At 56.3% G+C, this 135,247-nt stretch overlaps 9 protein-coding genes across 19 annotated transcripts; 5 read left to right on the top strand and 4 right to left on the bottom strand.

Annotated features, from left to right (window-relative positions):
- Window positions 1–18,657: 18,657 nt before the first annotated feature.
- On the bottom strand, window positions 18,658–21,343 carry LOC131403559 (CD209 antigen-like protein 2). Its single transcript, XM_058537970.1, has 8 exons — window positions 21,335–21,343; window positions 21,133–21,235; window positions 20,919–21,005; window positions 20,560–20,622; window positions 20,204–20,281; window positions 19,796–19,947; window positions 19,185–19,297; window positions 18,658–18,799 (listed from the first exon to the last, which is right to left on the bottom strand). The coding sequence occupies exons 1-8, from the start codon at window positions 21,341–21,343 to the stop codon at window positions 18,658–18,660; spliced, it is 747 nt and encodes a 248-aa protein (XP_058393953.1).
- A 24,089-nt stretch (window positions 21,344–45,432) lies between these two features.
- Window positions 45,433–76,507, top strand: EVI5L (ecotropic viral integration site 5 like). Of its 4 annotated transcripts, none has more exons than XM_058537951.1 (19): window positions 45,433–45,519; window positions 57,163–57,346; window positions 58,545–58,734; window positions 59,158–59,382; window positions 59,457–59,531; window positions 60,198–60,323; window positions 61,742–61,885; window positions 62,023–62,112; window positions 63,262–63,359; window positions 63,440–63,500; window positions 68,063–68,116; window positions 70,200–70,352; window positions 72,450–72,578; window positions 73,997–74,137; window positions 74,209–74,364; window positions 74,456–74,602; window positions 74,688–74,783; window positions 74,868–74,963; window positions 75,066–76,507. In XM_058537951.1, exons 2-19 carry the CDS (start codon window positions 57,195–57,197, stop codon window positions 75,342–75,344), a joined length of 2,412 nt encoding a protein of 803 aa, XP_058393934.1. In that variant the 5' UTR covers window positions 45,433–45,519; window positions 57,163–57,194; the 3' UTR covers window positions 75,345–76,507. The 4 variants fall into 4 exon arrangements, with proteins under 4 accessions (XP_058393934.1, XP_058393935.1, XP_058393932.1 ...); XM_058537952.1 differs by having other exon boundaries at window positions 45,436–45,519; window positions 57,167–57,346; XM_058537949.1 differs by lacking the exon at window positions 45,433–45,519 and having other exon boundaries at window positions 55,991–57,346; window positions 70,200–70,340.
- Window positions 76,508–78,729: 2,222 nt separating this feature from the next.
- Window positions 78,730–83,925, bottom strand: PRR36 (proline rich 36). Its single transcript, XM_058537948.1, has 6 exons — window positions 83,581–83,925; window positions 82,734–83,008; window positions 82,518–82,617; window positions 82,162–82,274; window positions 79,867–82,068; window positions 78,730–79,699 (listed from the first exon to the last, which is right to left on the bottom strand). Exons 2-6 carry the CDS (start codon window positions 82,999–83,001, stop codon window positions 79,182–79,184), a joined length of 3,201 nt encoding a protein of 1,066 aa, XP_058393931.1. The 5' UTR covers window positions 83,002–83,008; window positions 83,581–83,925; the 3' UTR covers window positions 78,730–79,181.
- A 4,703-nt stretch (window positions 83,926–88,628) lies between these two features.
- On the top strand, window positions 88,629–96,699 carry LRRC8E (leucine rich repeat containing 8 VRAC subunit E). 6 transcript variants are annotated; one of them, XM_058537880.1, is made up of 5 exons: window positions 88,629–88,697; window positions 88,980–89,180; window positions 90,971–91,974; window positions 92,182–92,324; window positions 93,336–96,699. In XM_058537880.1, the coding sequence occupies exons 4-5, from the start codon at window positions 92,187–92,189 to the stop codon at window positions 95,577–95,579; spliced, it is 2,382 nt and encodes a 793-aa protein (XP_058393863.1). In that variant the 5' UTR covers window positions 88,629–88,697; window positions 88,980–89,180; window positions 90,971–91,974; window positions 92,182–92,186; the 3' UTR covers window positions 95,580–96,699. The 6 variants fall into 6 exon arrangements, with proteins under 6 accessions (XP_058393863.1, XP_058393864.1, XP_058393860.1 ...); XM_058537881.1 differs by lacking the exon at window positions 90,971–91,974 and having other exon boundaries at window positions 92,186–92,324; XM_058537877.1 differs by lacking the exon at window positions 90,971–91,974 and having other exon boundaries at window positions 93,336–96,698.
- A 1,083-nt stretch (window positions 96,700–97,782) lies between these two features.
- On the top strand, window positions 97,783–107,546 carry MAP2K7 (mitogen-activated protein kinase kinase 7). 3 transcript variants are annotated; one of them, XM_058537883.1, is made up of 12 exons: window positions 97,783–98,002; window positions 99,774–99,821; window positions 102,825–102,966; window positions 103,119–103,185; window positions 103,296–103,409; window positions 103,490–103,609; window positions 103,787–103,894; window positions 103,982–104,161; window positions 104,266–104,346; window positions 104,464–104,606; window positions 105,176–105,221; window positions 105,316–107,546. In XM_058537883.1, exons 1-12 carry the CDS (start codon window positions 97,879–97,881, stop codon window positions 105,448–105,450), a joined length of 1,308 nt encoding a protein of 435 aa, XP_058393866.1. In that variant the 5' UTR covers window positions 97,783–97,878; the 3' UTR covers window positions 105,451–107,546. The 3 variants fall into 3 exon arrangements, with proteins under 3 accessions (XP_058393866.1, XP_058393867.1, XP_058393868.1); XM_058537884.1 differs by lacking the exon at window positions 99,774–99,821; XM_058537885.1 differs by lacking the exon at window positions 103,787–103,894.
- A 427-nt stretch (window positions 107,547–107,973) lies between these two features.
- On the top strand, window positions 107,974–111,468 carry TGFBR3L (transforming growth factor beta receptor 3 like). The gene is made up of 8 exons (XM_058537889.1): window positions 107,974–108,043; window positions 109,003–109,139; window positions 109,217–109,528; window positions 109,893–109,901; window positions 110,119–110,245; window positions 110,350–110,508; window positions 110,701–110,773; window positions 111,272–111,468. Exons 1-7 carry the CDS (start codon window positions 107,974–107,976, stop codon window positions 110,766–110,768), a joined length of 882 nt encoding a protein of 293 aa, XP_058393872.1. The 3' UTR covers window positions 110,769–110,773; window positions 111,272–111,468.
- A 768-nt stretch (window positions 111,469–112,236) lies between these two features.
- SNAPC2 (small nuclear RNA activating complex polypeptide 2) lies at window positions 112,237–114,967 on the top strand. The gene is made up of 5 exons (XM_058537886.1): window positions 112,237–112,449; window positions 113,174–113,293; window positions 113,418–113,486; window positions 113,770–114,211; window positions 114,301–114,967. The coding sequence occupies exons 1-5, from the start codon at window positions 112,267–112,269 to the stop codon at window positions 114,630–114,632; spliced, it is 1,146 nt and encodes a 381-aa protein (XP_058393869.1). The 5' UTR covers window positions 112,237–112,266; the 3' UTR covers window positions 114,633–114,967.
- Window positions 114,968–116,244: 1,277 nt separating this feature from the next.
- CTXN1 (cortexin 1) lies at window positions 116,245–117,796 on the bottom strand. The gene is made up of 2 exons (XM_058537888.1): window positions 117,637–117,796; window positions 116,245–117,282 (listed from the first exon to the last, which is right to left on the bottom strand). Exon 2 carries the CDS (start codon window positions 117,260–117,262, stop codon window positions 117,014–117,016), a length of 249 nt encoding a protein of 82 aa, XP_058393871.1. The 5' UTR covers window positions 117,263–117,282; window positions 117,637–117,796; the 3' UTR covers window positions 116,245–117,013.
- A 524-nt stretch (window positions 117,797–118,320) lies between these two features.
- Window positions 118,321–132,639, bottom strand: TIMM44 (translocase of inner mitochondrial membrane 44). The gene is made up of 13 exons (XM_058538017.1): window positions 132,566–132,639; window positions 130,747–130,848; window positions 128,331–128,501; window positions 127,199–127,279; window positions 126,300–126,449; window positions 124,967–125,106; window positions 124,606–124,691; window positions 123,794–123,886; window positions 123,575–123,699; window positions 122,010–122,060; window positions 119,805–119,894; window positions 119,205–119,315; window positions 118,321–118,862 (listed from the first exon to the last, which is right to left on the bottom strand). The coding sequence occupies exons 1-13, from the start codon at window positions 132,608–132,610 to the stop codon at window positions 118,743–118,745; spliced, it is 1,365 nt and encodes a 454-aa protein (XP_058394000.1). The 5' UTR covers window positions 132,611–132,639; the 3' UTR covers window positions 118,321–118,742.
- Window positions 132,640–135,247: the final 2,608 nt, after the last annotated feature.

Here is a 135,247-nt window from a genome sequence, read left to right as displayed (position 1 = left end):
TATATATTTAGGGTTTGGTACTATCCACGGTTTCAGGCACCCACTGGGGGTCTTGGAACGTATCCCCCATGGATGAGGGGGGACCACTGTACACACATATTGCACCAATGCCAGCTTCCTAGATTTAACTATAGTTATGCACGATGTGATGAAAATAATAAGAATAATAAGAAGTTTTCACATATTGAGGTATATGGGGAAGCCATTCTGGTTTAAACATGATTTGGCCTAAAACTTGTTCTCCCCAGAGCAGCCTGACTTATGGCCCGCCAAACATGTGTTGTACGTCTGCTTCAAACATTTTCCCAAAGCAAAGAACGCACTCTTTAAAGATAGGGACGTGGTGGGAGTGCAGACTGGTGCAGCCACTATGGAAAACAGTATGGAGAGTCCTCAAATAATTAAGGATAGAACTACCACATGATCCAGCCATTCCACTGCTGGGTGTTTATCCAAAGAGCATGAAAACACGTATGCATAAAGATACATGCACCCCGGTGTTCATCGCAGCGTTATTCACAATAGCGAAGACATGGAAGCAACCTAAGTGCCCATCAAGGGATGAATGGACAAAGAAGATGTGGTATATACGCACTGGAATACTACTCAGCCATAAGAAACGATGAAATCCAGCCATTTGTGACAACATAGATGGACATTGAGGGTATTATGCTAAGCTAAATAACTCAGAGGGAGAAAGTCAAATACCATATGATCTCACTCATAAGTAGAAGTTAAAACAACAACAAACAATCACATAGAGACAGAGATTGGATTGGTGGTTACCAGAGGGGAAGGGGGGAGGGAGGAGGGGAAAAAAGATGATTAGGCACATGTGTGTGGTGATGGATTGTAATTAATATTTGGGTGGTGAACATGATGTAATCTACACAGAAATAGAAGTATAATGGTGTACACCTGAAATTTATACAACGTTATAAACCAATGTGATGGCAATAAAATTTAAAAAATAAAAATAAATAAATAAATAAAAAGCATTTGGCACTTAAAAACAAAGAAAAAAGATAGGGACGAATGCCTCCCCCTCTCTGACGCCGATACTAGTACTTCTTTGAAGACGAGCTTTTCTTATCAGAGAACCAAAGTCAAGTTCACCTGCTGTGTGAGAGCTAAACTGCAGCAAAACATCTGCTTGTGACTTTGGGGGGAAAATTGTATTCCTGTGATGCTTGATGTATGTTCTTTGTTCTGAAACGGTATATAACCATGCTGTAAACCACGCTTCCCCAGAGTGCTTATTCCCTGGTGGAGATTGCACTTCCGGGCTAGTCCTCAGCTTGGCTCAATAAACATCACCTTATCTTTCCAATCTATAGATTGGTTATTGATTATTGGCATCAACAGATGTAACCATTGGGGAAAGCTGGGTAAAGGGTACACAGGACCTCTCTGTGCTCTCTTCACAACTTCCTGTGACCCTATCATTTTCTTTTTTAAAGATTTTATTTATTTATTTATTTTCCCCCCAAAGCCCCAGTGGATAGTTGTATGTCATAGCTGCACATCCTTCTAGTTGCTGTATGTGGGACACGGCCTCAGCATGGCCGGAGAAGCAGTGTGTTCGGGCGTGCCTGGGATCCGAACCCAGGCCGCCAGCAGCAGAGCGCGAGCGCCTAACCGCTAAGCCACGGGGCCGGCCCTGTGACCCTATCATTATTTCAAAACGAAAAAGTAAGAAAAACATTTAACAATCAAAGAAGAGTACTTTTTTGTAATTTAAGGCTATTAAACTCAGTAAAATATTTCATGTATGAACTAAATTTCGCACTTAACCAAAATATTACACAGTGAAATTTTCATTCTTTTTTAAATGTCACTGTTTTAAATTGTAAACAGGAATTAAAAACATCAAGAGGTCACATAGAACGAGAGTAACTCCAATTGTGGGGTTTTTTTCCACGTTTACAATCACTGAGACCTTGTTATATATTTCAACTCTGCCTTTTAAATAGGAGAATCTATAGGATCGCAGGGATTGGAAACCTGAACTGTGCCCTAAGGGAGCCAAATCTGTGATTCCAAATCTATGCAAACTCTCTGTTTGTAGCTCAACCTTGCTAATCATTGGAGAAACGCAAAGCAAAACCATGAAATATCACCTCACATCCATTAGGGTGACTACTATAAAAAAAAAAAAAAAAGAAAGAGGAGAAAATAACAAGTTTTAGCAAGGAATTTACATAGAGAAATTGGAACCCTCATGCATTGCTGGGGGGAATATAAAATGGTGCAGCTGCTGTGGAAAACAATCTGGCTGTTCCTCAAAAAATTAAATTTAGAATTACCCTATGAGTCAGCAAGTGCATTTTTAGGTATACATCCCTAAAATTTGAAAACAGGAACTCAGACATATACTTGTACACCCATGTTCACAGCAGCATTATTCACAATTTCCAAAAGGTAGAAAGGACCCCAAAAGTCCATTGACGGGTGAATAAATAAACAAAATGTGGTCCATCCATACAATGGAATATTATTCAGCCTTCAAAAAGACTAAAGTCCTAACACAGGCTACAACATGGATGAACCGTGAGGACATAAAGCTTAGTGAAATAAGACAGTCACAAAATGAAAAATACTGTGTGATTCCACTCATAGGAGGTCCCTAGAGGAGTCATATCTATAGAGACAGAAAATAGGATGATGGGGGCCAAGGGCTGGGGGAGGGGGATGGGGAGTCAGTGTTTAATGGGGTCAGAGTTTCAGTTTGGGAAGAAGAGAAAGTTCTAGTGATGGATAGTGATGATGGCTACACAACATTGTGAACGTACACTTAAAAATGGTTAACATGATCAATTTTATGTTATATATATTTCGCCACAATAAAAAAAGTTTTTTTTTTTAAAACTGTGTGACAGTGAGTCTGCAGATGTCAGCAGTTGATGGTACATGTGAGAGTTCTGAGAATTAACTTCCATGTAGGAGAAAGTAATAAAAATGTGCTCACTTGGGGGCTGGCCCCGTGGCTTGGCAGTTAAGTGTGCGCACTCCGCTACTGGCCACCGGGGTTCGGATCCCGGGCGCGCACCAACCCACCACTTGTCTGGCCATGCTGAGACCGCGTCCCACATGCAGCAACTAGAAGGATGTGCAACTATGACATGCAACTATCTACTGGGGCTTTGAGGAGAAAAAGGGGAAAAAAAGAGGAGAATTGGCAATAGATATTAGCTCAGGGCTGGTCATCCTCAGCAAATAGAGGAGGATTACCATGGATGTTAGCTCAGGGCTGATCTTCCTCACACACACACAAAAAAATGTGCTCACTTGAAGCTCACATATAATGCTATTCAAACTCAACAGTTGCTGATGGGTCATGGAGAGTGACTGCCAATGGATACAGAGTTTCTTTTGGGGATGATAAGAATGTTCTGGAATTAGATAGTGGTGATGGGAGCTGCCACTGACTCGCTCCCAGCGGACTCCGTCTCCAAACATTCCAGACCCTGGATCAGATCCTGGAGGCAAGAAGAGAACAGGATGAGAGGAAAGAAAGAGTGTTTCTGGACCCCAACTGGGGTCCACCTTGGGGCGTGTGAGTGTGAGGTGAAACATCATCTCTAACACATGGCGCCACTGCCCTTCCTGGCCTCGCTCCCTGCCCAGTCACAGCCTCTTCCCACAGGCTTCTCCCATCTGCTCTTGTTTTGATTCCTGAGTGGGGGTGGAGTTTGGAGCAGAACAGAGTGGGGACATGAAAGAGGCCGTCCCAAGAAAGGAAAGAAGGAAAGGAGACAGCAGATGTGGGTGACCGCAAAGCCAAGGGGGGGCCAAGGGCTGGGCACTCTTGGTGAGCCCAGCCCGACTGTGGGGTCCTGGGGGCTTGGCTGGGGTGGGGGTGGCAGCTGAGGTTCCGAGGTGGGTGGACAGGCAGACTGAGTAGACGCCCAGCTGGCGGGTTCGGTGGGGATAGAAACAACAGCTGAAGGACAGAGCTTTTCCCCAAAGACCATGGATCCCAACAGGCAAGTAGCCCAAAGGGTCAGGCCGGTAGTGTGGGTGAGTCAGGGGTGAGAGAGGTCAAAGATGGGGGCCCAGACTCCTGGGTCCTGGGAGGTGGAGGCTGGGGGCCTGGACTCCTGGGTCCTGGGAGGGGTGGCTGGGGACGTGGACTTCTGGGTCCTGGGGAGAGGGAGGCTGGGGACGTGGAGTCCTGGGTCCTAGGAGGTGGGGTTTGGGGACAGGCTGTCCCTGCGGCAGGCTGAGGCAAGGACTCAGGCATGCTAGAACCATCCATCTTCTCTCCGTCAGGGTGTCTGGGGCAGGGCTGGGCACCCCTGGTGCTGCTGTTCCTCTGTCTCTTGATCTTCGCAGGGCTGCTGGTGGCCACCCTTGTGCAAGGTCAGGGGCAGGCCCCGAGGGTTAGGGGCTCCCAGGCCTGGACCCTTTGGCTGCAGACACAGCCTGGGGTGTCCAGGTCCAGGAGGGGGTGGGGTTAAGGCCAGGACTCAGGTCCCTCTGGGTTTTCCTGGTCGGCTGTTGGGTGGCCTCTTCCACAGCCCCTCCCACCTCCAGTGCAGGGGAGCGGGGAGAGGGGCAGAGGAGCGGGGGGAGTCTGCCCCTGGAATTCTAGCTCTCTGTCCCTCCGGCGGCAGCCCTCTCAAGGGGGGGGAGTCAGTTTCTTCGTACTAAAATGCAAACGTTTTGACTATCGGGAGCCCCGCTGTGGCTCCGGTGTAGGGCTGGCATCCTCTCAGCATTTGATAAGCTCACTGTCTTTCCACTTGCCACAGTCTCCAAGCCCCAGCTGCTCCCAGGAGACCCAGGAACAGCTGCACTGGGACCATGGCCAGATCCTCCAGGAACTGACCCTGCTGAAGGCTGGGTCCCGTGAGTGGCTGGCCACTGGCGTCCTGGGGCCTGAGAGGGACCAAGTGCTGTGTGACTTTGCTCAAGTCGCTGTCCGTCTCTGAGCCTCCTTTGCCTCATCTATGAAATGGAGACAACAGGCACAGTGCATAGGCTCAGACACACATACACAGTAAGTGCCCCACTACAGCAGGCGTGCCTGTCTGTTCTGGTCTTCAAGGACCCCAGCTGCTCCCAGGCTGGGGGGAGGCAGGTGCCAGGACCCTGCAGGGAGGGTCTGAGACAGTGCAAAGCTGTGTGTGACGTGGGGTCACAGGCCAGGCTTGGGTGTGAGGAGCAGACATAGGTGTAGGTGCCCAGACCTGGTTACCAGCCCCGACCTCTCCCCCGCCGGCCTGTGCAGCCCTGCTCCTGGGGATGGAAGCCCATTCTGACCAGCTGCTACTTCTTCTTGGAGATGAAGAAGACCTGACAGGAATCCACAGAGGCTTGTGTAGACTTGAAGGCCCAGCTGGTGTTTGTGGACTTGGAGGAAGAGGAGGTACACACGGCCGGGGGGACCCGGCTCTGCCTGGGGCATGCACCTGGCCAACAGCTGTGCCAGGAGGTTATGGTAAGGAGGGGCCTCTGGGAAGAGGGAGGAAGCGGGATGAACACAAGGCCCCCCACCTGCGCCAGAGTGACCCCCATGTGGATGAGCCTACATATAAGGAAGATGTGAACACACACTTGGAGTTACACGTGCACATCGCCGAAGGGTGGGCGTGCCCTCAGGTCAACGTATTGGAACACCCGTGAAGGGGCATAGACAGCATGCACTGCGTTAGGATGGCTTCTGCTAGAAGCCGCCCTCAGACGAGGATTAGGGGGCGAGAGGTTTACCTGGGAGGTAATGATGCCAGGAGGCAGCAGGAGGGGAGGGGGGACAGGACTGCTGTGACATCACCGGGACCTCCCTCCCGCTGGGGATGGAACTGTGGGAGACTCTGCAGAGCATGACTCAGAGTTGTCTCTCCCAAGGAGAGAGGGATGTGGGGGGACTAATCCACCCATATCTGCCGGTCATTGGCTCAGGGCTGCCCCCAGGAAGGTCAACTTCCCGCCACTCCCGGCCTGGGTGGAGTGAGAACTGAGCACACTCCTGAGGCCAGAGGAACCCCGAGGGGTGGCAGGAGCAGTGGGGAAGGGGAGCCACAGGTGTGTCCAGGAAGGGAGAGTACCCAGGTGGTGCAGGTGGGGCCCCGACCACAGCTACTGCACACAAGGTCCCACAGGAGCCCTCTTAAGCAGAGGTCAACAAACTTTTCCTCAAAAGGATCAGATTGTCAATATTTTCAGGCTCTGTCGCAACTGCTCCCCTCTGCCATTGTATCATGAAAAGCGGCCAGAGACAATATGGCTGTGTGCCAGTAAGACTTTACTTACGGCGCAGACATGTGGATTTCCTGTCGTTTACATGTGTCACAAAAGATAATTCTTCTTTTGGGTCTTTTCAACCGTTTAAAAGTGTAAACCCCGATCTTAGTTCTCGGGCTGTACAGAAACGGGCCTCGGGCGGGGTTTGGTCGTGGGGCCACTGTTTGCCAACTCCTTCTCTAGACCAGCGTTGTCCAGTAGAGTATCCCATGGTGGTGGGAATATCCTCTGTCTGCACCTCTGCTACAGCGGGCACTGGCCAAGTATGGTTATCAAGCACGCGAAATGTGGCCAGCGCAACCGAGGAACTGAAACTCTTTTATTTTATTATAATTCATTTCAATTTAAATAGCCTCATGGCTGTGGGTGAAGATGGTCCAAAGGCACAAACTTCCACTTATAAGATGGATGAGTCCTGGGGATGTAATGTCCAGCATGGTGACTACAGTTAACACTACCGTACTGTGTATTTGACAGTTGCTAAGAGAGTAGATCTTCAAAGTTCTCGTTACAAAGAAAAAAAATTTGTAACTATGTGAGGCGATGGATACTAACTAGACTTATTGTGGTGATCATTTTGCAATATATACATATGTCAAATCATTATGTTGTACCCCTGAAACTAATACAATGTTGTGTGTCAATTATATCTCAATAAAACTGGAAAAAAATTTCATAATAATAAATAGCCACATGCGGTGAGTGCCTCCCATATCGGGCCATACAACTGTAGAGTCTAGAATCTAGACTGGCTATTGTAGATGAACGTTTCTGAACACTCGTAAGCCCACATGTAAGAACACCCATATTCCTCTATGAACACCTGTGTGAACCTGGGTAAACACAGGTAAGCCACACCCTTTTATTGGCAGGGATGGTGGTAAGAACTTCCTGCAAAAGAGACAGGGAGTTCTGGCCAGCATGGCATTGACAGGGATCCTCCCTGACCCCAGCTCCATCTTCACCCTCTCCCAGGCTTTCCTGAAAGCACTGAAGAAAGACAAGAGCTATTGGATTGGACTCAATGGCTTCAGAGGGGAGAACTCCTAGGAGAGGCTGGACCAGATCCCCCTCCAGTCCAGGTGCTCAGAGAAGGATGGAACTCTTACTTGGGACCTGTGGCCCTCAAATCTAAGGGCTCATTAGAATCCCACGGGACATGGGATTTTTTATTTTCTTTTTATTGAGATATGTCACCATTTTAAAGTGTACAATTCAGTAGTGTTCAGTATCTTCACAAGGATGTGCAATGATCCATACTATCTAATTCCAGAACATTTTCATCATGCCAAAAATAACCCATTAGAGTTACCCCTCATTTCCTCCCCCTCCAGCCCCTGGAAACCACCACTCTTTCTGTCTCTGTTGATCTGCCTATTCTAGACGTTTCATATAAACGGAATCATACACTTTGTGGCCTTTTGTGTCTGGCATCTTTTACTTAGCATAATGTTTTCAGGCTTCACCCATGTTGTAGCATGTGTCAGAACTTCATCCTTTTTCATGGCTGAATAATATTCCATCATATGGATGGCCCACATTTTATTCATCCACTCGTCAGTTGATGGACACCTGGGTTGTTTCCACTTTGGGGCTATTATGAATCATGCTACTACGAACACTCATGTCCAGATTTTTGTGTGGGATGTATGTTTTCATTTCTCTTGTGCATATACCTAGGAGTGGAATTGCTGGATCCTATGGTAACTCGATGTGTAAATTTTTGAGGACATGCCAAACTGTTTTCTGAAGTAGCAGCACCATTATACAATCCTACCTGCTTTGCAGGAGGGTTTCAGTGTCTCCACATCCTCACCAACACTTGTTATTATCTCTTTAATTCTAGCCACCCAGGTGGGTGTGAAGTGATATCTCATTGTGGTTTTGATTTTCATTTCCCTTGGGGGCACTTATTAAAAACGCAGATTCCTAACCCACTCCCAAGAGAGTCCAATTCAGCGAGTCTGGGATGAGACCAAGAGAACTAGAAAGGGTCCTTTCTTTTCTGATAACTAGTTTTAACTTCTCATTCAAGTCCCCGTTTCCTCCTGGTGGCAAAACATTTCATCACAACGGAACACACATTCAACCCGTGACGTGGGATGAAGCTAAGACTATGGAAGGACAGATGGACAGGCATGAGGTGCTTTGCAGCATCATTGAGCTGCTAAGGCTCATTGTAAACAGGACTCACGGTTACCCAAGTCAACTAATCATTTGTTCACTTGTTCACACCTGTTTGTGTTGTTCTTCTGTTACTTACAACTAGATACATCCTGACTGACACACCCTCACAGCTGAAAGGGACAAGGCTGGTTGTGAACCCTAAACGTGGAGATAATTCAAAACTCCTGCTTTTAGGAACAGAGTGAGAGGCATGTGTCTTAATCAGCTTGGGCTGCAATAAGAAAAAAAAATGGAGTGGGAGCTTAGACAGCATACATTTATTTCTCACAGTTCTGGGGGCTAGAAGTCCAAGATCAAGGTGCCAGCAGATTCGGTTCCTGGTGAGGGCTCTCTTCCTGACTTGCAGACGGCCACCTTCTCACTGTGCCCTCACGCGGCAGAGAGAGGGAACTCTGGTGTCTCCTCTTCTTCCTATAAGGGCACTAATCACATCATGAGGGCCCTACCCTCATTACTTATCTAAACCTAATTACCTCCCAAAGGCCCCACCTCCAAATACTATCACAATAGGGGTTGAGGCTTCAACATATGAATTTTGGGGGGAGACACAAACACTCATCCATAATAGCATGTTAACGACAGCCATGGGGTGCTTTAGTTGGGAATAAATAACAAAGCCCTTTACACTGGTCTTTCTGCCCATTGGGGTCTAGAAATTTCCGTCTGATGTCGGCAAGAAAAGATGAAAGTGGGATTGCCCTACAGAGATGGAACTTCGCAACTAACAATCCGCAGATGGCGGCCACAGTTGATCATTTGAGAAGAGTCACAGGAGACGTTTTGCTGAAGTTTAGCACATACACAACAGGTCAGCTTGACTTTGGTTCTCTGGAAGAAAAGCTTGTCTTCAAAGAAGTACTAGTATCAGTGTCAGAGACAGGAAGACGTTCATCCTCATCTTTGAAGAGTGCATTCTTTGCTTTGGGAAAATGTTTGAAGCAGATGTACAATGCATGTTTGGTGGGCCATGAGTCAGGCTGCTCTGAGAAGAACAAGTTTGAGGCTGAATCAGATTTAAACCAGAATTGCTTCCCTATATACACCAATATGTGAAGACTTCTTGTTATTCTTATTATTTTCATCAGATTCAACATCCTCATAGGTCCAAATGGGCTGACCAGGACAGAGGGGATTTAGCGAAATACTCACTTCTTTTTAATTGTGGTACAATACACGTAACACAAAATTTACCACTTTAAAGTAAATAATTCAGTGAATTGTGAATTCACATTCACAATGTGGTGTAACCATCACCACTGTCTAGATCCAGATCTTTTTCACCATCCCAAGGGGAAACCCGGGAGCCATTAGCGATCACTCCCCATTCCCCCTCCTGCAGCCCCTGGCAACCACTAATCTGCTTTCTGCCTCTACAGATTTTCCTGTTTTGGAAATTTCATATAAATGGAATCACATGTGGCCTTTTGTGTCTGGCTTCTTTTACTGAGAATCATGTTTTCAAAGTCCACCTATGTTATAGCATGTGTCAGAACTTCATTCCTTTTTATGGGTCAATAATATTCCATTGTATGGATACACCATATTTTGTTTATCCATTCATCAGTTGATGGGCATTTGAGTTGTTTCCTCCTTTTGGCTATTTTGAATAGTGCTGAAATATTAACTTTTACTTAACTTTTCCTGGGTACTCTGTGTGTCTAGTAATACCAGTTGCGTTTACTGATGCCATAATCTCTGTTTGCCCACATCTCACCCTCCACTGTAGACCCCCGCTTGGCTGTGGCCAATTTTCAGGCTGGCAAATAAAGTCGACTCAATTGGGAGGCCCCTGTAAGCCTAGAAAAATACTACCAATGCTACTCATGCCCTTTGGCGTTTTCACATTATCCATCTGTATCAGGACAGCTATGAAAAACCTTCAAGTGTCCCACAATGGTGAGGTCTACCCGTCTCCCAAATATTTCCTCCCCAAACAATGCAGAACAATAACAGGAGAAAGCAAAGTGACACAAAACCATGTTGTTGGCCACACACGAAGACAGAGAATGCCAAAATTTAGAAGAACTATGAGGAAAAGAGGAAAACCACAGAATCGCAGCAAGATCCCTCATTCCTCTGCTCCACCCCTGCTCCAGAGGCAATGGAGAAAGTCTGCAGGGAATGCAAAAAAGGGAAGTGGAAAAGAATCTAAGGTTGATCTAGAACCAGCACCAGAAAAACTAAGTTCATCCTTAGTCTGAAAATACTCCAGTAACGTCAGAGCAGATCAGAGAGGGAACTCTAGGAAGGAGACGAATTCTTCAAAACGCAGAGCTTCTGGGGAGAGTAAAAGCAAAAAGAGAGAAGAGACCTTTGACAATTGGGTGGTGAAGAGAAATATAAGCAAAGGGGGAAATTTCAGGCCCTTCTAGACAAAATCGTTGATCTCTCCACTTATTCCCGCCACAAACCAACCAAAAAATCCACTAAATTAAGTCGGTTTTGCTATATTGACAGAAGAGGGCGCCATTGAGCTACGTATCATAAAACATCCCCCAAAACAAAAATGAACCAAAGGAACATGGGAAATCCAGAGAGAATAATTGCAAAAGTTCAGGAAATGAAAATCCACGCAAATCAACTGAGGAAAAAGTCCCCCAGAAAGAAATCAAGAAATAGAATAAAACTGTAAGTCAAGGCTGCAAACAGAAATATAGTCAGGCAAGCGTTTGAGGATATGAAAAATCACCTAACAGCAAAAATTCAAAAACTACACAACTAAGTACTGACGTGGGCAGAAAAGAAAAACAGTGATAAGTGAAGAGAAGCCACTCAGGAAAGAAGTGGAAGAAAATGACAAAATGGTCTCAGAGATGCAGAATAAATTATAAGGTACCCAAGAGAGAATAGACTCAAATGAAAATGTAATAAAGGGTGTTGGAGAAAAACAGAAAAACAACAAAGAGAATGACGATTACGTTTAAAAAGGAGTAAAAAGGGGTCAGAGAGAAACTGATTGAAATGGAACTTCAGGCACTGAGGGAATAATATGTGTATTGTTGGAGTTTCTGAAGAAGGAGGAAAAAACAACAAAACAGAGCTAATATTTAAAACTATACTCAAAAAATTTTTCCAGAAACAGAAAATCACCTGAATTTAAATATTGAAAGGGCTCACCTGGTACCTAGGAAAAAATAACCGAGAATGGTCAACTCTGAGGTGTATTCTAGTAAAGTGATTCAATTTCAAAGATTAAGATCAAATCCACAAGTCCTTCAGATCAAATAATTTACAAAGCCAAAAGAATTAGGCTAGTATCAGACTTTTCAAAACTAACATTCAAAGCAAGACAACAATGCAGCAGCATTTAGAAAAAGAAAACTCAAGGGTCCAGCCACTGTGGTCTCATGGTTAAGATCCATGTGCTCTGCTTCAGCCGCCCAGGTTCAGTTCCCGGGCACGGACTTACACCATTCACCTGTCAGTGGCCATGCTGTGGCAGTGGCTCATATACAAAGTAGAGGAAGATTGGCAGCAGATGTTAGCTGAGGGCGAATCTTCCTCAGCAGAAAAAAACAAAAAACTCAGTAAACAAAAGTGTGAACCAAGGATTTGATATAGAGCCCAGCTGCCCTTCAAATATGCACAAGAAGCTATGGAACTCCATACTCATCAGTCTTTCTTGAAGAATCTATGAGAGGATGTGCTTCATTCAATAATAGGAGGATGGTTTCTCAGAGAGGCGTGAATTAGAAATTCTGAAACTACTTCCTGTGTTCTAGGACTGAACAACTAGCAAATACATTGTGGATAATAAGAGCCGGGTTTCTCACTGTTGGAGAAAGCAGTTACAAATATGGAAAGGCAAAAGGCTGGAATGACCTCTGGACGTGGAGGTATCAATATGAATTCATGGTTTTTAATATATGTGTACAGATAAGTAGATACAGAAATAAATATAGAAGGGTATGTATGTGTATATATACGGGTTAGAATACATGCAATGATTTTCCCAGCTCTGCCTCCTGAGAAGATGGAAAGCAACGGACACTCCAATATCAAAAGCATACCTAAACCACAATGAGATAACACCTTGCACCCTCTAGGATGGTTATCATCAAAAAAATGAAAATAACCAGTGTTGATGAGGTTGTGGAGAAACTGGAACCTTCGTGCTTTGCCGGTGGGAATGGGAAATGGTGCCGCCACCGTGGAAAACAGTTTGGCAGTTCCTCAAATTTTAGACGTAGAGTTACCGTATAATCTAGCAATTCCACTCCTAAGTACCCACAAGATTTGAAAGCAGGGCTCAAACAGATGTTCGTACATCCACATTCATAGTAGCATGATTCACAATAGCCAGAAGGTGGAAACAACCCAAGTGTCCATCAACAGATGAATGGATAAACAAAATGTGGTCTATACCTACAATGGAATATTATTCAGCTGTGAAAAGGAAGGAAATTCCGATACATGCTAAAACATGAGTGAACCTTGAAAATGCTATGCTAAGTGAAAGAAACCAGACACAAAATGACAGATATTGTATGATTCCACTTATATGAGGTCCCCAGAATAGGCAAATTCACAGATACAGAAAATAGAATGGTAGATGCCAGGGGCTGGAAAGGGGGATGGGGAGTTAATATTTAATGGGGACAGAATTTCTGTTTGGGAAGATGACAAAGTTTTGTGAATGGGTGGTGGTAATGGTTACACAACATTGTGAATGTGCTTAATGCCACTGAATTGTACATTTTTAAATGATAAGACAAAAGAAAACAGTAACTGCCCACAAATCTTGGTTTCTAAGTACCATTCTCTGATGAAAGGAACCAGAGCTCATGGGAGAAATGGTTGATTCCAGAGCTGGGGAAGGGAAAATGGGTCTGGACCATCTTTGGTGGGGCATGTTAGAAGGACACAAGAGTCAACCTGAAGGAATTCTGAATGGCCAAAGCTGGAAAAATTTGGGCAACAAAATAAATAATGATCGTATTGAATTATAACCCCTGGAATAAAATAAACATCTTTGAGTACAGACTGACCTAAATAAATAAGTGAATATATAAATTAACAGAAGAGAAGGGACACTTCTTCCTTACAGAAGAATTCCAATTAATAAAAGTAGAATAATTGAGGGCAATAGAAAATTACCATTTTAAAAAACCACAATAGTAATTGTCACAGGCAGGATCCCATCGATGGATGCCAAAATAAGTGGATGAAAGTTTGACGAGAAATGGAATATTTTCTAAGTCTCAAAGTTCTCCTCACAAGGTATTTATTCATTACCAAGGGGAAAAGATTCACTTTACAGGGACTAACCCGGCAGGCACCACCTTAACCAAGTAATTGTGGTTAGCATCACCGATAAGACATATCGACATGAGGTAACTCTTGAGATGAGGCAATGAGAAGGACATAACATCCCTTCTGTGGTATTTTTGCCAAAAAGGATAACCTCAGTCTAATCATGACAAAAAAACGCCAGATAAACTCAAATTGAGGGACAGTCTACAGAATAATTGACCAGTACTTGTCAAAAATGTTAAGGGTGGGCCGGCCCGGTGGCTTAGCGGTTAAATGCGCGCTCCGCTACTGGAGGCCCGGGTTTGGATCCCTGGCGCACACCGACACACCGCTTCTCCGGCCATGCTAAGGTCGTGTCCCACATACAGCAACTAGAAGGATGTGCAGCTATGACATACAACTATCTACTGGGGCTTTGGGGGAAAAAAAGGAGGAGGATTGGTAATAGATGTCAGCTCAGAGCCGGTCTTCCTCAGCAAAAAGAGGAGGATTAGCATGGATGTTAGCTCAGGGCTGATCTTTCTCACACACACATACACAAAAATGTTAAGGGCATAGGGCCTGCCCCGTGGTGCAAGCCATTAAGTGTGCACGCTGCACTTCCACAACCCAGGGTTCGCAGGTTTGGATCCCGGGAACGCACCAACACACTGAGTGTCACACCATTCTGTGGCAGTGTCGCATACAAAGTAGAGGAAGATAGGCATGGATGTTAGCCCAGGGCCGATCTTCCTCGGCAAAAATAAAAAGAGGAGGGTTGGCATCGGATGTTAGCTCAGGGCTGGTCTTCCTCACCAAAAAAAAAAATGTTAAGGGCACAAATAAAAGGAAAAGATCGAGCTGTCACATGATAAGAAGACATGACAAATAAACGCTATGTGGCATCCTGGACCAGGAAAAAAGGACCAAATAAGGTCTATAGTTTAGTTAATAATAGTGTATCAATGTGAATTTCCTGGTTTTGATCATTATACTGTGGTTAGCAAGATGTTAACTTTGGAGGAAGTTAGATGAAGAGTATACAGGAACACTTGTACTGTTTTTCTGTAAGTCTAAAATTATTTAAAAGCACAAAGTAAAACAAATAAACGCATCCCAGTGCTCCTCAAACTAATAACTCTTATCTTACTCAATGCAAAGTTTCTGTTTATTCTGTGCCTTAGTGGTTCCTCCATCAGCTGGCCCCGAGGTAGGAACTCACGTCTAGTTTATGTGGAAAGTGATCTCAGGAAGCATAAGTAAGGCAGTGAGGAAATGAGAAATGGAAGGAAAGGAAGCCAATGTTAATAAGCAAGTATTTTTGATGGGCAAGTGAATCTGAAGACTTTGCCTCAGAGTCATCCTTCCAGAAGGGCAAGCTGGAGTATGTAACCACTAACTCTCATCAGTCATTGGTAAGGGGTGCTCTGGGGAAGTAGGGGGTCATTATTCTCTGGCATTCCTGGCTCCCTTACACGTGGGCATAGAAGACTCCAATAGTCAGGAAAAGTCTTCAGGCAAAGTGGCTCAGATGCCAGTCATTGGTCGTGTGGGGCTGGTAAGCCAAGAAATGTTGCACGTATCTGTCAGCTTAGGTGGTGTTGCGTTGAGTAACAAACAACCCCCAAATAGCTTAGAACAACAAAAGCTATTTCTTGCTCATATTACAGGTCCATAAATGGTGGGCTTCCAATATTCCCAGTCCTTTGTGAGCCTAAGGTACTGTTCCTTCTAATCATTTTGAGTGGTTCTTTCTTGGCCTCATATAGTTTCTTCACATGCATGTACCAGTCAAAACTCAGTCAAAGGGGCCAGCCTGGTGGCATAGTGGTTAAGTTTGCATGCTCCTCTCCGACAGCCCAGGGTTTGCAGGTTTGGATCCCAGGCGTGGACCTACACATCACTCAACAAGCCATGCTGTGGCAGCGTCCCATATACAAAATAGAGGAAGATGGGCAGAGTTAGCTCAAGGCCAATCTTCCACAGCAAAAAAAAAAAAAGAGGAAGATTGGCAACTGGTGGATGTTAGCTCAAGACCAATCTTCTTCACAAAAAAAAAAAACTCAGCCAAAGATTGAATGGGAACCCTCTGCAGATCCTTACAGCTCCCTCTGTGCAATTGTCTCTCCTCAGAATCCTGCCCTGTGAATTCTAACCTTTCTGGCCTGCCTGAATTCTCAACTCTATCTCCTCAAACCATCGAGATCTCTGAGCCCTGCTTGGATTTCCATTCACTGTGCTGCAACCTGGAAACTCTCCAGGCAGTAAGTTTGGGCAATTGTAGGACTTACTGTCTGTTTCTTCTCTTTCAAGGACCACCAAACTGCACTAATTTCCAGTATCTGAAAAGCATTTTTCATACATTTTGTCCAGTTTTTTACTTGTTTCAAGCAGGGTGGTAAATCCATAAGCCGTTACTCCATTTTGGCTAGAAGTCATCATGGGGATACCTTAATCCCATCTTTGCAAACACAGGCTGATACATCAGAATTATAATAATTACCTGAGGAATTTTTATTAAGAAAAGGCTTTTCAGCATTAACTGAATGTAGTCAACTGAATTCCTGGATCATTTTTGTTTTCGATACAACTCGAGAGTTTCCATTTTTTTCTTTTTCATTTTGTGTGTGTGTATGTGAGGAAGATCAGCCCTGAGCTAACATCCGCTGCCAATCTTCCTCTTTTTGCTGAGGAAGATTGGCCCTGGGCTAACATCCGTGCCCATCTTCCTCTATTTTATATGGGATGCCACTACAGCATGGTTTGATGAGCAGTGCATTGGTCCACACCCGGGATCCCAACCTGCGAACCCTGGGCTGACAAAGTGGAGCGTGAGAACTTAACCACTACGCCGCTGGGCCAGCCCCTCTTTTTCGTTTTTATTTCACTGGATTTTTTCTTTTTCTGGGAAGATTTGCCTTGAGCTAACATCTGTTGTCAATCTTCCTTTCTCTTTTTTTTTTCCTCCTCAAAGCTCCAGTGTATAGTTGTATATTCTAGTTGTAAGTCCTTCTAGTTCTTCTATGTGAGCCACTGCCACAGCATGGCAACTGACAGATGAGTGGTGTGGTTCTGCACCTGGGAACTGAACCCAGGCCGCTAAAGCAGAGTGTGCTGAACTTTAACCACTAGGCCGTCAGGGCTGGCTCTCACTGGAATTATTTTTAATAATAAATCGTCCCAACCTCATAGAATGAGTTGGGAAGAGTTCTCTCTCCTCTATACCCCTGTTCTGTAGATGTTAGCTGAGGTTCTGGAATTCCTTTGCAGGCAAGTTAGTAAGAATCTGCTATGCTGTGCCACAATAATTGCTGACAATCTCAGCAATTCAGCTTGATGTGGTCATGGCCAAAACACACTCTTGCCAAACTGTTGCAGGTTGGCAAAGCTATCTTGTATCCAAGTTATTGCTATGGGTTCCAGGGTTGCCAGGGGGAGAGAAGAGAATGCAGGGAAGTGATCACTCACTCTTAAATGTCCCAGTCTGGAAGTGACATGGTCGATCCAGTCTGGGCCCATCCGTTCCCCAAGCGTGGTTCTGGCCCACCATTCAGAATGAGTCACACGAACCCAACCTGAATTTGCTCCAGTTCCCCTAGAAGCAGACCCGGAGATGAGGATTTCAATGCAAGAAGTTGATTCATGGTGTCATCCTCAGAGAACACACGGGGGAATTGGGAAAGTGACGCAGGGAAGAGAAGGAAGCCATAAGAAAGAGTTGGCATTATTGGGCAGGCGACTATTGTGGGCTACTAGGGCTCGGTCCTGCTACTGACCACTGAAAGACGGTGTGGAATGTGCCTCAGAGCTAAGTCAAGAGCAGAGAGTTAGGGTTTTATCCATCCACTCCAGTGAGATGTATCCCATTCAGCACAATAAGAAACGCACCACCACGTGGTGGGCACAATAATATCCCCTGAAAGACGTCCACATTCTAATCCCCAGGACCTGTGGCTATGTTATGCTATGTGGAAAATCGGAAGTTAAGGTTGCAAACAGAAATAAATTTCCTAATCCGCTGACCTCAAAATAGTGAGATCTTATTGGATTATCTGGGTGGGCCCCAATGTAATCAGAAGCGTCCTTTAAATGTGGACCAGGGAGGTGGAATAGTTGGTGTCAGAGCCACGCTAAGTGAGAAAGACTCCATCAGTCATCGCTGGCTTTGAAGATGGAGGAAGGAAGCCACTAGCCAAGGAATGCAGGCAGCCTCTGGAACCTAGAAAAGGCAAGAAAACGGATTCTCCTCCAGAGCCTCTAGAGAGGAAGCAACCCTGCAGACACCTTGATTTCAGCCCAATGAGACCCTTTATGGGCTTCTGACTTCTAGACCTGTAAGATACTAAATTTGTGTTGTTTTAAGCCAGTAAGTTTGTGGTAATTTGTTACAGCATTGATAGGAAATGAATACACACACCTAGAAATAATGTTTTAAAAAAATTTATAGGAAGGAAATCATAAAACTTTAGTGAAGGACATTTTAAAAGTATCTGAATAAATAATTGGTTCAAGAATGAATGAACACAGATAGATGATAGATAGGTACATACAATATATGTATATATGTCTGTTTCCAATCAAAATTACAAACTGATTCAAAACTGTATCTGGAAAATAAAATACACTGTAGTAGAGAAAAATATATGGAAAGAAGACAATGTTCTGGTTTACATGAAACATATTATAAGACTGTAGTGATTGAAACAGTAGCAAAGAAATGGACCGTAGGTTGGATGGAACACATAATACAATGTGTGACTTTATTAAGGGGATATTACGGAGGCGAGGCTGAGACCATCAACGGAAGAAGAGAGACGGGCTATGGCCTATGGAGGGATGGGCCTTAGAGGACAAGAGGGTCTCAGAATCTCTCTCGGGATCTCCAGGTCCTCAGTTCAGGAGACGGAAAAACACAAGGGGGCGGAGCCAGAGAGCCGCAAGCAGAGCCCATGCCCAGTTGCCTGGTCTCTGGGAGCCGGGACACAGCGGTCCTCAGGTCACTGGGCAGGGACCCGAGGGCTTCTCGCAGATGAAGAAGCTCTCTCTATTGCATCTGTTATCATTCCAGCCATCACTGTAGAAGTCTACGCAGTCCTCCTCTCCGTGGTTGTTGGGTTCCCCTTCTTTCCAGAAGCTGTGAACACCATCGGAGCTATGAGCCCCCTACTCCATCCAGAGTCCAACTCCCAGCCCACCCTTGGAGGAGCAGGCCCCAGGCCTTCTGCAGCAGAATTCCAAGTACCGGCCAGAGGATGGTGAGGAATTCAGAGGTGTGGTTTTCAAAATGTGGGTTCAAACACGACCTCCCTCAGAATCAGCTCTGGCAAAGTAAAATTGCGGATTCCTGGACCTAGACTTATAACCCTGGCCCCCGCCCCCCCAGGGTGGACCCAGGACTCTGCATCTCCACCAGGCTCTTCAGATGATACTTTCCAATCTCAGAGTCTGAGCACCCCTGGTTTGGGACGTGGGTCTTTCCCCTGCCCACCCCCCTGGGGCCATGGACACTGCGAGGTCACCTGAGATTGACGGGGGTGTTGTCCACCCATAGCCAGGATCCCTCATTGTGGTGGTCGCTGAGGCCGATCCAGGCGGGCCTATTATTTCTGGTATCCCAGAACTTCAGAAATTGCTGGAGGTGGGTGGGGGAGGTGCATCAGGAAGAAGATCCCTGAATGCCACCCCATTGTATGTCTGCCCACATTCCCATAGTCCCCTGCCTCCCTTGGAAGTTCTTTCTGCAGTCTAGCCTACAGCCCCTACCCAAGTTGTATGTGTTCGCATGTTCATGTATGCTGTGAATGTGTGTTAATGTGTATACACGTGTGGAAATGTGTTAACTTGTGTTTCGGATTACATATGTGCTGGGGAGAGATTATGTAGGGTCTCAAGGGTACCCTGCGTTCCCCTTCTGTCCATACATGGCTTCTCTCATACATGTTTGTCTCTCATGTGATCTTCCCAAGTCTATTGTGGTTCCTTCTCCAGGAAGCCTTCCTGGACTGCATCTCCCCCCTGCCCCAGCTCCCTGTGTGACTGCCATCCCTCAGAGGGCAGAGGAGGGTGGCAGAAGGCTTTTTGTTGACCAGTCACATGACCCAGCCCGAGGAGGAAATCTGGCTCAGCCCACCTGCTCCTCAGCACTGTTGATGATCACCAGCTGGGCCCTCATGTCCTGACAGGCGGAGATGGAAGCTTTCCAGATGTTCTGGGTCTGGGAGAAGAAGTAGCAGCTTCCTTGGAAGAATTCCCAATTCCAGGGGCAGGGACGGCACAGGCCAGCTGGGGAGGAGCGGTGGGGTTGGGACAGACAGGCTGCTCGGCTCCCAAGCCCCTACACCTGCATCAGATCTTGGGAACCCAGGGCCAGGCCCCCTGTTCAGCTGTCAGCTCAGTCCCCAAGAAACCCATGAGAAAGATCCCAGCTCTGCCCTGCTCTCCTCAGACTGGCCGCCACAGAAGGTGCGTCCCCGCTCCTTCTAGGGGTGGGGTGGAGGGACCCCACAACTCCTTCCCGACCTTGGTGTGGGACCCTTACCCAGGGTGGCATTCATCCTCGTCAGCTGCTCACGTATCTCCTCCAGGTCTGACTGTATCCGCTCTGCAGAAACAGCCACTAGAAGAAGAGGACTTCAATTATCAAGCACCTACTGTGTGCTTGGTGCAGAGAGGGCCCCAGAAGAACATTGTCTATGGATCTCACCGTGACCTTGAGAACTCATTTTACAGACGAGAAAACTGACAGGCACGTAGAGAACGACTTGCCCAACATTACCTCATGCAGGGGTCCGCCACTCCCGCCCTCCCTCCTTCATCCCTGTGGCAGTGGCTCATCCAAGTTCAGGCAGCCTTAGAGCCCTCTCCCACTCTGGATCCCGGCGTCCGGCCCCTCACCTGGGTGGTCATTCTCCTGATGGTCCCACATTCCTCTCTGCAGGGATTGGTGTATCTTGGAGACTACAAAAGAGCAGAGAATTCTCCTTTATGAGTGCCAGCTGTATGCCTGACCCTGTGCCAAGTCTGTTTTCAAGGTCTCTGAGGGCCTAAGCCCCCCATGGAGGAAGGTGAGCTGCATTTTACAGATGAGAAAACAGGCTCAGAGAAGAGTAGTAACCAGCCCATGGTCACACAGGAGGTGACGAAGCCCAAATGCCCAGCACTAGTGGGTTTGGGGACTATGGAAAAGAGCAAAGACCATCCCGGGGGAAAACCCAGAGAGACCCAGGACTCCAAACCCCCAGCCCCTGACTCACCTTGAATCAGAGTGATTATCAGGAGCAGAGAGAGGCCCGAAGAGATGAGAAGCAGCAGCAGAAGCAGAGGGGCCCTGGTCAGACACCCTGCAGAACCGGCAGATGGGCAGAGATGGGGGCTCAGAGACAGACCCTGCCCCACCCTGCCCTGCTGGAGAGGACCTCCCACTGCCCCTTCCCCAGGTACCTGCTCCTCAACCACCCACCGCAGTACCTGGCAAGCTCCTTGAGCTCCGTTGTAGTCTAGGCTCTGTCTCAGCCAATATGTGGTCCTCAAATGACTCCTCTGAATAGGACAGAACACATTCAGCTGAGCCCTGCTCTCAGGACTACAAGCTGGAGGCCAGACCCTCTCGCCCAGGACCCTGGAGCCCTGCCCTCTCCCCCATCACCCCAGAGTGGGGGCCCAGCCTCACCAAGGCCATACGTCTCTGCCATCCTTCTCTCCTCTCTGCTCCTCTCCTCCTCCTCTCTGGACTGTGGTTTTTATAGCCCCACATATTGCCCTCTGCAGCCCCTCCTCAGATCCATTTCTCCCCAATCCAGAAAGAAGAACAAAGAAACAGGATGGGGACGCCACGTCCTGTCAGAAAAGTGGGGGAAGAGGTGGAGTGCCTGATCCATCTAGGAGAGAGGTCATCTAGGGTGGGGACAGAAGCTGTGCGGTCAACTCTGCTGCCAAAAGGCACTATTCCAACCCCTAGCCAGTCCTGGGACCTTTGGTCTCACCTTATCAGAGCCTCAGTTTCCTCAGCTGTGAAATGGGACAAGTACCCTGCCTCAGCCTGTTATTGTGAGGTTTAATACAGTACGCTAGTAATGGGTATGAATTGCCTATTCCAATGATAAATACTCAGTAGTAATAGCATTTAGCATGTGCCCCACAGTTCCCAGTGGTGTGTGCTCTCCCTCACTGCAACAAGTAATAAACTCGGATTTGTTTAACCATAGGTGTGTTCCTGGTGATCTTTGGCTGGGGGGAGTGGGGGACAACACTGACAGTTCTTACAATAGCCCTATGAGAAAGGTACAGTTATTATCCTGCTTTACAGATAAGGAAACTGAGAAACAGAGAGGGCAAGCAACTGGCCTGAGGTCACACAGCTTGTAAGGGGTGGGGCTGGGAATTGACCCCTGAGTCACTGCTTAACCACTACACTAAGCAGTTACTCTTTTCCCCTTTGTAATTACTAAGTATTTTGTAGACAGTCACTTTGAAACTATGTGTATCAGACTTTCAGTCTATTTACATATGGACTCTTGGTTTCCTATCTGATTTGATTGGTTATAATATGTTACCATCTCTTTTTTTTTTTTAAATCTAAACTGAGTCTCTTGTAGACAGCATATAATTGTATTATCATTTCTTATCTATTCTGTCAATCTCTACCTTTTAATTAGAGAGTTTAATCCATTTATAGTTAATGTAATTACTGATAAGATAGGGTTTAAATCTGCTATTTTGCTATTTGTTTTTTATGTCTTATGTCTTTTTTGTTCCTCAGTTCCTCCACTGTGACCTTCTTTTGTGTTAAATAGATATTTTCTAGTGTATCATTTTAATTCTTTTGTTTCTTTTACTATATATTTTCGAATTATTTTCTTAGTGGTTGCCCTGGGAATTACTATTAACATCTTAATTACAATCTAGTTCAGATTATTACCAACTTAATTTTAATAGTATACAAAACTTTGCTCCTATATAGTTCCATTTCCCCCTCCCTTTATGGAGCTATTATCACAAATTACATCTTTATACATGTGTGCCCATCAACTTAGATTTCTAATTATTGCATTATACAGTTGTCTTTTAAATCGGATAGACAAAAAAGGAGTTACAAACAAAAAAATACATTTATGCTGTCCTTTATGTTTATCTAGGTAGTCACCTTTATTCGTGCTCTTTATTTCTTCATGTGGATTTGAATTACTATCTAGTGTTCCTTTATTTCTTCTGGAAAGACTCCCTTCATTTCTTTTATTGTGGTAAAATACACATAACATAAAATTTACCATTTAAACTGTATGATTCAATAGCATTTAGTACATTCACAATGTTGTGACTATTGTGCAACCATCACCACTATCTAGTTCCAGGACATTTTCATCACTTCAAAAGAAAACCCCATATCCATTAAGCAGTTGCTCCCCATTCCCACCTCCCCCCAGGCCCCATAAGCCACTAATCTGTCTTTCTGTCTCTGTGAATTTACCTATTCTGTATATTTCATATAAATGGAATCATACCACACCATTTTGTGTCTGGCTTCTTTCATTTAGCATGATGTTTTCAAGGTTCATTCACGTTGTGGCATATATCAGGACTTTCTTTCTTTCTATGTCTGAATAAAGTAATTTTGCTGGATATAGAATTGTTGATGGACAGGTTTTTTTCTTTCAGCATTTAGAATATGTCTTCCCACTGCCTTCTGGCCTCCATGGTTTCTGATGAGAAATAAGTTGTTAATTTTATTGAGGATCTCTTGTACAGGATGAGACATTTCTCTCTTGCTGCTTTCAAGATTCTCTTTGTCTTTGCCTTTCAATGCTTTGATTATTATGCATCTAAGTGTGGATCTTTTTGAGTTTATCCTACTTGGAATTTGTTGAGCTTCTGGATGTGCAACTTAACACTTTCACCAAATTTTGGAAGTTTTGGTCCATTGTTTCTTCAAATATTCTTTCTGCCCCTTTCCATCCCTCCTTTCCTTCTGACACCCCCCTTATGCCTATGTTTGTATGCTTAATGATGTTCCACAAGTCTCTGAGGCTCTGTGAATCTTTCTTCATTCTTTTTTTTTCTGTTCCTCGGACTGGATCATCTCAGTGGACCCATCTTCAATTTTTGCTGATTCTTTCTTCTGCCTGCTCAAATCTGCTATTGGACTCGCTAGTGAAATTTTCGTTCCAGTTATTGTACTTTTCAACTCCAGAATTTCTATATGGTTCCTTTTTATAATTTCTGTCTCTTTATTGATATTCTCTATTTGGTGAGGTATTGTTTTCATACTTTAGTTCTTTAGATAAGATTTCCTTTATCTTGTTGAACATATTAAAACCAGCTGATTTAAAGTCTTTGTCTAGCAAGTCCAACGTGTGGGCTTTCTCAGACACAGTTTCTATTTTTTGCTTTTTTTCCTGTGCGTGGGTAATACTTCCTTGTTTCTTTGTATGTCTTATAATTTTTTTGTTGAAAACTAGACATTTCAAATAATATAATATGGCAAATATAGAAATCAGATTCTCCCTCCTCCTAAAGGTTTGTTGTTGCTACTGTTTGTTGTAGTTGGGGTTTTTTTGTTTATTGAGTGTTTTCTGAACTAATTCTGTAAAATCTATATTCTCTGTCATGTATGGCCACTAAAATCTCTACTTAGTTAGCTTAGTGGTTACTTAATGATTGGACAGAGATTTCCTTGAATGCCTGAAACTAAAAGTCTCTCCGTCTTTGCCACGAGTCTCCGTGTGTTTCGACGCTACTTTAACGCTCAGCTGGGAAGTTTGCAACTCTGCCTTAGCCTTCATTTTCTGCTTTCATAAAGCCTCCAAGTCAGCCAGAAGTGAGAGCTTAGCACCTTCTCAGATTTTTCCTAGGCATACACACAGCCCTACGCATGCACGTGGCCTTCCAGATTCCCAGGAATATGTCAGGACTTTTCAAAACCCCTAAGGACATCTATTCCCTAACTTTTCCTTTTAAGACTTTTGGTTAGGCTATTTATTTTCCCCAACTGTTATCCATCGCCTCAGGCAGCTGTGATGTTAAAACATTTGACAAGTGCTCCCTGGGGAGAGACTTTTTAAGGGCTCCAGCTCTGTTCCTCTCCCTCCAGTAAGAGGAATGTAAGCTGTTATTTTTCAAGACTACTTCTGAGTTGGAGAGTGGAGGGTGGGACTAGGGTAAGTTAAAATTCCACTGATCTTGCTGTTCTATATTGAAATTCAGCCATTTTTCTTGACTAAATGCTGCCTGAATTACTGTCAGCTTTTGGTTGATTTCCAGGTTTCTAAAAATGTCGATTCTGACAAATTTTGCAGTTTTTAAGTTGCTTCTATGGAAAAGCAAAAGTTTTCTGCAATTTTTGCTGACGTTCCTTTTTTTTTTTTTTTTCTTTCTTTCTTTTTTTAAATGCTTAAACTGTCTTTGATTTGCCCAGTGGAAGCCTTTCATGCCGGCTTCTGTGTTCTTTCGACATGTGCCCATTAGTTTTTGCTGATGAGTTTCCCTTCCTGTTCATTTGCAACTCCAGGAACTTCCTGGGTGAAATCTGAAACTGGTATCCATACACAGAGGGCAAGAAGAGAAGGAAGAAAGAGGCAGACCACTCCAGGTGGCAGAGTTAATAAGCAAGGGAACTTACTTATGAGGCTTGTCTTGGGCAGCTGCAAGATGAGTAGACCTCCGCCCCTGCCTGCCAGAATCTTAAAAGTTCTTATAGAGGCCTTAGCTGGGTTCAGTCACGCACGCCGTCCAGATAGTCTTAACAACACATTGCTCTCTCAAGGCTTCATCCTTGAAAACGGCTCCCACTGTGGGAATGGTGGGCATAACGTACATTCCAAGGATAGGGGAGGGAGTGAGGAGCCTCCAATTGCCCGGGTCCAGCTCATAGGTCAACTGGTGGTCACAGCCTCTCAATGACCTGCTCCAACACTTTTGTTCTGGTCCAACTAGATGTTCCAGGCTTTCCCTGTCCTAGCTCTGGAATCTGTCATTTTTCCTAAGAGCCCTAGTTGCTTTTGTGTGTGTGTGTGTGAGGAAGATTAGCCCTGAGCTAACACCCACTGCCAATCCTCCTCTTTTTGCTGAGGAAGACTGGCCCTGGGCTAACACCCGTGCCCATCTTCCTCTACTTTATATGTGGGACGCTGCCACAGCATGGCTTGATAAGCGGTGTGTAGGTCCGCACCTGGGATCTGAACCCATGAACTCCAGGCCGCCAAAGCAGAGCGAGCAGACTTAACCGCTATGCCACCGGGGCTGGCCCCCCGCCCAGTTGCTTTTAAGTGGAGAATGGCATTCAGAAACCAAGACGTGGGGGGTAAGTGTGTTCATTATTATTGGGGTATCACTGGTCCCAAGACCTCTCAATAGACAAATGGGAACACACATACACACACACATTTATTTGTCTATATATTTTGAAAACCATGAATTCATACCAACACATCCAATTAAATATAACAGGATTCATTATAGTTTTCTCCCTATTCATCTTTGTAATTCTCTTCTCTGATGGTAGGAAACCTGGTTCCCATTATCCTGAATATATTTATTTATTTCATCAATCCCTATCTGTATGACCAATCTCCTTTTTCTACCACCATCCCCTACCCTGGGCAACACCCTCCTCACTGTGCTTGGATACTGACTGCTCTCACCAGCCAGACAGACCCCCGTGTTGTCCTTCTTACCTCATTTGGGATCTGACATCCCATACCAGGCCACCCCTCCACATGGATGCTCTCCTCACCAGGTTTAGACACCAACGCTCTAGTGGCCACCATTTTGAACCCTTACTCTTGTCGTCCGGGAACTGGCTGATTCACTCCGCCCCCTAAACATTTCTCCATCCATGCAAGCCCACCCATCCCAAAGCTGTTGTCTGCCTGGCCCCTAGTGTGTAGCTGCTGCTGCTCTTGGATCACTTGTGAAGGGCTCATTTTATCTCTGAAATCCAGCTCATCAAGGCTTCCCTGCCTCCACCACTCTTAACTAGCCCTATTGAAAAGTATAGGTTTTTCCGGTTGTCACCACGGAAGTGAGGGTCTTTTGGCTTCTTCTACATTCTAACCAGAAGTAGAAATTCTAGCAGCATTTCTTGAGCACTTAGTTTTTGCTAAATTCTTTTTAGACTTGATCTCAGTTAATCCCCGTAACACAGCTGTTATTGTTTCCATTTTGCCTATGAGCAAACAGAGGCTCAAAGATTTTTTCTCCTGCCCACAGTCCATCAGCTTATAAACGCCAGAGCTGCCGTTCGAACCATGAAAGCCCATCAATTTCATTCACCTCTGTGCGCCCAATTCAAACCAGCCCAAAAGAAAGGGAATGGGGTTGATAATGTTTCCTCTCTTAACTGAGAAGTCCGAGAGAGAGAGGAGAGGGCCAGATTCAGGCTTGAAATTTGTGTATCTGTCTATCATCTGTCTCCCCCAGAAGGTAACCTTCTAGACCAAAGGTTGGCAAACATTTTCTGAAAAGGGCCAGATGGCAAATTTTTTTTTGGCCGTGTGGGCCATGCAGTCTCTGCTGCAGCTGCATAACTCTGCCACTATAACGCAAATGCACCACGGACAATATGTCAGTGAATGGGCAGGGCTGTGTTTCACTACCTTATCTATAAAAATAGCCAGGGCCAGCTGTTCAGAGGGAAGACGTCGAGTCTATTTTCTTCACTGCTACATTCCCAATGTCAAGAACAATGCCTGGCACACAGGCACTCCATCAATGTTAAATGAATGACTAAGTGAATTGTTGTTGCTTGTATGTTCTTGGCGGAGAAGTGGCGACATCACCAGAGTTCCTGGTGCTGGTGGAAAGGTTGGACAGAGTGTGGGAGATCTAACCCAAGAACACGTTCAAGGTCTTTTGGAGGAGTTTTTGTTCCTTAAGGAAAGGGGGAAGGAAATGACTTTTATTGGGCAACTCTTTGGAACCAAGAGTCCTGTTCTTTCTCATGACAGCCCTGTGACGTAGGTTTGTGCCACAGATTGAATGTTTGTGTCCCCCCAAAATCCCTAGGTTGAAACCTAATCCCAAATACGATGGTGTTTGGAGGTGGGGCATTTGGGAAGTGATTAGGTCATGAATGGGATTAGTGCCCTTATAAAAGAGGCCCCAGAGAGCTCCCTTGCCCCTTCCACTGTGTGAGGACACAACAAGAAGATGGCCGTCTATGAACCTGGAAGCAGACTCTCACCAGAAGTGGAATCTGCCAGCACCTTCATCTTGGACTTTCCAGCCTCCAGAACTGTGAGAAGTACATGTTGGTTTTTTAAGCCACCTGGTCTATGGTATTCTGTTACAGCACCCCGAATGGGCTAAGACAGCCTGTGTCTCCATTTCACATATGGGGAAAACTGAGGCCCAGAGAGTCGAGGAGACATGATCATGGCCACCCAGCTAGAGGCAGAGCTGGGGTCCAAAGCCAGATCTGCCCGGTTTGGCATGCTCTCCGTGCCCGGCTGGACTTCCTGAGGAAGTGGTGGCTTTCCCATCTCTGGAGACACATCAGCAGAGCTGGAAATTCAACCCCTCAGGAAGGCCAAACAAAATACTCTCTCTTGGGTGGGCTATTCCTACCACGTACATTATTAACCCTTCTGCGTGGTGTTCAATGTCTCGTGATCAGACCCCGGACTAGCCATCCAGTTTTCCCTGCTGGGGCTCTAGAGTCCTGCTGAAAAACTTTCAGTTCCTCCAGGAAGTCACATTCGCTTTCACTTCCTGATCTTTTACGCTGATCCTTCTAGGAGTGAAAACACTCCTTCTTCCACACCCATGTGCTCTCTGCTCCAACACATCTTTCTTCAGAATGTAACCTTTCCCCTAGAAGGTAACCTCCTTCTGGAAGCTCTTGAGGGTACACCTTCTACATCACCAAGCAGTTCCCCAATTCTTGACTGGATGTGCTACAAATTGAACTCAATTCTGACATTATCAACCCGGAGATAGTGTCTGGTCTGCTGAAAAATAGGATTCAACTGAGTAAATTTTAAAGATCTTACTGGCTTTATTCAATGATTCATGAAATCGGGCAGCATCCAATCTAGCAGATAGACAGGAGCTCTGAAGAGCTGTACAAGGCAAGAGATTTAACAGGCAGAAGGGAGCAGGAACAAGGAAGTTATACTAGGCAAACAAGCGGGTTGGTTATTACAAGGTTACCTTCCCTGTAGGGGTTGGCAGGGGTCTACCAGGCAGATCACCTAACTGGTGCTGATCAAGAGACTTCTGATTGGCTGGTTTAAGATTCCACTCCCGAAACTGTAATTAAGTTAAGTCTTGGTTTGGTGACACAGGGCTTAGTATAAGTGACTCCATTTGGAGTCTGTCTGACCCCACAAGTTAAGGGCTCAGTCCCACAAGGCTCTCCCCCTACTTCAGACACCAATTGCAAGTCCAGGCCACCCATACTTCTGACCAACCTGCAATAAATCGGGGGTTCCCACAACCCCCTCCTCAGGTCCAATAATATTAGAATGACTCACAAAATTTAGGGCAACATTTGCTGGTTTATTATAAAGGACACAAATGAGCAGCCAGATGAAGAGGTGCACACGACGAGGTCCAGAAGGGTATCGAATTACAGAAGCTTCGGTCCCCCGTGGAAGTGGGGTGGACCACCCTCTCACATGTGGACGTCTCACCAGCCAGGAAGCTCAGCAAATCTCGTTGTTCAAGAATTTTTACAGAGCTGAATCTCCAGCCCCACGAGTTCCAACCCTCGTCTTTCTGGTGACCAGACCCATCCTGAGGTTATAGAGGGGCCCCACCCTAAGTCATCTCCTTAGCATAAAGTTAAGTGTGATCAAAAGGGGCTCCTTACAAATGACAAAAGGCAGTTTTATTCCTCAGGAGATTAGAAGGGTTTTAGGAGCTCTGTGCCAGGAACTGGGGACAAAGATCCATTTTTTTCTTATTTTATCACAGAAGCCACCCCAGATTCCCCCCACGCTGGGTCAGGTGCCTCCTGTGGGCCCTTCCAACCTCTACTTCACATACCATACAGAAATCTCTGCTTTCAGATCTGTCTCCCCCTCTAGACTGTTAGTTCCACACGGGGAGACTGTGTCCTTGGCTTGAAGTAGGTATTCAGTAAAAATCTAGTGAACAAATGAAGTGGGTGAGCAAATGATCACTCCACTGCCCAGTCCAACTTCTACACCACACATAGACGCACACAGCTGCCAGTCCTACCTTCTCACTCATATTCTCCTCTGTCTCTTCCACTGACAAATCTCATCATCTTTTAATACCACCTCCTCCAGGAAGCCTTCCTTCTCTACCCACTTGGAGCCGCTTCCCAAACTAGTTGGGCTGCACAGACTGTCACACCCTGTAAGCTTTGATCTGACAGCAGGAGGTTTTCCCTAAAGATCTGCCCCAGGTCAGAACCCACTTACCTCCCTGATTCTCAGATGAGCGCCACCTGCTGTGTTAGACGCCTCAGTCTCCTCTTCTTTGAAATGTGGGCCAAGCTGGGCTGGCCTCTCAGAAACTTGCCAGCAAGGGAATTCCAGAACCTCAGCTGACATCCACAGACCAGGAGGTGACCACTGTGGGCTGTGGGCAGAAATCAGCAGCGAATGGGCAGCCTGCTGGGTTTCTTGCCAGGCTGAACAGCATCACCCAATGTTCAAAGCGGCTTCAGCACAGATTTACGGAACAGACACAACATCTTGCTGCCTCCCTGCCTTTGCTTCGGCTGGGCCCTCTGCCTGGTCTTCCTCCATCTCTCCAACACTTTATGTGTTCTTGAGAGTGATGACACAACCCTCCAGGCTTGCTCATTTTCCTCACCTTGAGCCTCAGCCTCTCCTGGGCACTGCTGCCCTCAAGAGCCCCGGGAAGGAGGGCCTGTCCCACCACAGTGTTCTGCCCCGCAGTCAAATCCGCTCCAGGGTCAGCTATGGTGCAGCCCCAAAGTCTCCATTCTTGGTGATGCAAATGAGCTGTGCCTCGTGTCTTGGAATAGGGAAACTTCTAGGAACGCAGACGTGTGTCTCCCATCTTGGGGGAAAAACCTCCTCAGTCCTCTAGGTGTCACCACACTTCTTGGGAAAGGGTTGTCCTCTCTCCTGCCTTCACCTCCTTCCTCTTACTTTCTCTTGGCTGCCCTACCTCCCACCACTCCCCGAAAATGATCAATGCCAGTCTCTACCTTCCTCTTGAGTAAATCAACAGACCCATTTTCGTCTTGGTCCCACCCATACTTTGGGTGGCCACTCCCTCCCTCCTGCTTGAAACACCACTCTGCCCGGTCTTCTCTGATGGTTCTCCTCCTTCCTCCCTGGCTGCTCCTGCGCCATCTCCTTCACAGGCTCCTTTTCTTCTGCCTGACCTTGAAATGTGCCTGTCACTCACGAGTCTTTGCAATCCAAATCCCCTTCTGCTGTTGGGAGGACAAGGAAGGAATGCTGCCAGGGATAGACTGGTTGTCCAGTTTCTCCAGGATTGCAGCTAGTCTGAGGCTGAAACAGGGCAGCAAAGTCAGAGTGAGGCGCCAAGGCTAGAACTGAGTGAGAATCCACCTGAGGTCCAAGATGCCAAATGTGAAAGTCCACCTGGTCATAGAAACCAAATGGCCACTAGCTGGGGTATAAGGAGAGCAGGGTGAGGCTATAAACCGTCTTGGCCTGGTGCTGTTTTAGGTACTAGATCTTTAATTACCTTTCTTTCCAATGTCTCCTATGATGCTTAGTCTGTTCAGGTTTCCAATTCTTTTTGGGTCCCTTTGCATAGCTTGTATCACTCCATGATTTATTTCTGAATTGTTCATTCATTTGTTTGTTCCAGCTCTGGCTCCCCCCACACAGAAGTTATCTATTACTGCATAACCAATTGCCACAAACGGAATGGATTAAAACAGCACACATTATTATCCCAAGTTTTTGTGGGTCATAAATCTAGATGGGACTTAGGGGATCCTTTGCCTAGCCTCTCTCATGAGGCTGCAATCAAGGGGATGGCTGGGACTCGGGTTTCATCTGGTGGCTCAACAGGGGAAGGATTCACTTCCAAGGTCGCTCACAGAGTTTTTGGCTAGATTCAGTTCCTCTTGGGCTGTTGGACTCAGACCCTCAGTTCCTAGCTGGCTGTTGGCCAAAGGATGCCTTCAGGTTTTTTTGCCACGTGAGTTTCTCCATTATGGCAACTTGCTTCATCAAAGTCAGCAAGGGAGAAAGTCTTCGGGAGAGACAGAATTCAGAATCTTTTGTAATCTGATCACAGAAGTGACATTTCTTCAATGATGAGGTATTCTATTGGTTAGAAGCAAATTATTCATTGGTAGAGGATTATACAAGGTCTTAAATACCAGGAAGTGGGGACCATTGGAGACCATTTTAGAAACTGCCTACCATACCCTACCTAGATATAAATTCTATTAGAGCAGGGACACTATTGTTCATGTTAACTGTCATTTCTCCAGTGTTTTGAAGAGTGAATGGCATACAGTAGATGTTCAATTAATATTTGTAAAATGAAAGACTGAATGGAGTAAGCCATATTGTCTAAGAGTGGAATAGCTAGGGATTGCTCCACTTCAACATTTCTTTTATTCTGTCCAGGGGTTCTGTTCATGGGTTGTCAAGGAGACTAGTCAAGGAGCAGTGGGATGGGTAGAGTTGTCATGCAGGTAAAACCAGGGGTGATGGATAGTGGGGTGAACATAGACAGGGAGGTGTCACTGGATTACAGAGGCCATGGGTCTGCTCACTTGCATCACCTCATAGGGCTCCAGGGAGTGATCAGCTGATATTAGGCTTCATGAGTGCTATATATCTGCCAAGATGTATCAATTAGCTATTGCTGCATAACAAACTGCCCCCCAAATTCATGATTCAAAATGAAAGCAATTTATTTAGTTCACAATTGTCTGATTCAGAAATTCAGGTCAGGCTCAGTTGGAAAGTTCTGCTGAGCACAGCTGGGTTCATTCATGCATCTGGGCAGCTGTTGGGTTGGCTAAGTCTGCCTACTCTTGGATGATGTGGCATTTAAAAACTTAACTGGAAATATTTTGACAATGCTCCCATCAAGAGATGAGGTCTATATCCCCTTGAATCTGAGCAAGCTTGGACTGCTTCGACCAATAGAGTACAGTGGAAGCACTATTATATGACCTCCAATGCTAGAATCATAAAAGACCATGCAAGCTTCTGCCTTGTTTGCTGGAAGACTCACTTCCAGAAACTTGAGACACCATGGAAGAAATCCAACCACCCTGAGGCTGCCATGCTGGAGATGTCATGTGGAGGGACCACATGGAGACTCTGAGACTACGGAGAGATCCCCCCATGAGGCTTCAATCATTTGAGTCATCCCAGCCCAGGAACCAGACATGTGAATGAAGACACCCCCAGATAATCCCAACACCCAGCTACTCTAGGTACCCCAGAATAGAAAACTGGAACAGACGGCCTCACTCATAGCTAGAATTTGACTGGCTGGTGGTTGGGGGCACAGGGTGACTGAGTCATGTGCTGCTCATCACCCAGGCTAGCTCGAGCTAAATGGCAGAGTAGGCAGCTCTCATCAACCCCCAACAGAAACATCAAAAAACAAGCAGAAACTGACATAACCAAATTTCTCAAAACTCTGGAAAACAAAGCTTTACAGCAACCAAGCAAACACTGAGTATAAAAAATATTTTTTAACTTAAAAAGGCAACTTCAGAATGGTAGGAAAGCTTTGTTATTTTTACTTGCCCTTGTTCCACCTTCCCCCAGTGTGGTAGTGGTCTCAAAAAGGTAAGCCTACATTTCCACTGTGAGACCTTGGTCACTGGTTCTGGAGGGAGCACAGCAGACTTTATTCAAAAATTATAGTGTATGTCTGCTCTAACTTGTTTGGGAGCCACCTGAAGGACTGACACAAGGCACTCATCTCTGTTTTTCCTTACTTGGAACTCAGGCTGAAAAAGCAGTGGGCACTGCTCAAAAACCCTGCAAGCTGAACTAACAACCTATAGGCATCTTGGGCAAAGATTTATTCAAAATATACAATAGACTGCTTAAGGCTCAGGATCAAAAGCTGGAAGAATGTTTTTGGAAAATCAGGACATTCAGAAGTTCCTACGTATACAGTGGCATTAAGAAAGAGAGGTGCATGCCCAGGGCAAAATATGCTTAAAAAAGACCTGAGAAGACCCTAAGCTTTACCTCAGGCTGATCCCTAGTCTCACTACAAACTGGCTAAGTGCTGAAGGAGGGCTATGGCACAGAGGCAATTTGCAGAGACTGAGAGGGCTGGGACTTGTTTGTTTTGTTTGCTTGTTTGTTTGTTTTAGCTCCTGGTGTTCAAGAATATGTCTTTCAAAACACTACCTGAACACAAGCTAAGAAACAGAGATTTCAGTGACCACGCACATGAAGGAATACAGTCTTTGCCAAAAATAGTTTGGGAAAGTCACTGACCAAATGCACTACTACCACCTTCCACAATCCGAAACAAACAACAACAAGAACAACAACCACAAAAACCAGCAAACCCTGGGGCACAGGAAGAATCTGATATCCAATTACCACATTATAAATATTCATATGTCCAGTTTTCAACAAAAAAAAGTCATAAGGCATACAAAGAAACAGGAAAGTGTGGCCCATTCAAAGGGAAAAACAAATTGACAGAAACCATCACTGAGGAAGTCCAAATATTAGACTCACTAAACAAAGACTTTAAAATACCTATCTTAAATATGCTCAAAGAGCTAAATTAAAATATGAACAAAGATCTAAAGGAAACCACGAAAATGATGTATGAATAAAATGAGAATATCAATAAAGAGATAGAAATTATAGAAAAGGGACCAGACAGAAATTCTTGACTTGAAAAGTACAATAACTGAAATTAAAAATTCACTAGCAATGTTCAACAGCTTATTTGAGCAGGCAGAAGAAAGAATCAGAGAGCTTGAAGATAGAGCAATTGAAATAATCAAATCTGAGATGCTGAAAGAACAAAGAATAAAGAAAAGTAAACAGAGCCTAAGAGACCTTTGAGATACCATCAAGTGGGCCAATATACACATTATAGAAGTCCTAGAAGGAGAAAAGACAGAGACAGAAGTAGAAAGACCACTTGAAAAAATAATGGCTGAAAACACCAAATTTGGTGAAATACATGAATCTACAAATCCAAGAAGCTCAACGAACTCCAAATAAGATAAACTCAAAGAGACACACAATCATACTGTCAAAAGAAGACAAAGTGAAAATCTTGAGAACAACAAGAGAAGTAACTCATCATTTCCAAATGATATTCAATAATATTAAGAGCCGATTTCTTATCAGAAACCGTGGAGACCAGAAGAGAATGCGATAACATATTTAAAGTGCTGAAAGAGAAAAACTGTCAACCAAGAATTTTATATCTGGCAAAACTGTCCTTCAAAGATGAGGAAGCAATTAAGACATTCCCAGATAAACAAATGCTGAGAGAGTTCATGACCACTAGACCTGCTCTGCAAGCAGTCTGAAGACAGTCCTTTAGGTTGATATGAAAGGGCACTAGACAGTAAGTCAAAGTTATATGAAGAAATAAAAACCTATAGTGAAGGTAAATTCATGGGAAAATATAAACTCAGTATTATTGTCTTTTTTGGGTTGTAACTCCACTTTTTATTTCCTACAGGATTTGACAGACAATGCCTTAAAAATTACAAATACATGTTATTGGGCTTACAATATATAAAGAGGTAATTTGTGACAACAACATAAGAGGTAGGAGAGGATGGATCTGTATATGACCAGAGTTTTTCTAAGGTATTGAAGTTAAGTTGGTATAAATTTGAATCAGATTGTTTGAATTCCCAAAGGAAATGAGAAGGGAATCAAAACAGGTCACTGAAAAAAAATCAACTAAACATGAAAGAAAGCAGTAATGGAAGAAATGAGGACCAAAAAGAAGTTTAAGACATATAGAAAACAAATAGCAAATAAGAGTGAGGCCTTCTTTATCAATAATTTCTTTACATTTAAATGCTCCACTCAAAAGGCAGAGATTGGCAGAATGGATTAAAAAAAAAGGTGATCTAACTATGTTCTCTTTACAAAAAGACTCGTTTTAGATCCAAAGACACAAATAGGTTGAAAGTAAAATGATAGAAGGTATTACATGCATATAGTAACCAAAAGAGCTGGAATGCCAATACTAATATCAGACAAAATAGACTTTAAGTCAAAAACTGCTACAAGAGAAAAGAATGACATTATATATTGATAAAAGGGTCACTTCATCAAGAGGATATAACAATTATAAACATATATACACCAAACAACAGAGCACCAAAATATATGAAGCAAACATCAATGGAACTGAAGGGAGAAATAGACAGTTCTACAGTAACAGTTGGAGACTTCAGTTGTACCACTTTCAATAGTGGATAGACCATCTAGACAGAAGATCAATATGGAAATAGAGCATTTGAATAACACTATCAACCAACTATACATAACAGACATATATAGAACATTCCACCCAATTAAAACAGAATACACATTATTCTCAAGTGTACGTGGAACATTCTCCAAGACAGATCATACATTAGGCCACTAAATAAGCCTCAATAAATTTTTTAAAAACTGGAATTGTATAAAGTAATCTTTTCTGACCACAATGGAATAAAGCTAAAAATCAGTAAAAGAAGGAAAACCAGAAAATTTATAAATATATAGAAATTAAACAACACATTCTTAAATAAGCAATGGGTTAAGGAAGAAATCACAAGGAAAATTAGGAAATACTAGAGATGAATGAAAAGGAAAACAAAACACGCTAAAACTTATGGGATGCAGCAAAGGCAACACACAGAGGGACATATGGCTACCTTAAAAAAAGGAGATCTCAGGGTCTGGCCCAGTGGCGCAAGCAGTTAAGTGCGCGCACTCCACTGCAGCAGCCTGGGGTTTGCTGGTTCGGATCCCGGGCGCGCACCGACACACCGCTTGGCAAGCCACACTGTGGTGGCGTCCCATATAAAGTGGAGGAAGATGGGCACGGATGTTAGCCCAGGGCCAGTCTTCCTCAGCAAAAAGAGGAGGATTGGCAGATGTTAGCTCAGGGCTGATCTTCCTCACACACAAAAAAAAGGAGATCTCAAATCAGTGACCTAACTTTACATCTTCAGGATTTAGAAAAAGGAGAGCAGGGCCGGCCCCATGGCTTAGCGGTTAAGTGCATGCGCTCTGCTGCTGGCGGCCCGGGTTCGGATCCCGGGTGCACACTGATGCACCGCTTCTCCGGCCATGCTGAGGCCGCATCCCACATACAGCAACTAGAAGGATGTGCAGCTATGACATACAACTATCTACTGGGGCTTTGTGGGAAATAAATAAATAAATAAATCAAATTATAGAAAAAGGAGAGCAAACTACACCAAAACCTAGCAGAAGTAAGAAAATAATTAAGATTAGAGCCAAGAATCGAAACAGAGAATAGAAAAACAATAAAGAAAATCAATGAAACTGAGAGTTTGTTGTTTGAAAATATCAATGAAGTTGACAAACTTTTAGCCATGTTGACTAAGAAAAAAATAGAAAAGACTCAAATAACTAAAATCAGAAATGAAAGAAGAGACATTACTACTAATTTTACAGAAATAATAAGAATTATAAGAGAGTACTATGAACAATTGTACATCGAGAAATTGGACAATCTAGATGAAATGGACAAATTCCTAGAAACATACAACCTACCAGGACTGAATGATGAATAATAGAAAATCTGAACAGATCTATAACTAGTAAAGAGATCGAATCTACCAACAAAAACCTCCCTTCAAAGAAAAGCCCAACACCAGAGATCTTTACAAGTGAATACTGCCAAACATTTAAAGAAGTAACACCAATCCTTCTCAAACTCTTCCCAAAAATTGAAGAGGAGAGAACACTTCCAAACTCATTTTATGAGGTCAGCATTATCCCAATACCAAACCAGACAAAACACTACAAGAAAAGAAAACTACAGACCAACATCCCTGATGAACACAGATGCAAAAATCCTCAACAGAATACTACAAACAGAATTCAACTGTACGTTGAAAGGATTATGCACCATGACCAAGTGGGATTTATTCCAGGAATTCAAGGATGGTTCGATATACGAAAATCAATCAATGTAATACACCACATTAACAGAATGAAGGAAAAAAAAACACATGCTCGTCTTAATTCATGGAAAAAAAGCCTTTGACAAAATTCAACACCCTTTCATGATAAAAACACTCAACAAACTAGAAGTAGAAGGAAGATACTGCAACATAATAAAGGCTGTATATGAAAAGCCCCTAGGTAACACCATACTTGCAATAGACTGAATGTTTGTGTCCCCCCAAAATTCATACATTGACACCTAATCCCCAATGTGATGGCATTTGGAGGTGGGGACTTGAGAGGTAATTAGGTTATGAGGGCACAGCCCACGTGAATGAGATTAGTGCCCTAGACTCCAAGGGGCTTCCATGTCCTTTCCACTGTGTGAGGACACAGTGATAAGATGGTCAGCTATGAAGCAGGAAGTGGGCCCTCATCAGACACCAAATCTGTTGGAGCCTTAAATCTTGGACTTCCCAGCTCTCAGAACTGTGAGAAATAAATTTCTGTCATTTATAAACCACCCTGTCTATGGTATTTTGTTATAAAAGCCAAAATAGGAGTGGGGGGAGGGCAGAAGGGGTAAATGGGCACATGTGTATGGTAACGGATAAAAACTAGACTGTTGGTGGTGAACACGATGCAATCTATATGGAAACTGAAATATAATAATGTACATCTGAAGTTTACACAATGTTAAAAACCAACATGACTTCAATAAAAAAAAAAGTTCTCACCACACACACAAAAATTGTAACTATGTGAGGTGATGGATGTCTTAAGCAACCTTATTGTGGTAATCATTTAGCAATATATAGGTATATCCAATTATCATGATGTACACCTTAAACTTACACAATGTTGCGTTAAAAGATAAACTGAGGCATATTAAACTTTTAAAAGCTAAAAAAAAAGTCCAAACGGACTAAGACAATACTTAATGGTGAGAGACTGAAAGATTTCCCCCTAAGATCAACCACAAGAAAAGTGCCCACTTTCACCACTGCCATTGGGCATTGCACTGGAAGTTCTAGCCAGACCAATTAGACATGAAAAATAAATAGCATCCAAATTGGAAAGGAAAAAGTAAAACTATCTCTATTCACAGGAGACATGATCCTATATCTTAGAAACCCCTTAAAAATCCACAAGAATGCTACTAGAACTAATAAAATAATTCAGGAAAGTTGCAGGATACAAAATCGACACAATAAAATCAACAGCATTTCAAAATATCTGCAATAAGCAATCTGAAATGTAATTAAGAAAGCAAGTCCATTTATGACGGCATATAAAAGAATAAAATTTAGCCTTGGGAATAAATTTAACCATGGAGGTAAAAAACTTGTGCAAAACTACAAAATATTGCTGAAAGAAATTAAAGAATACCCAATAGGTGGAAATACACCATGTGTTCACTGATGGGAGGACTTAATAGTCTTAAGATGTCAATACTACTCAAAGCTATCAACACATTCAACACAATCCCTATCAAAATTCCAACAGCTTTTTTGTGCATAAATAGAAAAGCTGATCCTCAAATTCATATGGAATTTCAAGAGGCCTCAAAAAGTCAAAACAATCTTGAAAAAGAAAAACAAAGTTGGAGGACTCATACTTTCTGATTTCAAAACTTAATACAAAGTTACAGTAATCAAAACAGCATGGTTCTGGCATAAGGATAGATGTGTCACCAATGGAATAGAATTGAAAGTCCAGAAATAAACCCATACATCTATGGCCAGTAGATTTTTCACAATGATGCCAAGTCCACTCAGTGGGGAAAAATAGTGTCTTCAACAAATGGTGCTGAAACAACTGAATTTCCACATGCAAAAGAATGAGATTGGACCCCTACTTTCCACCATATATATAAATTAACTCAAAGTGGATCAACAACCTGAATATAAGAGCTAAGACCACAAAACTCTCAGAAGAAAACATAGGGATAGGGGTCAGCCCGGTGGCGCAAGTGGTTAAGTGAGCATGCTCCACTGCGGTGGCCCGGGGTTCACCGGTTCGGATCAAGGGCACGCACCGACTCACTGCTTCGCAGGCCATGCTCTCGCGGCATCCCATATAAAGTGGAGGAAGATGGACACAGATGTTAGCCCAGGGCCAGTCTTCCTCAGCAAAAAAAGAAGAGGATTGGCAGATGTTAGCACAGGGCTGATCTCCTCACAAAAAAAAAAAAAGAAAGAAAAAGAAAAGAAAACATAGGACTAAATCTTTATAACACTGGACTTAGCAACAGATTCTTTTTTTTTTTTTTTTTTTTTTTTGGTGAGGAAGGTTGGCCCTGAGCTAACATCTGTTGCCTATCTTCTTCTGTTTTGTATGTGGGACACTGCCACAGCATGGCTTGATGAGCAGTGTGTAGTCTGCACCCGGGATCCGACCCCAGGCCACTGAAGTGGAGTGCATAAACTTAATCACTAAGCCACCAGGCCAGCCCCTAGCAATAGATTCTTAGATATGACATCAAAAGCACAGGCAACCAAAGAAAAAAGAATAAATCGAACTTCATTGAAAGTTAAAGCCTTTCTGCATCAAAGGACATTATCAAGAAAGTGAAAAGACAACCTACTAAATGAGAGAAAATATTTGCAAATCATATATCTCATGTGGGTTTACTATCCATAATATATAAAGAACTCTTGCAATTCAACAACAACCAAAAGACATACAACTCAGTTTAAAAATGAGCAAAATACTTGAATAGACATTTCTCCAAAGATGATATATGAATGACAATAAGCACATGAAAAGATGCTCAACATGATTAGTCATTAAGTAAATGCAAATCAAAACCACAATAAAATAACACTTCACACCTACTAGGATAGCTATAATTTTTTAAAATAAAAGATAACAAGTATTGGCAAGGATGTGGAGAAATTGGAACCCTCGTGCATTGCTGGTGGGAATTTAAAATGATGCAGCCACTATAGAAAACACTTTGTTGGTCCCTCAAAAAGCTAAACATAGAATTACCACATGACCCAGCAATGCCACTCGTAGGTGTCTACCAAAATAATTGAAAGCAGGGACTCAGACAGATACTTGTACATCTGTGTTCATAGCAGCCTTATTCACAATAGCCAAAAGGTGGAAGCAACTTAAGTGTTCATCAACAGATGAATGGATAAACAAAATATAGTTGATACACAAAGGAATATTATTCAGCCATAAAAAGGAGTAAAGTTTTGATACAACATGGATGAACCTGAAAACATTTGCTAAGTAAAATAAGCCAGACATGAAAGTACAGATATTGTGTGGATCCACTTAGATGAGGTACCTAGAATACACAAATTCATAGAGACAGAAAGTTGAATAGAGGTTCCCAGGAGCTGGGAGAGGGGAATGAGGAATCATTGTTTAGTAGGGATAGAAGTTCTATTTGGGGATGATGAAAAAGTTTTGGAAATAGTGATGATTGCACAACATTGTGAATATACTCGATGCCACAGAATTGTACACTTAAAAATAGCAAGTGTTGGGGGCCGGCCCGGTGGCGCAAGCGGTTAAGTGCGCGCGCTCCGCTGCGGCGGCCCGGGGTTCGCTGGTTCGGATCCCGGGCGCGCACCGACGCACTGCTTGGTAAGCCATGCTGTGGCGGCGTCCCATATAAAGTGGAGGAAGATAGGCACAGATGTTAGCCCAGGGCCGTCTTCCTCAGCAAAAAAAAAAAAAGAGGAGAATTGGCGGATGTTAGCTCAGGGCTGATCTCCTCACAAAAAAAAAAAAAAAAAAAAAAAAATAGCAAGTGTTATGTTAAATATATTTTACCAAAATTAAAAATTTCCCCCCCCCAAAAAAAAAAAACAGAAACTGCAATGCCTCATAAAGTCTAGGCTCAGAACTAGCCCAAGATGATTTCTTTTTTTTTTTTTTTATTGAGGTAGCATTGGTTTATAACATGATGTAAATTTCAGGTATACATCATTGTATTTCAATTTCTGTGTAGATTACATCATGTTCACCACCCAAAGACTAATTACAATCCATTACCACACACATGCGTCTAATCATCCCTTTTGCCCTCCTCCCTCTGCCCTTCCCCTGTGGTAACCACCAATCCAATCTCTGTCCCTATGTGTTTGTTTGTTGTTGTTTTTATCTTCTACTTATGAGTGAGATCATATGGTATTCGACCTTCTCCCTCTGACTTATTTCGCTTAGCATAATACCCTCAAGGTCCATCCATGTTGTCACAACTGGCTGGATTTCGTTTCTTATGGCTAGTAGTATTCCATTGTGTATATACCACATCTTCTTTCTTCATTGCTCCCTTGATGGGCACTTAGGTTGCTTCCAAGTCTTGGCTATTGTGAATAACGCTGCAATGAACACAGGGGTGCATGTATCTTTACGCATTGGTGTTTTCACGTTCTTTGGATAAATACCCAGCAGTGGAATAGCTGGATCATATGGTAGTTCTATGCTTAATTTTTTGAGGAATCTCCATACTGTTTTCCATAGTGGCTGCACCAGTTTGCACTCCCACAAGCAGTGTATGCGAGTTCCCTTCTCTCCACATCCTCTCCAACACATGTTGTTTCCTGTGCTGTTAATTATAGCCATTCTGACGGGCATCAGGTGATATCTCATTGTAGTTTTGCTTTGCATTTTCCTGATAGTTAATGATGTTGAACATCTTTTCATGTGCCTGTTGGCCATCTGTGTATCTTCTTTGGAGAAATGTCTCCAACAGGATTTCTGATACATTCTGTTGGTTAGAACAAGTGACAAAGCGAGCTCGAATTCAAGTGATGGGGAGACAGATTCTGCCTCTTCATGGGAGGAGCTACAAATATTGTGGCCTTTTTTGCTTTCTTTGAGACAAAGTATGAGGTCCAAGCTCACATTAATCAATATTCATAACAAACTTTGTGTCCAAAGTTTATCCCAGAAAAAAATTTTGATTGTGCTAAAACTTATCAGCTAAATATTGAGAGAAGTGTCTTTCAATAAATTTAAATGTAAAATTTGACTCCAAAGAAATGATAACCACACACACAAAATAAATCACAGTGGTAGAATCAACAGTTGGTAAAAACTGAACAAAAAGAGCCCAATTGATGAATCAAATGTTTACTGCAAAAATCACATGGAAAAAAAAATGTTCCTGATGAAAATGATTTCAATCAGGTAAAAATGAACATTGAAAAAATTTTAGGAACCGTTTAATTGCACGAAATAGAAAAGCAATCCAGGAATCTAATTGGCTAAATGCAGTTTATGATTCAAAAGTCTTTTCCAACAGAAATGTGTTGGATTTTTTCTTCCACTGCGCTTATAAAAATGGAATCAAAGTGTCCCCAGAATAAAACCATCCTTTGTGTGGAGATGGCAGGGAGAGAAGGAGAGGGTGAAATGTCGTGCGGATCTTACGTGTTTTTGGTTTTATTTCCCAGACACCAGATGCCGCTTATCTCCCAGGCAAGGGCCCAACTAACTGGTTATGACCTCTTTCTGGGGGGCCCTGGACCCCACCCAGGCTTCTGCCTCTGCGGACTCCTCTGTCTCCCACATCCTGGCTACCAGTCCAGATTTTTCTGTTCTTCAGAAGCCGTAGCTCACACCAAACTGTTCTTTCCTGAGGGGATCACTTGTGGGGAGAACCTCTGGAAACCAGAGTGAACCCCGACATTTTGGCCCTTATGTAGACTCCTCAGGCCCCATGCTGAGGGACCACAGGTGGCCAGCTCAAGGATTGTCCCTTGCTGGTTACTTGGCCCTCACTGCGTCCTGGCGTCCCTCTCGCCCTCCTGACTCAGCACCCCGCACCCCATCTCTAACCACGTCCACAGGGGTCCACAGCCCCTCCCAGGCGCACCCAGTAAAAAGGTGACAGTGTCCATGAAATTCACTTCAGCTTCATGCTCTGCAAATCCAAAGTCATCTTGTGACTTTGTCAGGACTATGAAATGCCCTGCACATAAGCTGGCTTTAAAAGGAGAGAGGTAAAGATCTGTTCTTTAAAAAAAAAAAAAAAAATGAGGCGGGGGGATATGAGCATATGAGGGAGAAGGAATGCATTATACTTATTTTTACCACCCGAGTTTTTAGAAACATGTTTCGGGGCTTTTCTTTACAGTTCCAGAATTTTAATTGATGCAATGTAGAGAGTAAGAGAGAGGGAGAGAGGGAAGCCATATAGAGACAGAGAGAGAGTACAGACAGCAGGAGAGGGTGTAGACAGATTCAGAGTGTAGACAGGGGCAGAGAGAGAATAGATAGAGGCAGAAAGAGTGTAGACGGGACAAAATATAGATGGAACAGAGTGTAGACAGAGGCAGAGAGAGATGGACAGGGACAGGGAGTGAAGGGATGTCAGTCATTGCCTCCAAAACCAGACAGAACCCTCTACTATTTAGAAGGTTGAGCTCTCAGACCTTAGAAGGTTCTGACATGCCCCACTCTAAGTCCCAGCCCTCCCGTTCCCATTTCTGTCTCTCCCTTTTTCCACCACCCCCCCGCCCCCGTTCTGAACTTACGACTCCACCCTCTCTTCTGTGACAGGGTCCTTCCTTGCCTCACCCCCTCCAGATCCCTGCATCTTGAGGTGGAAACGTGTCCTTTTTGCTGTCTTGCCCCTGTCAGTCACTGTTCCTACATGCCCCTCCCCAGCCTGAGTGACTCCCACCCCTCTCTTGCCTGTTAAAAGACCCCTGGACCCACCATTCATTTATTTATTCATTCGTTCATCAGACATTTATAAGCAGTTTCCCTGTGCTGGACCCCTGCTCAGCAATGCTGGGGACCCCGGGGAGACCTGAGTTAGGCCCTGCATCACCCCTTACCCCGGCCTAGACTAGGGTAGGGGATGGGCCTGTGTCTTCGGAGTGATTCCCACCCCCAAAAGCCCCGCCCCCAGCACAGAGTCGGGCTCAAAGAAGATGCGGTCCCATCACCTCCCCCTCCGCCTTAGAGATTTCCGTCTACGGCCCTTCTCAGACCCAACTCATTAGCATCTCCCTCATCTGGCCCCGCCCCGTCGTTGGTTTAGGCCACGCCTCTCTCTCAACCCCTCCCCTGTTTCATTCAATCCAGGCCTCAAGCCCCACAGCCCGGAGGCCAACCTCACACCAATATCACAACCCCATTGGCCAGAGAGCGTCACTTCACCGCCCTCCTTCAATGTCATTGGCTGCCTAGGTGTCAATCTTCTTTATAGAGTCCCAACAGTTGCCATGGCCAAGGTGTGAGGGGCCGATAATAATGGACGTCTCAGGACGCCTAGTTATTGGGCAGAAAGCCCGGCTCTGGGCGGGGCTTAGTGCCAAACGCTTGGCTGCCTCTGTCTAGGGTTCCTCAGGGCCTCAGCCTTCCCTCAAGGACTCGCCCCTCTTTCCTCTTATTGGCCCTGCTAGGTGTTGATCAACAGGACTCCTCATTCCGATAGGCAAAACTACCCGTCCTTCACTGCTTCCCTAATTTCAATTCGCTTCTCTCCTCAGAGGAGGCAACCTTTAGGCCGTAGCCAGGGCCCTCCTTACGGAGTGGCCACGGATTGGCTAGACACCCCGTCACTCCTGACCAGTGGGCGGAGCCACGGTGCCTGGGGGTGGCGCATTGGCTGACTGGGCCTCGGGGGTGGGGCAGCGGCTCCTGTCAGCGGGTGAAATGGCAGCGGCGGAGCCGGCAGCGGCCGCGGTCCCGGGGGGCGGCTGAGGGGGCCGGGCCGGGGCTGCGGGGCGAGCGGCGCGGCGGGGATCCGGCGGCGCGGCCCTAGACGGCGAGGCTCGGCACGGCGATGGCGGCGCTCTCGGCGCAGGTAGGGAGGCGGCGCGGGCCGGGCCTCCCGGGCGCCTTCCCAGGCCGGCGGCTCCGCGCTGCGGCCCGCGGGGGCCGGGCGACAGCGGGACTCGCGCCGCCCGGCCCTGGAACCCGCGCTGGGCGCCCCTGGCACCCCTAGCACGGACCCTGGCCGTCAGCTTCGGGCCCCGGTCCCTGTCCACCCCCGATACCGACCCCCCAGGGCCCCTCCCCGTACCCCCCCCCCGGGCACCCCACCCCCCACTCCGCCCCCTCCCCGGAAGGCCCCCCAAACCCGCGACCCCAGTCCACCTCCCTCACTGACCCTCGGAACCCCTCCCCGGACCCTCCAGGGCTCCCCAGGCCCCACCTCGCAGTCCCGCCCCCCACATCGCCCCCCACCCCACGGGCCCAAGTCCCCCCTCACCCCACCCTCTTGTCCCAACCCCTAGGACCCCTCCCATCTGCGGACCCCCTGCCACCCTGTCCCCTCACTTTCCATCCCGTCTCTGGGCCCAGACCTGCCCCCACCCCCGAGGAGACCCGCCTCAGGGCCCTACCCCTCCTTCCTGACCCCACAGGACCCCTCCCCCGGCCCCTGCAAATCAGGATTCCAGCCTGTAGGTCTCATCTCAGCCTGCTGGCCCATCTCCCACCCCCGCAGCCCCATGCCCAAGGGCACCCCTAAAAATCCCTCCTCAGTGTCCTCCCAGCACCCTCCAGGAGCTCTACACACATTCCTGATCCTGACTCGACTTGATCCCCCCTTCCTGAAAATGCACCCTCACGTCCTGCTCAGGACCCCCCCAACAGATGTTCTGAAGCCCCCTCCCCACTCAGAGACACACGTCTTTCTGAGAGCCCCACACACACACACACACGCACACACACATCTAGGAGCCACCAGTTCTCACACAGAGATACCCTTGAGCCCCAACACCTCATACTGATGGACACCCTGGGCGCCCCACACAGACATTCAGGAGCCCCTGACATGCATGCACACACACACATGCACACACACGCACACACACACGCACGTCAGACACTTGGATCCTCAACACACACTGAGAACCTTCGGACCTCCAATACGGACCCAGGCATTCGGGACCCCCCCCCCCATTCACACACAGACACCCACACTGTCACACAGGAGTCCTCAGCACTTCCACACACCTCCCTGGATCCCACCTGCCCGGGTCGTCCTGGAGCCCCCAACAGCTCCCAGCCCAGACAGAATCTTGGAGCCGTGAGCTGCCTGCCCTGCCACACCAGCCTCCTGAGCTGGCGTCCCCAGTGGGGCCCTGGAGGGTGGCGGAGTGACCCAGAATCTCCCAGCGCCCCTGTGGACACCTGCCCCAGGCCTCTTCCCCTTTCTCCAACTCTCTCTGCTTTGCCCTTCTTCGGAGGGAAGGATGCTCCCTCTCTCCCCTACACTGAGGCGTCCCAACAGGAACCACTGCCTGGCCCCTGATTTATGCCACCCCCTGGCGGAGGGGTGGGGGATCAGACTCTCCTGGCCCCAGTCCTGAAGTCTGATTGGACTGGTAGGACCAGCCTCCGATCCCATCACGCCCGCTGGCCTCAGATGGCAGGGCCAGCACTGCTGCCCAGAGGCAGCCCCGACGCCCCGCCTGATTTCTTTCACCCACGACCAGTGTGTTTTGGCAAAATGCAGCGGCTTCCTTCTCTCCTGGCATTTGAGCCCCAGTGGGGCTGGGTTGGGGCCTGCCCGAAGCAGACAGCTCTTTGTTAACGAGTCTTTGCAGAAGGGAACAATGTGCTGAAGAGGCTTGGGTGGAACACGACTGAGTAGTCACCTCGGGTTTTGCGCTCAGCTGGGCCGAGATGGAGCTAGACGACCCGTGTCCCTGCGTCTTTCCGGGATGCCTGGACTCTTCCTGGCCGTCCTGCCGCCCCACAGCCCTCACCCTCGGGCCAACCTGTGGGTTCCCCTGGGCTTCTGTGCTCGACTGCTGGGGGTTTAGAAGGAACTGCAGGTGCCTTGGCCGCGGCACAGGGACGAGGCGAGATGGAGAGGAGAGCAGATCACAGAACTGGCGGGGTGGTGTGGCCAGGACTGCAGGGAGCAAGGAGGATCCAGGGTCCTGCCCGTGCGGAATCTAGATCAGTCCAGCCCCAGCACTGCCTGTCTGGGCTCCTTTGGGTGGCGTCAGCTTGCCTGGAAAACCCCAGAGAAACAAGTAGATATTCACCACTAGATTCTGGACAGCCCTGGGAAAATGATGGCACATCTTGGCTCGAGGCCTCAACTTCTCCATCCGGAAAATGGGCGGATATATCCTTAGAACGGTATTTTGTACTGCAGGAGAGCCAGTGAGTTTAGGATGTGGCCCTGAATGTCCCGTGGGCACCATGTGGAAGGAGACAGTGGGGTCCAGGAGGGGTCCAGGAGGCCAGTCACCCATCTACCGGTGCTAGAAGAATCACTGGCCGCCCTGGTCCCTGGGTTGTAATTAGTCGATGTCTCACTGGATAATGGCCGTCTCTCTGTGGCCGAGCTGCCCCACAGGAAGCCGGCTTGAATCAGAGCTGAGAGATGGTCTGTTGTGGGGTTGGTGGCCACACAGGGACCTCCCGGGGGCACAGAGGGCAGAAGGGGGCCTGCTTGCTGCAATGCCCACACCCCGCGTAGACTGTGATGCTGGGTAAGGAGAGGTTTGTTCTGCCCACTTGCTGAAGGGGGGCGTGGACGAAAACTCCTGAAGGTCACGAGGCACACTGGAAACAAACTCCACGGCCTCCCCAGGGGGGACTGTGTGCCGACACAGTGGGGTCGGAAGGCTCCCCAGGAGAGACTGTGCACCCCTTAGGAAAACACGAGAAGGCTCCTGGGGAGGGCTTGTGAATGACATCAGTACGCTTTTACCCTAGACTGGGGTCCTGGTCGGTGTCTGTGCTTTGCTAGGTGCAGTGGGTAAGAAGCAACATGATCTCAATTTCCTCGTACAGAATATAGATACTGATTGTTCTGGGTGACCGCATACCAGGAACTGAGTCAGGTGCTGGGGTATGAAGGCATGGCAGACGTCTTCCCTGCCCTGCATCTAAAGACCCTCCTGACGTCATGAGACAAGAGCTGAAACCAGTATCGCACACTGATGGTGCCCCGTGCTAGGCCCTGTGCCAAGCACCATTTACATAATATCTCATTTAATCCTCCAAGCAACCTGGAGGATTCCAGCATTGTGCCCTTAGCATCACGTCCTGCCGTGCTGCCGCCTGCTGTGTGGAAGCACGAGACAGCATTATGTAGCGCGTACCTCAGGAGCACAGGAAAGGGCCTGGCGCATCCCTGGGGCGTCAGGGAAGGCGGGGCAGGGATGACGTATGGGCGGAGAGAGGAGCTCACCGGGCAGGCCTGGCGGGGAAGGGCGTTCCAGGCAGCCGAGGTGCTTGAACAAAGGCCCAGGAAGCTGCAGCGAGCCTGGTGCCTTCACGCCTTGTTTGGTGGGCTTCCTTGTAGAGGCCTTCATGGCCCAAATGCGACAACGGGGCGCATGCTGTGGGATGCGCCCTGGTATAGGGGATCCATAGTTGGAGGAACTCGGGAAGGCAGGAAACCCACGCTGCCCAGGGAAGTCCACAGCACGCGTGCTCTAGAAGGAGGCAGTGGAAGGAGGGAGGTTAGTTAGGAGACCTAACCCGCGGGGGCCAGGGAAGAGATTTACCCTTCCCGGGACATTGGGAGGGCCCTGTTGGTATGACTCGCCTGCACCTTTGTTTCATTTCTCAGCACACCAGGATGTGTTTGTGAGCTTGTTCATTGAGGTCTGTCCCCCACACCAGCCCGCAAGTCCCGTGAGGGCAGGGTGCACGTCTGTCTGTCCACGGTTGAGTCCCAGGAGACTTAGGGCCCCTAACAGATGCGCAGTAAATACTTGATTGGGGTTTTAGGAGCTCACAGTCTTCCCTACTCACCCACTTCTGAAAGAGGGCCTGGACCTCTTCCTCTGAGGGAGGTTGATCTGTCTGTCTTGGAGGGCTCCCACAGGCCGGCGGACCCACCTCACCCCTGCCCCCGGCCCCACGAGCCTTTCCAGCTGGCTCTGGCAGCAGAAAAGATAGCGTCTTGGCCTTGAAGGGCCAAGGGCCTTTGCAAATGCCGCTTCTCTTACTCATCCGGCCCTGGAAGACTTATGAGGGCTTTAAGTTCTTTCCTTTATCCTTCCCACGGACACCAAAATATAGAGGGATGAGGGATTTGCCAGGAATGAACCTGTTACGGGGGCGGAAAGTAAGCTGGTGACGATACAGGGTAGTAAGCTTTTTTGTTTTTGATCAGAAGGGATTCCACAGTTTATAGTGGTCCACTCCTCAGATTTTAGCCTGAAGCTATTTGCTGCTGCTGCTGCTATCATTACCAATAATGATGATTATAGTTTTGCTGTGGTTAATCTTTAAAGAGGGTCACCCCATAATGGGTGGTCCTGCTGAGGGGAGGTTTGTTTATTCCTTCCACAAATATTGGGTGCCTGGTGGTGTGCTAAACACTGGGGATCCAAGAGTGGGCTAGGCAGCCCCTGCGCTCATGGAACTTTCCATCCAGCAGGACATAAATATTATGGGACAGCTCCTGTACTAAGCATTTGACAAGTTTAGCTCAGGTATTCCTCCCATCCTCCCAACAAAACCTGTGAGGTGGGTGCTATCATTAGCCCTGTTCTCAGACGAAGAAACTGAGGCAAAGTACATGGTACCCAAGATCACAGAGATGGAAAGTGGTAGAGGAGGGATTTGAAGCCAGGTTACTGGCACAGAAGTCTTCACGGGAGGCCAAGCGATCTGGGATCAGTTATGCACCCACACAGCCCTGGAAGAAGGCACATGGGTGTGGGGACGTCCAGAGTGGCTAGAACAGGGGACAAGAGGAGAGCAGCCAGTGACCTCTGGATCCCAGCTGCCGTCCTGGTTATCCGAGGGTCAGCTCGCCCGTCGGTTGCCCACCGCTCACCAAGGAGAAGGACCCCCAACACCAGCACAGGCCGTCTCCCCGGGAGCTGGAGCCAGGGTGGGCAAGGGGGGCCACGGGGCATCGTTCACGGCTTCAGACTCAGAAATGATGCTGTGTCCCCATAACCATTAGAGGCGGAGGATCAGGCAGGAGGGGCGTTAGGGAGCCAAAATAAAAGGAAATTTGAGGTCTTGATTCCTGCCTCTGAAAATGCCGGGCTCGGAAAGATGGCGCTTACACTCTCGCTCGCTCCCCCCGTTGACAAATAATGACTGCAATTTACTGAGTGCCTACGACATGCTGCGTTTTACGTATGCTATTTCTAAAGTCAACGAATGCAGAGAGAGTGATAGCACAGCGGATCGATTAGGGCAAAGGCTCTAGGGTCAGAAATCCAAGTTCAAATCCTTCTGCCCCCACAGCCTAGTTGAGGGACCCCACAAGTGACCCTCTGCTCGTATGGCACCTCTCGTGTGTTAGAGCCGTCCTTTGCTTTTCTGTCCACACTGGTACAGAATCTTTTTTAAATTTTCAAAATTCAAAATAGACTTTGATTTTTAGAACAGTTTTAGATTGACAGAAAAATCGAGAAGCTAGTACCGAGAATTCCCACAGACCCCACACCCACTTTCCCCGCGTGGTAACATCTTAGGTTAGGATGCTATGTTTGTTATAATTAATGGACCAATATTGATACATTATTATTAACTATATTCTACACTTTATTCATATTTCCTTAGTTTTTCCCTAATAGCCTTTTTCTGTCCCAGGATCCCATCCGGATCCCATGTGACGTTTCATCATCACGTCCCCTTAGGCTCCTCTGGGCTGGGACAGTGTCTTAGGCTTCTCTTGTTTTTGATGACCTTGGCAATTTTGAGGAGGACTGGGCAGGAATTTTCTAAAATGTCACCTCATCTGGATTTGTCACTTGGTTTTCTCACAGTCAGACTGGGGTGACATGTTTGGGGGAGAAAGACACAGAGGTGAAATGCCCTTCTCGTCTCATCATATCAAGGGCACACACTCTCAATGGGACTTATCACTGGATGGTGACCTTGATTCTCTAGCTGAGCAGCACAGAAATTTTTGTCTTCGTTCATCCAGCAGATGTTTATTGAGGACCTACTAAGTGCCACATGCTGCGTTGGGGGCTTGGAGTAGAAAATTAAGAAGACAGGCCCTTGCCCTCAGAACATTCATGACCCAGTAGGGCAGGCTGGCGTGTGTAGAAATAATTGCCATAGAACGTGTCTTGGGCTGGGGTGCAGGGGGTAGATATTTTCAGGGAGAGACGAGAGAGAAGTGAGCCAGGACACTGGAGGTGAGGGGTCGAGAGGAACGACTTTGCAGAAAAAAAGACTCAAACCAGGTCTTGGACAATGCCTTTCCAGTCAGAGGGAACAGCACGTGCAAAGACACAGGCAGGGAGAGGCAGGTGCTCCCAGAGGGCTGAGTGTGGAGGGCCAGGGATGCGGGAGGAGGCGAGGCTGGCAGGGCTGTGCGCACCATGCAAAGACAATTGGGCTGCATCTCGCAGTAGGGAGCCGCTAAAGGGTTTTGGGCAAGCACCAGGAGGGGAGCAGCAGGCCCACTGAGTGGGTGGGTGGAGGGTGGCGCCATGGACCCAGGTAGGCCCGCCTGCAGCAGGAGGAGGGGCCGGCTTTACTCAGCAGAGGGTTGAGTTTGAGAAGCATCTCTGCACCAGGAACCAGGAGGATCTTCCTAAAATGCAAGCCCTGCCTTAGCCCGCAGGCCCTGCGGGGGTCTGGCCCCTCCAGAACTCTCCAGTCTCTTCTGGAGTCACACCCCTCCCCGCTGCTTCTGCACCATGGTTATTCTGCCAGCCCAGCCCAGCCCTTATCATCTTTTTTTTTTTATCTATTTTGTTCTTTTGAGGAAGATTGGCCCTGAGCTAACATCTGTTGCCAATCTTCCTCCTTTTTTCCTTTTTTCTCCCCAAAGCCCCAGTAGATAGTTGTACGTCATAGTTGTACATCCTTCTAGTTGCTTTATGTGGGACGCCGCCTTGGCACAGCTTGACGAGTGGTGAGTAGGTCGGCGCCAGGATCCGAACCGGTGAACCCCAGGCCGCCGAAGCAGAGCGCACGAACTTAACCACTATGCCACTGGGCCAGCGCCCCTTATCGTCTTTTTAACTGAGGCATCATTCACATAACATAAAATTCACCCTTTTAAAGTGAACAGTTCGGGGCCGGCCCCGTGGCTTAGCGGCTAAGTGCGCGCTCCGCTACTGGCGGCCCAGGTTTGGATCCCGAGCGCGCACCGACGCACCACTTCTCTGGCCATGCTGAGGCGGCGTCCCACATACAGCAACTAGAAGGATGTGCAACTATGACATACAACTATCTACTGGGGCTTTGGGGGGGGGGGGGAAGTGAACACTTCAATGGGTTTTAGTATATTCACAAAGTTGTAGAACCATCATCATTGTTTAATTCCAGCACATTTCATTACCCCCAAAAGAAATCCCATAAGCAGTTTTTCCCCATTCCTCCCATCCCTCAGGCCCCAGCCCCTGGCTACCACTAATTGACTTTCTGTCCCTGTAGATTTCCATATTCTGGACATTTCATATACATGGAATCAGATCACTTGTGGTCTTCTGTGTCTGGATTCTTTCACTTTGCTTAATGTCTTCAAGGTTCATCCATGTTGTAGCATGTTATCAGAGCTTCCTTCATTTTTATGGCTGAATAATATTCCACTGTACGGATGGACCACATTGTATTTATCCATTCATCTGTCAAAGGGCATCTGGGTTGTGTCCACTTTTTGGCCCTTGTGAATAACGCTGCTGTGAAGAGTTGTGTACAACTGTTCGCATGGACATATGTCTTCCATTCTCTTGGGTAGGTACCTAGGAGCGGAATTGCTGGGTCATACGATAACTCCATGTCTAAGTTTTTGAGAAACTCCCTGATTGTTTTCCACCCTCCCTTTTATTCCAAGCATTTTTCTCAATCTGTAATAGAAAGTTTGGATGACCATTTCTTGGTCTCTACCCCTGATATGCTCCAGGCGGACAGAGGCTGTGTCTGTCTTTGCCCACCAGCCTTCAGCCGTCAGCATGTTGCCTGGCACCTGGTAAACATCCAGTTGATATCGTTGGGCAGGCAGGTGGGTTCAATTCCTCAAAAATCTCTCGACTCTTACGTTGTATGAGGTTCAGGGTGATTCCTCCCTGGGGGTGGGGGTGTCTGATGGAGATGTTCGGAAGCCAGTTAGCAGTCTTGGCCGGTACTCCAGAGAAAGGAAAAGCTGGGGATGAAGGTGTCGTAATCACCGACATGTATTTGGTCATTTAAGCTCTGAGAGTGCGATCACCAAGGATGTGGGGGGACAAGGGCCCAGGCAGGGCCTGTGGGGGAAGAGGCACCGTGCGGGACATTGAGAAGCCCTGGGCAGAGAGGCAGGAGGAGAGCCAGGAGTCTGGTCTCTTGGAAACTGGATGGGAGAGGCTTCAAGAAGGAGGAAGCATGTCTGTGTCTGTAGGCCCCCGAGAGAGAGACGCCAGGCATCTGGACCTGTCTGCCCCCACACCCCCCGCCCCTAGCTCACTGGCACAGTCTCTTACCAGCCCCCTGGCTTGGCTCACCTTCCTGAGCTGTGGGCCTCCCTGTGGGGACACAGAGGATAGTGGTGCCAGCCGGCCCATTGCCCACCCTGCAGGGGCCAGGACCCCTTTCGTGTGGCTGAGGTGGGGCAGGAGCAAAGGGCATTGAAGTTGGGGACATTGAGAGGCTGGGACCCCAGATCTAGAGGGCCTGTGCGTGGATCTCAGAGGCTGGTGGCCTCTTAGCACTCAAGGGGACCTGCCTTGTCTCTGTGTCTCTGTGCCTGTCCAGCAAGGGCAGGGTGGCTGAGTGCCCTCGTTCCACTCCATGTGCCCATGCCTAGGACAGCGCCTGGCCCTCAGATGGTAAGCGCCAGGGAAGGAATGGTTGAGCCCGTAAGAGTCATGGCGCTTTGGAGAGGGAGACAAGGCCACTCACAGAGCTAGGATGGCAGCAAGCCAGTGTCCGCCCCAAGTCTACTCGGTTCCAAGGGTGGCGAGATCTCGTCAGTGCAGGAAGTGTGTGTGCGTGTGCACATGCCAGAGTGTGCATGGGTGTGAGATTGTGTGTGAGTGTGTGTATGGGTGTAAGATTGTGTGTGTGAATGTGAATGAGTGTGTGTCTGTGTGTGCATCTGTGTGTGTGTGCGCGCGTGCCTGCACGTGTGCATCAGGAGGATGGCTTCCAGGGCCAGGCAGTGTTTGGAGAGTCTGAGGATGAGTCAAGAGAAAGTTCCTAGGGGACCAGAAGGTTCTGCCTCTCAGACTGCAAATTTCAGCCCTGTGTATTGAATCAATTTTCTTTCCTGTATGAAATACACATTAATATGTGATAAATAGCTGAGCAAACTCCACGAGTGGATGGCCTCTGGCTTGTTTTGTTTTAAATCAGAAACCCAGAGCTGAGCCATTCCCTTGGGCTCTTTGAGGCGGGGGTGCCCAACGTGCTCATGGGCTTGGGCCCCCTGGGCTCAGCAAGGAGAGAGTGCTCCCAGGCCACCGTCACGGCCACATGTGGTCCCTTCCTCTGAGGCCCCCACTGCTCCCCAAATCCAGCTGTGCTTATGAGGCCCCATCCTCACATCCACCACCTCCTCCCCATCTCTTAACTCTGAAGTTAGGAAATCCATGCTGCCTTCCCAGCCCCTCCCTGCCCAGAGAGATCCTCCCAGATCAGCACTTCTCGTCCACAGCCCATCTCTGCCCTGGTGGCCGCAGACTTTGCCTCTGCAGGAGGCCTGGGAGTGGCCCCCACTGTCACTCTCTCAGGAATGATTAACTCCTGACTTGGCGGTACACGGTGGCTTGGTCTTGGGAGGCGGGGGTCCCTAGGCAGCTGGGCAATGGGAGAGAAAGGTCTTCCGGTTCTGCTGGGGGCTGCCACCTAGAGTTTGTACCACTCCCCAAAAGCCAGAGGCTTCAGTGCCCAACAGACTAGGGGAGCCCTGTGGGCCAGAGGCAGAGCCAGTGGCCCTGGAGAGTCAGAGTTCTGGGCCCCCATGGAGTGAAAGAGAATGGTGCCCCTCCCCATGACAGGGCAGCACGGGGGAAGGAGGGCTGCAATCAAGGGCCTGGCCACGGTCAAGTCCAGCCGACCTGGGGGCCCTCAGGTATGGGCTGGGGGCTGAGCTGGGGCTGCGAGATGCCCAGTGACCTGAGGGCACCAGACAGGTGTGAAATGGTCTGCTGGCATCCTGTCACTGTCCCCCTGCTGCCTAGGGGACCAGATGCCCCCTCTCCAGAGACCAGGTGAGGGCCCCTCTGTGGGCTGAGCTGTCAGAGCCAGGTCAGGTGGGGCCCAAGGGCACTTGGTGGACTCCTGGTACAGAACGTGCAGGGGAGTGGGGGGCAGGGAGGAACCGCCCAAAGTGGCAGGGGGTGTCAGGATTTTCTTCCTGTCTGTGTGGCCCCAGGGATCCCTATCTTCTTAGACCCCTGGCGCTAGCCTGGGCTGACCAGGAACAGAGCAGGAGGAACACCACCCCCAGCCCTTAGGGGCCTCCCCTCCCCTAGCCATTCCCGACCCCGAGAACCTCCCACCAGGTGAAGCCAACCCCCACATCGGGCATAGCAGGACCCCGGAGCCCAGGCTCCCAGCCAGACCTGGGCCTTGGCCCAACAGAGACAACCATGGCCGACGTTTGTGGAGCCATCACTAAGTGCCGGGCACTGTCCTCATGCGTTAGGGGTGGTAGCATGCTCAGTTCTCACAGCCACCCTCTGAGATAGGTCCTGTAGGATCTTCAGCCTATGGAGGCTCAGAGAAGTCCAGTGACTGGCCCAAGGTCACACAGCTGGTCAAGGTCCATTTGAGTCTGGAGCCTTCACTTTCACGTGGTGCTGAGTTGCCTCTCATGAGACTGGCACGAGGTGAGACGCCAGTGTCCTCAAAGCCCCCTGGAGGGTAGGGCCAGACCATCCCCAGGAAGAACAGAAGAGCTGGGCCCGGCACCTGCTCAGCACACGGCAGGCCAGAATCAGGATCGCTGCGGCTCCCGCCCTGCGTCCACCAGGGCACAGATTCCCAGCACTTGACGCGCCCCTGGCTTCCCAGCCCAAGGAGAGTTGACTCTTCCGGCCATTGGCAGCACCAGACAATTAACAGGAGAGAATAATTGCTTCTGGCTGTGCCAGCAGCCCACTCCGGTTGATGAGACGGGGAAGGTCAGATGCGGAGGCAGGGCTCCTAGGGCAGGCCACAGCCAGGGACAGGGACCGAGGCTGTCAGGAAGGGCCGCCAAAGCAGGGTGCCCCCAAGGTCCCAGCAGGAGCCCCAAGTGACAGGAGCCTCGGCCCCAGGCCCTGCTGAAGACTCAGGAGTGTCGAGTTGAGACTTGGCCTTCATGCCCGGGGACAGCAGGACAGCTTGGCCCTGGCCGTGGTCCTCCTGTCTCTGTCCGAACATCTGGACTACACAGGCAGGGATCCCGGTAGCCAGCATCTGAAGTAGGAGGCGGTGCAGCCATCAGCTGGGCTGGGGTGCGTGGGGACGAGGGGTGCAGCGAGTGGCAGACCGGAGATGGAAGCCCGGTGTGAGGAAATGTCCCCAGGGTGACAGGACGGGGTGGATACCCCACCCAGTGCTGACCACACGTGTCTCCGGCCCCCAGACAGATCTGTGACCCAGCCCCACTCGCAGCTGATGAGCCTGCCCACCATGGCAAGCCCCACTCTGAGTCCTGACTCCTCGTCCCAGGAGGCCCTGTCGGCCCCCACCTGCTCCCCGACCTCGGACTCCGAGAACCTCAGCCCCGATGAGCTGGAGCTGCTGGCCAAACTCGAAGAGCAGAACCGGTGAGCTGGGGCCCAGGAGATGGCGAGGGGCCTCAGGGGTGCAGCTGGGCCCTAAACAGAAGTTCCTGGGTACCCCTCACACTCAGACCTGGCAAAGTCACAGCTCCCACCAGAGGCTGGATGAGGGACGTCTCCCATCATCCTCCCCACCCTGGGTGGACAGACGGTCCCCCACTCAGACGAGGAGACCAAGGTTTCAAGAGGCTGAGTGAATCTGGGGATCTGGCCATCGCCTATCCAGCCTTTGTGGAGGGAAGAAACTAAACCTCTGACCCTAGAGTCAGGCCTTCTCACCTTCCTCCCCAGCCCTCCTCCTGTTTTAAAGTGTAGGTTTATGATTATTCAGGTATGGCGAGGCAAACAGATCAGGAGATGACTACCATTGAAAAGACAGGTTGTTACTCACAGATCCCAAGAGGAAGAGGCACAGCACACCATGCAGGGCCACACGGGGAAGCACCAGGGTGGGTCAGGGGGCAGAGGGAGGGAAACCATGGACAGAAGCCTTTATTCTGGTTTCCCTGGGAAGGAAAGGGCAAGGCAGGGGAAGCAGGCTTGGGTTTGGCTAGTTTGAACAATTCCAGCAGGCTCTGGGGCATAGGGGCTGGCCCTAGTTGTCTGGCACCTGGCCCCGGGGGATGATCGGGGCAGGGGAGAGTGGCCCCGAGTGTGAGAGCCCCTCCCATAAAGGAGGGGGTTGGAGTGTGGGCTCTGGATTCGCTGGTTTGCGAGTCCTTCGCTACTTCTAGGAATCCGCTGGCCTGGAGGGGTGGTCCCTCCAGGGTCAGCGAGGCCCCAGCTGTCGAAGCATCAGAAACACATGGTTAATTTAGCCCCTCCCTAGCTGGGCGCCCCCAGCTGGCAGCTCACCCTCTCTGTGCCTCATCTGTAAAGGGTCGATTTTAACACAGCCTGCCCCGCAGGGTGGCACAACACGAAATGAGCTCATCCACGTGGTTCTCAGGCCAGTGCTGGGCACAGGATGGGACACACAAATGGCAGCCTCTCCAGGGGCCCAGGGACACGGATCATGGCTCACAGAGGCCAAGGTCACTCAGCAAGTGGCACACAGCAAGAACAACTTGGACCTAAGCCCCGGTGGCCTCTGGGACCCCCAGGAGGAGGGGCACTGGAGTCCAGGGACCGGGGCGGGAGGGGCCCACAGCCCGGCCCGCCTCCACCTGCCGTCCCTGCCCAGGCTCCTGGAGGCCGACTCCAAGTCCATGCGCTCCATGAACGGCTCCCGGCGCAACAGCGGCTCCTCGCTGGTGTCCAGCTCCTCGGCCTCCTCCAACCTGAGCCACCTGGAGGAGGACACGTGGATCCTGTGGGGCCGGATCGCCAACGAGTGGGACGAGTGGCGGCGCAGGAAAGAGAAACTGCTCAAGGTGGCGGGGGGGGGGGGGGCGGGGGGGGGGGAGGGGGACAGGCAGGGGCAGACAGTGGACAGATGGCCTGGTCATTTGACCAGTGGGCAGCAGCACCAGGGTCTGCCGGGGGTCCTGGCATGGGCAAAGGGGCAGAAGTGGGGATGTGCAGGCACTTTCGGGCGCCTTGGGAAGCGCAGGATGGGGCTGGCTGGGCAAGTGGCTGTCGCGCTGGCGTTTCATGTACACATGTGTTTCCTGCCCGGCTGTGTTCCACGATGGATTAGGGGCAGCACATTAAGCAGTGTGGACTCTGTCGAGCTCTGGGCCATGGGCGAGACGTGGGCATGCCCCATGTCAGGGGCTGGACTGGGTGGCCGTGGGGGGCTGCACTGGGCCGGGGTCCAGCCCAGCCTCCCGCTCCCCGCCCCACCCCGTCGCCAGGAGCTGATCCGCAAGGGCATCCCGCACCACTTCCGGGCCATCGTGTGGCAGCTCCTGTGCAGTGCCACGGACATGCCAGTCAAGAACCAGTACTCAGAGCTGCTCAAGATGTCCTCGCCGTGCGAGAAGCTGATCCGCAGGGACATTGCCCGCACCTACCCAGAGCACGAGTTCTTCAAGGGCCAAGACAGCCTGGGCCAGGAGGTCCTCTTCAACGTCATGAAGGTGAGGCCCACAAAGAGGCACGTCCCACGTCAGCCCGCGGGCCCCTGGCCTGACACGCGTGCCTTCCCTTGCAGGCGTACTCCCTGGTGGACCGGGAGGTGGGCTACTGCCAGGGCAGCGCCTTCATCGTGGGCCTGCTCCTCATGCAGGTGGGTGGCCTGGGGCCAGCTCGCAGCAGGGGCAGCCCATCCCCAGGAGGTGGACAATAGCAGAGTATTCCTTCCATCCAGTGTCCTCCTAGGGTCAGAGCCTCCCTCTCCATCCACTTGTGACCTCTGACAGTCCCCAGGCTAAGCCCTCAGTGTGGGCACAGAGGGGCTGGCCACCTGTCCTGTCCGCGGTACCATCCAGGGGCTGGAGGTGCAGGCCGTCCTGCTCGGTCGCCTCCCAGGATTGGACGGGGCACACAGGCAAGGGGCTTAGGTCAGCCCGTGTGCTGTTGATGGGGCTGGGGTTCCCTCCCGAGAATCCAGCAGGCTTAGGAGGGGGAGAAAGGAGATGGCTGGGAGGGGCACAGAGGGTGTCTCCACCGTAGGCTCTGGAGGTGGCCAGACCTGGGGTTCGAGTCCCAGCTCCACGGTTTCCTGCCAGGCAGCCTTCAGCGGGTGACTTCAGTCTCACGAGGTTTCCCATCAGTGAAGGATGGGTGACGATATTTACCCGGGGTTTATGGTGAGGGTCCAGCAGCTCGGCGCAGTCCTGTGCGGTCAACACAGACAGAGCAGGAACAGGCAAGGCGCACACACTGGGGCCATAGGAAGAACAGCAAGTGCCCCCTCCCACCCTGCCACCCTCACAGTCCCCCGTCCCCCCAGATGCCCGAGGAGGAGGCCTTCTGCGTGTTTGTGCGGCTCATGCAGGAGTACCGCCTGCGGGAGCTCTTCAAGCCCAGCATGGCCGAGCTGGGGCTCTGCATCTACCAGTTCGAGTACATGCTGCAGGTGAGCGTGGCCGGCGCCCTCCACTCCTGTCTGCCGGCCCACACCCTCGGGCGCTTACCTAGGCCTCCCCACGGGTCTCTGTGACTGAAAATTCCAGGGCTGAGAAATCATGTCCAGACGGCCCGGCTCAGAAAGGGGTCCTGTCCCCATGGGGCCCCGGGGCACGGCCCCAAGGGATGTTTCCAGGGATGGGTCAGAGGCCAGCCACTTATGGTGGGGGATCCTGAGAGCATGGGGATTCCAAAGCTACTACAGGGGAGGGGGGATCGGGCTGGCTCTCAGCAGACACACCCACGGCCCCCTCCCTGTCTGCTGCGGGGTGTGTGTGGCGGAAGGAGGGAAAGTGTTGTCTGCCTGCCTCTGCTATTACCGGAGAGCCGGAGAGCCGCAGACTTCTCTGTTTATAAATAGCAGCCCCCGCAGGGCCCGCTCCTGGCTGGCAGACAGAGCACGCACATGCAGGCGCACACACACACTCACACAAGCTTGCTCCGAAAGCTGGGCGCAGGTGGGACTGGGTGACTGTGCGCAGCAGCGGGCAGGGAGACAGGAGGTGGGAGCCTTGACCCTCCGAGGACCAGCCCTGAGACACACCTGGATGTGAAAACCTCAATCCTGAGGCCTGGAGGACGGGGTGCTGTCGCTGAGGGGGACCTGGGGGTGCCGGCAAGCAAGTGGCCCAGGCTCACAGAGAAGCAGCGACCCCACCCCAGGCTGGAGAGTGGAGACCTCCTACAGCGAAATAGGCAGATGGCACCAGAGAGCCCCCATCTGGGAGGAGGCTGGGGAAGGCAGGGGGCCCAGCCCGAGAGCATCTCTCAGTGAAGGACATCAAGGGGGTCCTAACGCCTTCTCCAGCCTCAGTTTCCCCAGTTTCTGTCACTTTTCGGCAGTCCAAAGTTTAGGCCAATCAGACCAGCATCCACTGAGCACTGCCGGTCACAGTGCATCGTGCGAGGGCTGTGGGTGGACACGCAGCTGGCAAGGTGCAGAATATGGAGTGAGCGGTGATGGGCTCCCACTGAGCCCCACCTCTCACTTTGTGGGTGACCTTGAGGGGTTATATAACCCCCCACCTGAGCCTCAGAAGCTCCCCCTTGGGGTGGTTGTGAGGGTCCCGTGAGAAAGCTGTCCCAGCACCTGCCCAGAGGGCACACCCCACACCCTCCTGCCACTCCTGTCACCCCTGCCTGTGTCCCCACCTCGTGCTACTCAGAGGGTGCTTCAACTTCACCCAAACACAGTGCCGAGGGTGCACAGAGAAAGGGAGCCGAGGTTGCCCAGGGCAGATCAGGGAAGGCTCCCTGGAGGCGGGGGCACCGAGGCCCGGCACTTGCAGGTGGAGGGAGCCTGTGGGCCAAAGCGGACAGCTGTGCCCTGCGCCCTCCTCACGTGCGGGCCTCCTCCCCTGCCCGCAGGAGCAGCTCCCGGACCTGAACGCCCACTTCCGCTCCCAGAGCTTCCACACTTCCATGTACGCCTCATCCTGGTTCCTCACGCTCTTCTTGACCACCTTCCCACTGCCTGTCGCCACGCGCGTCTTCGACATCTTCATGTATGAGGTGAGGACCCCGTGCACCCCTTCCTCTCCCAGACGCCCCACACTGGAAATGAATCCCAACCAGGCCGGGTACGGGCCGGGGCTCGGGGAGGGGTCAGGGGGCTCCCTGGAGACGCACTGCCACCGCCGCCTTTGCAGGGCCTGGAGATCGTGTTCCGGGTGGGCGTGGCCCTGCTGCAGGTGAACCAGACGGAGCTGATGCAGCTGGACATGGAGGCCATGTCCCAGGTGGGCCCAGGCGGAGGGACCGCCCCCCCACCAGGGGCACCTGGGCCGGGGAGCCCTCCCGAGAGATGCGGTGGCCTGGAGTCCCCGAGCACCCTGATCCTTCCCCATCCCCGCTGTCCCCTGAGGCCTCCCTGGAGGACCAGAGCGGGCCCCGGGGAGCCCCCAGCCTCTGCTGGACACAGGCCAGGGCCAGCAGCCTGGCAGCAGCAAGAGAGGGCGGCCGAGCCCTGGGAGGTCCCATCCCCTCTCTCCTGCCTCCAGCTCCGGGCTCCCCTAAGCCTAAAGTGGCTGAACTCCTCTCCCTGCAAACAGTGACACTAGCCAAACCACGAGGCCTTGGGTGTGGTTTCGGCCCCAGCCACCAGGCCAGGCGAGGGCACAGGAGGGAGTGAGGGGTCTGGGGCGGCCTCTCCCCTACCACCCCGCCCCGGCTGCCCCCCCTGCTGGAGGAGAGGCCGGCCTGCTTCTCGCCGCCATGTCCCCATCATGCAGGTCCCTGCCCCCTCCCAGCGTCCTCCAGCTGGTGCTTCAGGGAAGAATGCACAAAGGCCACGGTTGTGTCCACAAACACAGGCGTCCATTGTCCGCAGCTGCCAGAGGGGGCCAGCTGGGCTGGGAGCGGGAGCCAGCCTGGCCCCGAACCGCAGCAAGCTGTGTCCACTGGGGGCTTGCACTTAACCCTTCGTGGAGCCCCGGGGGGGCCCCGGGCGAGCAGGCAGACCCCTGAGGGGTCTTCCATCTGGGTTGCTCCCAGCCACGGATTCCTCCACCTCCTCAGGCTCTTCTCACTGCCCCAGGGCAGCGGCACGCCTCCCCCTTCCTCCACGAAGGTCCCCTGTGCTCGGGCCCCACCCCACCCAGCCTTTGCCCTCAGTAGCTCCCACAGCCTGCTTTTCCCCTGCAAACTGAAGTCCTGGATGCAGGCGGCTCCTTCTCCCTGATTCCTGCTCCTCGCTCTGCTGGCTCATTCCACACACACAGCAGGCCGGGCCCTGCGCTGGGGACATGGCGACGCCCCAGGCAGAGCGGCTCCCGCCCTCCCCCCTGGAGCGCCCAGGCCCTCCTCCAGGGAAGCAGGGCGCAGGGGGGGCTCTGGCGGCCCCCCAGGAGTCAGGGCGCGTGTGTCGGTGACCGCCCGTGTCCCCACAGTACTTCCAGCGGGTGATCCCCCATCAGTTCGACAGCTGCCCAGACAAGCTGATCCTCAAGGCGTACCAGGTCAAGTACAACCCCAAGAAGATGAAGAGGTCAGTGCCGGGCGGCCGGGGTGCTGGCGGAGAGGGGGTCCCTGAGGGTGGGGCGGTGACCGCTGGCCCCCCCTCTGCAGGCTGGAGAAGGAGTACGCAGCCATGAAGAGCAAAGAGATGGAGGAACAGATCGAGATCAAAGTGAGCTCCCCGGGAGGTGGGACGGGGACGGGATGCCCTTGGGAGAGCCCGTCGCCACTCGCAAGGCAGGCGGCCCCAAGGAGGAGGCCCTGCCCGGCACACGCGGCACACTGGCCTGTCCTGAGGCTCTGACGGGTCCTCCCTCCGCCCACCTGCCCCTGTACTCACCGCCCAGCCGGCCCCACCATGGGAACAAGGCGGACAGGTCCCTGCCCTTGGGGGGCTCCCACTGTAGTGGGGAGACAGTGAACCCATTGGGATAGAGTATGGACTCGAGAAAGCTCTCTGGATAAAATGTGCAGGGGAGGGGGCGGAGCTGACCGGGAAGATTGCTGCAGGCTCAGGGAGTCGAGTGCAAAAGGCCTGAGGGGCTGGAGGAATACCAGGAAGGCCGCCCTTGAGAGTGGGAGCCCCGAGGTCAGGGCGAAGGAGGAGAGCTGAGGCAGGCAGGGAGGGGCCAGATCCCAGGGCCTGGAGGCCTGGGCGCAGTGCCCACCCATGGCCCCTGGGTTCCCTGGTGCCTGGCCCGCCGACCCACTAGGTTTGGGGTGTACGATTCTGTCACCGACTCCAATATGTGGGGTTCCTCTCCACACCACTAAGCAATACTCCGACACCAGCTGGGCGTCCTACAGTTCAACTCAATTCTGACTCCGGCTACCTGGAGAGAGCGTCAGATCCCACAGGTTAAGGGCTTGGTCCCACAAGACTAGACCCCACACTTCAGATGCCAGTCCCAAGTCTAGGATGTCACCTGTGCTTCTGACCCACCAGCTATAGTTCAGAGGTTCCCACCGTTCCCCTCCTTGGGTTCGATTATTTTGCTAGAGCGGCTCAGAGCTCAGAGAAACAGTTCACTTACTGGATCATCAGTTTATTATAAAAGGATGTAACTCAGGAGCAGCCAGATGGGAGAGACACAGAGGGCGAGGTCTGGGGAAGGACCTGGAGCGTCCACACTCTCCCCGTGATCGCCACCCTCCCGCACCTCCACGTGCCCACCAACCTGGAAGCTCTCCGAACCCACCCTTTTGGGTTTTTGTGGAGGTTTCATTACACAGGCGTGATTGATGAAATCACTGGCCATTGGCGATTGGTTCGGCCTCCAGCCCTTTCCCCTCCCGGAAGGTCCAGGAATGGGGCTGAAAGTTCCAACCCTCTAATCACAGGGGTGGGTCCCCTGGCCACCAACGTCCCTCCTTAGGTGACCCAGGGGCTTTCTAAAGGTCATTTCATTAATATAACAAAAGACACCTTTATCGCTCTTACAACTGAGGGAATTCCTAGGGTTTTAGGGGCTCCATGCCAGCACTGGGGAGGGGCAGAACAAAAATTTCTTAATATAAACCACAAAATCACAGGGGTTTCCTGAGTAGGCAGAGCTCCTGAACCCAGACTTGCCTCCCTTTCCTTCCCTCTGCTTTCATCCCTCCACACACGGTTTTAGTTATTCAGTCAACAAGCATTTATTGAGCACCTACTGTGTGCCAGAGTCACAGCAGACACTGAGGGCTCCCCAGTCCAGTGGGGGTGGGAAGACAGACATGAACACAAACCCGAACACAGCCTGGCTCTGTCCTCTACAGGGGCAGAGTCCCACAATGGCTGGGACTGGAGTCCTACAGACCAGGGTTCAAATCCCAGCTCTCCCATGACCCAGCTGAGTGATCTGGGAAGGTGAATTCACCTCTCTGAGCCTCAGTGACCTCTTCTGCAAAATGGGGATGACTCTTGTTCTGCTGTTCAAATTATCATTATTATTATTATTACCACCACCATCATCATTATCCCCACCTCCTCTAGAAAGGCAGAGACCCAGATTAGAATCCAGGTCACCGGCCGCCCATACCTGAGGGGGCAAAAGGGCATCACTGTCCTGGCCGCGTTTGTAGGTTTTCCAGAAATAGTTTTGTGTCCTGAATGTTTCAGCATCTCCCTTTCTCAGGAACGGCAGCTTGACTGATGCACCAGTCCAAACGTGTATGTGTGTCTTGCTCATGCACAGACAAGGGCCAGCTCCCATCTGGTGACCACAAGGGCCCAGCAGTAGACAGGGACACAGCAGAACCTCGGACCATACGCCCAGCCTAGAAATTTCCCACAAGAGGAGCCTGAGTGCCCCACAGGCCTTACATGATTCAGGCAGATGCCTTCTCCCTTGGCCCTGCCCTTTGGTCTTTCACCTTTAGCCTATTTTAAAATGTACCTGGGATTTGTTTTAATCAGGTCTGGTAAGGTGACAGACACAGAGACAACGGCCTTTATTATTATTTTTTGTGTGTGTGTGAGGAAGATCAGCCCTGAGCTAACATCTGCCAATCCTCCTCTTTTTGCTGAGGAAGACTGGCCCTGGGCTAACATCTGTGCCCATCTTCCTCTACTTTATATGGGACGCCGCCGCAGCACGGCTCTCCTTTTAAAGGCAGTTGTCGGGAGCCAGCCCGGTGGCACAAGCGGTTAAGTGCGCGCGCTCCACTGCGGCAGCCCGGGGTTCGCCAGTTCGGATCCCAGGCGCGCACTGACACACCGCTTGATAAGCCATGCTGTGGCGGCGTCCCATATAAAGTAGAGGAAGATGGGCACGGATGTTAGCCCAGGGCCACTCTTCCTCAAGAATACAAAAGGGGGGGGGGGATTGGCATCAGATGTTAGCTCAGGGCTAGTCCTCCTCACCAAAAAAAAAAAAAAAAAAGGAGAGTTTATTACTCAGAGTTCCCAAGAGGAGGGGGCACGCCCACCATGCAGGGCCACACGGGGAAGCACCAGGCCCGGTCAGGAGGCAGAGGGAGCGAGAGGAAAGCAGGGCAGGAGACTCATTGTGGTTTACATGGGAAGGAAGTGGCCAGGCAGCGTAGGCAAATGTGAACACGTTTTTTTTGAGTAATTTCAGGGGCTCTGGGCTATAGGGGTGGTCCCTAGTTGTCCTGGGACAACTTAGGCCAGAAGAAGACTGGCATGGTGTGAGAATTTGATACAGGAGGTGGCGAGGGGTGTGGGCTCTAGACTGGCCAGTTTGCACGTGACAGGTGCGCTCACAGGCAGGTTGTCCCCTCTCTCTAGGAATTAGCTAGAACCTCAGGGGCCATCTCTCCAGGATGTCAAAGCATCAAAAATATAGAAAATTAAAAAAAAAAAAAAAAAGCCTGGGGCCAGCCCAGTGGCACAGCGGTTAAGTATGCACGCTCCGCTTCGGTGACCCCAGGTTCACAGGTTCGGATCCCGGGCGCGCACCGATGCACCACTTGTCGAGCCATGCTGTGGCGGCGTCCCATATAAAGTGGAGGAAGATGAGCATGGATGTTAGCCCAGGGCCAACCTTCCTCAGCAAAAAAAAAGAGGAGGATTGGCAGATGTTAGCTCAGGGCCAATCTTCCTCACACACACACACACACACAAAAGCCTGATTAGTGCATAGCCGCTCGTAGTTCTTGTTCACTCTTTCTGTCTCATTTTCCGTCTGGAGTAGGCAAGAGAGGTAAGTTGTGGGTTGGAGACGTCAGCTCCTCCAAGGATGGCTGTGCTTGTGCAACAGTGGGTTCAGGCCAGAAAGCAGACAGAGCAACCCAGGGGTGAGAGGTCAGGACTCTGGTTCTAGATCACGATGAGGAACAGAGGCCTGTGCTGGGAGGCTCCGGCAAGACCCTGCCCGGCTCCGACTCAGTTTCCCCACCCACGACATGACTCAGTGACCATCAATCAAGTCTGCGATTCTCTCTGATCACAGTCGCTTCCTGGGAGTGTTCTGGGTGTTTCCATCACCTCTCTCCCCGGAAGAAACCAGGCAATGTTCTCTGTGATCCACAGGGAGGCAGGACCCTCACTCATCTGCTGATGGGAACTCTTTATGTAGCTACTTCTGAAGGGTACGTAGGTAGGGACTAGATACAAGGCATCTGCTTCCCAGAAGGCTGTGGGGGAACCTGAAACCACAAATATCTAACCAAAATCCATCAGTGCAGGACGGAAGGCGAAAGCCAGAAAGACCATCTCCAGAATCCGGCCAGGGGAAATGACAACTGCTGGGTACAAGCTGGCTGGCGGTGGGTCACAAAAACATAGTCGTTGAGTCGAAGGAACCCCCTGTGTCCCACAAGACCCCCCACACACACCCAAACTCTGAGGGGAGTTTGTCCCCTGAGAATGTAACCCCGGGGCTCGGGGCAAAGCAGTGAGGGGCAGGGACCATCTGAGAGCAGCTTCCCCCAAAGGCAGAGGCCTTTGCCCTGTGGTAGGTGTCACACTGGCCCCTGAAAGGCCCAAGTGTGGGGCAGAAACAGAGTCCCACGGAGGGGATGGGTTGACCGTCTGCCCGCCCCACACACACACAGTGCCTGTCTATGAAAGCTCGCACATCATTATCACTGAACCAAGGTTTGTTTAAAAAAAAAAACTAATGGGCCATTCTGAATGGGAATTGGCCCTGATTTCTGGAATTACTGACCCAGAATGGAAAACGCTAGCTCTGTCCTGCCTGGAGGTGGCCCGGCCCCTAAGGGGACAGATCTCTGTGTATACAGGAGTTAGGGGCAGGCTCTGACACGCTCTCCCCTCTCCCCCGACAGAGGCTTCGAACCGAGAACCGGCTCCTGAAACAGCGGATTGAGACCCTGGAGAAGGTGAGGGGCGTGGCCACCAGCCCATCCACCAAACCCTCCAGGCCCCAGCAGGACCCAGCAGCCAGAGGGCCAGCCAGCCCCCTGCCCTGGCCCTGCCCTGGATCAGCGGGCTCAGAGGAGCGTGGCGTAAATTCCACGGGCCCCCATGAGCCCCACTGAGATTTGAGCTGCCGTATAAATGGGGGCCTTGGGGAAACTTGGCTTGGGGCTGGGTGTTGAGTTACAACCTAATGAACCACAAACGCCACAATCCATTTGTGTGCCCTTCCGGGCTGCCTGGGTGGGGGGAAGGAGGCAGAATGGCCTCTGTGACTGAGATGCCCCAGAATCAGGCCACAAGGCACTCCACCCTGTAATTTGGAAGCCTCACCCTCAAAAGACAGGAGACAGAGTAGAGGAGGAGGGGGTGGCCTTGTCCGGGCGCCTCAGTGGGCTGCCACAGCCTTGACCCTGGCCCCCCACCTGTTTTTAAAGATGGCTTAAAGGTGGGGGCCCCACCTCCTGCTCCTCCCTCCTTCTCACTTGCCCCTCCACTGCACAGGGAGCAGATCGTCCACAGGATTTTATTGTCCTTGCCCCAAAACCTTAATTCTTGTTCCGCCTCCAAGTCAAAACACACCCTCCCGCCCAGCGCTGCCACCCCCGTCCCTCGCCTTCCCGGGATGGCTCCTCCTCCCTCACTCGGGAGGCCCCAGCCTGGCCGGCCCTGGAGGGTCCACCGCCCCAGAGGGTGCAGCCGTGGGCACCCCGCCTCCCCACTCGCACACAGACCCCTCTCCGGGACGGAGCTGGCTCTGGCTTTGGTCTTCCTCCGGGTCCTCTCCTGCTGGTTCTCTGGTTCTCCGGTCTCACTCCTGTCTCCCCTGCTTCTAGAGATAGTCCACTGCGTTAGTGACAAGTGGTTCTTGTCTGTCTCTCCCCCTCTCCTGTCCCCGCGCCTTCCGCTCTGCCTCCTCCCCCTGTCGCTCGGACCTCTCGGCCGGGTAGGAGAGCGCTGCTCTGGCTGATAGGTTAATCCAGGTACTGTAGCTTTTCGTCTCCCTCTCCCACCTCCTTCCTGTCCCGCACACGACAGCCAGGAGCCACCTCTTCCCTGACCGCGGCCATCCCGGGGGCGAGGGGGGCAGGCCGGGTGCCGTGCATGGGGGCGGCTGGGGACCGCTTCTCAGGGGAGAGAGGGGGGTGCGCATGTGGGTGCATCTGTGAGTGTGTCTGTGAATGTGTGTACACACACGTACAGAAAGCTTCCTCCCTCCAGGGGACACAGGTGGGGACCCAGGAGGGCTCAGGAACCCTGAGGGTGTATCAGCATTAGGCCCTGGTGTGTGCACTGCGCAGAGCCTCCCCAGCACACACACAAATACACACACACACACACACACACACAACACCCCTTCTGGCCCCTCAGCTCCTCTCTGCTCCTACCTGCAAGGCCTGCCATCTTCTCTCACTCACCTGCTTCTGCTGCTGCCTTATCTTGAATGGCTCTATCTGGAAGCTTCTGCCTGCCACCTGGTGGCTCCGAGCCTGGAATGGGGGGCCCAAATTGGGTGGGATGAGGGGGTGAGGCTGGTTTGGGGTCCTAGCCCCTGGCAGGTGGGCGCCCCAGGGTTCAGGACTGGAGAAGGCCCCGGGAGAGGCATATTCCATCTCCCAACCCCGCCCGGAAGAGCCAGCCCTGAGCCTCTGGGGCCTCGGCTGCCCCCAGACCCCCACCCTCACCAGCAGAGCCCTGGCTAAGAACTCATTTCTCCTCACCTGGGACAGAGGGAGACCGAAGCAGGGAGGGAAAGGAGCTGTCTGCAGCCCCAGCCTAGGGGCCCCATTCTCCGTTTAAGCCCCACAGAGCCTGGACCCCGGTGGGTCTGTTCTTTCAGGCTCCTCCGGTGTCCTGTACCTGCCTGCCCCCCACCCACGTCCCAGGGCCCCGTGGGGCGCCCCATCCCAGGCTCTGAGTGCGGGAGGCCTCATCCTCTCCCTTCCGCCCCGCCTCCGCCCCCTCTGGACCTCCCCTGCGGTGGGCTCGAGGCGGGGCCTGGGCTGTGAGCAGAGGGTCACGGCACCGTGTCCTCGCTGTGCTCAGGGGCAGGTGACACGGGCGCAGGAGGCCGAGGAGAACTACGTCATCAAGCGGGAGCTGGCGGTGGTGCGGCAGCAGTGCAGCTCGGCGGCCGAGGACCTGCAGAAGGCGCAGAGCACCATCCGCCAGCTGCAGGAGCAGCAGGTACCGGGCCAGGTGGGCGGGGCCTCCGGGCTGGGCCACGCCCCTCGCCCGCCACCGGCGCGGATCATGCGCAACTGACTCGGGATCAGCCCTCCCGCGACTTCCTGGGGGGCGGGGGGCAGGGGAGGAGAAACCCAGACCGACCGCAGATTCCCCCAGCCCCACGCTAGGGATGGGGGGGGATCCTGTGTCCATTTCCCACCGCCCCGTGGGGTGTCAGGCCTGCTGCATTGAGACCAAGCAGTGGGCCTCCCTGGCCCCCAGCCCCGGCACGAGGGCCCGGGAACCAGGCTGTCCCTGCAGGGCCCCTCCCTCGGCTGATGGGGCTGTGATTCTTTGGGGGAGCCCTGGCGTCTCCCCAGGGCCTGAAGGACTGTTGCGCTTCCCCGGGGGCCAGCCATGCAGGGTAGGAGCTAGGCAGAGGGACAGGGGAGGGGCCTGCCTCCTCCAGTGCTCTGGACGTTGCCGTCAGAAGAGGGTCTGGTCTGTGCCCACGGCTCTGAGCTGGCAGGGCGGGGGTGAGGGGGCACCCCACGTCTGTTGTGGGGTCGTGACCTCCTGATCAGCAGTGGGAGGGCCCCCAGGCTGGAGCACCACGGGAAGAGGCCGCTTCTCTGGGAGGGAACTTTAGGCCTTTTGTTCAGCCATACCCAGCAGGCTGCCTTCCTCACGTGAGGACCGGCCAGCCGCTGAGGCCCCCAAGCTCGCGCGCAGGCCTGAGCACATGCCCTGGAGGGGCAGGGAAAGATGCTCTAGGTTCCCCCACCCCCTGTGATCCGGTGCTGAACCCAGCAGGGCCGGGCAGGGAGGTGGGGGTCCCCGATGTGGAGACAGCACAGGGTGCTTAAGAAACAACGAGTGGGAAAAGGAAGGGTGATTCGCTGAGGAAAACCCTCCCCCACCGAGCCAGGCCTGGAGACCTGGGCTCAGGCCTTGGCTCAGGGATTCGAGTTGATTCTTTGCTCCTGGGGCCAGGGAGGCAAAGCTTCATCATTTCTCGCCTGCATCCACCTCCTGCCCCCACCTGCGAGCTCGGTAGCCCCACCTCCATCTGAGGCAGCATAGCTGATGGGGAAACCGAGGCTGGGCTCATGCCACCCATGGCACAATGCCCCCTTTCTGGCCAGTCAGACAGACATCCACCTGCTACCCCTGAGCTCCAGCCTTTAAGGGATGCAGAGATGGAGGCAAGGAGGCCACGCAGGCAGAGGGAAGCCATGCAGAAGCTGGCTGGCCCTGAGTGCTGTCTCCTTCTCCACGAGAGGCTCCTGGAGGAGGCACAGCCTGGCAGGGCCCAGGCTCAGCACCCATCTGACACCCACGGACCTCAGAGGCCCACAGTGGTCACGGGCAGCGAGCAGGCCTGGGCAGCTGGGCAGGAAGGCAGTAAAGAGCAGGGCGGGGGGGGGGGGGGTGGCTGGGGCCAGCTCGCAGAGAACCGCCCTGCCAGGCCACGGGGGCAACAAGATGGCGACCTGGCTGTGGCCACAGGAGCTTCCCTCACCCACAAGCCAGGTCTCCGCTGTTGGGTCCAGGTGGCACCCATCACCCCTGGGCCCCCCACTGGGGACCTCTGAGAAGCCTTCTGGGCACTGCAAGAAAGTGAGTCCAGCCAACTCTTTCCCTATCCTTCCTGTTTGGAAATGGAGGCGGTAGAGAGGAGGGGCACAGAGAAGGAAGGGCAGGATGCCCTGAGCCCCACCCCCGCTCCCACTGTGTGGTTAGGCCACTGACCGCACAGCAGGAAGGGCGCCTCAGAGAACCCATCCTGCACCCCCACCCCAGCGATCGTGGGAACCAGTCATTGGCATCCCCCGGGGCATCCTGAGGCTGTGGAAGGTCCCCTTCAGAAGGTCCCTCTGGGTGGTGTTCCCAGGAAGGAGGCCAGGTTGGGCCGGCCACACCAGTGCCAGGAGCCCCGGGCACAGAGCATCAGGGCCCCCATGGCATCCAGCTGTCCTCCAGGAGGGCAGAAGGCACAGGAGGGGGACCCAGGGTTCCTCCTTGCTCTCCTCTCCACCCCCAGCCTGAGCCCCCCTCCCAGCCCAGGAAGGCTGCCCACCTTCCTGCCACAGCCTCGGGCCGACGCAGCCCTCTGCCTGCCCCCAGGATAACCCGCGCCTCACAGAGGACTTCGTGGCCCACCTGGAGACCGAGCTGGAGCAGTCGCGGCTGCGGGAGACGGAAACGCTGGGGGCCCTGCGGGAGATGCAGGACAAGGTTCTAGACATGGAGAAGGTGCGGCTGGGCGGGCAGGCGGCTGTCGGGGAAACTCTGGGAAGGAGAGCTATGGCTACTGGGCTCGCTTCGGGAGGGGCATCACCAGCACTAGCCCGGGAGAAGGGGCGGCCAGGGGGACCCGTGGGACATGTCCTGGAGTCAGATCCCCGCTGCCCGGCAGTCCCCGGGCACCTCCCTGGCCCCCTCGTCCCCTGGTTCCCCGCCATGGTCTCCACAGGAGGGTCTGGGCAGATGGGAAGTTGGGCCCCTCACCCCCAGACCCCCCCCAAGCCCTGGAGGTACACACACACACACACACACACACACACACACACACAGGGCACACACGAAGCAGCACGACTCCACGAGGGGCACACTCGCCCTCATGACCAGGCACAGTGCAGTGGCTTCCATAGGCTTCCAGACAGCCCGACCCACCTGTGTCTCCCCCTGGCCCTGGGTTCCTGGATGGAGGGAGGGGACAGAAGGCCCAGCCCATCAGGGTTGCTCTGCCCCCTGGAGACACCACCAAGGGGGCCGACTGGGGCCTGCCCTCTCCTGCCTGCAGCCCTGCGGGGAGCACCAGGCCTCCTGGGTCCCCCCCCCACCTGCTTTCGTGCTGACTCAGTATTGCAACCCCCATGGAACCGCCAGAATGGACGTGCCCTGGCCACCAGAGGGCAGCAGGACCCACTCACACCACAGCGGGAGCCGTTCCCCACCCCCTTGAGCCTGTGCTATTTTGGGTCCCCTCCCAGGTGGGGTGTCTGCCACAGCCTTGCATGGGGCCATCGGCCTCTCAGTCCCCATCAGCCAGCCCAGAGCTGGGCTTCCCTCCCTCCACAGAGGAGGGCAACGTGCACCCAGTCATCCTGCCGCCCTCCCCCAACTCCCAGTCCCAAACAGGGGTCATGAGGACCTGGTGCAACAAGCTGGATTGTCGTCCGAGAGGCTGGACCACAAATCTCTCATCGCTGAGCCCTTGGGAGGCCAGGACAGGGCCTCGGCTGGCCCTCAGCCTGACCCCAGGGAGAGGGGCTGCCTGGGGTCCCAAATCCACAGTCTCTCAGCTCCTGCTGGGGCAGGGCCCGGGGCTGGTCACGGATCTGATTCCCAGGTGGATAAGTACCTGCCCCGGCCCAGCTGCCTGGCGTGATGGCAGTAACGTTTATGGAGGCCCCATGGTTGTGGGGCTTGCCCTGGGAGAGAGTGGGTGCTGTTATTACACCCATTTTTCAGACGAGCATCTCTGGTTTGCTCTGCTCCGGCCTGGTCCACGTTCCCTGTATTCTGGGGTCCAGGGTGCACCCTCTCCCAGCCGGGCTGCCCAAGGTGGAACTCCGAGGACACGTGGGGCTGGCGGGGGTCTCGGTCCTGCAGGAAGGGCCGCGAGGCTGCGCAGCTGCCCCAGACGCTGAGCTCTTCTCGCCCCGCAGAGGAACAGCTCGCTGCCCGACGAGAACAACGTGGCGCGGCTGCAGGAGGAGCTGAAGGCGCTCAAGGTGCGGGAGGGCGAGGCCGTGGCCTCGGCGCGGGAGCTGAAGCTGCAGCTGCAGGAGCTCTCGGACACCTGGCAGGTGAGGGCCCAGCCCCGCGCGGCCCGTGCGCCGGGCTCCCCGGGGAGGCTGACGCCGACCTCGCCCGCCAGGCCCACCTGTCCCGCGGCGGCCGCTGGAAGGAGTCCCCGCGGAAGCTGGTCCTGGGCGAGCTGCAGGACGAGCTGATGAGCGTGCGTCTGCGCGAGGCGCAGGCCCTGGCCGAGGGCCGCGAGCTGCGGCAGCGCGTGGTGGAACTCGAGACGCAGGTGGGCCGCGCCGTCTGCGGGAGGGCTGGGGGGCCGCGGCCTTGGCTCGGCCGTGACCCCGCGCGTCCGCCCGCCCTCCCTCCTCCCCCAGGACCACATCCACCGCAACCTGCTGAACCGCGTGGAGGCGGAGCGCGCGGCGCTGCAGGAGAAGCTGCAGTACCTGGCTGCGCAGAACAAGGGGCTGCAGACGCAGCTCAGCGAAAGCCGCCGCAAGCAGGCCGAGGCCGAGTGCAAGGTGCCCCCCGCCCCGCCTGCCCGCTGCCCTGGGCCCCCCTCGCCCCGCCGCGCCGCCTGACCTGCCCTCTCCCCCCAAACCCCAGAGCAAGGAGGAGGTGATGGCCGTGCGCCTGCGGGAGGCGGACAGCATGGCGGCGGTGGCCGAGATGCGGCAGCGCATCGCCGAGCTGGAGATCCAGGTGAACGGCGAGGCCGGGGCCGCGCGCGGGCGTTGGGGTGGGGTGGGGCCTGCCGTGACCCCGCGCGCCCTGGCCCGCCCGCAGAGGGAGGAGGGCCGCATCCAGGGCCAGCTGAACCACTCGGACTCGTCGCAGTACATCCGCGAGCTCAAGGACCAGATCGAGGAGCTGAAGGCCGAGGTGAGCGCGGGAGGGGCGGGAGAGCGGGGGAGGGGTGCCTGGCGGCCGATCGGCCCGTGGGAACGTCGCTGCCCGCCCCCAGCGCCCCGGTCCCCGCCCCAGGTGCGGCTGCTGAAGGGCCCGCCGCCCTTCGAGGACCCGCTGGCCTTCGACGGGCTCGGCCTGGCGCGGCACCTGGACGAGGACTCGCTGCCCTCGTCCGACGAGGAGCTGCTCGGCGTGGGCGTGGGCGCCGCGCTGCAGGACTCGCTCTACCCGCTGTCGCCGCGCGACGCGCGCTTCTTCCGCCGTCTCGAGCGGCCGGCCAAGGACAGCGAGGGCAGCTCGGACAGCGACGCCGACGAGCTGGCCGCGCCCTACAGCCAGGGCCTGGACAACTGAGGCCGTGCCCGCGCGCCCGGAGCCAGGGGGCCGCCGCCCGCTCCTCCGCCGGCCCGCCGGCCGCGCCTATACTCCGGCCGGCCCCAAGGGCTAGGCCCAGGGCGGCAGGGCGCAGAGGGCAGGGCCGGATCTGAGGATCGGCAGGGTCCCCGGCAGGCCCACCCTCCCCAGCAGTGTTTACCCATCTTGGTGGCACCCCTCCGGGCCCAGTTCCCTGGAGGGTCCGCCCCTTTTAACAGCGAGGGCCCCGGACGACCCAGAGGGCCCAGGACTGGATGGCAGGAAGCCCCCTCCTCCCAGCAGGCCTCCTTCTGGGACAAGGGCGGCCTTGCCAGGAAGGGCCTGGGACCTAGGGAGGCCTGAGGAAGAAAGGGCAGCTCTGGGCTGGACGGAACCCCCCCGCAGTGCCCCTGGGGACCCTTGGCCGCCAGGGACAGATGGCCTGGCTGGGCTTTCCTGCCTGGTGCAGGTGTCATGGCCCCTGCAGCAGAAACCAAAGTCCCCCCTACTGTGCAGGGCCACCTGGGGTGCGTGGCCAGCGGGACCCAGCCCAGGCCTGGGCACTGTCTGTCCCTGCTGCTTGGGGGCCAGAGCAGCTGTGAGGATGTCATGAGACCCCTCTCCCCAGTGCCCCACATCTTCCTCCATGAGATGTCCCATCACCCCGTCTTGGCCAGTGATGGAGGGGCTCCCCCACCCAAGCTAGCCTCCTCTCCAGGGGGGGCCCAGCCTCCACTTCCCTCCTTCCCTGGGTCCCCAGCCCCACCCTCCAGCCAGGGCCAGGCCCCAGTGGAGGAGCCTCCCTGTGGTGGCCCCGTGGTCTCTGTGGAGTCAGAGCCAAGAACGGTGCCAAAGTCCAGCGATGCCCTAGACCCCTTGCCCCCAGGCCTCATGACCCTCGGGGCTGACCCTCTCGGTGCTCCTGGAGCCTCGAGCCATGTCACAAGCAGTCTCCCTGGTGCCTCCTGGGTGGGGACCCACGCTCAGTCCCCTTCCCTGGTCGCCCACTCCTCAGTGTTACAAAGCCTGGGGACCAGTGTGGGCATCTCGGGCTCTCCCATGTGCCCCCCACACTGCCCACCACCATTTTGCACACTGCCTGTTCACACTCCACATGTCGCCCAGGCGGGAAAGATGGAAAATAAAGTGTATTTACACAGTCACGGAAAGGGGACCCTGAGAGGCGCAGGCCTGGTGGGGGGGAATTGCAAGCAACCATGGGGCCCCAGCCCCTTGTCCCAGGAAGCAGTGGGGAGGGGAGCTGGCTGTCCTTGCCCTGGGGAGCCTCCCACAGCCTAAGAATCAGGGGGAAAGGTCATAGAAGGCCAGCAGGGGCCAAAGAGGCCGCCAAGTTGGGATGCTCTATGGAGAGGAAAGAAGGGCGTTCGTTGATTCAGTGTGAGCAGAAGTGTGGGGGTGGGAGAGACAGTATGGGGGACAAATCACAGTGGACCTTGGATGTTAGGCTCACAAATGGACCTGTATAGCGTGGCTCTGGAGATGGGGAGGGCGGGGAGGGGTGGGGGGAGCATGATTTCCTAGCTTGGGCCTCCTGGAGAGACCTGGAGGAATGCGGAGTCTCGGGGCTTCAGGAAGATGCAGGATCTGGTAGTGATCATTCAGCACACACTTCCCGAGGCCTTCTGGGTGCTCCGCCTTGTGCCTGGCTCTGAGGGGTCCCCACTGTAGTGGAGGAGACAGACACCGGGGTGGGGGTCGGGGCTGAGCCTGCAGGCTAGTGTGGCAAGTGCCCAATAGACAAATGTGTAGGGAGATCAGGGAAGGCTTCCTGGAGGAGGTGGTGGGTGTCAGAGCCACCTCCAAGGGCAAAAGCAAAAAGGTGAGACAAGGCAGGGACCAGCACGAGGCACCTGATGGCTGTGAAGAAGAAACAGGAGAGAGTGGGCGTGGCCAGACCAGGAAGGGGCTTCTCCAGTCAGGAGCCAGAGTTTGCGCTTTGAACTGAGGGCAGTGGGGAGCCATGGTGGGCTTAAGTGAGGGGGCCACCATCACCTCCTGTGCCCATGGAGTAATTCCACCCCAGCTGGCTCCCCGGGATGGGGCAGGGTCCTGGAGGGACCATCTGAGGTTCTGCCCTGCTCCCTCTTGGTGGCTGGCCTTGAGGCCTCAGCTACCCAGTGTGTCAGGGATCAGCCCTTACCCTTGGGCTTGTCTCAGCGACTGGAAACAAGGAGACCTGGGTCCTCACCAGGTCCCAGCGAGGAAGGGAACCTCTGGAGTTTTCCACCAGACTCGCAGTTTGAGTGAGGGAGCATGCTTCGCCCCCACCCCCAACACTGGCCCCCAGGGGTGGAGGCAGCAGTGGCCACTGGGACGGGACTGATTTCTCCTCAGACCTTAGGCTGGGAGGTGGCCGCGTCTGGGGTGGGGTCAGGCAAGACTTGGTGATCTGTGTCTGACAGAAACCTGGCTACAGGGTGCACTATGGGGACTGGGTCTAGGGGCAGAGACAGTGCTGAGGGGTCCCACTCTGTCCTTTACCCTGCCCTGGGGAGTGTGGCCCCTGCCAGGCCTCCATCATTCTTGGTGTGAAGCAGGAGACCCTCAGAGAGCAAAGAATGGGGGGGCACCTGGGAAGAAAGGCCCCAGCTGGGGCTTGAGGGGTCCAGGGTCAAGACGACTGGGCTGCAGGAGGAAGGGCAAGGAATTCTGATGAGGGAGACAAGTGAAGACATTGGTTGGCTCTGGTGAGGAGCCTGGCGGGGGGGACACCCTAAGTTGGGGGGAAAGGTGACGCCCATGGGTTGGGAGGCACAGAGGGGCAGGGCGAGGACACCTGCAGAGGAGGGGGCAATGTAAAGACTCCTGGGTCTCCCACCCAGCCTTGGGAGGAGCTGCTCCTTCCCTGCAGGCCCCCCAAGGACAAGGAATCCTTGGCAAAGCCTGGCCCAGGAGGACCCTACGCCCCACACCGGGTCTTCCTGACGACCCCGGGCCCAGCTGCAGGCCTGCCTTCTGTGCTACAGCCTCCTCGATGAGCAGAGGGCAGTGCGCGCAGGGTTGGGAGGCCCCGGAGGGAACCCAGATCGCCATCGGTCTCAGGCCGCCCTTCCCTCCCGCACCTCAGGGCCTGCAAGGTAAGGGGGTTGCGCAGTGTGAGGAAGGACCTCAGGAAGGGTCCGCACCCTCCCTTCGGACCCAAGCAAGCCCTCCCCACGTGTCTTCCCCCTCCGCCTGGGAGCGCCGGCTCCCCTGGCCCAGTATAGCTTCTGTGGTTCATCCACGCTGTCCACGCACTGGCTCATCCATCCACTCGGTCACGCGGCCCCACCGGGGCCCCTCCTGCAGTCGCCCACGTTCACGCATGGGGACTCGGCAGCGCCCGGTGCCACCCCAGCCCCGCCTCACGCGCCCCTTATCCTCAGTGGAGAAGCTGCACCGCCAAGCGGTGGGCGGAAAGGCCTTCAGCCAGAGCTACAGCCTGCTCCGCACAGCTGCCAGCTCGGCTTGGGCCTTACCCCTTGCGCCGCCCCGCCCTCTGCTCGGCCCCGGGGCGGCCCCCAGCCCCGGTCCCCGGGACAACGGCGAGGGCGCACAGACTGCAGTGTCCCAGCTTTATTGCAAACTCGGGCGCGCAGTAGAAGGTACACTGGACATGGGGCGGGGCCTAGGCCGGGGGGCGGGGCTCGAGGGGAGGACCAAGGTCAAAACTGTGGGTGGGTCGCGAGCCTGGGCCAAAATTTTAGGGCTCTAGGGGGCTGAGACCGATCCACCTGGAGCCGAACTCCAAGAGGGGAAGGGGGTCTAAGACAGGCGTAACCGGAGGGGCGGGTCCTAAGGCAGGGGTGGATCTGGTGGGCGGGGCTAGGGTCTGGCTCAGTGAAAGGTCTCCACCTCCACCACGGTCCAGTCACCCTGCGGGGAAGCCACGTCGTCCGGGGAGAAGCTGGTGACTGAGGTGATGCTGGCGCGGGACTCGTCCAGGGGAGACAACAGTTCGGCCCAGCGGCCCAGTTCGGCGTCGCTGAGCGCCGTCCGGGTGCCCCCCGCGACGCCGCCACCCCCTGCGCCCCCTGGGCCACCGCCGCTGCCACCCGCGGCACCCTCGGCGGCCGCCAGCAGCAGCGTCCGGCTCAGCAGGTGCTGCACGACGCTCGCCTGCAGCGCCCCCAGCGGCAGCTCGCCCAGGCGCGCCGGCTTCGCGCCGCGGGAGGCCGCCCCCGCCCCCGCCCCCGCCCCCGCCGCCGGCTTCCCACCCCCCGCGCCAGGCCCCGGCCCCGCATCCAGCGCGCCCGGGGCGGGGGTCGCCGACTCGGGCCCTTCAGCCTCGTAGATGGTGCACAGGCCGTCAGCGGAGCCCGACCCGGCAGCAGGAGGCCAAGGCAGGGGCGCTCCTGGGGAGAGAAGAGGGGCCGAGGGAGCCCCCGCCCCTTCCCTTAGCTCCGCCCCCAGGCCAGCTGCCCCGCCCCCGGGCCGCGAAGCCTCGCCCCCGACCCCGCCCTCCCGCCATCCCTGGACCTCGCCCCTCCCACAGCCCGGCGGGGTCCGGAGGGCTGCTGACCTTGTGCGCCGCGGACGGCCAGCGGCGGAGCGGGCCCTCGGCTCCAGGCGGCCGGGTGGCAGGCGGCGAGCTCCGCGTCGGCGGGCGGGGAGGCCGCGGCGCCGCCCTCGGGCCCGCTGTCGTAGCCGCGCAGCTCCTCGGGCGTGCTCGTGGCGCTGCTGCTGTGGCCCGCCAGGTCCGGGCCGCTCAGCGTACTGGACGGGCTGCGCGAGGGCGGCGGCGGTGGGCCCGGGGCCAGCGCCAGGGTCAGCCGTGGACCCGGCAGAGGGGCATCAGGACCCGGGGTCGGCGGGCGGCGAAAGGCCTGCAGAGGGGGTGAGGCCGGGGGAGAGGGCGGGGCCTGCAGAGGGGGCAGGGCCAGGGAAGGCGGAGCCTGCGGCGGGGGCGCGGCCAGGGGAGAGGGAGGGGCTTGCAGAGGGAGTGAGGCAGGAAGAGAGGGCGGGGCCTGCAGAGGGGGCAGGGCCAGGGAAGGTGGAGCCTGCGGAGGGGGCGTGGCCAGGGGAGAGGGAGGGGCCTGAAGAGGAGGTGCGGTAGGGGGAGAGGGAGGGGCCTGCAGAGGAGGCAAGGCCAGAGACGGTGAAGCACGCGGAGGGGGCGTGGCCAAGGGAGAGGGAGGGGCTTGCAGAGGAGGTGAGGCAGGGCGAGATGGAGGGGCCTGCAAAGGGGGCGAGGCCAGAGAAGATAGAGCCTGTGGAGGGGGCGTGGCCAGGGGTGAGGGAGGGTCTTGAAGACGGGGCGAGGCCACAGAAGGTTGGGTTTGCAGAGGGGGCATAGCCAGGAAAGAAGGGATGGCCTGCAGAGGGAGTGATCCTGGAGAAGGTGGAGCCTGCAGAGGGGACATGGCCTGAGGAGAGGGAGTGGCCTGCAGAGGTGGTAAGGTCAGGGAAGGTGGGGCCTGTATAGGGGGCAGGGACTGAGGAGAGGGAGTGGCCTGTAGAGGGGGCGTGGTCCTGGAAGGTGGAGTGTGTGGAAGGGGCGTGGCCAGCAGAGAGGGCGGGGCCTGTAGAGGGGGCAGGGTCAGAGGAGAGGGAGTGTCCTGTAGAGGGGACGTGAACAGGGGAGAGGGAGGGGCCTGCAGAGGCAGTGAGGCCAAGGCAGCCGGAGAGCCTAGAGGAGGAGGACCCTGCAGAGAGAGCGTGGTCAGAGGAGAGCGAGAAGCCTGCGGAGGGTCCTGTGTGGGAGATGTAGCCAGTGTATAGGGCGTGGCCTGAAGAGAGGGCGGAGACAGGGAAGGACCGGCCCGCGGAAGAGGCGTGGTCAGAGCCGAAAGGGCCTCCAGACGGGATGTGGCTAGGGGGGAAGGCGGGTTCCGCAAAGATATTGCTTGAGACAGAGGGGTTTGTAGAGGGGGCGTGGCCGATGGTAGAGGAGCCGCCAAAGGAGGTGTGGCCAAGGGAGAGGGGACAGTCAGAAGAGGGGGCAAGGCCAGAGAAGCCTGGGTGGGGGGCATACTCTGCAGAGGGGGTGACACTGATGGAGAGAATGGAGCCAGAATGGTGGCGGTGGCCAAAGGAGAGGCGGATGCCTCGGGAAAGGATGTACCTAGATGTGTGGGTGGAGCTTGCAAAGGAGGTGTGGCCGGCGGAGAAGGGAGGGTCTGCAGAGAGGGTGGAGCAGAGGGAGAAGGCGGGGCTAGTGGAGGGGGCGTGGCCAAAGGGCAAGTGAGGACCTGGGAAGGGGGCGTGGTCGGTGGAGACAGAGGGAGCGTGTCCGGGAGAGGTGTGGCTGTGACATGGGGAGGCAGTGCGGGCTGTGCAGTCGCACTAGGTGGAGTGGGTGTAGCCAAAGGAGGAGAGATGCCCTGCCCAGGGTCTGTGCCATTCTTTGGAGGTGTGGCCTGCGGGGGGCGCAGAGCCTGCAGCCCTTTGGACTTGAGCTGCGAGGGGTGCCCCAGAGCCCGGGGTGTTCCACCCAGCGAGGCCCCGGAGCGTGCTGGGGAGGACAGAGGGGTGGCGCTGGAGCCCAGGGGGCGCGAGGCTGGCCTCTGGAGGCCCCCACCAGCGTTGGGTCGCCTCCTGGCGGCGGGGCTCGGCTCCGCGGCGCTGCGCTCTGGGGCGCTGCTCACTGATTTCCTGGGGGCCTCGGTCGGGGGTCGAGGTCGGGCACTTGGAGCTGCCCGGGGGACACCGCCCTCAGCGCCTGCAGCCCGGGACCGACGGGAGATGGCCGGGGAGGGGGCGCTTGGAGTGGGCCCAGAAGAGTCTGGGGACAAAACAGAAGGCCCAAGGGTTACCAATATTACTGGGCTGGTCCCCCTCACTGCCCAGGAACCCCACTCCTCCCCAGGTCACGCACCTCTCCGAGGCCCGGCGCTCAGGGCGCTCCTTCTGGGCGCTTCTGGGGCTTTTCCTCTGGCCACAGGTTCCTCAGCTGGGGGCCCGAGCCCCTTCTGCCCAAGAGGGCCTAGCCTGGGGACAGAAGGGGCCATGCTCAGGGCAGAGCCCCAGCTCCTTCTTTCACCTCCCAAGCCTACACTTTCCCATCTGTGAAATGGGGCATATGCCTTCTCTGTGGACCAATAATGGCTTTCACACAACGTGCGCCCAGCCATCTGCAGGTACTCCCACGCCCCAACTGATGTGTAAAATTAAAGGTTCCAGATAGTGACACTAACCCTGCCTGGGGAACCTGGGGGTGGCGGGGCGTGTTACCTGGCGGTCCCGCTGGCACGCCCCAGGCTAGAGACAGAGACCGGGCTGGAGGTCTTGGCAGGGGTCCGCTCCCCTCTCCCAGCCGCTGGGGCCCTGGAGGCTGCGGGGAGAAGGCCCAGTCAACGCGGTGCCCGGGAAAGGAGGGGGAGGCTGGAGCCTCAGAAGGAAAGGGGAGCAGGAAGATGGGGTCTGAATCGAGGAAAGAGGCTGGGGTACCTGGGCTCCGGGGTCCTGTCCCGGCGCTCCGCGCTGGTCCCACCCGGGGACCAGCCTCTTGGAGAGCGGCTCCCCGGATGCCCCCGGCTCGCTCCGCCAGGGGCCCTCGCCCCGCAGCTGCCGCTGCTCCCAGAACTCGGAGGGCCGCGCTGGTTACTGGGGGAGGGGGTCGAGGAGACCCTGGGGGCCTGGGGGTCGGAAGGCCAGGAGGGCGAGAAGCTGGCGTCCGCGCAGCGGCCCCTGCCCTGGCCTTGTCCCTCTTATCCATTCCGCACCTGAGGAGGAGACAGACCGATCAGCATCCCGGATTCGGGACCGCTACGCTGCCTGCAGGGACCTGGGTCCTGTCACCTCGCTGCCCCTTCCTCAGCGTCGCCACTCATGGGCGCCCAAACCTCGGCCTCGATCCACTTCCCTCCCACTCACCCCCACACCCTCTCACGAGCCCAGCTGCTCATGGTTGTCCCCCAGTCCCACCCCCACCGCCCGCCTCCAGGCCCTGCCTGGTCCAGCCCACCCCCCTCTCTCGCCTCTGCTTCCTTTCAGGACCCCAGATCCACGCCCCACCCCTCGCCCCCTCAGAGACCCAGACGACCAGCCTCGGGGACAAGGGGCGGCCACGGGCTCCGGATGAGGGGGACGGGAGCGCACGCCCGGGTCCCCTCGCCAGACCCGGCGCCCTCCCCGGGCCTCCCGGAGGGATGCCGGCACCTGCCGGGAGGAGGAGCGGCCCCGGCTGCCCGCGAACGGGCTCACGGAAACAAAGAGCCGCGTCCCGAGCCCGTCCCCCTCCCCCAGCCGGACCCTGGTCCGCGCGGCCCCCTCCACCTGCTGGTGCGGCGCTCACCTCCGGCTCCGGCTCCCGCCGCTCCACACTGGGTCGCCCGGGGTGGGGCTGGGTGGCAGCGCCGCGGCGGCCGCGAGCGGCGGGAAGGCGAGGGGAGGGGGCTGCGGGCGGCGGCGCCGGGAGCCGGGTCCGCCCCTCGACCGTGGGCGGGGGAGACGGGGGCGCGCGCGCGCGATCCAGACCCAGGAGGCGGCGGGAGCGCGCTGGGAATTAGGGAACGCGCGTTGGAGGGAGGGGCGGCTTTTCCGCGGTCCCGCGGAGGCCTCTGTCCGCGGCTGCGCCTGAGGACCCCAGACATCCCACGAGAGGGGGTTCAGGGGGAATCCTTGGGGTCCCTGACCCTGCCTCCCCGCCTACCCGCACACACACACCTGCCCAGGCCCCCCATCCAGCCACCTGGCGACCAAGGCCTGCCTGGACGCGGATAGGCTGGGCCCTGGCAACCAGGGGGCGGGACCATCGCGCCCCGGGCCCAATCTACCAATCCGGCGGACCCGTGTCCTGGTCCCTGTCCCCGCCTTCGCGACCGCGGAAGCCGGGCCCCCCGGGGTCCCTGGGGCCTCCACCCATCTCATATCCGAAGGCTTTTCCCAGACCCCAGAAAACCCCCTACCTGACTGAAGGGAGAACTACTGGGAGAATGCAGCCCTGGGAATTTAGGGGTAGACCCCGGATTTGGGGGAACATAAGGGAAGGATGGGAGGGAGGGAGAGAAGTGAGCCAGCCTTCTGCAGGGCAGAGCACTGCCCCCCTCCACACCCTCCTAGGTCACAGGAAGGGGCGAGACCAAGTCAGCAAAGGCTTCCTGGCAGAGCCTGGCTTTGGGAGGCCAAGATTATGGGGGGCTGGGAGGTGTCAAAATGGGGGCATGAAGGTGCAGAAACGATCCCATCGGAGGTTTCCAGCCCAGCCGGCGGCAGTGGGAGGTGTCATTTTGGTGACTTCGCCAGCTGGTGCAGGGGTCTCAGTGGAGGGCCTTGATGGGGGACCGAGGAGGTGAAAGTGTGAAGAGGGGGATGGCCAACCTCAGCTGCCCTGCGCTTCCGACTGACACCAGGAGCCCTCCTGCACCTCCACGTCCCCCGCACACACTGTGCTTTCAGCCTCGATGCCTCATCTCTGCAGACTCTTAGCCACCCCATACCCCAACCCAAAGAGCCAGCTCCCTCTGCCCCACCCCTTCCCCCATCACACCACGAGCAGCTCATCCCCGCGTGGAGATTCCGCCCCCCCCCCGCCCCCTGCCAGGGGGCTAACGTGCACCGGACAGGGAAGGGTGGCACTTGACACCTGGGTGAACCTGAGCTGGGAGGAAGGAAGATAGACTTAACCAGAGTGTGGCTGGAAGCAAGGGTTTGGATTTTCTGGCTTCAAGAGTTGTACCCACAGTTGAGGTTTCGGGAATGGAAGCAAGGGTTTGGATTTTCTGGCTTCAAGAGTTGTACCCACAGTTGAGGTTTCGGGAATGGAAGAAAGAAAAAGATGGTGAGATCAGAACCGAATGTCCTGCTTTGGCCGGTGGCGGCTGATCTTCAGAACCCATCCTCTCCATGAACCCTCCCTTCAGCCTGGGAGGGTGCCCTCTCACAGCCCCCCAGGGCACTGCCCTCTGGATTGGGTCATTCTCGGCCTCATCTCCTCCCCAGGTCTGCCCAGTGTCGCCTGTGTGAGCGCCTTCTGGCATGACAGCAGCCTGGTTCCCCTGCCTGCCCACCCACACATTCACCAGCAGCGTCCTCCTGCCTTCTATGGCGCAAGGTCCCTCCAAGGCAACACTGAACCCATCCTGCATTTCATTGGGATCTGGACACTGCCCACTTATAAAAACACCCCTCAAATGTCCATCAACAGGGCGGTGGAATACGCAAACCAAGTATGTCCTACAATGGAATACCCCTCATCAATAAAAAGCAACGAACTGCTAAGACACTCAAAACAGGGACAAATCTCAAAAACGCTCTGCTGAGCAAAAGAAGCCAAACACACACACACACACACACACACACACACACACACAGAGCATGCTCTGTATGATTCCGTTTCTATAACATTCTAGAAAACACAAGCTAATCTATAGTGACAGAAAGCAAATCAGTGGTTGTTGGGGGGCCAGTGGGGGAGGGAGACTGTTGAACCACCATTGTAGTCACTATGTGAGACAATAAATGCTCGTTGTTTTCAGCTGCTGAGTTTTGGGGTAATTTGTTACGCAGCAACCGGTAACTACCCCAGGTTCAGAACATCTTAAAAGCTGAGTATTAAATAAGTGTTGGCAAGAATGTGGAGAAATTGGAATCTTTGTGCACTGTTGGCAGGAATGTAAAATGGTGCAGCCACCGTGGAAGACAGTATGGTGGTTCCTCAAAAAATTAAACAGGGAATTACCGAACGATCCAGCAATTCCACCCAAGAGAATTGAAAGCAGGGACTTGAAGAGATGTTTGTACACTCATGCTCGTGGCATCATGATCCACAATGGCCAAAAGATGGAAGCAACCCAAGTGCCCATTGACGGATGAATGGATAAACACAATGTGGTCCATCCATACGATGGAATGTTATTCAACCATAAAAAGAAAGGAAATTCTGACACAGGCTGCAACATGGATAAAACGCGAAGACATGATGCTGGGTGAAATAAACTAGACACAAAAGGACAAATACTGTCTGATTCCACTCACAGGAGGTCCCTAGAGGAGTCAGATTCATAGAGACAGAAAGTAGGATGGTGGGGGCCAGGGGCTGGTGGAGGGAAATGGGGACTTGTTTAATGGGCACAGAGTTTCAGTTTTGTGATATTAAAAGTGTTCTGGAGGGCCGGCCCCGTGGCTTAGCGGTTAAGTGCGCACGCTCCGCTAGTGGCGGCCCAGGTTCGGATCCCGGGCACGCACCGACGCACCGCTTCTCCGGCCATGCTGAGGCCGCGTCCCACATGTAGCAACTAGAAGGATGTGCAACTATGACATACAACTATCTACTGGGGCTTTGGGGAAAAAAAAAAGGAGGAGGACTGGCAATAGATGTTAGCTCTGAGCCGGTCTTCCTCAGCAAAAAGAGGAGGATTAGCATGGATGTTAGCTCAGGGCTGATCTTCCTCACAAAAATAAAATAAAATAAAATAAAAAATAAAAGCGTTCTGGAGTTGGATGGTGGTGATGGCTGCAGAACACTGTGAATGTGCTTAATGCCACTGAGCTGTACACTTAAAAATGGTTCCAATGGCAAACTCTATGTTACATGTATTTTACCACAATTTTTTTAAAAGGCTGGGTATTGTCAATGTGGGAAAACTCACACCCTACCAATGGGAATGTAAATCAAGCAGTCTTTCTGGAGAACTGGAAAGCAGTGTATGTGTGTCCTATGATCCAGCCATTCCACTCAAGCATCTATACCTGTGGCAGGTGCCATAGACCCTGCCGTATTCCCTGAGCATCCATAGTCCCCATATGCAGGGAAATTCAGAACGGCCTGGGAGTTATCGTCCCCTCCATCTCCTTCTCCAGAGCAGCCCTGAGCCTTGACAGACGGGTGCTGGTGCATCAATGCTTCCACTCCCTCGCCCCTTTGGGTGGGACAACTTCGAGGTGCGTCCTCCGCCGTCTGCCAGAGATCCCCAGCACAATGGAGACCCAGTTGCCTATATTGGTAACCTGCTCCTTCACCCTCATTAAAACACCCAAATTAATGCCCACTGGCTTCGTCTCTTCCCAGTCTCACCTCCCTATTGCTCCACCATTAGTGTTTCCTGGGATCACCTTCCAGATAAATCATCCACCCGTCCATCATTTACCGAATGCCCACTGTGCACGAGGCACCATTCCAAGTGCTGGGGACACAGCGGGGAGCTGAAGTGACACATTTCTGGGGCTCATGGGGCTTCCATCCCAGTGACCTTGGAGGTTCTTGTGCAAGTACACGAAGTATGCACAGCTCTTGTCACAAACTGACATTATCTGTTCCTTCATTTGCTTACCTGCTTACGTGCGTCTCTCTCGACCGGCTAGGATGGAAGCTCTGAGAGACAAGGGCCCTAGCTTATCTTTTCCACACAATAAAGGTTTGTCTTTGGGCTGCCTGGGGTTGAGCCGAGGACTTCACAGAAGTCGCATCCCTGAGGGTCGTGCCCCTTGCAGGGTTTCACAGAGGAACCTAAGCTTAGGGGGTCCCAACCCTCAAGGTTTCAGGTCTCAGGCTGTCTCTCATCTGGTGAACTCGTGGGCTTCTTTTTCCCAGTGGGGGAGGGGTCTCCTTCACTCACCCTAATCCAGGTCGCCTCTCCCTTCACTTTTGCAGACAGAGCCGATGAAGGTCCAATCGCAGATGCCTCCGTGCTGAATTGGGCAATTTGCTGGTCTAAGACCCAGCCCAGGCCTCCCTCGGTGGGGAGGCAGTCATCCTTTTTAGAAGCCGGCCTTCCAGACTGGACTCCAGCCCCAGCTCCCAGAGCCTTCTGGCCCCTGGCGTCCCCCTCCCCAGGACCTGGGAGCAGCTCGCTCCTCCTCTTTCCCCAGTGGAAGGCTGTCCTCAAGGATGGGCATGTTCCCACAGGAGAGCACCCCAACTCTGCTCAGCTCCTCGTGGCTGGGTGGTCAGAGCAGGAAGGGGGAGGCCCCTTCCCCTTCCCTGGTCCCTGGTCACCCGGTTCCTTGGTTGGGCTTCAAGGCCAGGTGGCCGCACCTTGGGGCGAATGGGGGGCGCCTTCCAGGCGCTCCTGATAGGGTCTATAGAGCCTGGCTCCCAGAAGGGCGCGCGCAGGCTGGCTTTGGGAGCACAGCCCTCCAGCCCCCTCAGTTTCCCTCACTCCAGGTCCGGCCGACAGCAGCCAAGCCTGGAGTTCTAAGGCCCCTGCTCCTGTGGCGGGTCCCTTGCCCACCCCGGGGAGAGCGGGTTTAGAATCGCCCTCCTCCCGCGATCCCAGGGCGCCAGGAGTGGGGGGCGACCTGGAGCGCCCGGAGGGAGGCGGGGCCGAGACGTCCAGCGGGCGGGGCGGGGCGGCTCCCAGGCTCCCATCCCGCCCCCCTGACTCACCCAGGCGGGCCGGGAACTCCGCGGGAGTCGCGGCCGCTCCGCTCCCAGCGACCTAGGAGTTGGGCCCAGCGTCTGGTCCCGGAGCGGTGAGTAGGTGGCTGTCCGTCCCTGGGGACTGGGGTGGCGGAGTCGGGGTCGCGCGCGCGGGAGGACCGCTCCAGGTGCGGCTAGCCCTGTGGCCTGAGCTAGCCGGCGTCCGGGACACGCAAGGAGCTGGGGAGGGGGTTGGGGGTAGAGAGAGGCTCAGCCCGGGCCCTCCCGAGGGCGCCTGTCCAGGGAGCCCCGAAGGCCTGACCGAGGACTGAGTGAAGATCAACAGGCTGGGGGTGACCCTGGGGGTCTTGACGACGCTCCCCTCTCCTTGGCAGCTTAGACTACAGCCACAACTCATCCGTGTGAGCCCCTCAATGCCCCAGAACCCTACCACGTGGGGTCCTCACCAGGCTGCCCCCTCTGCAACTCTTGAGCCTCAAGAATCCTCTGAACCCCAAGTCTTGGCGGGGCAGCTTGGAAAAATACTAGGTTGGGAGTCCCCAGGCCTGGGGCCCCACCCAAGATCTGCCACTAAGGTGAGACCCTCCCCCACCCAGGCCTCTGTTTCTCCCTTGTGTAAAGGTCAAGTCAAAAATCCTCTCCAGGGCCCGGCCCCCTGGCCTAGTGGTTAAAGTTCCCTGTGCTCCGCTTCAGCACCCTGGGTTAGGATCCCAGGTGCAGACCTACACCACTCATCAGCCGCAGTGTGGCAGCGACCCACATACAAAATAGAGGAAGATTGGCACAGATGTTATCTAGGGGCGAATCCTCTTCAGGAAAAAAAAAAAAAACCTCTCCAGGGTTTCAGGGCTGACAGCAAGTCGCTATGTCTTCCTTGCCCCTTAGCATGGGGGGTGGGTGGGGAGGGGGGCTGGACCAGGTGAGCCCACAACCACCATGTTTCTGGAGGCAAGCTGGGGGCTTGGGGAGGGCCTGAGAGGGGAGAAGCAAGGGTGAGGATGCATGGGCTGAGGTAAGGTTGGGTAGGGGGCATGTACCTGGTCCCAGGCTGACGAGACCCTCCCCACAAGCCTGGCATGCAGATCAGCCATCCTCCCATGTCTTCCCTGCCAGAACCCCGCTCTGAGCTTCTTTTGGCAAAGATGCTCGAACAGGTTCTCGCCCGAGATGAAACAAACGATGCAATCAGACAGAGGGGACTTAAGGGTCTCGCCTCAGATGCCACTTGTGCTTGTGAAACCTTGAGCAAGTTATTTCACTCCCCCGAGTCTGGGAAAGGAGGTCCCGACACCCACGCTCACAGAAGGGGAATCAAAACGAGGCATCGAAAGCGTCTGGTGGCCGCCAGCGGTGCGCGGCTCTGTTGTTGTTCTTCTCTGGGCCCCGGTCCCGAGAGCCCTTCTCCCTGGACCCTCCCACCAGCCCTGCTCAGACAAAGGGGGGCCACCCTTGTGTCTGTGGAAGCTTAATGGCAGGTTCGGGACCATCAAGTTTGAGTCACAGAGACAGATAATGATAACTCCCGTGTCTGCCTCTGAGGGTTTTGTGTGTCCACCTTGCTCTGTGGGAGCCACTGGGCCATTCACTGGGGACCCTGGAGGTCTCTGCCTTCTTGCCTTTGATTGTGGACCCGGGATGGGGGTGGTGGAGCTTCCAACGTCGTGAGATGGGTCCTGAAGCGCGGCAGGCACTCGGGCAGGAAGTCAGTCCCTGTCTGTGTGTGGCGTTTCTGCCGCAGCCCCCAGAGTTACTGTTCTTAGGTTAGAGCCGAGCAGGGTCCCTTGCAGGTCCTGACGCGGCAGGGAGGACAGTGGGTGGCCAGAGCTGGAAGAGGGTTTGTGGCTGGCTCCCTGGTCCTGGGTCTCCCTGTAGCTCAGTGTGTGTACTTGCACTGTGTCCCCACATGTACAAGCTGCACGCTCCAGCATGCCCCCACGTGTCCCTTTGGTGGCTGCAATGTACATTCGGCCCCCTGGAGGCTGTTGAGCTGTCATTCGGGTATTTCTATCAGATTCTTTGGTGACTGAGACTGCACATGATGCACTGGGACACTTTTACTCAGCTTTTCGTTTGGACAGGGTGTAAAACCGAACATGAGGGACAGGCCATTATGTGAGGGATCTGTGCTCTGTCTGTGCACCCCTTTTGTGTGCCTGGTTCTAGGTGAGTCAGGGCCTGAGTCAGGGGACCCAGGAGCCCGGGTGTGGGCAGGCGTGTGCCTGTCCCTTGCTTGCCATCCCCATACAGGGTACAGAGGTGGGAGCCTCTGATGGGATTGAGGGGTGTGGTGGACTGCCCAGGCTTCAGCCTGGTGGGCAGGGCATGCATCCTGTAACCCCACCCACCCCACCTTGTCCTCACCCAGGAGTCACCAAAGGTCTTCAGAGGACCAAAAAGGGAGGCATGGAGATGTCAGAGTGCTTGGCTGAGGTGTGGGACAGGGGCCAGGTTCCCCCCAGGAGATGGGAGAGAGGCTGGAGGACCAGCGGGCAGCCCAGATGCCTCCCTCCCCTGTGCAGCCTGTGCCCAGTGACAGGCCATCAAGATGAGGACAGCAGGCTCCAGGAACCTGCCTGAGAAAACAGGGGCTGTACATTGGGGAGCATGGAGGCTGGGAGGGGGAGCCTAGGAGCCCCCTTGGAGGCAGTGGAGGCCTCGCTGTCTCCCTTTCCTCCCCCTCCAGCCCCAGGGAGAGAGGCGGAGGGAGGCTCGTCGGTAATGTCCCAGCTTGTGGCCCACGCCCCCATGTGCCCTGTTCCTGGCCCTCTGTATCTGGAATAATGATACCTTGGTCTAAAATGAAACCCAGGGACAGACAGAGTGGGCCGGGAGCCCAGGAGCCTGGAAGCCCAGCCCCGTCCCAGTCGTAGGTGTCAGCCTGGCCTTCTCGCTGAGCCTTTTCCAGTTCCGGATCCTCTGCCCCTCGGAGGCCTTTTGTCTGCCTCAGGTTCTGGGCACGAGACCCTCCAGAAAACCCAGGTGTCCTAGTCACCTCCCACCCTCCAGGGCTGACCAGCCTTCAGCTTCGACACTCCCTGCCCCTGGGGCCCCGTAACCAGAGCCAGGCTCCAGCCGGCTTTTCCGGTTGGAGGTTGGAGGTGGTGCCCGGAGCGCCCCTGAAGGGGGTGGGGGGCCCACGCCCCGGAAGTCCTGAGCCTCGGGACGCTCTCGGGTCCAGCGGCGGAGAGATCCTGGACTGGCCCAGCAACAGAGCAAGAGTTTTGGGCCTCGGCGTTACAGGGGGAGAACATGCCTGTGTTCCGGGAGAAGGCCACATGGGCAGACTGGAGGACGGCGGCCCTGTGGACTGCCCCCCCTGAGCTCTGAGTGCAAGCAGAGTCAGATCGGGGGTCCCGGGGAGCAGACGTGGTGAGAACGGGAGTCGCTTGTCTCCGGGAAGGAGGAGAGGTCTGGGGGAGAGGGGACGGGGGCACCCAGCTCGTGGGTTCTGCCAGCCTTGGGCAGGGCGCAGCGCGGATTGGGAGCAGGTGTGTGTGTCTGGCTCCTCTGGGGACCCACTGCCAGGCGCCCCTTAATGAGGGCCTCTCTGCCCCCCTGCCTCCTCCTCTCCCATAGGCAGCATGATTCCGGTGGCCGAGTTCAAGCAGTTCACGGAGCAGCAGCCCGCCCTCAAGGTGCTCAAACCCTGGTGGGATGTGCTGGCAGAGTACCTCACCGTGGCCATGCTGATGATTGGGGTTTTCGGCTGCACCCTCCAGGTAAGGGGCGGGGCGAGGGCGGGGGCTGGAGGGGCGGAGCCTGAGTGAGAGGCAGAGCTTTAGGGGCTGGAGGGGCAGAGCCTGGATACGGGACAGAGCCTTAGGGGTGCGGCGGGGGGCGGGGGGGCTGGAGGGGCGGGGTCTGGGTGAGAGGTAGAGCCTTAGAGGTGGGGGGCTGGAGGGGAGGGGCCTGGGCGAGAGGGGGCGGGGCCTGGGGGATTCCGGAAGTCTTCCTGTTACCCAAAGAAGGGGAAGCCTGAGGTCTACTGGCAGACCAATTCTGACCCCTTCCCATTCCCGCCAGCACTGGCAGTGCCACCAAAGTCCTCCTCATGGCTATGGCAGTCCATACTTTTATAATACTCAGTTTCATCCCTGGAATCTAGTTAACCCTACTAGTTTGCTAGGGCTGACGTAACAAAGTATCACAAACTGGGTGGCTTAAGCAGAAATTTATTGTCTCAGTTCTGGACACTAGAAGTCTCAAATCAAAGTGTCGACAGCGTTGGTTCGGTCAAGGGCTGTGAGGGAGGATCTGGTCCATACCTCGCTCCTAGATTCTGGTGGCCTCAGACATTCGTTGGTTTATAGAAGACATTCTCCCTGTATCTTCATATCATCTTCCCTCTGTGTGTGTGTGTGTGTGTGTCTGTCTGTCTGTGTCCAAATTTCCCCTTTTTATAACGACACAATCATATTGGATTAGGGTCCACACTACTGACCTCATCTTAACTTGATTACACCTGCCTTGCAATGACTATTTCCAAACAAGGCTACGTTCACATGTATGGGGGGTTAGGACTTCCATAACTTTTGGGGGGACACAATTCAACCCAACTCCTTTTTTCAGACAAGGACCGACGCTCAGAGGTTTAGCTACTGTTCCAACGTCACAGCCAGCCAGGGACAGTCAGGGATCGGGGCCTTCAGCCTTCAGCCTGCTTCTCTCTCCCCAGCTCCCCACGCTGTTCCAGGTCCTTCACCGTCTTTCGTCCTCTCCCCCATCTCTAGGTGACACAGGACAAGATCATCTGTCTGCCCAGTCATGAACCCCGGGAGAACTTATCAGAGGCCCCCTGCCAGCAGCTGCTCCCGCAGGGGGTCTCGGAGCAGGTGGGGGGCCTCCGGGAGGTAAGCGGCCTGAAGAACAACTTGGACCTGCAGCAGTACAACTTCATCAACCAGCTCTGCTACGAGACGGCCCTCCACTGGTATGCCAAGTACTTCCCCTACCTGGTTGTCATTCACACGCTCATCTTCATGGTCTGCACCAGCTTCTGGTTCAAGTTCCCCGGCACCAGCTCGAAGATCGAGCACTTCATCTCCATCCTGGGTAAGTGTTTCGACTCGCCGTGGACCACGCGGGCCCTGTCCGAGGTCTCCGGGGAGAACCACAAGGGCCCCGCCACCGGACGGGCGACGGCGGCTATGACAGCCACGGCGGGGCCCGGGAAGGCAGGTGAGGGCGAGAAGGAGAAGGTGCTGGCGGAGCCTGAGAAGGTGGTGACTGAGCCACCCGCCGTCACCCTTTTGGACAAGAAGGAGGGCGAGCAGGCCAAAGCCCTGTTTGAGAAGGTCAAGAAGTTCCGCGTGCACGTGGAAGAGGGAGACATCTTGTACACCATGTACATCCGGCAGACGGTGCTCAAAGTCTGCAAGTTCTTAGCCATCCTGGTCTACAGCCTCGTCTACGTGGAGAAGATCAGCTTCCTGGTGGCCTGCAGGGTGGAGACCTCGGAGGTCACGGGCTACGCCAGCTTCTGCTGCAGCCACACGAAGGCTCACCTCTTCTCCAAGCTGGCCTTCTGCTACATCTCCTTCGTGTGCGTCTACGGCATAACCTGCCTCTACACGCTCTACTGGATCTTCCACCGGCCCCTCAAGGAGTACTCCTTCCGTTCCGTGCGGGAGGAGACCGGCATGGGTGACATCCCCGACGTCAAGAATGACTTCGCCTTCATGCTGCACCTCATCGACCAGTACGACTCGCTCTACTCCAAGCGCTTCGCCGTCTTCCTCTCCGAGGTCAGCGAGAGCCGCCTGAAGCAGCTCAGCCTCAACCACGAGTGGACGCCCGAGAAGCTTCGGCAAAAACTGCAGCGCAACGCCCGGGGCCGGCTCGAGCTGGCCCTCTGCATGCTCCCGGGACTGCCCGACACTGTCTTTGAGCTCAGCGAGATGGAGGCGCTCCGGCTGGAGGCCATCGGCGACATCACCTTCCCCCCGGGCCTGTCGCAGCTGGTGCACCTGCAGGAGCTCAGCCTGCTCCACTCGCCCGCCAGGCTGCCCTTCTCCTCGCAGGTCTTCCTGCGGGACCGCCTGAGGGTCATCCGCGTCAAGTGCGAGGAGCTCCGCGAGGTCCCCCTCTGGGTGTTTGGGCTGCGTGGCCTGGAGGAACTGCACCTCGAGGGGCTCTTCCCCCCGGAGCTGGCTCGGGCGGCCGCCCTCGAGAGCCTCCGGGAGCTGAAGCAACTCAAAGTCCTGTCTCTGCGGAGCAATGCCAGCAAGGTGCCGGCCAGCGTGACCGACGTGGCCGGGCACCTGCAGCGGCTTAGCCTGCACAACGACGGGGCCCGCCTGCTAGCCCTCAACAGCCTCAAGAAGTTGGCGGTGCTGCGGGAGCTGGAGCTGGTGGCCTGCGGGCTGGAGCGCATCCCCCACGCCGTCTTCAGCCTGGGCGCACTGCAGGAGCTGGACCTCAGAGACAACCACCTGCGCTCCATCGAGGAGATCCTCAGTTTCCAGCACTGTCGCAAGCTCGTCACGCTCAGGCTGTGGCACAACCAGATTGCCTACGTGCCCGAGCACGTGCGGAAGCTCCGGAGCCTGGAGCAGCTCTACCTCAGCCACAACAAGCTGGAGACCCTGCCCACCCAGCTCGGCATGTGCTCTGGCCTCCGCCTGCTGGATGTCTCCCACAACGGGCTGCGCTCCCTGCCGCCCGAGCTGGGCCTCCTCCAGAACCTGCAGCACCTGGCTGTCTCCTACAACGCCCTGGAGGCCCTGCCCGACGAGATCTTCTTCTGCCGCAAGCTGCGGACGTTGCTTCTCGGCTACAACCACCTGAACCAGCTCTCGCCCCAGGTGGGGGCCCTCAGGGCCCTCAGCCGCCTGGAGCTCAAGGGCAACCGCTTGGAGGTGCTGCCAGAAGAACTTGGCAACTGTAGGGGGCTCAAGAAGGCGGGGCTCCTGGTGGAAGACACCCTTTATGACGGCCTGCCGGCAGAGGTGCGGGAGAAGATGGAGGAGGAGTGAAGGCAGGGAGGGGCAGGTTGGGGTAGAGACACTCCGGATGCTTCCGCCCCAAAATCTCTACCATTGTCTTCAAAGGAGGCAGCCAAGTAGGCCCTAGCCAGGAGAGGAGCAGACAAGATCCTGGGACTGGTTTGTCCGAGGAGAGACAGAAGACTGTGGATTTGGGGTGGAACACAATGGAGGGATTAACTCAGTCATAGGATTCTCAAACCAAAACCACACCTGTGTCTGTGGTTGGCTGGCTTGTCCCCAGCCCTGGGCCAGAACTGCTACCCTCCCCCTGGACATTCCAGCTTAATCAGTGCCACCTTTGGGGGTGGGGGCACATCCCAATGGGATTTCAACCCTCTCCCCCACAACAAAACAGCTTACCTCTGGAGTTCTCTCCCAAGGAGGGGACACAGACACAAGGGACCAGCACCCAGCCCCCACTTTGACGTTAAGCCGTTATTTATAAGTTGTTTGCTCCAGACACGTGAACTCAGAAAAATGGTTCTCAGATTTGGCTATGCATCAAAATCAACATCCCCAAAACAAAACATGCCAGGCCCCCACCCCTGAAAGACTGACTCAGGAGGTTTTGGCTGGAGGTCAGGAACTCGGCTGTAAATAAGCATCCCAGGTAGTTCTGACGCAGGTGGTCCTAGGCCTGTATGCAGGGCAGTGCTGACCTACGGAATAGACATCTGGATGTCTAGAGCGGGGATTCTGAACCCTTTTCAGGTCCTAGACCCTTGGAGAATCTGATGAAGCTAGGCACCTCCTTCCTCAGGAAAAGGCTTATGTACACATATAGGCAGAGTTCTGCAAACAACTTCAGGCAGTCAACAGATCCCTTCAGATTCCCCAGAGGAATGGATCTCCTAAGGATGGTGGAGCCCAGGTTAAGAACACCGGCAGTGGAGGCTGCATATTTCTGAGGACAGGCAGGGACTTGAGCTTTCAAACATTCCCTGTGTGAGGGAGCAGGAGTGGGTGCTTAATAAATAATACTAATTACGAGAACTATAATTCTGATCTGTGTCCACTCCGGCCGTGGTCTAAGCTATCCATTGCACCAGACCAGTTACAGGCAAGTGGCGACCCCAACGTGCCAGAATCAAGGGTATGAGTCTGTCCTGGGAGCAGAGGATGAGAGAGACCTCGGCTAATCAGGAGATGTTAGGTGGTATTTTCAGCCTAGCTTTTTTTCTGGAGAACGCTTTTTCCTCTACCTTCCCCGTTATTCTCCCGGTTTGTATCTGCTCTACCCGTCAGTCATCACAGAGGAGTCCCCACAGGCCTTCAACGCCCATCACAGTGTTCCTGAGCTGAACCAGCAGCCGACATGGCACTCGGCACAGCCTGCCTGACCCTGACCTTCCGGGCTTGGCCACCTCGCACGCATCTGCAAAATGCGAGCTTCCGCCTGGCACCTAAGAGCAGAGGCAAGCTGCTCTGTGGGGACCAGGGTTCCAGATGGGGACATTTTCCCAGCACCCTTCAGACCAGGTAAAGGAAATGTGTAGACTGCGGGGTCGCCAGGCAGAGCGCGTAACCCCAAGACCCGTCCTCTATGTCCCACGCGGGTCTGACCTGGAACTCTCTGGCCTTGACGTCGGGGTCAGGGGTCACGCCGCTGGATTCCCAGGGCCCCGACAGTGGCCCGAGCCCTACCCCGCCCCTCCCGCCTGTCCTTGGCCAACCCTGAGCTTGCTGAAATGGAAAGGGCTCCCCACGGGTGCCTAATTATGGTGAGGAGGCAGCAATTATGCCTAACAGGGATCCTAATGAAGCACTGTCCGAGACGAGAAAGGCAGTTCCGAGAGGGCGTGGGTGCAGAGAGGGCCAGCCCGGGAAGAACGAGGAGGAGACTGAGGATACACAGCCGCGGCGAACACCGGAGACAGGGCCGAGGACAGAGCCAAGGATGCGCACGCGCAGCAGACGCCACGCGCACGACTTCGTCTCCCCCTCTGTACGCATGCGCCCCGCTTTCCCCGCCTACCGCTCCCCACAGAACGGCGAGTGGGTTTCCACACAGCGCCTCTCGCCGGAGCGCTCGGGAGTTCGCACATGCGCACCACGGTGGGGGAGTTGCACGTTGCCAGCCCCGAGCTCTAGGAGGCGTCATCCCTCCGGCTGGGACGAAGCACGCACGCGCGGAGGTTCGCACGAGGGAAGGGCGGGTGCGTGCCGCGGGCATGCGCCGTGCGGGGCGAGACGGCGGCTCGGCGGGGTCATCCATGCGCAGGCGCAGTGCGGTGTTTGTCTGCCGGACTGACGGGCGGCCGGGCTGTGCGCGGCGGCGGCGGGGAAGATGGCGGCGTCCTCCCTGGAGCAGAAGCTGTCCCGCCTGGAAGCAAAGCTGAAGCAGGAGAACCGCGAGGCCCGGCGGAGGATCGACCTCAACCTGGATATCAGCCCCCAGCGGCCCAGGCCCAGTAAGCACGGCGGCGTGGGGGAGGGGGCGGGCGGGGCGGGGCGCGCGTCGCGGAGGCCCCGCCCCCGCCGCCAGGCCCCGCCCCCGCTTCCGGGGCGCTCTTGCTCCTCCTCCCGCCCCCCCGCTGTCGGCTCGCGGGGAGAGGGTCACGGTGACCCGGGGGGCGTGGGGACCGCGGGCTCCGGGCGGCCCTCCTCCGGCCTGGGGGTTCCCACTTACGGCGCTTGAAGCCTGGTTACCCCTAGGCGAAGCCCCCCACCTGTGACCCGCCCCCATCACCGTGATCCTCGGAGCCTCTGTCACCTGCTCTAGCCGTGTCCCCCTTACTCCACGCCGCCATGACCACCTCCAGCTCCCCGCAAACACGTCCGCATCCCTTTTGACCAGATGATCCAACTCTCGCCGTCTCAGTGATTGTCAAGAGTTTCCTACCCCTTCTCCCCGCCTGGGTCCTTGTCATCCGGGTTGAGCGGGTGATCCGCTCACACTCACACACACGCACACCTGGCCTGGGGACACCTGAGGTCACTTGACCGCATATAACCCCTGTATTCCTCTGACCAGATGATTCTCCCCTTCTCTCTCTGTGACTGTGTTTCGTGATCCCTCCTTCTCGGCCTGGGATCTTGTCAGGGGGCTCAGCAAACCCCCTTCCACACCCTCTACCCACATATACTAGACTGCCTCATGTTTCTCTAATTTTTCTGCCAACATCTTGGTGACTCTGTTTATCCCTCCAACAATACACACCCAACCCCCAGCCTGGCAACTTGGTCACCTGGATTCTAGTGACTTCCCCTTCCCCGCATGCCCACCTCCACACCCACCTGGCCTGGGGACACCTGAGGCCCATGTGATGATATCCAGGCATTCCAGCACACATGTGCTTCCTTTCTGATCCCACTATCTCACGGCCTACCTCTGTGTCATCTTGTCACCTGGAGTCAAGAGCTGTCCCTCTGACACCCACACCAGGCCTGGGATCCCCATGAGCTCATCTAGTCTCCAGAAGCCCCTCCGTAAATCCACGCTGCTGGAGAGCATCTGATTTTCCCCGTCCCCACAGACCTGATGAACAGCGCCCCCCACACATGCTTTCTGTGTCTCTCTTAACCCAGTAAAGTGCTCTCCTTTGTATCCCTTCTGATGTGACCCAATCTAAGTAGCTTATATAGCTCTTTGTGGGGGTCATCCTGATGGGAGGGGGAGGACACCCCCATATTTGGGTATCCCAACCACTTCCTGCCCCCCACCATCTCTGTGTAGGGTCCACTCTCCATCCCTCCCTTTTCTGACCTGGGTTGGTGTGGGTTCCTCCGTGGGGGGGGGTCTGTTGGGGTCCAGAGAAAGCCCCGAGGTGGCGATGCTGGCCTGGACACTACCTGGGGCAGGAAGCCCGGCCAGGACTGGAGGGTCCCTCCTGGGCTCTGCCGTGCTGCCCCCGACCGTCAGCCCCAGCGTGGACGGGACAGTGGGCTGCAGGGCCTGGGGTGCCTTAGCGGGTGGCCGTCCCAGGTGCAGAGCGAGGCATGGCGAGGCCCACGGCGGGCAGGCCCCTGAGGAGCCCCCCTCCAGGCATCTGTGTCTGTGTCAGCTCCATCCCATCCTCCCGGTCCTCCCATCTCTGTCGGTTTCTCCCCATCTCTGCAGTTCGGTGCCTCGCCCTTCCCCCTCCTCCTCGTTATGATTTGATTTCTTTTCTTTTGGACAGATCGGTGGTTTCTGTTGTGATTTATCGTGGTGTTGTTTTTTTTCTTCCTTTTCCCATCCAGTTATTGTGATCACTCTAAGCCCTGCTCCTGCCCCGTCCCAACGAGCAGGTACCAGCCTTTTTATCATCGCTGCTTGGACGTCTGCACCATTGACCTAACCGCTGCCCCAGCCGCAGAATGCCATCCCCACCCCCCACGCTGCGTGTGTGCGCGTGCGCATCTCCTCTCTCTCTCTGTTTCTCACTTTCCCCCCCTCCACACGGTCAGCGTCCGGCCGCTCGGCCCCTTCCTCTGTGTCCTGTCACCTCCCACCCCTGCCTTCATCTCGGGCACAGGTTTGGCCTCCAGGAGCAGATGGGCTCCCTCGATGACTGGGAGTCTGTCACCTGCAAGGGGGCACATGTGTGCATGCGTGCGTGTGTGTGTGTATAAGTAAGAAAGAGAGAAAGTGGGGCCAGCAGGGGGCCTGGGCCTGTTGATCCATTTCAACAATCAGCAAACACTCCTGGCCCCTGTGTGCTGGCCTGTTCTAGGCACTGGGGACACAGCAGCGAGCACAAGGGACGGAGTCCCTGTCCTTGTGTGGCTGATGCTGCTCCACTGGGCGAGGGCGATGAACAAGGAGCCCCGTCCCGGTCAGGGAGCCCCGAGAAGGCAGCGGGGCCTCGGAGAAGAGGCAGAGCAGAGCAGGGTTGGGGTCCTGCAGGGGCGGTCGGGGAGCCTCTGGAGAAGGTGGGATTTGAGCCTCGTGGGAGGTGGGGGGCATGTGATCGGAGGCAGAGGGAGCAGCCCCGCTGAGGCCCAGCAGGTCTGGGATTGGATGAGTGCAGGACATGCCTGTGCGTGGACGTGTGTGCGCCTGAGAGACTGGTGTGGGGCCTGGCCTGTGGTCTTTGTGTGTAAGTCGGACTAGGTAGGGCACTTGTGTGTGTGTGTGTGTGTGTGTGTGTGTGTGCGCGCGTGTGTGTAAGATGGGGGGTAGGGGCTGGCTCTGTTGGGGGCTCTGTGGCGTATCGTCTGCCTGTCTGCGTGTGTGGGGGTTTGTGCCCCCGTGTGTGTGTGTGTGTGTGCACACGTGCGTGCATGTCAGGCTGACAGCTTGGTACATCTGTGGCTCCTGATGGTCACATGCCCCCGTGTCCTCTCTTGTTGTCATTCTCTCTGTCTCTTTCTCTCTCTCGTGCAGCCTCTCACCCTCACTCTGCCCTCCCACCCAGCCGTGTGGCCCATCACCACCTCTGTGACCTCTGTTCACAGGGCCTTCATGTATCTCCACTGTCCCCCACCTTAGCCACCCGCACCAGCTCCCTCAGATCCCCATGTGCTTCTATTTGTGGGGCTGGCTGGAAGCCTCCCTCCCGTCGGAGCCTGTTCCCCAGGCTTCGGGGCAGCCCTCAGAGGGCCTGGCGGCCTGTGCGAGGGAGGGGGCCCATAGGGCACCGAGAGGTGTGGAGAGGGTAGGGGTGTGGTCTTCAACCCAGACAGCTGACGGCACAGGGCAGAAAAGGGGCCCAGATGCCCCCAGGGGGCGAGGACCTGGCAGCGTCTCCAGAGGCTCTCGAGCCAGAGAGAGAGGGCTTAGGCCTCTGGTCTTGGCCCCGTCGGAGCAGAGGAGCAGGGACGGTAGGAAGCGGGGCCGGAGCGGCAGGGAGGGGCCACGGGAGGCGAGGTCGCTGGGCCCGTGCGTGTCCTCGGGGTCCCCAGAGCTCTTCCTTTGCTCCCGCCAGCCCTAGCCAGACCTGCAGCTCTTCTCGAACTGCAGGCCAGGCTCGTATACCTGCCCCCTCGCTCTGGCTGCGCTCAGGGTCCTGGGCCAACAGGGCAAGGCGAGCGCCCGGCTGCCAGCAAGTCAAGCATGTTTGTCTCTCCCGGTAGACCACTGGGCCCATGTCACTAGGGGCCTGCAGAACTGTGGGAGGAAAAAGTGGGCCTCGCAGGAGGTCTGGAGAGAGAGGAGGGGTCATCAGCTGAGGGGCTGGCCCCGGGCCCGCACTCCGTGGACAGGTGAACCTTGTAGCCAATGTGTTCCCCAGCCAGGACCCCCTTGTGGAGTGCCAGGGCCTCTGGGGTATGAGGGTTCGGTGGAGGGCTGTCTGTCTCCCCCACCAGGTAGCCAGCCCAGCCAGGGAGGCTGCTAGTCCCTCAGGGAACCTGCTCTCCTGTCCTGGGCCCCTCTCTGGCCTATCTCTGTGGTGCCTCCTCTGGGCAGCCGGGCCCCAAGTCTTGGCTCCCATCTGTCTGTCTGTCTCCCACCCTCCCATCCCCTAATGCCTGGCCTGCCCGTCCCGGGGTTTCCGCTGCCTGCCCGCTGCCTGCCTGCCTGCCTGGAGCATGCCCGAGCTGTCCGCATGCAGGCTGTTGGAAAGAACCAGACCCCTTGCCTGGCCCAGTGCCTGACCCCCCCAGGCCCGCCAGCCCCAAGAGGGGCTGTGCTACCTGGACCCCCCCACCCGAAGGAGACAGGCCCAGCCTGGGGTCCTGCCCTGGCCTCCGTTGGCCCCAGCTCTGCAGGCCAGGCTAGGAGGCTCACACATGAGCCCACTGGCCAGAGGGTGGCCCCCGTGACGCTGGAACAAAACGTGGAGTGAGGCAGCCGGAAGCCTGGGTCCCTCGCCCCCTGTCTCCCCAGGGTGTCCGCTTCACTCTGTTGGGCCAAGTTCAGTGCTGCCCACAGGGCCTGCGCCCAGGCTGATCCTCAGGTGGTCCCTCCTTCATGGGCCGGAGTGTGGGCACTGTGGCCCTGGGCCTGCTTCCTGGGCAGAGGTGGGGAGGAGAGGGACATACCGGGGAGGCCGCCTGGCTGAGCGGCGCCGTCAGCGTCCAGGCCTCGTTTCTCTGTCTGCATACACTTGGGGACAAGCCCTCAGCCTCTGGGGACCACCCCTCCCCACCAGCCCACTCTCTCTCCTTCCAGGTCGGGGGCGGGAGAAGGCACCCTAAGAGTGGTCTGGGGGTGGGGAGCTCCTCCTGCCCAGTGGGGCGGGGGGCAGTGCTGGTCTACCTGAGGGATGCCAGGGAGGGGAGGACGAGGGTCCTGAGTCCCCGAGTGCCCGCCCTGGAGCTGGGGCCAGTAGGGAGCTAACCCCTCCCCCCCGATGCTCACCCCCCCAGCCCTGCAGCTCCCGCTGGCCAACGATGGTGGCAGCCGCTCACCGTCCTCCGAGAGCTCCCCCCAGCACCCCACGCCCCCCGCCCGGCCCCGCCAGATGCTGGGCCTCCCGTCAACCTTGTTCACGCCCCGCAGCATGGAGAGGTGAGCTCTCGGTGTGGGGCCGGCTGGCCAGTGGGGAATCGAGAGGTCAGTGTGGGAAGGAGGGTGGTTTAATCTGTGAGACCCCCTGTGTGTAGGCGGCTGGGGTGGCCTCAGGACCCCCCTCCACCAGCACCTGCTCCCTGTCCCCGCAGCATCGAGATTGACCAGAAGCTGCAGGAGATCATGAAGCAGACGGGCTACCTGACCATCGGGGGCCAGGTACCACCCCTCCCTCGGCCCCCAGGGTGCGGGCAGACCTCAGCAGGGTAGGTCCTTGAGGGGAGGGGGCAGACGCCTGGTGGACCCCCAGCCTTGGCTCTCCTCGGCAGCGCTACCAGGCAGAAATCAACGACCTGGAGAACCTGGGGGAGATGGGCAGTGGCACCTGCGGCCAGGTGTGGAAGATGCGCTTCCGGAAGACAGGGCACGTCATCGCTGTCAAGGTGAGCCCCTCCTCCCCGCCCCTACCCCAGGTGGGCCCTGCCCTGTGTGCTGAGGCCCCCTTCCCCGCCGTCCCGTGCAGCAAATGCGGCGCTCGGGGAACAAGGAGGAGAACAAGCGGATCCTCATGGACCTGGACGTGGTGCTGAAGAGCCACGACTGCCCCTACATCGTGCAGTGCTTCGGGACCTTCATCACCAACGTGAGCCCCCCCCCCACCCCAAGGGCCCCCAGGCCCCCGGAAGCCACGCCCTCCTCCCTCCCTGAGACTTCCCTGCCAGGCTCCGAGCACCCCCGCCCCCGCCCCCGGGACTGGAGCCAGTCTAGGGTGGGCAGGAGGGCGCAGCCACCCCCCCAGCCACTGCCCGCTGCCCTGCAGACGGATGTCTTCATCGCCATGGAGCTCATGGGCACGTGCGCCGAGAAGCTCAAGAAGCGGATGCAGGGGCCCATCCCCGAGCGGATCCTGGGCAAGATGACGGTGGCGGTGAGCGGCCGGGCAGGGGCGCGGCCGGGCGGGCGGCCCCCAGGCCCCGGCCCCCCTCACCGGTGCCCTCCGTCGTCCCCGCGGCAGATCGTGAAGGCGCTCTTCTACCTGAAGGAGAAGCACGGCGTGATCCACCGAGACGTCAAGCCCTCCAACATCCTGCTGGACGAGCGGGGCCAGATCAAGCTGTGCGACTTCGGCATCAGCGGCCGCCTCGTCGACTCCAAGGCCAAGACGCGGAGCGCCGGCTGTGCCGCCTACATGGCAGTAAGTGGGGCCCAGCAGCGCCGGGGGCGGGCCTGGGGCCCGGGCGGCGCACCCGCCCAGCCGCAGGGGGACACCCTCTCCCCTCTCCCCTCTCCCGCTGGCAGCCTGAGCGCATCGACCCGCCGGACCCCACCAAGCCAGACTACGACATCCGGGCTGACGTGTGGAGTCTGGGCATCTCCCTGGTGAGCTGGGGCTCCTGTTGTCGAGGGCTGGGAGCGAGGGCTTCTCAGGGTCCGGAGGGGGCGCGAGGGAGGGTAGGAGCTGCCCTCGGCCCGTCCAGCCCGCCCCTCTCTCTCCAGGTGGAGCTGGCCACAGGCCAGTTTCCCTACAAGAACTGCAAGACGGACTTCGAGGTCCTCACCAAAGTCCTCCAGGAGGAGCCCCCGCTTCTGCCCGGCCACATGGGCTTCTCAGGGGACTTCCAGTCCTTTGTCAAAGACTGGTGAGCAGCCCCTGCCCCGGCCCTCCGCCCTGGGAGGCGCTCCGGGCGGCCGGGAGGTTGGAGAGGGGACCCCGGGGTTGGGGGTGGTGTAGCCTTGGGGGAGAAGGGGCTCGTGAGTGGGGGCTGCGGACGGGCGCCGAGCCCGAGCCCTGGGGGCCATGAGTTGGGTTTAGACTCGGCCCAAGGGGACAGCTGGCCCCGTGGGTGTTTGGCAGGGTGGCCCCTGGGCTTCGCCACGGGAGGATGTGAACCAGCAGAGGTGCCCAGGGCTGGGGGCTCGGAGTGCCCTGCACCAGCGAGTGGAGTTATGCAGGATGTCTAAATTGTGCAGGATGTCTCTCTCAGGGAGCACCCACCCCCTCTCCCACCGGCACCGGGCCACCCAGTTCAGGCTCCTGTCCCAGGTGGGAGGCCCTTCTGTCACTGGGGGCAGGCTTCCCGGCTGTTGGCACAGGGCCAAAGGACGCAGCGGCTCCTTCCTGCGGATCCTGCAGACCCCCGGCTCAGCGGGAGGGCCCTGGCCGGCCCCTCGTCCCCGGCACTCACCTCTCTTCCCCCCCTCCCTCCAGCCTTACTAAAGATCACAGGAAGAGACCAAAGTATAATAAGCTACTTGTGAGTACTTGCCCTCTCGCCCTTCCCAGCCCCGTCCCCCTCCTGGCAGGCCACCGGGAAGCCACCCTGAGCTAAGCCGCGCCTCGGCCCGCAGGAACACTGCTTCATCAAGCGCTACGAGACGCTGGAGGTGGACGTGGCGTCCTGGTTCAAGGACGTCATGGCGAAGACTGAGTCGCCGCGGACTAGCGGAGTCCTGAGCCAGCACCACCTGCCCTTCTTCAGGTAGCCACGTGGCGGCGGCCAGCCCTGCGGGGGCCGGGGGCGTGGCCACAGGCCCCCCCGTCCCACCCGGCCACCCAGCTGCCCACCAGGGGAGACCTGGGACCTGGACGGCCGCCGAGGGCTGAGGACAGAAAGTGGGGGGCGCCGAGCCACCCCCGACTCCCTGCCCACCAGCCGTGGACAGACGGGCCCACCAGGCCCCAGCCCTTCCCGTCCTGGGGTCAGCCGGCCGTGCGTCCCCCGACAGACACTGTGAACGGAAGACAGCAGGCCGCCAGCAGACTCGATATTTATTCAGCCGTAACCTCTGGGCTGGGGCGGCCCCCAGGGGCTGGGAGAGAGCCGCCCGTACCCCCCTCCCCCCACTCGCCCTCCTCTGCTGTCCCCTCTGCCTTGTCCCACTCACGCTCCCTGTCCCCGTCTCCCTCTCTGTCACCTCCCTCTACCTCTCTGGCTTTCCCATCTCCCTCCCTGCCTCTGCCTCTCTCCTGGCCCGAGCCCAGGCTCTGCTACCCCGTCCCCCGCCACCCCCACTCCACGCCCTGTTGGCAGGACCCCTTGAGTGGCGTCCTGGCCGGGGGATGGGAAGGTGGGCTGGGCATCGCAACGGCAGCCAGCCCCAGGCCGGTCTCTGTCTCTCTCTCTCTCTTTGATCTCAGGGGGTCCTTTTTGGAGTTTATTGTATTTTATTGTACTTGGTGGGGTGTCCGGGGTGGGGGGAGGAGAAGAGCTTGTCTCGTGGGTTCGTCAGTACCTTCAGAAACTTTTACCAAAGTCATGTTGAGCTGCTTGTGGGGGGAGCCCCCGCCCGCCCGCCTGCGGGCACTGGGGGGCTGGGGCTGGGGGCTGAGCGGGGGGGCCTGGGCTGCTGCGCCTCGTCGGCCCGGCGCTGGAGAGACTGGTCCCAAAGGCTGGCTCCGGGGGCTGCTCCTCCTTTGGGGCTGGAGACTGGCCACAGCTGGAGGGGTGAGTCGAGGACCTCAGGGGGCGTGGAGGGAGCCCAAGGGGCCGTGGCCACCCAGGGTGGCCTTCAGGGAAGGCAGGCGCGGGGCGAGGTGGAGAGCAGGAGGCGCCGGTGCGGCAGGGAGGGAACAGAGAAAACAGATGGCAGGAGTGGGGCCGGGGGACCCGGGGAGGCAGGGACGGAGGGTGCATGGAGTAGAGGCGGGGGTTCGAGGACGTGTGACAGGGACAGAGGCGGGTAGGCCGAGGGCTGGGCGTGCGGAGGCAGTCATGCCCTCGTGGTGCCCCTGAGCACCCCTCGACTCACCCAGGGCCGGCCGGTCCCCAGCCCGCCTGGAGGGCCTGGGGCCTCCAGGCCGGGGTAGGGCCATGTGCCCCCCAGCCCTCTGCAGCAGCCAGAGCAGGAGGGGTGTGTCTTCTTTTTGTTGGTCATGCATGCAAATCCAGTGGACAACAAACAAAATAACAAAAAAAAAAAAAAAAAAAACCCACAAAAACCAACCGCACCAAAGGTGAGGCACCTTGCTGGATGTAGCCGAAGCATCTAGACTTAGCCGCACTGTAGCCTCTATCCTCTGACTCCTCTCACTCACGATAGTCACAAAACGCCGCATATTGAAAACGTACTCGAAGTCATCTTCTCTCTGGCCCCGGGAGGACAGCCACCTCCTCTTGCCCCGAGTCCCCTTTGTGAGGGGATGGGGCAGGGTGGGGGGCCGACAGGCCTGGCCCTGCCCTCCCTCCGTCGCCGGGCCCAGTCCCAGGGGCCTGAGCGGGGAGCCAGAAGGTGGCGCACAGGCCTGAGCCTGGCTACCTGGGTTTATTTTTATTTGACTTGATTTTTTGTTTTGTGAGTGTGTGTCCGCCTGCCCCCTTCAGTGTTAAGTGGGAGGCCGGGGCAGCCTCTGCGGCCCCCTGCCTCTCCCACGTCTTCCCCTCTGTCACCAGTCACCAGCCATCCCTCTCGACCAGGCAGAGGGCGGAGCGGGCAGGCGGGGGCCTGGGGCAGCCTGGCCCAGCCCACCGACCCACGACCCCCTCTCAGGCCGCCAGTATTGCCCCCTCCGTTTTTAAAACGAAACGCCCTGGTTTGTAAATCCTTAGACGCTTGAGAATAAACCCCTTCCTTTTCTTCCACCGAGTCTGTGGTGTGTCGTGGGCCTGGCAGTGGGACGTGGGAGGGCGTCCTGACCTTGGAGGGGTGGGGGGTTAGGGGAGTGGCGCCGTTCTGGCAGATGAGGCCTCTGCATCGAGGGGAAATTGAGGCAGGGTTGGGGCTGGGAGGTGGTGTTTGTCGTAACTTGCCGGATACCAAGCAGCCAGTGTGAGGGAGCTCCCTCCACCCCCAGGAGTTACAGGCCGGCGGGGAGAGGGGCCTTAATCCCCTGCAGGCCTTGGGCGCCGGCTCTGATGTCAGCCCCTCTGTGCGCCGCCCCCGCTCCTTGCCTCCCGGGTGGCCACCGAGCCAAGGACAGGGCCACCTGCCCACCTGCCGGGCCGGGTGCTGCCTGGGCTGGCGCCTCTGCCACCGGCCCCCCCGCACACTCGCCACAGCCGGTCCAGCATGCTGGGTGCCACGTTCCTGCTGTTGGGCCTGCTCCCCGGGACGACCGCCTTGCCCAGTCGGCCGCCTGGTACGTAGGGGCTGGGGACACAGACGTCAGGCTCCTGCTCCTGTGTGGCTCTTTCTCAACTGGACCTCCTGTCCACCCCACCTGGGGGAGCCGAGGTGGGTGGGAGGCGGGGTCTGCCTCTGTCCCCTATTTCCAGGTTCTCTTGGATCCCCAACTTCTTCCAAGTCCCTGGCAACCAGGGTGAGGCCCTGGGCTGTGGGGAGTGGTGTACCAGTGCCTTAGGAGATGTGTGTGTGGGCCATCCTGAATGTTCGAGAACCTCGTTTGACAAGGCCCCCAGCAGAGCGCCTCCTGAAGCAGACGATTGGCTGTGCGTGCATGGGGGCGCTCGTGCGCCCCTGTGGGGGCTCCCCGGTGCCTCTGCCCTTTGCTGCCGCTGCTCTCAGCCTGAGTGAGGAACCGGGACCAGCAGAGAAGCCCCGGTCCGTGGTGCCCGGGCCGGGCTGGGCTTGCGCTGGGCCAGAAGGGCTGGGCGAGAGCACCTTCCCTCTTCCCCTCCCCTTACATAGGAAAGGGTGGGGCCCGCACCATCCCCTCAAGCCGGCCCTGCTGCAGCCCGGGGCCTCTCGGTTGCAGGGCATCCAGAAGGGGAGGACCACGGATGCCACCCGGGCTGGCCCTCCACCATCAGGTGCCCCTCAACCCCTCCCCGACAGGGAGTCCTCGCCCACTGAGGGTGGAGAAATCGAGGTCCGGGAACCGGGGCTCCTCCGGGGGCCGCACAGCTTTGCGCCCAGCCTCAGCTGCTGGGCTGTGACGTGCCCGGGGTCTCCAGCGGGCGCATCACGGCAGCCGTCCCGCCCGCGTTGAAGGGGGCGCGGAGCGGAGCATGGGTGAATCCTCCGCCACAACTGCGCCCGTTTTCCAAAGGAGGCAGAGGAGGCGAGGAAGTTGGGTAACTTGGCCGGAGGGCCTAAGGGGCAGCGCGTCCTTCCTGTGCCGCCTTTTCTCCCCGCCAGCGCCCCCGTTCCCCGCGGCGCCTGGGCCCTGGCTGCGCCGACCCCTTTTCAGCCTGGAGCTGTCGGACGCGGAGGACGCCTTTCCGCGCCGCGGGGGGCCGCTCGAGGTCCCGGCCGACAGCCGCGTGTTCGTGCAGGTGCGGAGGCGGGGCGCACGGGGACCGGGCGGGCGCAGGTGGAGGCGGCCGATCCTGACCGCGGCCTCGCCCCCCAGGCGGCCCTAGCCCGTCCCTCCCCGCGCTGGGGCCTGGCCGTGCACCGCTGCTCGGTGACTCCATCCTCACGCCCGGCCCCGGGGCCCGCCCTGGCGCTGCTGCGCGGGGGCTGCCCCGCCGACTCTTCGGTCAACTTCCCGCCGCCGCCGCCGCCGCGCCCCGGTGCCGCCCGCCCCGCGCGCTTCAGCTTCCTCCTGCGCCCGGTCTTCAACGCCTCCGTGCAGTTCCTGCACTGCCAGCTGAGCCGCTGCCGCCGCCTCCGGGGAGCCCGCCGGGCGCCTGCACCTCTGACGCTGCCGCCGCCGTCGACGGTGCGCGAGGGCACGGCCGGGAATCTGGACGCCAGGGCCTATCGGGGCTGGGCATACATGCCTCTGGCATCTGAGGAAAGAACCTCTTGGGGTTTGGGGATCGGGGCACAGGGGTCCCTGGGAACCGAGGGTAGGCACTGGGTCTCTCTCAGGCTGGAGGCTGGGCGCAAGGATTCCCGAGGGGCCCGTAGGGCTCTGCGCAAGGGTTCCTCAGGAGACAGGGAGTGGGCGCTGAGTTCCCTCACGGGCAGGGTTCTAGGGTCCCTTGGGCGGGCCTCTGAGATCCCTCCAGGGCTGGGCGCTGGATGCAGAAGGTCGCTAAGAGGAGGAATCTCTGGGCTTCACAGGTTAGGTGCTCAAAGAGCCGGGTCGTGTGACCTCCTTCAGGGGCTGAAATTTGGGGTCCTCGCGGGCCGGGAGGCTGACTGCTTGTATACCTTAGGGGCTGGGCTGAGGGACCCCCAAAGGGCCAGATTTCCAGGGGTCTAGTGGTGGGACTCCTGGTAGCAAAGAGCGCTAGACACTCAGATCTCTTGGGATCCTGGATCCCGGGGCCTGACGTCGCCATCTCTGCCTCCGCCTCCCCGCAGTGTCTGCCTCAGGATGAGGCGTGCGCGGGCGCCGGCAGTGGCGGCGGCGAGAGCCCGGGTGCCGACAGCCCCCACCTGCACACGCTGACGCAGCCCATCGTGGTCACCGTGCCGCGGCCGCCCCCCCGTGAGCGCACAGTCGTCTTCCGCGGGGGTCCCTGGGGCCGGGGAAGGGGGGACGGGGAAGACACCTGGGGCCTGGGCCCAGTGTCAGCGTTGTACTCCCCGCAGGGCCACCCAAGAACGTCCCCGGCAGAGCCGTGCGCCCTGAGCCTCCCGCGCCGGCCTCGGCGGCCCTGGAGCCCGCGCCGGTGGTGGCGCTGGTGTTGGCCGCCTTCGTGCTGGGCGCCGCGCTGGCCGCCGGGGTCGGCCTCGTCTGCGCGCACTCAGGTACCAACCTCCGCCCGGCCCGCAGCCTCTTCCCGCGCGTCTGGACGCCGGGGCGCAGCGATCCCAGCCCGCCCGGCCTGACCATCCATAGAGCCGCCTGCGCTACGCCCTCAGCAGCCCCCAGGGGGCGCCCTTGCCCCGGCCCAGCGCGCAGCAACCCCTACTGCTCCGCAGCCTGCCTCTCCCTTCCAGCGCCCCCACCCCCCGGCCCGCCCCCGAGAGCCTCGCCCAGCTGCCTCCAGCCCAGGAGGCCCCAGTGAGGCAGGTGAGTGTGTGTGGGGGGATGCGGGATGGGGAGGGAGTAACCTGAGGACGGTAGGACGGACAGCTGGAGGAGGAAGGCGATGATAACGACCCTTCACAGCGCTTTCTCTGTGCCAGCCGGTGTTCTGAATGTGTTACGCATTTTAACTAATTTAATCCTCATAACAACCTTCAGGTAGATACTATTATAATCCCCGTATTAGAGATGAGAAAAACGAGACACTCTGTAGGTAACCTGTCAAAGGTCACAAAATTTGGTGGAGCTGGGATTCGAACTCAGGCAGTACGTGACCCGCGGCCGACTGTGGGCTCTGTGTCGCAAGCGGGGTCCTCAAACCTCGGACACTGGCACTAGGCGAGGAGCATTCGAGATTCAGACCTAGCACCCACCCTCCCGCGGCACACAGACTGATGGGGGAGGCCAATGATCTGCTGGGAAGGGGCTGGCCTACGTGGTGTCCTCTTCCTCGCTCAGCCTGGGTCGCACCCCGCCCCCCAGGGATGGCGCGCCCCCAGCAGGGCTCGGAGACGCACCAGCCACGGCCTCGGACCAGGCCCGCCAGGACTGGACAGGCTGCCCTCGACCTCGGACCCGATGGGACCACGATCCCTGCTCCGCGCCCCCTCTCGCCCCTCCTCCCACCGTCCCACCTGGGCCCAAAATAAACATCTGGTCCGCCCTGTTGAATTCTGAAGTCTGGGTGTGCGCATGGCGCGGGGCTGGAGGGCAGGAAGCGGAGGCCTGGGACAAGGACTGGGGGGATTCGGCTGGAAGGGGTCCTGACCGGAGGGGCGGGGCTCATATGCCCACGTACACGTGTGCAGATTCGGGCCAGGGGAGACCCAAGGGCGTTTGGTCCCAAACAGAAAGGGACCAACCTCACCAGCTTAAGTTATAAGTAGGCCCCGCCCCCTTCCTCCACCCCTGCAGCGGCCCACCTGCCCCCAGCGATCCCGGACCCTGCCCTCTCTAGGGCCTCAAGCTCCGGCCTCTGCTCCGGTCTCCTTTCTGTCTACTCGGGAGCTCCTTAAATGCCTCCTGCCCGAGCTCCTCCCTCCCCCGAGCAAAGACAAGAGGGGGACTACTAGCTCCATTTTACAGATGAGGAAACTGAGGCCAGCATGGCTCAATCACCTGCTCAGGGTCCCCAGGGCTGGTCGACCCCCCAGCCCAGGCTCTTGGCTACGACTGGACAGCTGCCTTCGGCCAGGCCCCACCCTTCTTCGAGAAGCAAAGCACACAGGAGTTTCACAAGACTTAGACCAGGAACGGAGGAGGGCACGAAAATGAAATGCGGGCGGGGGTCTCGTTTGCCCGGCCTCGGTTCCGAGGCCAGTCTCCCCACCGGTTCCCGTTAAGGCGGCTCCCCCCGGCCTGCAAAGGCAGCGCCACGCCCCCACCTGCTTCCGCCTCTGCGCGGTGCTTTCTGGCCCCAGCGGCCGCCGTAACCCCGCCCACCAGGGAAACGGCGCTCCGACGCTGCCGTCGCCGGCATGAAGCCCCCGCAGCGGCGGCGAGCGGCCCCGGAGCGCTATCTGGGCGAGGTGACCGGCCCCGCGGCCTGGAGCGCCCGCGAGAAGCGGCAGCTGCTACGACTGCTGCAGTCGCGGCGGGGCCAGCCGGAGCCGGACGCCGCCGAGCTGGCGCGGGAGCTGCCGGGCCGGAGCGAGGCCGAGGTGAGAGGCTCCCGAGGAGGGAGCGAGGCTGGAGGCGGGGCTAGGATGTGTCCGGGGTGGGCGGGGGGGCGGGGCCTGGGATGCGCGAGGCGGGGGCGAGGCTGAGGAACCGGATGAGCACCGGAGGAGGACGGGACTGATACAAGGCTGCGTGATGTGGGCGTGTCAAAGGCTAAGGGGCGGGGAGTGGGCGGGGCGAGCTTGGGGGCGGAGTGTGGGCGGGGTATACGTGAGGCTGAGGGGCGGGGCGAACTTGGGAGGAAGGCGGGGAGTGGGCGGGGCCTACGTGAGACTGAGGGGCGAGGCGAGGAGGAGGCAGTGGTGAGAGGCTAAGGGAAGGCTGTGGCGGGAGCGGAGGCCACGGATAGGACGGAAGGCGCAGCGGGAGTAGGCGGGCATGAGGTCGAACTGCGAGTCTGGCAATGGGGCGGAGTGGACGGAGCGAGGAAAGGAGTAGGGTGGTACTTCGCATGGGGGTGGCCCTGGCAGCGGGGAGGAGCCAGAACCGGCCTGGGCCTTACATCCTTGTTAGGTAGTTGGTCACACTGGGGGCCTTGGCCTGAGACCACCCCCCCCACCCCCGAGCAGTCACTGCGACCCTTCACACGGGGCTAGCGGGAGGCTAGGGAGCAGTGGCCGGCCTGGAGCAGGCAGTGGGCTCTGGCTTCTTCCTCCCAGCTCCGGGCTTACCGAGGGCCCGTTCGGCCTCCTCCTCTCTCCCCAGATCCGGGACTTCCTGCGGCAGCTCAAGGGCCGCGTGGCCCGGGAGGCCATTCAGAGGGTGCATCCAGGTGGCCCCCAGGGTCCAAGGCGCCGGGAAACACAGACCCCGGCCCCCATCGAGGTGTGTCAGGGCAAGAAGTTGCGGGGGATAACCTTGTCAGAGGATCCCCAGGAGGGCAGGGCTTGGGGGGGTCCTGAGGGTTGATCCCCAGGCCGACCGTGTACCTTCTGGTTGCCCCACCTAGGTGTGGATGGACCTGGCTGAGAAGATCACAGGCCCGCTGGAGGAAGCCCTGACTGTGGCTTTCTCCCAGGTACAGCCATCCCCGGGCAGGCGGGGGTGTCCTGGAGACAGGGCCATACCTAGGAGTCTAGATGGACCCTTCTTCCTGCCAGCTCTGTGCCTCTGGCCAGTCCCTGGACACTCTGAGCCTCGGTGTCCCCGCTTCTGAGGCCAGCTCCTGGATGTGATCCTTTCTCAGGGTGGCAGGGAGGATTCTGTGAGCAGGTGGAGGTGGAGGGCCCAGTAAGTGCAGGGCAGTGGCGTGGCAGGTGGGAGGACTTCCGCCTTTCCCCACTGATCTCTCTGCCTGCCAGGTGCTCACCATCGCGGCCACGGAGCCCATCAGCCTCCTGCACTCCAGGCCCCCCAAGCCCACGCAGGCCCGTGGAAAGCTACTGCTCGTCAGTGCCCCTGGAGGGCAGGAGGCCCCGGGCCCTGAGGCCCCTGGCCCCACCCACGAGGCGCCTGGCCCCACTCCTGAGGCTCCTGGTCCCACCCCGGGCCCCGCCCATGAGGCCCATGGTCCCGCCCCCAAGACCCCTGGCCCCACCCCTCAGGCTCCTGGTCCCGCCTGTAAGGCCCCTGGTCCCACCCCTTGCCCCGCCCCTAAGACACATGGCCCCGCCCCTGAGGCACCCTGCGAATCCCTCGCCGGCCCCTTGGGTGAGGGAGACTTCACCGTCGACTTTGAGAAGATCTACAAGTACCTGTCGTCCATCTCCCGCAGCTGCCAGGGCCCTGAGCTTTCCGCAGCTGGTGAGAGGAATGGGGCCGGGGGCTGTTGGGTGAGCGCCCGGGCAGCAAGCCCCGCCCTCCCCTCACTTCTGCCCTCTCTCCGTCACTAGAGTCAGCTGTGGTCCTCGACCTGCTCATGGCGCTTCCCCAGGAGCTGCCCCGCCTGCCCTGCGCTGCCCTGGTTGAACATCTGGCGGATACGTACCTGCGCCTGACGGCCCCCCAGCCCGACCCCACCAGTGGGAGCCTGGGGCCCGCGGCCGAGGCTGGTGGGACAGGCTCCAGGGGGCAAGAGGAGGCCGGCCAGGCCACCCCCCAGGCCCCTGAGAATGCCAGGCCCAGCGAGCCGAGACCCACTTGGCAAACAGCTGGGGTCTGTCCCCTGAACCCGTTCCTGGTGCCCCTGGAGCTTCTGGGCCAGGCGGCCACCCCTGCAAGGTGAGGGGCCCGCCCGGCAGAGGACACAGCAGACATCCGTGAGCCCGCCGCCCTCAATCCTGCTCGGGCTGACGCTGGGTTATCATGAGGATCCGGTCATAGTGGAAGGTCCTGGACACGGGACACAGTGCGGGGTGCCCTTTGAGATGCTCGATACCGCAGGGGTCTCAGGAATTGAAGCCGAGTTGTACAGGGGTTCGGCTGTGGAACTGAGGAGGGGGAGCCAGGCGGCTGGGTTCAAACCATCGTCAAATACCCCCCCATCCCTTCCTGCGCCCTGTGTTGTGTTCCTGTAACTGTGAATAAAGTTCTCGTCAGTCTGCCTTGCTCTCTCTTTCCTGAGTTCAAGATGGGAGTGGGGGCCCAAAGTGCCAGAGCTTGGGGTCCTGAGGGCCGAGGAGGGGGCATGCCAGGGAGGCGCTGTCATCAGCAACGGCAGCTGTCTCCAGGTCTGGTCCCCGATGCTGCCTGGAGTGACCTCGGTTTGGCTGTGAGGGGACCCTTGGTGACACTGCCCAACAGGTGTCAGGTTTTCGGAGCAGGGTGACCTCACATCATGCAGATGGAGGGGAGACGGCCAGCAGAGTGAGGGTGGCCAAGTGGGAGGAACCAGGCCCCAAGTGGGGGGAGGGGGCCCGCAGGGGTTAGGAGTGGGCTCTCCATGTGGCAGGAGGATGGGGGGCGGGGAGCAAGTCCCTGAGGCGGCCTTGGGGGAAGCAAGTGGAGAAGGGAGAGAAGGAGGGGGAGCTGGAGGGGCCTTATGAGCAGGGAGGGAGGCAGGAGTCTTTGCTGCTGCCAAGGTCCCCAAATTCCCGGGGGGGGGGTGGTGCTGCTGGGTCTCCGTGCGCGGGGTCCCCCTCCATCAACGTCCCTGAGCGTGTGGATTTGGGGAGGGCGGGGACCCAGCTGACCTCCCCCGACACCACCTTCCTTCAAGCCTAACCAGTCCTCCGAGAGCTGGTAAATTTTCTGCCGGCAGAGCTGTGCGTTGACACAGCCTTCCTTTTATAGAAGTGCTCGCTTCTCCCCACACACATTGTACACGGCTCCCCGGGGGCGCACAACTCATCCCCGGGCAGGCGGGCTGTGGAGTGGAGCCAGCTCACTGCATGCTCACGGCGCCACACACCAGCCCCACAGCTCCAGAAGTACAAGCGCCCATGGTGGGCAGCAGGGGCCAGGCTCGGAGAGGTTTGGGGCTGCAGGTGCGGACACAGCGCCAGGAGGCCGTGCCGGTTCTCGGAGACAACCTCCAGGGCTGGCTGAGGGCGCCCCAGCCCAGCTCCCCACCTGGCTAAGTTCATTCCATGGCTCCCAGAGTCTCCCCAAGTCAAGAGAAAGAAGACGGGGGTCTTGGCTGTGTCTGGAGCTGGGGGGATTGAGATGGTTACTCAACGCCCCAGAGCGTGGGTCTGGGTGTTTTCGCAAAACTGGGCAGCCGTTAAGGGCGTGAAGTCAGACCCGGGTTCAAATCCCAGCCCAGCTAGAATCCAGCCACGTATTATGGGCCAGTCACTCAAGCTGCCTGGACCTCAGTCCCCCGCCTGTAGAATGGGGATGCTAACAGGGCTCACCGTCTGGGTCCTGAAGACGGCACAGGCCGTGCGCAGGAGGCGCTAACTCAGCACGCTGCTTGGCAGGTAGTAAGCGCTCAACAATAGCTTTTATTATCACCATCACTCAGAGGCAGGGAGTGAGAAGGCAGGGGGAGGCCCGTGGGGGGCATGGCAGGAGGGATCAGGGCGAAGTGGCAGGAGGGTCAGTGAGGGGGGGAGGTGGTGACCGAGAGAGGGGGCGCTGACCTTAACTGGGGCCTGGGCTGGGGGCGGGAGTGAGCCTGCCGGCGCTCTCCCCGCACGGAAGGCGCCACGCATCCTGGACACAGCAGCCATGGTCGCTCTTCAGGCTTGGTCTCCGGGGCAGGCTGCGCAGGGCATATTGGTATGCAGCGCCCACCCCGTGGGCCCAGGAGAGCCTGCCCCGCAAGGCCGCAGCCCAAGGAGGAGCTCCACACTTACGGGGGGCGGAGGAGGGAGTGGACAGGGAAGGGAGAGGGAACACGGGGGTTCCCGCATCCAGGAACAGACATGACACTCATGCTCGGCGGCAGGACAATAGCAGAGCCACCTACACGCTGGGGGAGGGCGGGGCGGGTCCTCTTCCCAGCCTGGCCGGTGAGTTAAGGAGCGAGGACAGGGCGGGATAAAGGCACCAAGTGGGGCTGCGGCCTGGCCAGGAGGGAAGACGGGAGGGTCTGAGCGGGGAGGGGCTGGCCTTCTCCTAACGCCCCCGCCCCCTCGGGCTGGGCTCCGAGGCCGGATCCCGAGAGCCCGGGTCGGGTGGCCCCCGGAGACCCCGCGGAGGGCCCGCCGGGGGCGCCCCGGCTCAGACCAGCGCGTAGTCGAACTGCCCGCGCTCGAGCGCCTCCTTGTGGTCGGTCCAGGACGAGGCGGGCATGCGGCTGTAGGGGTCGAGCAGGATGCGCACGCAGCGCACCATCAGCAGCACCAACACCACGAGCAGGCACAGCACGAAGGCGAACACCGTGCGCTGCTCCGCGTCCAGGCCCGCGCCCACCGGGGGCCCCGTCGACGGCGGCAGCGGCTCGGGGGACAGCGTCCACGTCGCGCTCATGGCTCACATCGCCGCGGGCCCTGCGGAGGGGGGGCCCGCCCGGGGCGCGGGGATGAGGCTGCGCCCTCCCGCGGCCCCGCGTCGCCCCTCCCGCCGCCGCCCCCCGGCCGCCGCCCGCGCCTCCGTCCCCGGGCTACGCCCATGCCGGGCCCGCGGGCACGCCGCCGCCGCCACGCCGGGACCCAACTCCGGCCGTGCGCGCAGGTGTGGCGCCGAGAGCGGGGGAGGGAGCCCCGACTGGGCCGGCCCGAGCACAACAGGTGCGAACGCGCAGCCCGCGGCGCGGCGGGGGCGAGGCCCGGCTCCCCCTCCCGCTCCCTTTGTTCTCGGCGTCCCGGGCACCCCCACCCCCCGCCCCCGCCCCCGCCCCTCACCCTGGCCTCCACCGCGACCGGGACCGAGCGCCCGGCAGCCGCGCTCTCCTCTGGGGCCCGCGCCGGCTCCGCTCTCGGCTTCTCCCCGGCGGCGGCGGCAGCGGCAGCGGCCTGGGCTCAGCCCACCACCCGCCCCTGGAGCGGCGGAGACCGACGCCGGCGAGCCGCGCGCGAGCCGGGCCGCCGCGGCTGTTCCCATGGCGACGGGGGCGGGGCCGGCGCGGGGGGCGGAGGCTGCGCAGGGAGCCGCGCGCGGCCCGCGACCCCGCCCCTGGCTCCACCGGACCGCAGCCCCCGCCCCGCCCCGCCCCGCCCCGCCCCCCCGGGAGCCCGAGCGCCCAGGACTCTACCCGCCCAGCCCGACTGCAGCGCCCGCACCCCCATTCTCCTACTCGATGGGCCCCTCACCCAGACTCCCCGTTTGGGGAACCCCAATGCCCCCAGCATCACTTGGGCGCTCAAGCTCCCCAGCCCTGGGGACCGCGACACTCAGAGACCCCAGCCAGGTCACAGAGTAATTCCTCCCAGCTTTTCTTACCACTGAGCCCCCCCAGGGGGGCAGGGTCCTGAGCAGGGAAGGTGCTGCCTCTGGGGCTACAGATCCTTCCATGACCTTGACCGCCTCCCCATGACCACCTGGCCGGCTCCCCCAACCCCAGTGACAGACACCTCAACCACCCAAGCTGCTCTCCTACGCATTGGCGTTTATTCTCACTTCCAAATCTCCGCGAATGTACAGGACAATCATAAGGGCACTGTTCAAAAAAACGGAGCTAAAACCGTCTGGCTGACAGGCTGGCTGGCCCCTCTGAGGCAGGCCCACCCTGCCCCGAGGGAGCCCTGGGCTGGGCCTCTTGGCACTGCCTGGCCTGTGCACCTCCGTGACCCTCGCCAGCAGCCCCCGTGGGCAGAGCCGTGCAGGGGCTGGCGCAGTGGGGAGCAGCCCTCAGCAGCCCCCACTCTCCCTATCCAGCCAGGGTCGCAGGCACCCTGGCAGTGAGTGGGGCCGAGCCGGCAGTCGCGTCCCCAGAGGTCCAGGCGCTGCAGGTGGACAGCGGTCCCCTGGGCATGCCCTCGGGCTGATCCAGCCCTGGAGGCCTGGAGCGTCAGAGGATCTGCTCTGTGCTGGAGGCAGAGACGTCCAGGAGCCGCCAGGCCGCGTAGGGGTTGAGCTCGTCCTGGTCGCGGCAGAGTGCCCACACGTACAGCATGCGCAGCACCTTGTCCTGCAGGAGCCAAGGGTGAGGGCCGGGGCAGAGCTCTCGGCACCCACCAGGGGACCAGGGGCCGTCCAGCGGGGCGGGGCTGGAGTAGGTTCCCAGGTCAGGACACAGGGGGACACTAGGAACACCGGTCTAGGGCCCAGAGCAGAGGCTACAACTCAGGACTTGGTAAAAGCGGACAGGCCAGTTGCCCTCTGACCTCCAGTAGGCCCGTCTCAGGCCCTGGGACTGCTCAAGGTGCTGCCCTGCCGTCCCCAGAACCTCCTGGCCATGAGTGCACAGTGGCCGGAGACTGCAGCTAGTCCTGTGCAGCTGCCCATCCCGTCCCGCCCCGCCCTCACTCACCGGGTCGCCCTCGACCACCTCGCCTTTGGGGTTCTTGATCACCATGACCAGCTGCGCCTGGAAGGTGACGATCAGCACGGGGCCCTGCTCCATCATCTTGCCCATGGCCAGCTGCGGGGGGAGCCGACAGGGCGGGTGGGCCTCAGAGGACGGCCCCCAGCCCTTCTTCCCTGCAGAACCCCCCTTCCGGGGGCGCTGCCAGGAGGCGGGCCCAGCAGTCAGGCCAGGCCCCAGAGGGAGCCTGAGGAGCTGAGCTCCTCCCACCGCAAGCCCAGGTCTGAACTGCCAAGAGTCTGCGCAGGCTCCCCGACGGGCCGTTCGGGGCAGAGCAGCCTGACAGAGCCCCGCCTTCCCAGGGACGGGGCAGGGACAGCACTGCCTCCGGGGGACCAGCTGCAGCACCCCTGTGCCCACTGCTTGTCTAATGTTCCGACCACAGACACCTTTCACTGAAAAGGAAACCTCGAGGTCCTTTAATCCAAGCGCCTGCCGTGCTGGGACTCTTCCAGAGACGGGGAGTTCACTCCCCCCTGCTCAGTGCCCTTCTGAGTAGCAGCCTGCCCGGCCCCAGGGCCCCCTGGCCCCCGAGGAGGCACTCACGTCGACGTTGTCGATGTCCAGGATGCGCGAGTGGAATTGGAGGCCCAGCGCCTTGGCCTGCTGGATGGGGTGGGCCAGCTGGCTGTAGGTCTGCAACGAGAAGCCGACCAGCCCGTGTGGACGGCCACCTGAGCGCAAGGTGCCACATCACAGGGGAGGGCCGACACCCGCACACCCCAGGGCCAGGGCGGCATCCTGGGAAACCCTCCCCGCAGGCAGGCTCCCTTTCGGCTCTGCACCTTCCAGAAATGGCTCCCGGCATCTGGGTGTGCCACGCCAGGAGCGGCAGACACCAGGAGCACAGGTCCAAGGAGGGAGGCTGGTGCCACCCCTCTGCTGGCCTGAGCCACACGCTTCCCTCATTACAAAGAGCACTGTATCAAGATTCCCAGAGCTGGAACACTACCTGAAATGCACCCCAGGGGTAAGTTGAGGCCTCCTGGCTGATCTGAAACATTCCTACGTTCACCTCACTCTGAATCCTGGCCTGGAATCACGCCACTTTTTCTAGGATTTGTCCTAACCCACGGGTTGCTCTGGAACCAACTGCCAGGGTCAGCCTCCTTCCCACCGCCCGGCCCCTCATGGGCGGCTGTCAGCCACAGGCAGCCTGTTCTTCCGACGGGGGCCACGGGGCCTCCTATGACACTCCTGAGCCCTGTAACTGCTCCCAGGCCCAGGACACAGCCCCCGGGACATGTGCAGCCTCGCAGCTCGACAGACAACCAGGACGGGAGGCATTCCGACGGCACCTACTTTTTATGGCAACAACCGATCTGCCCAGAAAAATAAAAATGGTGCCAATCTTATTTCTCGTGCGGTTTCTTAAAGATGACATTTAAAAAACACCTCTGTGCGAGCGGCTGCAACTTCAGCTGCATTTCAAGGGGCACCAGCAGCTCTCTGGCAGAGATAATCAGCCACATCCTAATGCTCCCCAAGTAAAAAAAAAAAAAAACCCCACACTCATAAATGCCTGCTGGATTAGTCACCGTGCAGGGGAGTAGTTAAAAAGAAAACCTGACATCTTCTCCTCTGCTTTTTCCAAGTTGTTTGTGAGCTGGAAACAGAAGAGAATCAGCCAAAAGACTCTTGGGTTGCTTCATACAAAGAAGCTGGGAGAAAAAAAAACAACCCACGAAGACGCAGGTCGGGGAGTGAGCAGGGTGAGGTGAGGTGGCCGAAGAGCACGGAGCCCCGAGGGACGGGGAGGCTGCCAGGACTGGGGCAGACATTGTGTGCTCCGGGGGACGCCTGACCAGCCCCCATGCAGCCCGGCGCCGACTGTGGCCCCGGGGACCCTGAGCCCGACTCCAGGGAGCAGCAGGCCTGGTGAGAACACGTGGCTCCTCTCGGGCAGGGGCATCTATCAATATCTGTTTAGGTTCGTGTTGTGGGATCCTGCACTGAGACTGCAATGAAGCCATGCACCTTGTGCATCCTGGAGCGCCGCTTCTGTGTTCCCACTGGACCCTCAGGACCACCGCGAAACGGCACAATGATGCAGCCCTGTCCCAGGGAAGGGAGGTGACACAGGCCCAGGGGGCCGCTCTGTCCAGCACCCACAATCACCACACGTAGGACCCACGTATGCTGAGCGAGCGTCTGATGCATCCGTTATTCGTTGTCCCTTTCCCCTCGCTCCCTGACCCCGGGGTCCCCAGCCTGTACCCCAGGCGGTCCTGACCACGGGGCCTTCCTTTATGTCACGCAGGGCCGCCTGAAACGGAGCAGGTAGACAGGCCACACTAAAAACTTCATCTTCCTCAGGTTGCCTCTCCTATGATCCTTTGTTTTTTTTTTTCCTCATGAGCCTTCTTAACCAGATTTATTTTAAGACGGGGGAAGGTTTCTAGATGACAACAGACAGGAAGGCCCCAGGCTATCCTTTAGGCCCAGTGAGGGAGGAAGGGGGAAGCTGGAAGGGTCATCTCTGACTAGGAGTTCAGTGCGGAAAGGACCAGCTACCTGGCCCCCAGCGAGTCCCGCAGGTGCACAGCCCACGGGCAGGGACGTGCACCCCGTGCTGAGGGGTGGAGGAAGGCAGAGATGGCTCTGGGCCAGCCGAGCATCAGACACAAGGACCCCCTCCGACCAGGACACCACGCCCTGGGTGCCCTTCCCAGATCCAGCTGCCCAAGCAGATTTTCTCCAAACTGAGATTTCCTTTTAGGCCTAAATGCAAAAAAAAAGAAAAGTACTCACAGCCTCATAGCACCAGTCTTTGAGAATGTCGAGCTCTCCAGAAATCATGGCCTGAAGACAGAAAAAAAAAAAATAAGTGTTAGAATGAGTGGGCTCTTCCGGCGGAAACCTTTCGAGCGTTCTCCAGTGGGCACCCTTCCCCTGCAGACCCCCGGCCTCTCTGCGGTTCTGGTTGGGGAAGGAGGGGAACCTAGGTCAGGCTGAAGCAGTGGGTGCCCCCTCCCCAGCCTCGGGGAGCAGAGCCCCTGTGTGTGTGACCACGGGCAGCCCAAGGGGGTCCCTGAAGGCCTGGTGGAAGAAAGGGGAGGGTGGCAGTGGGGGGGGCGGGGGGCCTCTCGCCCTGGCGGGGAAACTGAGCCATGGAGGTAAGGAGCTGCACTCTGCCTGCCCTGGGGACAAAGCTCTGGACAGCCAGGCCCACACTGTCCTACCAGTGGGGGCAGAGAGGGAGCCCTGGGGGGTCCCCAAGGTGCAGTGGGGGATGCTTGCACAGGAACCTGGAGACAGGGCCGGATCCAGTGAGGGCGAAGGAGGGGCCCAGAGAAGGGAGGGGCCGGGGGCCCTGGGAAACTGCAGGCAGGCTGGGGGCTGAGACAGCCTCAGCCCAGGAGAAAGTGCCAGTGCTCCGTCGCTGCTTTTGGGAGTGGCTCCATTTCCACCTCCTCCCAGCCCTGCCCCAAGCGGCCGAGGGGCCTGGGAAATCAGAGGAGGGAGAGGGGACCACGAGGAGGCAGCACAGGAGGAGAGGCCAGGCATCCACACGGGGTTGGAGGGCCTTTCTGTGGTCCCACTCAGGGCCCTCCAGAGGCCAGGCTGGGCTGGGCTGAGGATGCCCAGGCTCTGGCCACATCTTGGGGGCTGCAGAGGAGCAGAGACGTGGCAGGGAAAAGGCAGCCAGGGGGCTCGCGGAGGGCGACCTTGGGCAGGCCCCCCGCCTCAGTTATGAGCCAAAAGGAGAGGTGAGAGGACCAGAAGATGGGATTTGGGATTCCCATACAGACGAACCTCGGAGGAAAGCCCCCTCTCCTGCTTCCCTGCCCGGCAGGTCTGGCCTGAGCCACCAGCTTCTCCAGGCCCTCCTCACGCCTGCCCCAGGGTGACAGCTGGTTTCTCCCACTCCTGCAAGGCCCCTGGCACCTGGAGACAGACCCGGGGCCCCTGGCGGCCGCTCAGGGCAGGCTAGAGGGAACAGCTTCAGCGGAGTGGGAGGGAAACGAGCCGGGAGGCGCCAGGCTGTTTCAGCAGGCGTGAGAGGGGAGGCAGGCGTTGCTGCCCAACCTCAGGAAGAGAAGCTCAGTCCCCGGGCAGGACACTGTGTGGGCGAGGCGGGACATGTCAGAGCCACGGGCACCAGGGCCAGCAGGCGCCATGGAGGACCATGCCTTCTCATGGGGGGTCAGGCGTCTGAAGACAGGAGCGACATCTCTGCTCAGAAAGCCCCCTCCACGGCCCAACGCCCCCAGGGAAGCCTCGCTCGGGCCACAGTGTTTGTGACGTGCACCCCCGGGATGGCAGGCCGGAGCCCGGGCACCAGAGGTGGGGGGGCCTGCAGGCTGGGCACCCACCTCCAGGACGTTGGGGATGATGTCCTTCTCACACTGCTGCAGGAACCGGTCCTTGTCGAAGGCGGGGTCCACCCGCAGGATCTCCGTGAGCACCTCCGACATCTCTGTCTTCGAGAACAGGCCCCCTGGGGGCGGCCGAGCCAGGAGTGGGTTGAGGGCCCAGGACCCTCCCTGCAGCTGGCCCCGGGGGACGGGACGGTTCTGGGGCACCCTGCTCACCCAGCAGGTCCGTGACCTTATCTGTCAGCGCCCGGGACGCCCGGATGAGCGCGTTGTCACTTTCGTCGTACCTCATTTTCATCTCGAAGAACCCTGCGGGGGATGGGGCAGGGGTCAGGGTGCCTTCCGGAAAGACACCCCCACTCCACGACTTCCGGGGCTCCTCGTGGCCCCCGGGAGAGCTATTCTCCACGCAGCTCGGGTACACTGGGGGACTCTCTGAGCTTCTTCCTTGGCCATGAGTGAGGACCCCCCTGCAGAGCCCTCAACCCTGGGCAGGGCTGTGTGAACTGGAGGGCCGCCCCCGCTGCCTGGTGCTGTCATCACAAAGGATGTGGCGGTCCTCACAGGACAAGGGACAGGGCGTGTGGCATGGCTACGCTCCTTGTCACCACCTGGGAAGCCCCATGCCCCAGACGAGGGCAGAGGACTCCAGGGCCACGAGCTGGCGGCGGCTCCGTGAGCACCAGCGTTCCTGGCCTCCTGTATGGGCAGCGTCTCGTGGTGGAATCCACAGCAGAACCGGCAGGGAGGCGGCTGGGCCCGGCCACCCTGCTGCCACCACTGGCCCTGGCTCCAGGAACAGCAAAGATGGTGACACAGCCCCTACAGCAGTGCCCCCACCCACCACGCTGAGAGGTTCGGGGGCTTCCCACTGGGTGACCCTGAGGAAGCGACTGGTCCTCTCTGACCCTCGGTCTTCTCCTCCGTGAAATTGGGGTCTGGCTTGTGCCCAGTGCACGGGGAGTGCTTAGTAAGTGTCACTGTCACCGCCCTGCCGTCAGCCAAGTCTCGAAGGGGTAAACACTCACGGTTGAACACCACGTTGTTGTCCCTGAAGTCTTTCCACTGCTGGTACCACTTGGAGTCCTTGTGCAGCACGACCCCCAGGGCCTCCCTGGGGAAGACAGGGCAGCCAGTGAGCAGCAGCCCAGAGCCGCCGGGCCCCAGCCCCACCCAGTCCAGGGGCTGCAACCACACCGGCCTCATCTCTCTTCCCCCACCACCAAGCCCCCAAATCCTCTCGAGGGAGCCGGGGAACCTCGGGCAGAGAAGAAACTTGAGCAAGTGACTCGGGTAGGAGCCTTTGGTGGACCCTCAAAATGGACCACAGTGCGGGGGGCGGAAAAGGGAGGCAGTGAGGGGGCAGACCCGGGCCCGTCCGGTACCTACTCATTGGGCTCAAACACTTTCTCTTCTTTGAATTTCTCTCCTGCAAACTCTTTCCTTTTCCTGAGCCGCTCGGGCCTCCGGTAGGGCCCGGTCTGCCCCAGGACGCTCTCGTCGATCTCCTTTTTCACTGACTCCACCCCCTGGAGGAGAGCACAGCCGGCGTGGCGCGGGTGCAGGGATCCTTCCCCATACCCCAGACCACCGCCGTCGGCCTGTGGTCGCGCCCAAATTCGGGAGAGCGCCTGCTCTGAACCCCAGCCTTGGGCCTGATGGCGCCCTGGGGCCTCACCTTCCCCGGGTCTCGGGGTCATTCGGCTCAGAGCGCCCACCCAGCCTGGTGCAGGGCAGCGACACATCTGAGCCTTGGGGAGGCAGACACAGAGGCCCGGAGAGACCCCAGCTCTGCTGACTCCTGCCCCTCCCCTCCAGGAGCAGCCAACACACCCCTGGCTGCCCCCAGCTGACCCTCAGATTCCGAGACTGACTCCTCACTCTCCCTGGAAACCCAAGGGGCATCCTGGGATCTGCCTCTGCCCCTCTCCCCTGACCCGAGCTGACCCACAGTCTGTGGATTCCACCTCCCCAAATCTCTGGAACCCGTTTCCCTCCTCCTGTCCCCACCAACAGGCAGCTGTGCCCAGGCCACCCAAGGCAGCCTCCAGCCTCCTCTGTCACACTGCCGGAGTCCTGGCTGGGTGGCTGTGCCTCTTCCACACTCAGTAACCTTCCTCGACTCCTTGTCACTTTCCACATGAAACCTAACCCCTAACCCCCGGCATGGCCCGCAGGACCATTCTCGACAGGCCCCATTTTCCCTCAGCCGCCCCCTGGCCTCCCCACGGTTCATGGGGTACCCCGAGCTGGCTCCCCTCTGCAGGGCTTGCTCCCTCCACCTGCAGCGCCCCCCAACTCTTCCCTCCCTCAGGGGAGAAGGGCCCCTCTGAGAAGGCTCCCTGCCCCCCGTGTGTTCCTCTGTGGCTCACTGGTCAGGAACTGCCTGTCTCCTTCCCCTGCACCCCTGGAGAACAGGGACTTGGAATTTCTCTCCTGTTGCCCTGCGGCCAGCAGAGGGCCCAGCACACAGTAAGATACAACAGGCATTTGTGGAATGAATTCAGGACCTCAAGTCACCCCAAGCCCAAGAGGTCTCCGGGTCACGGACACAAGCTAACGGGGTTAGCAGCTCAGAGCAGGCGAGAGGCTCCTGGGGTGTCAACCTGCAGCTCCCTAGAGACTGTGACTTGCCTGAGGCCCTCAGCCAAGAGGGGAGCAGGGCCCTCCCACCAGGCCCACTGCGCTCCCCTAGTGAGGCCCCGAGCCCCAGCCCACTCACCTGGGATAGGGCTTTGAAGGCGGCGGTCCGGCCCAGCTTCTCCCCGCCCTTGGACACTGACTCGGCTGACTGCTTGGCTGTCTTGGCTGCCTCTTCCACGCCCTCTTTGATTTTCCGGCCAAAGTCACTCCTACTGACTTCGTCAAGACTCTACTGAGACAGGGTGGGGATGGGGGCGGGCGGTGTCAGCACGGCCCCCTCAGGCCGGCAGGAGCTCCCCAGAGCTAAGGCCAGAGCAGGCCTCCAAGGGGGGGGAACAGGCGCTCCGAACTCATCTGGCTCGTGGGGCCCTGACACTCGGGTGCACGCGCTGGAGAACACTGCATACAACTTCTGGGGTGCCGGGCCCTCGGGCTCCCCAGAACGGGCAGGAGCCCCGAGCCCTCCAAGGATTCCGCAGGAGCAGCAGCCGGGAGGTGAGCGGGAGGGTGAGGGTGGGCTGGCCTCCCCTGGGCCCAGAACCATGCAGAGCCCCGCCCACAGAACAGAAAAACCAAAACAGAAACCACCAAAGAAAGCCGCCCATGGCCTCAAGGAGTCACTCCTATCCCCACCCTCGTCTGGCACAAGTGTCCCCTCCCCTCTATGTCTAGGCAGGAAGAAGAAAATCCCCACTCATCCTCCTGTCCTGGCTAGTCGCACGGCTGGTTCTAACTTAGTGGTGAACCGCCGGGCGAGTGGCTAGTCTGCCTGCCCTCCTTCCCGAGGGGCGGTGTGGATCTAAACTCCAGAAGCCTCCCGACCCGGATGGCTCTTCCCTCACCTGCCACCCACACCTGTCCATCCACGGCTGCCAAGTCACGCCCTGCCTGGCGCCTGCTCTTGCAGCTCGCTGCCTCCAGCCCCACTCCCCTCCCGGGAGGCGGTGGCTCGGGGCCGGCGAGCCCAGAGACTGTTACCTCCTTCACGGTGCCTGTGAGCTCCCCCAGTTTCTTCTTGATCACTTCGCTCGTCCGCACCGTTTCGGATTCGATGGTTTTCTAGGGTAAAGGACGTTGTTTCTTTTTGTTGGTCCAAGGAAGCACTTTCTCAACCCCCCTTCCCCACCCAGGGCCCCTCGCTGCCCCACAGCCTGGGGCTCAGCTGATGGACTTGAACCGCCTGAGCGCAGGATCCCCCTGCCCAGCGTTTCTCTCTGATCTTGCCCATCAGCTCGTCAGCGATGTATCTCGGGGGGCTCTGCTCTCAGCATCATCCTGCCTCGCTCTGCCCCCGACCCAGCCACTGCAGCGGTTCCCACATCCCGGCCACCCCACCCAACCTCGGCCTGCTCTGCCCCACACGACCCCTCCACCCACTCCCCTCCCTTAATGAAAAGGAAGAGCGATCTTCTGTCGGGTCGAGTCCCCCAGAGGCAGGACCCAGATGGGTAGTTACATCCAAGTGAGTGACTTGGGGACACTCAGAGGCAACAGGCCTTGTCCACGGCCTGGGAGGGGGGCCAAGAGAACAAAAACCTGAGGGACCTGGGGGCAGGTGCCCACACCCCCGGGGCTCAGCCGCCCATCAGATGCGGATGCTGTACCCGCCTCGCAGAGCCCTGACGTGGCATATGAATAGAGGACGCGAGCCCATTCGCGGTGGTGGGCACTTGGCAGCTGCTCAGTAACAGACAGCAGCAGTAATTAATAATTACGCCAGCATAGTAACCCACTTTCTACCCATTTCACTCTGAAGGCCAAGACTGCAAGTCTCTCAGGAGCAGCGCATCTGAAATCAAGGGGTCACGGCGGGACCTGCGGAAACACAGATTCTGCTCCGGCAGTCAAGAGGGCTCTGAGACCTTGCCTTTCTCGCAAGCTCCCAGCAGAGGCCGGGAGAACGGTCTGCGGAGAACGGCGCACTGTCTCTCCACAGAACCAGAAGGCTGGATGGCCCACTCCTGTCCCCTCGCTCCCTATCATCAGTGGGGTGCCCTCATCCCCACACAAGCCGCTCCTCCCACAGCGCCCCGGCACTGAGCCCCTCACTGTCCGGGGGGCTCTGGGAAAACGTGTGCCACCGAGGGAGACACGCAGAAGAGGGACTCACGTATTTCCTTCTGGCCTCCTGGAGCGCGTCTGACTCCTCCAACTTCCTCGCCTCGTCTCGGAATTTTTTTATACTTTCTTTCATTTCTTTGTTTTTGGCTAATTCTTGTTTGATATTATCTAGCAAGCCGGAGAGAAAGCCTTTTCTGCTTCCAGAAGAATAGGATCTGGACTAGAAAGAAAATAAAAGAAATGAGGGATTCTTTATTTTCTCCTTTCTGTTGACCTAGGTTTAACAATGAATAGCTACCTCTTTTTATAAGAGTAATAAAAGACAAATTTAAAAAGCAACAGGCGATAAACTGTGGGGCATGCAGACAAGGGAATATTAGTCAGTGCTAAAGAGAAATGAGCTCTCAAGCCGTGAAAAGACATGGAGGAACCTTAAATGTATATGACTAAGCGAAAGAAGCTATCTGAAAAGGCTACATAACGGATGATTCCAACTCTGTGCCATTCTGGAAAAGGCAGAACTACGGAGACAGTAAAAGGATCACTGGTTGCCAGGGGCTGGGGTGTGGGATAAACAGGCAGAGCAGGGAGGATTTCTAGAGCAGTGTAACTATTCTGCTTGATACCGTGACGGTGGTGGATACATGTATCATATTCGCCAAACTCACAGAAGGTACAACACAGAGTGAACTCTCATGTCAACTAGGACTTCAGTTAATAATAATGTATCCGTAATGGCCCATCAGTTGTAACAAATGTACCACCCTCCTGCAGGATGCTGATGACCCGGAAAACTGTGTGCCAGGTGGGAGGAGAGGGGGAGGGAAGGCTGATGGGAACTCTCTGTACTTTCCACTCAGTTCTTCCATAAATCTAAAACTGCTCCAAAAAAGAAAGTCTATTAAAAACAAAACAAGATGCCATGCTCTTTGTCCAACAGAGGAAACACTGGACGAGAAACGGGTGCAGCTTGGAACCCTCATGGGGATTCAAATACGCTCGCGTTAAACCCAAGGCAAAGGTCAACACCCAAAGGGGCTCCTGCCCCTGGACTGGAAGTGAAAGGACTCTGTGGCTCCCCATTACAAAGGAGCTGGCACAGCGCCCTATACCCTGGGCTTCCGGGGCTGGGATAACTTCTTCCTTTGGGGCCACTCCCAAGTCCCCAGTTGGGACTCATATGTCACCCAAGGGCCTGGGGACTGGCACAAACCTCCCTGTCTCAGCCCACAGGGTCACAGTCACCGAGAGCCCAAGCTCGGGGTGTCCCCTCACAGGAAAACCCAACACACCTGGGGGCCAGACCCTAGGGAGGCCAGAAGAGAGCTTGAGACGCCGCTCCGGGCACAAGAACCACATTGTACACTGCCCAAGACGGGCTCTGGGGTCGACAGAGCTGCGGTTCGACACCTGCATCCCCACCCGTGTCACTAAGAGCAGGCTCAGAAAGACAGAGCTTAGAGGATGACGATGAGAGATTACGTCACAAGGAAGTGGCCGTGTGTGCTCAGCTGCTCCCGACCCCTCCCCGGGTGTGCTGGCTATGCTGCAGGGGCTGGGGGCTCCCTCTACAGTTTCAGGAGCGACTGCCTCCCTGGCCCCCATCAAGCCACAGGGAAAGCTGTACCAAACCTGGGTGCTGCTCCACAGGCGGGCAGCCAGGCCTGGCACGGCCAGGCTGCCGTCTCATCTAGATGTGCCCTGGCCAGCCTTTCTCCAGGGGAAGTTCCAGGACTATCAGGGACGGCGCCACCTTGCAGCAGCCCTGCCACTCACTGCGGGCCTGCACACTGTGAGTGTAGGGCGGGCTGGACAACTACAGGGCAGGGCCCCAGGGCCTGTCCCACGCCCACAACAGGCCCAGGATAGGATCAGGGAGACAAAATCTGAGTGAGGCGGGGGCATAGGGAACCTACAAGGAGGCAGCTGAGGGAAACTCAGAAGGAAGGGAGGGCATGGGCTGCCCGAGCACACAGGTTCGGGGAAGAGTGTCAGGTTCTCAGTCTCCCTCTTCATGGTGGTGAGGCACCAAGAGAAACATGAAGAGGAGTGACTGGGGACACAAAAGCTCTAGAAAATGCTACCTGTGAGGAGCAGCATAAAGGATGGGGGGATGTGGCCTGGGGAAACCGAGCCCCAGGAGATGATGGGTAACTCTGCTCAAGGCCACACGGGGTGGATTTCAGCCCAGTACAGGGGATGACTCTTCTAGCCATTAGAGCTGAGAAAACGTGCTACTTTGTAGGCAGGAGCCTGATTCCTAACGACATCGGGCACTTCCTGGGATACAGAGAGGACCAGGCACACTGGGCTCTGTAACTCCAAGGGCCTTGGATATTGACTGTCTGCCAATCAGCCGCCACTGGCATTATGGGCAACATCCTGCAGCCCTCTCTCCCGTCAACTAGGTCTGATTTTTCCGACCTCCTCCTCCTGTCTGCTTGCTCGGGTCCTGAGTCACTCACCAGGGGCAGCTCTCCGCCTGGCCGCCGTATCTGATAGGTTCCCTGGGGCAGCGGCACTAGGTTGTGGCTCGACAGAAACTGGACTCCACTGCCGAGGCATCTCTAAGTGGCGGAGAAAAGAGAAAGATTCATTCAGAAAAGACGGTGACAAGGAATGAGGTAGGCCACACTAAAAAAGCAGGGGTCGTCTGAGACTTATCTGCCAATTTTTATCGCATGCCTGCCACATGCTGGGTGCCCTGCAAAGTTCCCATTTTCTGAGAAGCCAGTGGGATCGGGTGGAAAGAGAAAACACTGGATCTGCACCTCCAGGGCCCATCTCTCCCCTCCCGCTTCTGAACCTGGGAGAAACCTGATGGGTCCCGGGAAACGCCAATCTATGAGGGAGGAAGGTTGAACGTGCCAGTCCAATTTAATCCCTTAGTCTGAAAATGGGCATGCTGAGCTTCAATGCTGGTGACAAGCAGTCTTCTCTCACTAGCCCACCCCACTTCTGCTGGCCTTGGAAGACAAGAGACCTGGGCTTTCAAAGGTAAATTCTGATAAGTTATTTCTCCAGGAGCAACTCTGGAATAAACCTACAATGTCCTGGCCCAGAGCTGGGCTGCATGCAGGACAACTTACGGGAGTCACTTGGGCCAAGAGCCAGCTAACCTTACGTGAAAGGCATTTCTTCTCCCACCAAATGAAGCTCCATGAGGGAAGGGCCTGTGCGGGTCCTATTCAACACTGCACCCTAGTACCCAGCGCGGAGCCAGGTGCACAGATGTGAGTGACCTGATAGAACCTCTCTTCCATTTCCACATTCCCTGGGCCTTGCCTCTCCCTGATCCACACCTCCTGTCTCCAGTAACCCTAAGCAACATCCCAAACTTATAGTTACTCAAGAGTAACTCTTGGGGGTTTAAATAACTTGTACTTCTCGATCTGCCTACACTGAAGCCACTGGCTTCAGCGTCTTAACTAGAGGCAGATGGCTGTCTCGCTTGGTCGAGAAATCCCACAGCAGGGCCAAACCTGAAGTCGGTTCCCCCCTCATTCCTGTGCTGAAATCCAAACACGTGTCAATTCAACCTCTAAAACCTGGCTCTAAAGAGGCCAAGAAAAAGTCAGTGGGGAGTCAAATACATCTTCTTTCTTGGGCCACTCAGATTCCCATGAGATATTTTCCTTCCTCCAGAGTCTGGCTCCGGAGTCAGGTGGACCTGGTCCAAAGCCCCCACTAGCTCTGAAACTGTGGGCAGGTTGCTTAACTTTTCTGAGTCTTCAGTTTCCTAACCTGTGCGATTGCGACAAGCGGCAGCAATATGAAGTACTGTTTTCTCAGTGTGCTTTACACGCCCTGACTCCCACCGCCTCTATGAGCCCAGGCTCTCAGTCAGGGCGAGAACCACCTCCCGCGCTCTCACACGGAGGGTTAGGAGAGGCGATGCAGGAAATGCTCCCGGTAGAGGACGTGGCATATAAACGTGAACCGTGACTGTCACGGATTTTTTGCCTTCTCCTCGCTACTCTGTCTGCGCTGGGCGCCGAGGCCACCATGCACTCCCCGGTGCACGTGGGCTCTGAGCAGGAGGGGAGGGGCGATCCGCTCCCCGCCCGCCTCCGCGCACTGCCGCCCCCCACCCGGCCCCCGCCCTCAGGCCTCGCTCCGGGCCCCCCGCCCCGGCCTCGGCTGACACAACGAGCCAACCCCACGCCTCTCGCCGAGCACAGGGAAGGGCCGCGAGGGCCAAGGACCTAAAGAGAAGAAGGCCCTGGAGGTCGCGAGCCCGGAGCCCTCTAGGCCCACCCCGTGCGGCCCCGCACGTCCGCTCACCCGCGGGCAGCGGCACCAGCCTCCCCACACCGCCGCCGCCGCCATGTTGGATTAGCCCGTCTGACCTTCTCGCGGCGCGCCCCGATGGCGTCATCCACCGCGTCGGCCTGGAGCGGGGAGGCCCTGGGAAAAGCGGGCCCTGGGGGGGCGGGGTTTCGAAAGGGAAAGGCCCCTGATTGGCAGGGCTCCAAAGGGGGCGGGGCCTTGGGAGAGGTCAGCGATGGGGCGGGGCTCGATAGGGGGCGGGAACACCTTGAGAGCTAGGCCTCTGATAGGGCAGGATTTCGGAAGGGCGGGGTGTGACTGGATGTGACACAGGGGGCGGGCACTCCTCTGAGGCAGAGACCTATGGTTGGATAAGACTACGAAGGGGCGGAGCCTGAGGGCGTGGATTCTGCTTGGGGCGGTAATTTCCCTACACATCGCGCAGGGTTCCGCTGGCGGGAAGGTAGGCTGTCCGCAAGGGCCGATTCAGTTGGATTCCTGACTGATTGACTGAACGGCTGACCAACCCGATAATGACTGACTCTGGCTCTCACTGCCAGTGAATGACTGACAGTGACCGACGGACGGACGAGTGAGTTGCTCCAAGAGCAAGAGCGACGAGCCCGCTTTTACACAGCACTTTGGGAAGGCGCCTGTTGGTTTTGGCCCAGAACAGGAAAGGGAAGCTGAGGCCAGGCTGGGTGTAGGCCACTTCTCCATCGATGCAGTGTGAATTGACACACCTTGCGCTGAAGAAGCTCAGGCCTCTGTCATTTCAGTGCCTAGATACTATTTTCCTATTTAGAGAATGCTGCCACCAAGTGGCGGCACCTTGACATGTCCGTGCCATCTGAGGCTGGGGAGAGGAGGGGTCTGGTCTCTTGCGGGAGTTAATGTATGTTGCGTTTGCTCTATTGAAGCCATTTGCATTATTAAACTGTGATAAGGGCTGTGGGACTTGAAAGGGGGGCAACATACACTCCCTGGCTTCAGGGTTGGACGGACCTGCATTCTCTATCCCTCAGAAGCTGCACCTCGAGGTGGGAGTAAGGGATGAGGGCTTCCACTCTGGCTTTGTTTGAAATGTCTTAACTCCAAGAGGAGCAAACTAGTTCAGCGGTTGTGATACACAGGTTTGAAAAGAAGGTCTGGCCTTCTTAGTTGTAGTTGAAACCATGGACTGGGACAAGGGCCCCCAGGGAGAGTGTGTCAAATGGGCATATCAAAGACCCAAAGCTAAAACGGAGGAAGAAGAGCCCTTAAAGGAGGCTGGGCAGGACTGGTCAACAGGTAGAGAGAGGACCCAGAGGGCCTTGGAGAAGGCAGGTGGAGTAAGCCCTCCTGAATCCTTCGGAGAACTCAGGCGAGTCCAGAACTTTACTCATGTCCTTTGCGTTTTGCAATATGGAGGTGCCTGGTGTGATGAGCAAGAGGGTTTGGGTTGAATCGAGGCTGTGGAAGCCGGATTTCACTGGGTGGAGATTTTTTGACAGAGGTGTGCTGGAGTCAGTGTGTACTGGCTGGTGAGAGCCAGCTGTCAATTTCCAGGAATTTTGGAGCCAGTTGTTAAACACAGCCATTGTTGAAAAATTGATTGTATAAACTTCCGGTCAAATGCATTATATTAATAATAAACGAAAGTAATAAATACTCAAAACACAACACTTCCTAATTATTTTGCTACATGTTACTAGCTGTGCTGCTGAGGTTATTTACATATATGGTATTTGCATGCTGGAAATACTCTATTATGTGTGCTGCTGCATTGCATACCAGTTCTGTGTTTAATGATGCCACGCAAGTAGCTTGAAATAGACCATGGTGGATATTTACACCACAGGAACTTGCAGACACTACAGATCAGGAGCTTTGGGGTTTGTTTGAGGGCCAGTCATTAAACATTTAAGCAGCACGTGGAGAGAGTGAGCACAGACTCCTCCGAGGCCTCTTTGCTGTGAATAGAAGGTGAAATGACAGCTGAAGGGATATATGGGCAGCAGAGAGGATGGTGTGTTTGTTTTTGCCACCTTTTTATTTTGAAACATTTCAAAGCCACCAAAACGTTGCCAGAAAGTGTAATGAACACTCATATATCTTTCACCTCTGCTTCATTTTCCCTTGCTGGTTTTAGCATTCTCTCTATTATAGATACAAACAAATATATATACAAATATATACAAATAAACTTCTTTGTTTCATTAAAGCACTTGAAAGAGAGTTTCAGACAACATGACACTTCCCCTTCCATACTTAAAGATGTGTCTTCTAAGGGCATTCTCCACAAGACCACAATGCCATCATCATGCCAAGAAATTCATTATCATTGATTAAATAATTAAAATTCCATCAAATAAAACAATATTATTCTTTCCCCAATTTGATCACTTTTTTTTTTTTTTTCAAATCTAGAGTTCAATCAAGTTTCACTTATTGCATTTGGTTGCCATGTCTCTTTCAGTCTCCTTTAATTTAGAAAAGTCCCCTCGCTTTTTTTTTGGGGGGGGGGAGGAGTCCTTCATGACCGATGATTTTGAAGGCCTGTTGTCTTATAAAAATGTGCCACATTCTGAAGCTGACTGATTGGTTCGGCATGATTAGGTTCCAGTTTGGCAAAGAGTGTCCCACTGGGGATGTTGGTACTTCCCACTGCATCCCAGCAGGAGCCCCGTAATGTAAGGTTGTGGTCCTTGGTGTGAT

The sequence above is a fragment of the Diceros bicornis genome, unplaced genomic scaffold (genome assembly GCF_020826845.1).
Source record: "Diceros bicornis minor isolate mBicDic1 unplaced genomic scaffold, mDicBic1.mat.cur scaffold_73_ctg1, whole genome shotgun sequence".
In the NCBI taxonomy this organism is placed as follows: domain Eukaryota; kingdom Metazoa; phylum Chordata; class Mammalia; order Perissodactyla; family Rhinocerotidae; genus Diceros; species Diceros bicornis.
The sequence above is the reverse complement of the archived record's forward strand: the minus strand, read 5'-3'. Positions and strand labels throughout refer to the sequence as shown.

Coding starts and splice junctions, on each gene's coding strand:
- LOC131403559 (XM_058537970.1), bottom strand. Junction 19,298..19,795: donor TCAACAGTGCTGAGGAGCAG/GTGGGCTGAGCC, acceptor ACCCACCTCCAG/CAATTTCTGAAGTTCTGGGA. Junction 18,800..19,184: donor AACACCCCCGTCAATCTCAG/GTGACCTCGCAG, acceptor TGGTGTTCACAG/CTTCTGGAAAGAAGGGGAAC.
- EVI5L (XM_058537951.1), top strand. CDS start 57,195: ATGAGCCTGCCCACCATGGCAAGCCCCACTCTGAGTCCTGACTCCTCG. Junction 60,324..61,741: donor AGTTCGAGTACATGCTGCAG/GTGAGCGTGGCC, acceptor CCCTGCCCGCAG/GAGCAGCTCCCGGACCTGAA. Junction 62,113..63,261: donor ACATGGAGGCCATGTCCCAG/GTGGGCCCAGGC, acceptor GTGTCCCCACAG/TACTTCCAGCGGGTGATCCC.
- PRR36 (XM_058537948.1), bottom strand. CDS start 83,001: ATGGATAAGAGGGACAAGGCCAGGGCAGGGGCCGCTGCGCGGACGCCA. Junction 82,275..82,517: donor CGTGCCAGCGGGACCGCCAG/GTAACACGCCCC, acceptor TTCTGTCCCCAG/GCTAGGCCCTCTTGGGCAGA. Junction 82,069..82,161: donor GAGCGCCGGGCCTCGGAGAG/GTGCGTGACCTG, acceptor TTTTGTCCCCAG/ACTCTTCTGGGCCCACTCCA.
- LRRC8E (XM_058537881.1), top strand. CDS start 92,187: ATGATTCCGGTGGCCGAGTTCAAGCAGTTCACGGAGCAGCAGCCCGCC. Junction 92,325..93,335: donor TTTTCGGCTGCACCCTCCAG/GTAAGGGGCGGG, acceptor CCCCATCTCTAG/GTGACACAGGACAAGATCAT.
- MAP2K7 (XM_058537883.1), top strand. CDS start 97,879: ATGGCGGCGTCCTCCCTGGAGCAGAAGCTGTCCCGCCTGGAAGCAAAG. Junction 103,410..103,489: donor GGCACGTCATCGCTGTCAAG/GTGAGCCCCTCC, acceptor CGTCCCGTGCAG/CAAATGCGGCGCTCGGGGAA. Junction 105,222..105,315: donor CAAAGTATAATAAGCTACTT/GTGAGTACTTGC, acceptor CTCGGCCCGCAG/GAACACTGCTTCATCAAGCG.
- TGFBR3L (XM_058537889.1), top strand. CDS start 107,974: ATGCTGGGTGCCACGTTCCTGCTGTTGGGCCTGCTCCCCGGGACGACC. Junction 109,140..109,216: donor ACAGCCGCGTGTTCGTGCAG/GTGCGGAGGCGG, acceptor CTCGCCCCCCAG/GCGGCCCTAGCCCGTCCCTC. Junction 110,246..110,349: donor CGTGCCGCGGCCGCCCCCCC/GTGAGCGCACAG, acceptor TACTCCCCGCAG/GGCCACCCAAGAACGTCCCC.
- SNAPC2 (XM_058537886.1), top strand. CDS start 112,267: ATGAAGCCCCCGCAGCGGCGGCGAGCGGCCCCGGAGCGCTATCTGGGC. Junction 113,487..113,769: donor TGACTGTGGCTTTCTCCCAG/GTACAGCCATCC, acceptor TCTGCCTGCCAG/GTGCTCACCATCGCGGCCAC. Junction 114,212..114,300: donor CCCTGAGCTTTCCGCAGCTG/GTGAGAGGAATG, acceptor CTCCGTCACTAG/AGTCAGCTGTGGTCCTCGAC.
- CTXN1 (XM_058537888.1), bottom strand. CDS start 117,262: ATGAGCGCGACGTGGACGCTGTCCCCCGAGCCGCTGCCGCCGTCGACG.
- TIMM44 (XM_058538017.1), bottom strand. CDS start 132,610: ATGGCGGCGGCGGCGGTGTGGGGAGGCTGGTGCCGCTGCCCGCGG. Junction 119,895..122,009: donor AAGACTGGTGCTATGAGGCT/GTGAGTACTTTT, acceptor TTCTCGTTGCAG/ACCTACAGCCAGCTGGCCCA. Junction 119,316..119,804: donor TGGACATCGACAACGTCGAC/GTGAGTGCCTCC, acceptor CTCCCCCCGCAG/CTGGCCATGGGCAAGATGAT.